General features: G+C 43.7%; 1 protein-coding gene and 1 long non-coding RNA gene across 2 annotated transcripts; one reads left to right on the top strand and one right to left on the bottom strand.

The window, feature by feature from the left end:
- The first annotated feature begins 1,653 nt into the window (after positions 1-1,653).
- LOC308589158 lies at positions 1,654-104,657 on the top strand. The gene is made up of 6 exons (XR_014009110.1): positions 1,654-2,004; positions 15,153-15,260; positions 38,710-38,782; positions 85,487-85,667; positions 102,936-103,034; positions 103,896-104,657. It is a non-coding gene; the product is annotated as an uncharacterized lncRNA (long non-coding RNA).
- Positions 55,604-68,837, bottom strand: AMER2 (APC membrane recruitment protein 2). Its single transcript, XM_081197953.1, has 2 exons — positions 65,970-68,837; positions 55,604-65,792 (listed from the first exon to the last, which is right to left on the bottom strand). The coding sequence occupies exons 1-2, from the start codon at positions 66,832-66,834 to the stop codon at positions 64,909-64,911; spliced, it is 1,749 nt and encodes a 582-aa protein (XP_081054079.1). The 5' UTR covers positions 66,835-68,837; the 3' UTR covers positions 55,604-64,908.
- Positions 104,658-113,717: the final 9,060 nt, after the last annotated feature.

Here is a 113,717-nt window from a genome sequence, read left to right as displayed (position 1 = left end):
CTGTGCTACACTGTGATCTGACAGACTCCCACTCTATTTAGCTGTCGCTCAACAGCTTCAGCTACAGGCTTATCTGTAGCACATAAAGAGATACAGCAGACGGCAAATCAATGGCAGATGTCTTTTGCCTATAGATATGGTTCCCCATTTCATTCCTAATGCAAGTTCTTTTGGCCTTATTCATGTCATCAGACATGTCGCCACTTCACCCTTTCTGCACATGTGTGCTTATGCTCACAGAATTCACAGCATATTGTGCCAAACTAGTGTCTGAAATATTGTCATGTTAACACGGTTTGGGCAGGGCTGGGGATATTCCATGCAAACCACAGGAAACTTACAGTGCATAAGTCAGGTGACTTTCCGAGACTGGAAACAATTTTTTTCTAGAACCAATATGAGCACTAAACTTCCACAATATTTCAAGAAGCAGATTTTTCATCGAGGGGGGAAATTCCACAAAATGCAAAACTGGTAAGGAAACGTTGGGAAGATGGAATAAGGTGATGTTTGAGCGCAACTGTTGTGTAAGACACCTTCATACGTTCATATACTTTGAGAGATAACATAAAGAAAATTCAAGTCTGAATTGCTAGAATCAACTCTACTGTGAGCAAATCCTGTTGTAACTCCAAAGCATACATAACCCTAAACCAGCAAAAGCTGGTCAATTAAAGTTATTACTTTATCGCTTTAGTATAGTCTCCGAGATCAACAAAGCAGCTACTTCCTCTGCCAATCCAACCAACTGTTCTGTACCCAGGAGGCCAGTCAGATTCTCAGATAATGTTCTAATTAATTACATTCCTGAGTGTGCAGTCCTAACTCTCTGAAATCAACAGATGTAGCACCACTGTTTGATTTAGGTAGATAAAGACTTCAGCAGCGAGCTGAACTTTTCATATACATGAAGCAGCACATTTCAACTGCTAAATGTATGGTAGGGATAGAAGCTTTAAAACAAAACCATGGTGGCCTATGGTTGAAAACTCCTAAGCACTATAAGGGAAATAGTGAATGAACTTCCTAAAGCAATAGTCATGGCACTTGGGAGCATTTCATCCTAAAAGGCTTTGTTAACATCTTTTCCTTTGAAAGTTACCGTTTCTTTCCTACTGTTGCATCTATTGCCCCAAGACAGCAGGAAGCTAACTTCAAAAAGTAAAGGTAAAGGTAAAGGGACCCCTGACCGTTAAGTCCAGTCGCGGACGACTCTGGGGTTGCAGCGTTCATCTCACTTTACTGGCCAAGAGAGCCGGCGCTTGTCCAGACAGCTTCCGGGTCACGTGGCCAGCATGACTAAGCCGCTTCTGGCGAACCAGAGCAGCGCACGGAAACGCCGTTTACCTTCCCACTGGAGTGGTACCTATTTATCTACTTGCACTTCGACGTGCTTTCGAACTGCTAGGTGGGCAGGAGCAGGGACCGAACAACGGGAGGTCACCCCGTCATGGGGATTCGAACCACCAACCTTCTGATTGGCAAGCCCTAGGCTCTGTATATTCTCAATAGCAAAAGCATGCCTGCATGAGTGTACGGGTTATGCTCATCTGTCATGCTTAGTTTTCAGTGCACTGGAAGAATCAAGGTCATAGCAGCACAGCCAATCTAGTCTCTGGTACAAATGCTTGTAAGTTGACCTGGCCGCCACCTGGTGCAGCCAGCGCACATGTTTGCTCTTGCTGGGTTACTCTGTACCAAGAAGAGAATTTCCCTCAGGACTTGACGGTTTCCCCAGAAGCATTATGAGAGTAACTGAGAAGGATTTTGCCTTGCTAGATTTTGGAAAAAAAGAACCTCGTCACAGTGATTCAGAAAAGGGGACTCCCTGCTCTCTGTGCCAGTACTTGGGCAGCAAACATCATCATGTCTTTAGGAGCAAGAAGCAAGAGAGAAGCATGTGCTACAACCAGCAATTACCCATCACTGTTCGGATGTGGACACCCATCTCACTTCGTTCAGCAAAGGTCCTCAGAGCAGGGACCTCGAAGATTCAAAGCTTTGGTAGGTACATCATATGGGAGGTGTGGTCTTCAGGGCCGGCACAGCTATTAGGCAGGGTGAGGCTGCCAACTCAGGCAGCGAGAGGCCCCAGGGCAGTGCTCCCATGGGTGCCCTGCCTGCCCCACTACTGACAGAGAAGCAGTGCTGGTATCGGTGCTGATTTTGGGTGAGATTGCGACAATTTCCATCAAGATCTCGCTGAAGTCATGCATGACATCTTCTGCAATATTAGTGTGATCTCACCCCAAATCAGCGGCAGGTCAGGACTTCCCATTTCACCTCAAGCAGTGAAACAGGACACACTGCCCCCGGTGGTCTTCCACGCTTGCCCCAAGCTATTTAAGGCTGACTTCAATCTGGTGTCCTCCAAATGTTTTGGACTACAACTTCCATCAGCCCCAGTTAGCACAGCTCAGTTGGCGAAGGCTTGCCTAGGGTTTTAAAGGTTAGAACTAGCACTTTAAATTCAAAATTTACTTTTCATTAGCAAATTCAGTGAAACCTATTTAATAGTTAATCCGCTGGACAGTGCAAGTGCCACAGTTCTTCTCTATTAACGTATGAAAACAATATACGTGTCGTTTGATGCCATCTATGATTACTCTGAAGCAAACATTAGAAGCAGAAATGCCACAGCTCAGTGGCAGAGCATCTGTTTTACATGCAGGCGCTCCAAGGTGCAATCTCCAGCATCTTCAGGTGGGCGTAAGAATAACTCCTGCTTGGAACTTGGGAAAGATGCTGTTGGTCAGTTTAGAGTCAGATTATTCTAAGATAGCTGGATTAATGGTCTGGCTCAGTATAAGGCAGCATCCTATGTGGCTAAACATATCTCACTCATTTCAAAAGTAAAAGGTAACCATGTGGTCTATAAGTAAAAAAACAGCAACCCCAAAATCCGTATCAGGACAATACCTCTGTTAGGACAACCCAACTATCACGAAGTAGTATGCAATATTTTGAGTTCTCCAGAAGTATTTATCAGGCTAGATGGTAAGCAAAGCAAATTTCGGAGAGGGGAGTTAGGTGATGGTTTGCTGATTTCAGTGGTGCTTACATAGCATTTAGCTCACATTACAGAGCATACTATCTAGATTTGTGTGATGCATCTCTCTTACTGTACTCCCCTTGCACTCTCCCCTCCCTCCACCAGCCTGTCTGAATATGAAAGCCGATCAAAGCCCATATGCTAGGGTTTAACAGCTAAATGAAGTGAGAAAAACCTTCAATTAGCTGAACATGATTTCATCTCAGAAGGCAAAATATTTCTTTCCTGGAGCTTAAAACTAGCAAAAGCTAATTCAACATACATTATGCATTACAATTAAACTTTAGACGAACATTACTATCAGCAAAATGAATTGGGGGAAAATAATTGAATCAGTAAAACTAATAAGGGGGGATGGGGAAAACTAACATTAATACAGTCAATTGACTTAGTTGATATACGTCCTGAGCTGAGCCCATAGAAAGAGGAACGAATGGCTTCCCTTTAATTTATTTGTGATCCTCAGTTCAAAAGTGCAGATGGAGTGTAGGAAACTTAGAAGGCAATGGGTGGGCAAGCAGGGCTGATGGGGGTCTCCATCCATGGTTAAAAAAAAAAAAGTTCCATCCCTCCCACAAACTTCTGAAATTGCTGTCAGGCAAGGGAAATCACTAATATGAAAGAACAGAAGGATACTGTTGGATCTTGAAGTTCAAGTTGCTAAAGGCATGTAAGAGCATTAACAGTCATCACAGAATTGTAGAGCTGGAAAGGACCCTGAGGGTCATCACATCCAATACCCTGCAATGCAGGAATCCCAACTAAAACATCCAAGACAGATGGCCATCCAGCCTCTGCTCAAAAATCTCCAATGAAGGGGAATCCACAACCTCCCACTTTAATTTGCTCCCTCAACACAAGCCGAGGGAACAAATTACAGATAATGGGATATAACACCCCCTACTTTAAATTAATTAGAATTTGTTTAAATGATGACTTTCTGAACTGTTTTTATTAAGGATTTTCTTGTTCTGAAGCAACACAACTTTTTAAGTTCAATCCAAGCTATTAGCACCAGTAAGACTGGGGGGGGGGGGGGAAAGAGTTGTACATCCATCCTCACCCCTTGACCCGCTTGTTTTGTTTTTTAATTTTCATTGCATGGACTCATGTTCATGAGGGCTAAGCCCCTTTGGTTTGACAGCCTGAACAGTGTGCTGACACACGTCAGGTGTTTTTTGTCTGCAAATATTTAACCAGATGCAGGCTCTAATTCTTCTTCCCTGTCTCCTAGCATCTGTGCACTGAGCCATCTGCTTTCATGCAAAGGGGTTGTTGTAGTAGTAGTAGTTGTTGTTGTTTGAACTGTCACAGCTAATAGAGTCAAGCAAAAATTCAGACAGATTTCTAAAAGTTTACTAATTAAACTCTGGATTCATCTTGAAAAGTAGTTGAAATTCGAGTAAAACAAAACAAAAAAGGTCAAATCCTTATTAAAGGTAAAGGTAAAGGGACCCCTGACCATTAGGTCCAGTCGTTGCCGACTCTGGGGTTGCGGTGCTCATCTCGCTTTACTGGCCGAGGGAGCCAGCATACAGCTTCTGGGTCATGTGGCCAGCATGACTAAGCCGCTTCTGGCAAACCACAGCAGCGCACGGAAATGCTCTTTACCTTCCCGCCGGAGCGGTACCTATTTATCTACTTGCACTTTGAGGTGCTTTCGAACTGCTAGGTTGTCAGGAGAAGGGACCGAGCAATGGGAGCTCACCCCGTCGCGGGGATTCGAACCGCCGACCTTCTGATCGACAAGTCCTAGGTTCTGTGGTTTAACCCACAGCACCACCCGTGTGCTTATTACTACTTCATTAATCATCAAATCACATGTTTGTAAAAGAGGAGCATTTCACAACTTGGGAAGAAGGAAATTAGGTGTTTTAAATGGAGACTAGGACTCCAAATAAGCAACAGAATACGCCTTTTGAATAATCAACATTATCCTATCTTAATATTGAAATATGATTTTAATAATCATATTTCAGTCAACACCATTCATAAGTGCATTTTTATCTAAGACCGGCTCTGTATGTGTGTTTTAAAACTGGTTACTAACTACGTTTCAAAAGTTCCTGATTTCGGGATTACAACCATTTTATCAAGAAATTGATTATTTATATTATACATTGTAGTGAGAATGCAAAAGAAAACAGAAACCCACACTCCTTGCTGTGGGTGCTCTGATGCTATGTATTTGATTCATTTAATTCTAAAAGAATTAAGGTAGCTTTGAAAAAATACACACACACACACAAAATGAAAAAAGTCCTGTATTTTTCTTTTGTACTGTTAAATTAATAAAAATTGTACTGTTTTCTTCTTTTCTTTCTGTTCTTTTATTTCATGTATGTTTTTGTATTAGCAATGTAAAAGGTTAAAAAAAAGGTTCCTGATTTCTAATTGCTATGATCAGACTCCAGAGGAAGATATAGATGAACAATATTGCTTTCACAACAGAAAACCATTTTCATTACCACAGAGAGCATCACAGTATTTATATACTAAACAATCTACTAAATCTCTTACATCCCATTTACTCTCCACCTGTCTCTCAGACTGAACAGCCATACTTGTAAGTAACACAGAGTAATTAGGTAGCATACTAGAATTCAAATGGTTTAACACATTTGCTCTAGGAAGCTTGCCTTTCCTTGGCAATCAGCGCATGTTTAATCAAGGGAGGAGGAGCGCAAAACATATGCTAGATTAAGTAAATAAGAGGGAGATGTATTTGTGCTGAACCAATATTTGCTTTGAATCCCTGGGAAGCAACTGCATCATTTACCATGCTATCTGTTCTGAATAAACTAGGGGAATGCCTGTTGATATGATGAGTCAGGTTTGGTGTGTTTGGAGGAAGGGCATGTATATGGCAACAAGCATATTGTTGAACAGAACACAGAGATCTTACATTCCTCACTGGGCCCTTGCTACTAGTCACTAGTAACTTGTCACCTTGTTACTTGTAAATAAATAAACAACTATCAGACTTTTAGAAGACATCTGAAGGCAGCCCTGTTTAGGGAAGCTTTTAATATTTGATGAATCATTGTATTTTAATATTCTGCTGGAAGCCGCCCAGAGTGGCTGGGGAAACCCAGCCAGATGGGTAGGGTATAAATAAATTATTATTATTATTATTATTATTATTATTATTATTATTATTATTATTACTACTACTACTACTACTACTACTACTACTACTACTACTTTTAGTTTTGGCTACAGGACTCTGAGACCTCTCACACCTCCTTTCCAAAGCAAGAGCTTACTAGGCTTTGGAAAGGAGGCAGGAAGGCAACCCCTTGGCTTGGCACCCTGTGCAGGGAAACTGGTCACACTGCCCCTAAATCCACCTTTGAGACCAGTGAGGGGTGGGGCTTTGGGAGAGTCCGAGGACTGGACAGAAGTGCCTGGAAGGCTATATTTGGCTCCAAGGCCTGAGGTTTCCCACCCTTGAATTAGCATCCAAAATCTTTCTGAATGTGTGCATGACAGGTGAGATTAAAAAAAGGGAAGCCCTATGAAATCCAATCTTTATCTGCAATTGAGGTTACCTATATTTGAAATATAATCAAATATTGAGTGCAATCATTCACCACTAAAATGTATGTTTGTGTGGCAGATAAATTCTGAACAATATGATATTCATTCTTCCAAACAGGAAGCTTTTTTAAAGAAAAAACTCATTGTGGGCTCTACAATTTACAATTGACACATTTGAAGCTGGGGTGTGGTGGGAGAAACCTGTCAGAGAGCCAGAATTTAGCAATTAGCACTGAAAGAAAGTTTTTAATAGCTTGGAACAAAGGTCTTGTGTCACAACACAGCTCTGCAGCCTTGTGCAGAAGAAAGTGACTTTAAGGATGCAAAACAAAATCCCCTCTTTTAATGGCTGGCTCACTAAAAGAGGCATTTGTGTATATTTGTCTTGCTTAAGAAGTAATGACGTAAAGAGGCACCCAGTGGTAAACTGATCAGCCATGACAGTAAAACCCAAGCTAATGAAAAATACTTCCCAATATTACTGCAGAACTTTAATAGTGTAGTCGGAAGTAAACCCCATTGTGTCCACTGATGCTTACTTTCCAGTAACTGTATTTAGGGCTGCAGCCTTAAAGGACGTCTCCTTTGAAATTGTTGGTAATTTATTTACAGATTGCAATGTAATGTAAGAACATAAGACGAGGTTGCTGGATCAAGCCATTGGCCCATCTAGCCAAGCATCCTGTTCTCACATTGGTCACCAGATGCTTGTAGGAAGTCTGCAAGCAGGGCATGAGTGCAATAGCACTCTGCCCATCTGCAGTTCCCCACAACTGGTATTCCGAGGCATAAAAGGGCATTTTTGACCTTGAGAACCTTCAGCTAGGAGCATAAGTATTTCACAGTGGGGCACCAAGATTGGCGCTTATAACTGAATATGAATACACATCATTCTGCTAGTGGAGCATGGTGGGAAGAACCTTGGGACTATGGGCAGTTGGTATTTTGGAGTGGAATTCAGCCACAAATTCAGGTTGTGCAGTTATAGCCGATTGACAGGTATTGCACAACAAATCCACTTCCCCCAAAAGATCAAAACTTTTGAAGTAAAGAAAATGATGGGGAAATTTACTGGGAAGTGCGGGATATAAATATTAGCAGTGACCATTTGTCTGTCTGTCTGTCTCTGCTTTCTACCACCAAGGCAAGTAGCTAGGCCTGCAACATAGAAACAGCACAAGGCCTTGAACTTTGACAATTACACTCTGACATCAACAGAAGCCATGAAAATCTTTTTCAAAGCATGAAATTTAGACAGCCCTATACACAGCATTTCTCCACAGATAGGTTTGTAGTTTCCTCTGTGTGTAATAAAATGACACAGATCACCTCCAGAGGGGTTGTTTTCTGTTGGCTTCTTGTCCTCTCAAGGGCACCCATGGTGCTACCTTGAGTGAGCGAACAGCAAAATGAGGGATCAGGTGAATGAGTGGACAAGTCAGTAGCTTCAGAGCTAGTGCAGGCTATTTGGCACCCTAGGGGAGGCTAACCACTTGCACCAATAATGTTCTTCTTGCAACCTGGGGGTAACACTTGTTTTGACACAACAGCCATGTACCTCCCTGCAAACAAATCAGGATGAATGCTCAATGAACAGGTTGAATGGAAGTGCCCTTATACTAGGAATACTCAGTTCAAATCCACAAAGCATACTTGGTGATCCCTGTAAGGTAGCTTAGTATAAGATTTATGCCAGTTGCTTGCCTCTCAAAACTAACCTACTTCAAAGATACAGCTGTTTTGAAGATAACATTGTGAAGGAACCAACTCCTAGGGGCTGTTGGGGCTTCGGCCCCCACAATAAAATATTTGAGGGGGCTGGGCCTGTGCGAAGTTGATGGGCATTCCCATTCAAATGGTGTGTGTACACTGCACCATGTGATTAATTATGTAGGGCGGGACTTACCTGCACCCCCATAATATTTTATTCAAATTGGTACCCCTGACACCAATAGCCTGGGAACTGGGTTCCACTATTACCAGGAGCACAAATCCATAGTGTTCACTTACCAGGATATGCTGCCTATGGCTTTCTCAGTCCATGTGATTCTGCATCACAGCTGCATGAGAGAAAAAGCAAATACTGGGCACAGAAGATAGCAGTCTGTGGTCAGTTTTTCAGTTTGCTTTTTATATGGTACGATGTAAATATCATGCTACTGCACTTTTGGGTTATTAGTAATGTTCATTAAATATATAGAGATCAACTGGAGATTAATCTATTAAAAAACAGTTAGCAACATTGCCAGTGAAAAGGAATGCCACACAGCTGTGGCACCAAGGTGTGTGTGTGGGGGGTTAACCTTAAAGAGCAACAAACACAGGGCCCCTCCAGAGTACCTTTATTATTCAGCATCCATCCTGATTTGCTTGCACAATGCTTATGCGGTGGTTACACTATGTTTGGTACTTATTGAGCATTCATTCCAATTTATTCAGCAAAGAACATTCATCCTGCATTCACCTTGATTTGCTTGCAGGTGTTTACACATCTTCGCATTAATCACTCATCCATCCTATGCTTTTCAGTCCATTTACCTATCACTTTCCAAACTGCAAAATGTCTGGTTATTTATGGAATGGGAAACAACGGTGGCAGGGGAAGGACACCAAGAACAAAGGGATGTTTCTGACCAAACCACAAAGCTCAACATCCAGGGGCAACAAAGTGCAACACCAGAATAGTTTTTGTATTACCAAAGGTATCCTGCCTCGGTTCCCAGGCTTAAGCACAGCTGTGAAACTTGAGCTTTGCTGCTACAGAGATGCAGGATAAACAATGCCCCATAAATAAGGAGGGGAGGGGACCACTATGGGAATGAGCAGATCTGTCAGTTTTGGTTTCTCTCAGTTTCTCTTTCTCATTTTGCCAACCTTAAGTTTAATTTTCCATACTACCACATCAGTTTGCATTTTTTTAAGTCCTCATGAATATTCATCAACACTTTACTGCAAATTTCTTCTAATATGCATTTTTCTGTTCAATTTTGCCGCATATAAACAATTTTGCAAAGCAACATGCCGTAATATGAAGCGTTTTTGTATGTTATTTTCAGCTGTACATAATGCATTTTCAGCACACTTTAGTTATGCATTTTTGTACATATTACTTAGCTGGAGCAATGCATCACAATATCTGGAGAAGAGTGAATTTTGAAGGGTGGTTATGTTTCAGCTTGCACCTTGTTTCGAAAACTGTAAATTAGGTAGGCTCATCTAGAAAACAAGTCTCCTTCACATAGAGTTGTCACTTTACAGAGGCTGGTACTCTGTTTGAAGGGCTCTGTCCAGTCCAAATCCCATTTAAAGTTAAAGAACCACAATTTTAAGCTGGACAGCAGACAGTGCAGGCACACAACCACCAGGAAAGCTCTGTATTACATTCTATTTAAACTGAAGTAATTATTTCTGAATTAGCACCTACAGACATAAATGAATACAAGATGGCCGTTGTTGTTTTGCAAATCCGCCCGCTCCTTTGCCCTCTCTTTTTTTGATGGTTTAGTGGTCCCCCTTACAACCTGAAGAATTGAAAACCAATCCCTCTTTGTATTCTTAAAAAAATAATTTAAAAAAAGCACGCACACAGAGAGACACTGGGATTACTCTCTTTTTCATTTAACTAGGTCTCATTTTGTTTTCCTGAAAATCAGTTGAAGATTTGTTTCCAATTGCACAATAAGATTTCTTACCTTATGGCTACTGATGTTTGTAATAGGTTGTGTCACTTTCCATCAAAACTGCTTCAAGATGCTTTTTGTTTTGCAGTGATGGAAGGCGCCAATGTTCTGATTACTTTGTAATGTAAAAAGCACAGAAGAGCAGGTGCTTTGGACTAGCTGGCCTGATAATTAGACATCCCTTTGGCAGCCTAACTTCCTGCACGCCACACAAACAGGCCTCAGTAGGGTTCAAGTAAATTAAAAGCGTTCACTAGGCCTTTTCATATATAAATACGGTAATTTTTATATATTTCTTCTAAACATTATCCTCTTCCTTTGGGCATTATATCATTACAATGCAAGATATCTGAGGACATAAAGCTATTCTATTTCCCTTTTATATATATATTGCAGGAGTTGGTCTAGATGACCCTTGGTGTGCCTTTCAACTCTACTATTCTATGTGTACATATTTATTAGCACTGTTACACTGATTTTTTATTTTTTGCTATTGTACGTTTTTCTCACGGCTTTTGCTAATTTTGTGCTGCTTTTATATAATGATTCTCTTACTTTTATTATTGTATTATATTTTTTTCATGTGTGAGATGCCCAGAGGTGACAGATTGGGCAGGATAAGCATGTCGAAATAAAATAAAACAAACAGGATTCAACAGGGTGGAACGTGAGACTACTGCAGAAGGGCATAAGCTGGCAGAAGCCTAAGCAAAATGTAGTCAAAAAAATTGTCACTCAAGCTTTTGTGTGGTTTGTTGTGCAAATGTGGAACTGGGAGATAATGTCTATTCCATTCAACCCATGTTTACTCTGTGAGATCTCTCCCATCCCAAGTGCATGTATATGGATTTGGGCTGCTAATGTTTCCCACTGAATCCTCACCTCACAGCCTCCTGTGGTCTGAGCTTAATTGGTTCATGAGTTAACTCTTTGATCAGAGAGCAGCATTGCACTTGTAGTGAATCAATCTATGTTCCTACATAGGAACATAGGGAGCTGTCTTATATCAGCTGTCAGCCCATTGGTCCATTGTATACAGTGGGTAGCAGCAGGTCTCCAGGGCTTCATACAAGGGTCTCTCCCAGTCGTACCTGGAGTCTGAAGCTGAGACCATCTGTGTGCAAAGTAGATGCTCCACCACCAAGCTGTGACCCCTTTTCCAATAGTCCATACCTCAGAACATGGCCCATCTAGTCCAACATCCTGTTCTCACAGGGGCCAACCAGATATGTACCTGTGGGAAACCAGCAAAGAGGACCTGAGCATAAGAGCATTCTCCCCTCCCGCCATTTCCAGCAACTGGTAGTTCAGAAGCATTGGTACCTCTGACCTAGTGACAAGTGCACATGATTGTGGTGGCTGCCTGAAATCTGTTAGTGTTTGAGAGAGGGACTTCCCATCTGTGACCGCTTGTTTCTGTACAACTGTACAACTACAGCTCATGTGCCACAAAATCCTTGTTTGTGGCAACAGTATGCAAAGCAGCTAGCTCTTATGGCATTTCAAGAAGCCACAAGTCCTAAATGTCAGGCCCTATCCACAATACCAAGATTTACGTTCTTCCTAAAACTGTGCTAAAATCAGTGGTTCTCAACCTGTGGGTCCCCAGATGTTGTTGGACTACAGCTCCCATCATCCCTGAGCTCTGGCTTTGCTAGCTAAGGGTGATGGGAGTTGTAGTTCAACAACATCTAGGGACCCACAGGTTGAGAAAGGCTGTGCTAAATGCTTATAACAGTAACTTTTTTCCAAACACACACACCCCAAACTGTTTCCGGTATCAAGCACGTTTTCTAAAAAAAAATACCAAATTACTAAATAGAGGTAATATAAAATTTAGCAGGTAACCCTGCCCCACAAACTTTTTTGCCCTGCCAGGAAAATCAGCAAGTAGAGAGGCTGTCCCTCGCCCCTTCTTCCTCTTTCAGAAAAATCTGGCTACATGATCAACCATAGTAGGTTCGCACTGGAGCATGGAGCTTTGAATACTTAGAGGAGCAAACACTACACAATATCCTTGGAACAATATTGTCACCCAGGCAGAGAGAGGCAATTGCCCCAGATGCCCGGGGGCAGCACCCAGCCATATCTCCTGAGCCATTCCTTTCCATTAGAGATCAGAGCTGTGTGGCCTGCCATACTAGCCTGCTGCCCTCAGGTGCACCAAAGGGCACTTAGGTCACATCTACACCATACATTTCACACACATTTAAAACACATGGCTCCCCCCCCCCGCCCCCAGAGAATCCTGGGAACTGCAGTTTGTTAAGGATGCTGGGAATTATAGCTCTGCCGTAGGTAAAACTGCAGCTTCCAAGATTCTTCAGGAAAAAGTCATGTACTTTAAACGTTTGGTATGGATGCTTCTCATATCCCGTTGCTGAAGCAGCATTCAATCAGCAGTCCAGTCAGTTTCTGCACACATGAAATGGTTTGCTCCTGCCTCAGGCAGAACAATGTCTTGGGCAAGCCCTGACAAATCCATGGTGTGGTTCACTGGGGGAGCCCTGACGATGCCCATGTACATTTGACAGGAAGGCCAGCAGAGGACAGGATGGCTGGGATGCAGGGCAAGCATGCACAGTCCCACTCTCTCAAACATTGTTTGAGAAGCCTAGGACATCTTCTGAGCAGGACCCAGATTCTGCCATTGTCCTGCCTAGGAGCGGAAGCGGGTATATCAGGCGCAGAGCCCAGCACAGTATTTGCAAGATTGGAAATGGTCCACGGAGACTGGATTAGAAGGAACAAGCTTTGCTTACCAGTGGGCTGCTTGCAAACGACATATTGCACAAAAACGACAGTGGCCAGATCTCTTCCATGATGACTCTGTGACTCTTCTTAGCTTCCTTTTCCCGCTGGTTTCAACCTCAGCTGATCCCACTCCCTCATTCAACCATTTCTAAATCACTTCAGCTCCTGCTCACATTACACACACTATAGCCACCCCCGTAGCAGGTTTTGTGGGCTTTTCATTTTTGAAACCTGCCGATTAAACAGCATAGTTTCCTAAACACAATGCCAAAGGCTTCTAAGGAAGGCAGGGGCATGCAAGGGAAAAATGATCCCTCATCCTCTTCCCTAATTAGTTAAGCAGGAAGACTGAGCTGAAGGCTGAAAAAAATATGACTTGTAAACTAACAAAGCCAACAGCTCTTTAGGACCCTCTCGGCCTACTAACAGCTCTGTGGTGATATCCCTTGAAGAGGTTGGTTGTGTTTTGGAGGGAAATTCTCTTAACTTTTCCTAAAAGTTTTTGAGAAGTTGTTGAGAGAACCGCCTTTTGGTTGTGCCCGTTTTGGGAAGCTGACAGAAAGTTAACTGAGTGGAGTAAAGTTTGAGGCGCAGGCCATTTCAAAGGCCTCCGTTGCCACAGCAACCGGCCCCCTCCCCCACCCAGCACCACCAGGGCTCCTTGCCGTGTGAGCTTTGCTTTTAACAGCTTGGAGGGGTGCTCAAGTCACCCACCACCACAGCTCACAGTCCTTTGTACACACTGTCTGTCACTGGTCTGGTGAACTTCTTGCATCACCAAGGCTTCTTGTGCCACTGCATGCAAATGATGCCTCTTGGGAGAAGAAAGTACCCCTAAAGGGGACACCCATTACAAAACCAGCATCCTGAAAAGTCGAAAAGCCATACCTACCTCTGGCAGGATCCTTCATGCTACAAAGCTGATGATGAGCCTTAAAGCGACAGGGGGGTAAAGAGACAGACCTCTGCAATAAACAAGGCAAATCCACAGAACACAGCAGGGATGGGCTACTAGCTTGCCTCTCCTACTTTTTGAAATCTGCATCCTCTGAGTGTTGCACAAAAACCTCAGGAGGGACCTGCTGCCCCCCCTCCAAAACAGATTCTGGTAGGAGTGCCCCAAAACCAGATTCAAACTTGCCGGCCAAGCACACTCTAAAGCCAACGCCATTAACTACAGAATTTAGAAAAGAGAAAGAGAAGCAAACTGAAATCCTGATTCCCCTCCCCTTTTCTCTTGCCCTTCCTGTTCTGAGCCAATACCAATGCATTGAAAAGGTGGAGCTTGCCTTTTATTCCCATTAATCCCTTAACAATAAGAAATCAGAGGGGGATTTAGAATTTAAAAAGATGGAGGCTTTTGAGAGGCACTGTCAACGATCATGCTAAACAGAGAAAGCAAGATTTTGGATCTCTTTATGCTAAGTAACCAACACTGGTGGCTGGCAGGAAAAGAAAGCTGGCTAACTGCTGCATGTCCTCAGCTTTTACAAGTGTGAGCAATTTATCTTAATGTTCAAAGACCAAAATATAAGCTTTCCCCGCCCCCCAACTGTGCTTGTATCACAACAGTGCTTGCAACACAAGGGGTTGCTAATGCTGTGTCCAAATGTTGGCTCATCTCTGGTGCTTCGGAGGTTGCTGGAATGCCAGCTTTGACTAACTGGAGTCACTCCACCAAAAGCCTAAAGCTCCAATGATGAGCCACTCCAGACATATAGCAACATGCATATGGTGGATTGCAGTAGCAGCTCCCCATCACTATTCAAGTCTTTAAGGCTAGGGTGGGAGGTCTGTAGCCTTTGAGATGTGACTTTGATTCCCAGCAGCTCCAGCCAGCAATGCCAATAGAGGGAATAGGGCTTGTAGTCCAGCAACATCTGGAGGGCACTAGGAATAATGGTTAGAGTGCTGAACTATGACCTAGGAGACCAGGGTTTGAACCCCCACTCAGCCATGATGGTGACCTTGGGCCAGCAACCATCTCTTAGCCTAACCTACCTTACAGGGTTGTTGTGAGGAGGAAATGGGGAGGAAGAAAAAACATATACACCACCTTGAGATCCTTGGAAAATAAAGGTGGCATATAAAGGAAAGGAAATAAATAAATATGCCATTATTTACAGATGGCAGACCTCGATTAAAAATAACCATGAGAAGGGAAAGCAGGGGCCTTGAAGTGATCAATCAGCGCTGGGCACTTGAACAAGCTGGTTACTGTCTTTTCCACCATGGTGAGATATATGGTTTTCTATTTCTGATTTCATTCTTTTATTTGCTGTGCTTTTTGTTTTATTGCATATTTTAATTGAGAATGTTTTAATGCCCCAATGGAATGCTATTGTGCATTTTTATTATTGGTCAAATAGTTCTAAACAGCTTAGAAGCTATTTTGGCATATAGGTGTTCTATAAATTAATAAGAGATAAGAATTGTTTACATTAGAGTAATTGGTTGAAATGCAATTGTCATACTCAAAATTAACAGAATTGTTGCTTAAGTTAATTGATTTCAGTAAACTCTGAGTATGACTAATTGGGGCATCAACTATTATTTCTAAATGTGCAACTCTCTATATAAATTAGTAGATTCCGTGCAAATATGTGTCCCTTTTTTTTTAGCGGTGAGACAGTGCTTTTTCCTCTTAAAAAATGTTTAGGGGTACTCTCATTTTCCTACTCATATTGAAATACTGCCCCTCAATGAGGCCAAACCTAGATTCACAAAATGTTTAGGGGTATACGTACCCCTGTGTCCCCCCAGAAAAAAGCACTGGGTGTAGCTAAATGCAGTTAGCAGCAACTTGGTAGAGAAGCATTAAAAGCCACAAAGCTAGCCAGACAGGGAAACAAGAAAGATGACTGCTTTAATATGTTTTGTATCAGCTTGACTCAATAGTAAAGGGTCCCAGAAACACTGGCTGCTGTCCATATAAAAACTGCAACCTGCTTAAGAACAACTGAACTGTAGTAAGGAGAATAAAAGCCAGGAGCTTTGTTTGAGGTCTCCTCAGACTGCACCTCCTTTATTGAGTATGTTCTGCTCTGCTCATTGTCCTCGCTTTGTTGCATCCACTCTGCTTATTCTGTTTCTCCTTGTGTGTTCCCGAAAAGAAAAAGGAAAAAAAGTGGGGGTGGAGAGAGACAATGCAGTGAATGTCTTGGAGAGAGAGGTCAAGCCTTCTTAAGCAGCTGAAGCCTGAGAGATTTTCTCTTTGATTCCCAACTGGGGCACAAAAGCATCAGACTGCTCCCTCTTCCAATGACACTCCCACTGGCACTTTCACACTCTGCGAAACAAAACCAAAGAAATAAAAGGCTGTGGTGAAATAGCCAGTTGTTTAGTTCAGTGTTTCCCAACCTTTTTTGGGCAAAGGCACACTTGTTTGATGAAAAAAATCTCGAGGCACACCACCATTACAGCCCCGTGACGTCAGCGTGCAGCGTCACGCCGGGAGGGACGCATGAAAGTGTAAGTTTCAATTTTTTCCCCTCCCCCTTGCTGGGGAACCTCCAAGCTTTGGGGGTGGGGGGGGAGGAGGCAGCAAAGCGAGGCAGGAAGGAGAGCGCGGCTTGGCTGGGTAAGCTTTGGCAGGGGCAGGGAATGAGAGCCGCGAGGCGGGCGCTGCGGACGGAGGCGCTGCCCGCCGAGCTCGCAGGCAGCCAGGCAGGCAGACGGCGAGAGCCCTGCGCTGGGCGGCCTCTCCTCGCCGCCGCCGCCCCGCCTCTCGCCGCCCGACTTGCCCGCCTCCCTCCAGGCAACATCTCACGGCACACCAGGCAACATCTCGCGGCACACTAGTGTGCTGCGGAACAGTGGTTGGGAAACACTGGTTTAGTTTAGGGTTGGTGACTTCCAGCCTTTTTGCATCTTGAGGTTCATTTATATGCTTACACTCAACCCATGCTTCCAAGCAGTGATAAGTTCCAAGGGTGCACTAGGAATAAGGGAGAAATTTAGTGCCGTTTGCATTGTAATGAGAACCTCTGTCATTTGCAGTTTCCAAAACAATACACAAACAGATTTACCCTTCAGAAGTCATACTTCTCCAAAACCTACAGTGCAATTCTCCACCCCCTGCCAAAAGTGTACAAAAAAGCGTATATGATGAGAAAATGTACCTAAACATTAATATATTGGTGAAAATATCAAAATACATTGTATTAAGGGAAATTCTTTGCAATGTGTGCTAAAATACAGACAAATTTCATGTGGTTTTCTGTGGGTTTTTGAGAGTCACAAACTGCTGTGGAAATGTGGTGAACCAAACTTTACATTGGAAAAACAAACTCAGAAAAGTCAAAATGGGATTGAAGGGTGCACGGTTGCTGTGTCCCCAAACTACCCTCCATGAGCAGCCTTGCAAGGCTCGGGAGGGTGCAACAGCCACACGCCCCTCAGGTGCATGGCCTGCCATGTCCACACAACACATCCCCCCAGCAGGGGCTTGCAAGGCTGGAATCTGGGCAGGGTGCTGCCACCTGGAGCCCAGCCAATTAACAGTACTTGGGTGTGAAGCAAGTGTTCCCATGCCAGCACCCACAGCACAGCCCAACCCATGGTCCTTTCCACGAACATTGGCTCCTCCAATGCTGGGAGAGGAGCACTGGGACAGGCCTGTGGGGGGACGCCTGCCTCGCACCCTCTCCAAAATCCATGCTCAGTACCATGGCCCCTTCTGGCACCCCCCTTACTACGCCACTGGCTGGGATTGGTGGTTAAGCGCTCGCCCCACTAACCACTACAGTTTGTGGTTGGTTTGCACTGTCTCCCCAAGTCAAGGTTTGGTTTAGCATGTTTTGTGAACCAACTCAGTGTGGCTTAGTTCCAAGACGAGCACAGTCTTGAGAGGATGAAAAGTCACTAAATAAAAAGTTCGATTTTCCTCAAGTGAACACTGCTCCTTAAAGCACAGAGTGACTTGCAGCACAGGACAGCCCTGGGGACACAACCGTTCAGTTCATCCATTGCAAAACCAACACAGGCAGCTAATTCACTGCCTACCTCTTGAAAGGGACTTGAGGCTTTGAAGCTGGCGTCACCTGTCCACGATGTTGACAGCCATTCATCTGAGCCCACGGAACCACTTTGAAGTCTTCTTATGCCTCTGTTCACAAAAAAAGCCCTTGTAGAGGAAAGAGAAGGGATCACAAAACGTGTTTTCTGTGGGTGTCCACATAAATATTTAACAGCAGTGCTCATTTCTTACCCCTTTACATTTCAGTTTGCTAACCAATATCCATCCCATCATCTAGGAATAGAAGCATTTTGACAGGTTGTTGCCCCGGTTTTGTTGCTGCAGGCTGTTTTACTTAAGCTGTGTTTGTGTGTGATATTTGTTTTCCGATAGCTGGTACCGTCACTCTTTGCTAAGTAAAGTGCTATAAATACATAGAACCCTAATGAAACATTCATCAGTATACAGTATAGCTGTTTTGATAATAATACCTGTTAGGAAAGCAAGATATGGAGAAACTCTACAGTTTTTTTAAAACAACACAAATCCAGCCAGGTGTTTGCTGATGGAACCTCACTGCTATCACTCCAGCCAGGAAATCTGTGCTGGCGTTCATTGTGGCACAACTTGTGCCACTAAGGTCCTTTGCAGTCCAAGCCTATATGCTGACTCAGAAAACCCAAGGATTTCATTTATAGAGTCCCAGTCCCTGTAGCACTGCTACCAAAGGACCTTCAAGTCAGGAGCTTCCTAAAGCAAAACATTCTGGCAGCTAAAGAAGGTAAAAGAGAAACATTTTGCTTCACAACTTTAATATCTGTTATGTAAGTCACTGTAATAAATGTATAGTTTTAGTGATGAACTACATCCTTCCATGATCTAGAGCAAACTTTTTCTCACTCTTTCCAAAAACACATTAAGCTACAATTTCAGACTGTCAAAACTACACAAATACAGTGATACCTTGGTTTACAACCATAATCCTTTCTGGAGGTCCGGTTGTAAACCAAACAGGTTGTAACCCAAGGCGAGCTTGTGCCAATGGGGCCTCCCAAAAAAATTGGTTGCAATAAAAAAAAAAGGGGTTGCAAATCCAAAAAAAGGGACACACACTTCAGGGTTTGACATGGTTGTAATCCAAAACGGTTGCAAACCAAGGTACTACTGTATACGGTAGTGTGTAGAACATTCATCTGAACAGAGTTGTATTTTACCAACAATATATACAGTACTTATATCGGTTCTTCCAAAAGTCAATAGAAGGGCATTGTTCCCTCATATTTTTAAAAAAATTCTTTTTGTCTTCCATCTCTCAGTATAACATCACTTGGCTAACTGTCCTATATGCCATACTTTACTTCACACATTAAAATTTTCCCAATTCTCAGCTATAACAAGCTTGGCAGCTGTTAGAAATCATTGCAGGATATTCTTTCATTTTAATGACAATACTTTTGAGCTCATCACACACACACCAATGCCACAGAACAGCACTCTTTCAGGGCCTTTGAGGGGGTAGGATGGGGCCCCCAACGTTTATTTTATACTAGTGCCAATGATATCTCCCCATAATGGGGTGGGAATAGTTTTGCATCAATGTTGTAGCAGTGCAGTGGACATTTCAGGTGTGGGGAAGAAGCCGTTCTGCTCCCCGACAGGGAATGCCACTAAAAAGAAAAAGAATTACAGCCTAGGTGTGCCCCAGGGCCTCAAATGCAACAAAGAAGGAATCCTCCCCCTTTGCAAGCCAAAATTTCAAAAGCATCCCAGGGTCACTCAAATTTTCCAGATATGATCACAACAGGGTAATGAATGCAGGATTTATGCTTGAACAAAGAGGCTACTCTACACATAGGAAACGTTATTATTCTGAGAAAAAGGGGTGTTTCACTTTCCATGTTTCTTTTTATGGCTTAGATCCAGCCCCATGTTATGAACCTTTCAACATTACTACATACAAGACAATACTCCACTTGTAGAGAGATGTCCGTGTAGCTCTCCTCCTATGAATTAAGAATTTCCTCTTATTTCTCTCTCCCTCCCTTAGTGACTGAACTGCACATGGAAGCCTTATTAACAGAATGCAGCCACGCCGAGCCTTCTCTGTACCAGCAGCCACTGATCTATTGTCCATACAGTTTTATTATTGACAGCAACCTTGCCCGGACCTGCTGCCCTCCAGATGTTGTTTCATTCCAGCTCCCACCATCCCTGACCACTGATCTTGATGGCTGGGGGGTGATGGGAGCTGGAGTTCAGCAACAACTGGAAGGCACCAGGCAGAGGGAAAGCTGATCCAGACCATATTTTGCTTTGCACCTTTGTTACTATCCCACTAATACCTCCATCTGATAGACATGGAGCAGGGGATAAGATACAGTTCATGGTCAGATGTAAGGAATATATGGCAGAAGTAGCAGTGGCATGTTTGGGAGGATACTTGGGCAAGATGCTCTCCATATATGTATGCTTACAATCACTGTTTGAGCAGATGGAATAAGATGAGGGTAGGTCCATAGACCCCATGGCTTGGAAAGTTAGTTTTAAAAAGGAACTCGTTCTAGTTCAGCATGCACCCAAAAAGGAACTCATTCCAGTTCACATTTATTTCTTTACAAAATGAACTCATTTGATTCACATTCAATTCACAGTTCAATTCAAGTTCATCCAAATGATCCTCAGCATTCAGACGGTTACATGCCTCTGTGATGGAGTATAGATTACTGTATATCAAGAAGACCTCAAAACATACACAGAGAATGGAATGCAACATGTCTGATTTACTTTCCAACAACAATCACTTTAAGCCTGAAAGGTCCAAGAATCTAGAAGATGAACTTGAAATTGTTCATAATACCACCCTGAACTAATTCATTCCAAATACTGGAAGTCATACTGCTGTGCCACACTGACAATATTTCTGAGAATGCAGTATTTCTAACACATACATCAGGTAAACAATGTGCTTTGGCTCTTAACTAGGCTTCTGATGGAAGAAGCATCCCATGAGCAAAGCTCCACTCATGGAATGTTCCCATCAGCAGAAGGGGAGAAGGGGACGTTTACTGATTTATTCTTGTGTCAAGCAGAAAACAACAGCAACAGCAACAGCAACAGCAACAGCAACAGCAACAGCAACAACTTTATTATTTATATCCCACCCATCAGGGATATCCAGTAGACCAGCTTCAGCTTGAGGGTTAGCAATGGATATTAGCAAAAATTACCTCTCCCCTGCCTTCTGTTAGTGGGATCCTCTTCTGCATCTTGTTCCCAGCCATTAAAGGAAGGAGCCCTGCCATTCATAGCTGCCTAGTTAGGATCTAAGCCTATGTGTTCTGAAATGTGCTAGAAATAAAAGTAGCAATGAAGTACGCACAGGTGGTAGGTAGCGTGACAAAATTTGCAGAAAAAGCAAAGGAAAAGAACAGCAGCCACATTTGTTGCTCCCTAACCTCCATTTGCCTTATGGAAAAATCAGAGGACGCCCTCATAACCTTTGTTTTGCTAGCCTGGTTAAACAAAATGTGATTAGACACATCCATTCAGCAGTCCTAACCAGACTGACAAGACTCTGATGAATGAGAATGGCCTCAAGCATAGCACCCTTTCTTTTCATTGTCTGTGACTTCCCACATAAGCTGTCTTTCATGCCCTAATTCTCTATGCTGGCCCACAAGCATTTTGGGCTGGAGTATTTTGACAAGTTAATGAAATTTGTTGTGCACTGGGGTAACCTGGACCTAGCTGACACCACCCACCAAATTATACAATGCTGTCAATGTCACCCCTTTGGCAGGGTCTGATGGTCGTGCTACACTGATGGAGTAATTTTGGCCTTACACGGACATTTCACCAGTTTGATTACATTTGTGTGACTCTTTCTGTTGGTCTTTTCTCGCTTTTCCCAAGACATGAATGACCTAGACCATTTAACAAATCGCGGAACACAAAACAAATCTACATTGCAATTAGGAAGTTCACATCTTCATGATGACGGGAGCTGGATGATTCTGGGAGATCTTAAGAGGATGCTTGTTATATTATTATTATTATTATTATTATTATTATTATTATTATTATTACCGTATTTTAATTCCCCATTCCTTTTTCTGAGCAGGAGTCAACTGAACTGACAGCTGTATTTCAGAGCAATGAGACGGTGTCTTCCATTGCACATGTATGCAGGGCAGGCCAAGTGGGCAATACTCTGTCACCCAACACATTACCACTCCTTGCCCAACACCACATGTCTGAGCACCACTGAAACAGATACTGCAATGCAATGCAGCAGTGGGGGTGACAGCATGTATCATGTGAGCTGAGAAATGCAATAAATGCCTCCTCAAGTATGTGGCCTGGGCTGGCTGTATTTCTGGCATGCCACTCATTCAGGGGCCATTTCCAATGTCACTATCTGTGATTCTTTGGAAGAACGCATCTAGCAAGTACAGACAGCCACTGCCTCTGGCCAGTAACAAGCAAGTACCACTGGGGCACCCCTGCCTCCAGAAGGATGGGACTTACGCAGGGGGCTCAGCAGAACAGCCACTGCTGCTGCACCCTCACTACTTGCTGCCCGAGTCAGCCACCTTTCTTTGTCTAATGATAGAGCTGGTCCTGTAAAAGGCTTCATTGGATACTGCAATACATGCAGGGTGTGTGCATGGGAAGAGCTTGTTGCTTTACTTGATGTTGAGTACAGTGATTCAAATTGTGCTTACTGAGACTGATCTCTTGCATGCCCCACCTTGCCCCTGCTCAAACGCAGCTCATGCCATGAAATAGGCAGGTCAAACATGATCTAAAAGAACAAAAATAGTATATTAACTGTAGGAGAATATGGGAAATGAGCTTTTCCCCCCCACCAGTACCCATCAACTCTGATACAGCTTTCATCCAAAAGATGTCAGGCTTATTACCATAATATATGTTTTGTGCCCAGGAGATGAAAGTCTGGCAGGAAAAAACAAAAAACCAAACCAAACAGCTGCTAGCAAGAAAATCTTATGATCAAAATGTGTTTATTTTTTAATTTAATTTTTTATTTTAAGTCTGAATGATTCATCATGTTTTTGTAAACTCCAGATGAGCTCTTAATTCAAAGCACATGGAGATTTTAGGAGCTGAGCTATTGTGAGTTCTATGAACAGAAGCTAAGCTTAGAGTTAGTAGCACTTAAGCTACGATTTAAGGGCACCTAATTGTTGGACTGTGGCCAGAATCTTTATAATATAAAATACATCTACTTCTGCTTTCTTACAACCAAACCCCTCCCCTGGACTTTTGGATAGGGTTGCTACCAGCATTTCCTGAAAGAGGCTCTGTGACTTCGACACTTTCATGTATGCCTACCTGGACCTTAAGAGATCATCTTCTGAGGCCGTTTTCAGGTCTCACCCCAAATGAGGGGTGATGGGTGGCTAGTGGAGGACTTCTCAGTGGTGTCACCTTGCTTGTGGAAGGCTTACCTTGTGCCAACATTGTGGTCTTTTCAGTGCCGAGTGAAGACCTTTGTATTTTCCTGGACTTTCAGTGTGTGTGTTTAGATCATTTGTACTGATGGACCATTCCCTGATGCTGGTTTCACTCTGGTTTTATTCTGTTTCTGGTCTGGTTCTGTTTTAGATTTCAAGTTTATGTTTTATTGTTGTAACTATACAGTGGTACCTTGGGTTACATACGCTTCAGGTTACAGACTCCGCTAACCCAGAAATAGTGCTTCAGGTTAAGAACTTTGCTTCAGGATGAGAACAGAAATCGGGCTCCGGCGGAGCGGCAGCAGCAGAGTGCCCCATTAGCTAAAGTCGTGCTTCAGGTTAAGAACAGTTGCAGGTTAAGTACGGACCTCTGGAATGAATTAAGTACTTAACCCGAGGTACCACTGTAGTTTTAAATCCTTACTTGTATACTAGGTATACAACAAACATTGCAAAACAAATAAAGAGACACCTGATGTAACTGGACTTCTTGACAGGATTACTGTTGACAAAAGGTTGCCCACTTTAGTATTTTAGCAAGAGAAACCGTCTCTCATGTAGGTGGTCTCCTCCACAGGATGCCATTCGCTGTCCATCACATGTCAAATGACAGCTACTTTGCACACAAAACAGCCAAAGCAGATGGCACATCCTATTCCCAGCACCAAGGAATGTGAGACAACAAATATCCTAGGACCACTTGCTTAATGACAGAGTACTTTTGAGCCAGCACTGGTTAATTCCAACCATTTCCCCAAAGCAGTGAATGGCAGCAAGCTCATCCAATCAGATGGCACTTCTGGGATTGTAAAAGGCTGAGGGAGGCTGCCCTTCCTCTTCACTGTTCCAGCATCACCCTGAATTGCTTGTTAGACAATTGCTTGTCTGAGCTCACTGCTGTTAATCTGGACATTTCTAGGCCTGCAGAAGCCTTGATTGATACCCAGATTAACAGCTGCCGCTCTTGACGCATTGTGGGAGTGAAGGCTAGCACAGCGCTTTGCTTCTTTGCATGTTGTCAGAGTCACGCTCAGCAGAGAGGAATCTCCAGAGGAAGAGGAATTGGTTGCACCTGAGTCGCCAAGAAGTAGGAGGTGGAGCAAGTGATTAGAGCAGAGGCAGGCCAGCAGGAGGCAGGGGAGGACGTAGCTTATATCTGGCCTTGGGAGGGGTCAGAAGCCAGTCAAGTCAACTGACTCCAGTGGCGAAGGATGAGTTGTGGAAGCTTGGACTGCTGTAAACCTGTTATTGAGAAATAAACCTCAGCTGTTATGTACTGAAGTTCTCACCCTGGGCCAGCAGGGGGATACTGTAGATAGTTTTCACTCAGGTCCACATATGCAAATGAGGGATTGAAAGTGACGTTCAGTGATTGGATAGTTACAGAAAATTGTTACAGTTGCGTTGTAACGGAGCTCTATGTAAGCAGGCTGGCTGAATCAGTTCTGTTCTGGCCTGTGAATAAACAAGAGCTGTTTGAAGAATCGCTGTGTCGTCTGATATGTTCACCCACAACTTAACATCAGCTACTTAAACTGCCAGCGTTCCGTGTCTTGTGTAGGAGAAGTGCTAAACCTGACACTGTTATGACACTGTTATGCTGAGGCAGTTTGCAGCCACCACTGTCACTGCCCCTCAGCATTGCTTAGGAGCATCTCAGGCTCCGAGGTCCCAAGCTTAGATCTCATAGTCTGGCCCTAATGCAGGGGTGCCAACTTGAATAAAATATTGGGGGGGGGGGGAGTTAAGCCCCACCCCACATAATTGAACACAAGACACACCACACAAACCATTTGAATGACAATGCCCATCAGCTTATGGCAGGCAGCCCCCTCAAATATTTTAAGGGACCTCAGCCGCTAGGAGTTGGCTCATATGGCAAAACCAGGGATGCTATTTACCAGTCAACAATGGACATTAGGGTGAAGCTGGGATACCGGGTCCATGCTTTTAATTAGTGTCAGAAATGTCAGCATCATTAGTCTTGTTCTGGACATTTCCCAATGTATCTTCGTAAACCTATACTTGAGCCTAACATTAGATTACTGTATTTGCCAGACTTAGTTGGCTTGGCTTTGAGAGATATTGGGAAATGTCAGAATGCTTTCCTTCTGAAATGTTACCAATAATGGATAGAGCTCAACATTTATTCGGAGTTTCTCATGTTTACTCTACTGTATAAAGATATGATGCCCATTGGTGGAAATGGAAATCACATGTGCACTGGTTGGAAATTAGACACCAGCATCTTAAAACAAACAAACAAAAACACTACAAAACTGTGTGTGCATGTGTGTCACACAGGATAACACTTCATGCAGTTTACAAAATTGACTATAATCCACAAAAGCCTATGCCCTTAAAAAAAACCAACTTGTTAGTCTTTAAGGGGGCTAATTTGTAAGTCAACAAAGAATCTTCATTGCTTTTGCTGCAACAGACTGACCCCGGTAACCCTCTAGAAACAGATGATAACTGGCCTCCATAATTGTCTTGCAGTTTAACAAGATCTGCACAAAACAGTAGTTTAAAACACACACACTATCTTAGAGGAAAGCCTTGGGGGGGGGGGGAGCCTTAGAAGTTGTATTTTATTACTGCCATCTTCTGGCAATAATAATAATTGCAGATTAATTAATACTATGGGGCGGGGAGGGGGAGCAGCGACGAGCTTAAATATAGGGCACACCCTCACGATGCTCATTTGGGAGCAGCTACACCCATGCAGCACATATAGCCCCCCACAGGCCAAACGCAGAGAGGACTTCAGTCTGAATCCGTTCCCTGCCTGCTTAATTGACGGAGAGAACGGCAGGACCAGCGTGGGCAATTTGTGAAGGGCTGGGTGCCTGCTGCTAGTTCCTGCCTTTGAATGAGCCTTTCCACTACTTCGTATTGCAAACCAGGGACACCGGAGGCTTGTTCTAATAGCTGAAAATCCACGCAAAGCATTTTAAAATAACTTTCATCTCCACATATCTAGCAATTTGCTATATTTGAGGATGGAGTGGGATTCACAACGCTTAAAGAGAGTGAGCTGTGAAATCCCTGTGAAATGTTACCTCAGCCATGAACTCACTAAGTCGCCTTAGGCAAGCTGCCGTCTTGCAGGCTCAGCCCCCCTCGGATCATATTACAGCCAGGAACAGTCGGAGGCACCATGCCACCAAATACCAGTTGCCTGGGAACAGCAGCAGGAGGGGGCTGTGGACATCATGCCCTGCCTCTGGACTTCCCAAAGGCATCATCATCATCATCATTATTAATTTTATTTTTATACCGCCCTATACCTGAAGGTCTCAGGGCAGTTCACATAAAGGATCACATACATAAAAAATCAAAATACAAACGACAACCCAATAGAACCCCTCCTAAAAAGGGTATAGGATGTAGATCAGGTCAGGCAAAGGCCTGGTTAAAAGCAACGTTTTTGCCTGGCGCCCAAAGGTGTATTGTGAAGGTACCAGGCGAACTTCCCTGGGGAGAGCATTCCACAGACAGGGAGCCACTGCAGAGAAGGCCCGTTCTCGTGTTGCCACCCTCTGGACCTCTCGAGGAGGAGGCACACAAAGAAGGGCCTCAGAAGATGATCTCAGGGTCTGAGTAGGTTCATATGGAAAGAGGCAGTCCTTGAGGTATTGCAGTCCTGTGCCGTTTAAGGCTTTATAGGTCAAAACCAGCACTTTGAATTGGGCCCAGAAACTAACTGGTAGCCAATGCAGTCTGACCAGGATCGGTGTAATATGCTTAAACTGTCTTGCTCCAGTGAGCAACCTGGCTGCTGAATTCTGCACCAGCTGAAGTTTCCGAACCGTCTTCAGAGGCAGCCCTACGTATAATGCATTGCAGTAATCTAACCTTGAGGTTACCAGAGCATAGACAACAGTAGTTAGGCTATCCCTGTCCAGATAAGGGCGTAGCTGGGCCACCAACCGTAGCTGATGGAAGGCACTCCAGGCCACTGAGGCCACCTGAGCCTCAAGCGACAGCAAAGGCATCCAGTTGGCCACTGTGAGAAACTGGATCCTGTTTTAGATAGGCCTTTGGTTTCATCCTGCGAGGCTCTTCTCCTCTGCAATACACTGTGCTACCTTCCAAGGCTGCTGCCAGGATGACTAAGACCATGTGAAGCCAAGGGTGGCTAACCTTTTTCAGCCTAAGGTTGCAGACCCTCCAAGAGTCCCTATTTTCCAGGGACAGTCCCAGATTTACAGAACCTGTCCCAGTTTCTGATTTGATCCCAGAATGTCTCATTTTTCCTTAGAACATCTGTTTTCATCGGAGAAATGTTGGAGGGTGTGGTAGGACATTCCTCTTTTCATTGGAGGGTATGGAGTTATGCAACTTGAGCTAAGGAGATAAGAAACTGTACAACTTTTAGAAGACATCTGAAGGCAGCCCTGTATAGGGAAGTTTTAAAAAATGTTTAAGGTTTTATTATGTTTTTATATACGTTGGAAGCCACCTAGAGTGGCAGGGGCAACCCAATCAGGTGGGCGGGGTATAAATAATAAAATCATCATTATTATGGAATAGGACGTCCCTATTTTCATGGGAGAAATCTTGGAGCGTATGAGGTTGGCATTCAAGGTTGGCCAAGTCTCAGTCCAAGCGCTATGTGCCGGCAGAGATTATGGGCCATATCGGTCACCAAACACTCACCTGCTCCCATGTGCACATACAGCACTCAGTATACATGCAGATAACACATGTCACATAAACCACACACATGTAAATATAGCACATGCATTCCTCATGTATGCAGACCACATACATGCAGGCCCGCAGACTCACACAGAACTCACCCCCCCCCATAGTTCACACTTCTCCTCCTCCTCTCAGTCCAGCACCATGATGTGGCGATCACAGTGCAAGGCTTGGTGGAGAGGTTCAAATCTCCAGTCTGAGGCTGGAGCTATGGTAGGCATAATTGTTGTCTCTGTCGTAGATTCATAGAATTGTGGAGCTGGAAAGGACCCCAGTCCAACCCCCCTGCAATGCGGGAATCTCAACAGGCAGTCCCCCACCCAATTAAAAACCACACTTTCCAGACCCTAAAGAGAAGATGCAGCCACCCCCCCCCCAATCACAGTGCTGCTCTGAGAAGAGAGAAACCTCTCCTTCTAGTCCAGTGCTGTAATGGGAAGGAAGATGGAGGCTAGTGGGCAAGCTTTAGCTGCCTCATGGCCTGTGGGGTTTCCACCCCAGCTTTAAAAACTCCAAAGCATTATAGAAATGTTTCTGTGAATGTTTAGTAACCTAGGAAGCCTTATTCCAAGTCCTGTATACCTGAAGGAGCGTCTCCACCCCCACTGTTCAGCCTGGACACTGAGGTCCAGCACCGAGGGCCTTCTGGTGGTTCCCTCACTGTGAGAAGTGAGGTTACAGGGAACCAGGCCCTGTGGCGCCTGCCCTGTGGAACGCCCTCCCATCAGATGTCAAGGAAGTAAGCAACTACTGTATCTTACTTTTAAAAGACATCTGAAGGCAGCCCTGTTTAGGGAAGTTTTAAATGTTTAATGCTGTATTGTGTTTTTAATATTTGGTTGGGAGCCTCCCAGAGCAGCTGGGGAAACCCAGCCAGATGGGTGGGGTATAAATAATAAATTACTACTACTACTACTACTACTACTACTACTACTACAGATTATTGGTCTATCTTGTTCACTATTGTCTACATCAGTGTTTCCCAAACTTGGGTTTCCCAGCTGTTCTTGGACTACAACTCCCATCATCCCAAGCTAGCAAGACCAGTGGTCAGGGATGATGGGAACTCCAAAAACAGCTGGAGACCCAAGTTTGGGAAACACTGGTCTACATGGACTGGAAGCAGGTCTCTGACTGGGGTCTTTCCTAGCCCTGCCTGAGGAACACCAGCGACCTGGGACCTCCTGCCTTCCCAGAATGTGTTCTCCTGCTAAGCTATGGCCCTTCCATTCCATTGCCCGCTGCACCATATCCCATGCTGCAACTTCATTCTTTGGGGATGATTGACATTTTCCACCGAAACGCTTCACACAGTCTCTCTCTATCGTGCTGGTGCAGATTTTTACTTTCCATGTCTGTTCTCATTGCGCTATCCCCTATGGGAGAGGTTTGCCGTCTCTCAAAACTGACCACTTTTGATTAAATTTAAGCTCGCCCTCCAGCTGTAACTCTCTTGGGCTAACCGTCCCTAATCAGTTTAGACAGGAACCATCTGTTAAACCCCTCGGTTACAGCGAAAATGCTAAAATCAAAGCACTAAGACCCAGTAGCATTGCTGCCTGTGAAGTGTTCTGTAAGAGCGGGGCATTGCACCACGAGAACCAGCTTCCCAGAAGTACCGAAGCACAAATCCTAAGAGAGGCACAAACTGTTTATCACCCTCATTTCATTCTACTTAGGACCTAGATCCTAGGTTCCCTTTTGGGGTAGAAATATATAACCTTCCTTAGCCTTCAGAATATAAAAGCAAAATTTTAAGGAAGTGGGTATTGTTTGCTTTGAGAAAATAATGATGGGAGCTGGGCTTAAAATGATGCCATAAGCAGATGGAGAGAGCGCGCATCTCTCTTTATTTCCAATAATGGTTGAACTTTTCCAGAAGCTGGTAGCCACTTCAGAAAGTTGGATCAGTTTCAGTCCCCGTTTGTTAAAGCCAGTTTGCTGAATTGCACTCATGTTTCACCTTGCATTCAGGTTACTCAGTTGTGTGATTTCCAAGGAGACTCCCATCCCAGTAACGGACATACGTAGCTTCAGCAGAAAAACTGTCTAATATTCCTTTAGACTGTTCTTTGCTCTTGGGGTTGCTGAATGCAGCTGATTGCTTGCAGGAGGATCAGCACACTTTAAAAAAATATGCAAGTAGCTTCCTTTGGTTTTAGGATCTGAGTTTTCCTTCTCCTAGATGGGCAACCTTCCCATGCTGATGAGCCCCATCCACCCCTCATATCCCGCTATGGCATGTGCAGAAACCGCCTGCTTGACACAGCCAGAGGTGCATGCCATTGTCTCTTGAGACAGACAGATGCCAACAATAAGAAGCTTCCTTTGAATGACTTAAAGTTTAATTGGTTTACTCCTTACTTGCCTAGGGCATATGGAGGTAAATTAAGCCACCCACTCCTGGACAGACCAGCGTAGCAGTTAATCATAGAATTGTAGAGTTGTAAGGGACCCTGAAGTCATCTAGTCCAACGGCCTGCAATGCACAAATCCCAAATAAAGTGTCCATGACAGATGGCCATCTATCCTCTGCTTATAAACCTCCATGGAAGGAGAGTCCACCACCTCTCATTGGAGTCTGTTCCACTGTTGAACAGCTCTTACTGTCAGAAAGTTCTTCCTGATGTTTAATCAGAATCTCTTTTCTTGTAACTTGAAGCCATTGGTTCAAGTCCTGCCCTCCAGAGCAGGAGAAAACAAGTTTGCACCATCTTCCATGTGATGGTCCTTTAGATATTTGAAGATGGCTATCACCATCTCCTCTCAGTTCCTCTTTTCCAGGCTAACATACCCAGTTCCTTCAACCATTCATCCCCATCCTCCCTTCCTCCTTATTGCAATCAGGATGGGCTGGGCAGGAAGATGCAATTTACGTGGGGAAGAAGGTGCAGCAGAGTTGATTCTCCCTGCATGCCTTTCTGCCTATCATAATTCCATTCCCCCAGGCAGCAAAACGGAGAGCAGAGACAGCTCCAGTGTGTTCTGCTGCTGCTGCTGCTGCTGCTACACCTTCTCCTGAGCTCACTTTGCTTTAGCAGGTCTCCTCTTGGAGAGAAAGAGGGCGGAAGAGGAGAAAGTAAGGAGCTGGCACCAGTGCTGAGTGGGTGGGTGGGGGAGAGACACACCCTACACACCGCAGGGTATTACCTCTCTGGTGTCTCCCCTTCTGGGGCACCACTGGAGACCAAGGATTGCACCCCGCTGTAAGTGGCAGGTAGGTGGTGGAAGGACCCTGAAATATACTCGGAGTCAAGTGTGGATTTCATTCTCTTTATTCAGCTCATAGTAGTGAGGAATGGGAGTTCCCCTGGAATGTCTGCTTTATATACATTATTTACACAATGAGCCCCACGTGATTGGCTAATTCCTGGATTCTTCTGTAGGCCATAAGGTTGCGGATTCACTTCCACCCGGAGTTGGATTGGGTGGCTCCTGTAGACCACTCTGACTGCTGCATTCTGAATCCTATTGTTCTAGGACCAATCAGACTGCTGTATTTTGGATCCTATTCAACTCAGTACATAACAGCTCCCAAGAGGCAGGGTAGCAAAGACCTCCCAGGGTGAGAGGGAGGAAAGCTCCCAGGTGAGAGCTGGGAAGGTCTGTCATTTTCTGTGCAGACCAGGATTAAGAGCTACTTTGACTAGAGAAAAAGATTCTGATTTTTTGCAGTTTCCCCCTGAATTTTTGATACTCTGCTCCTGATTTTCCCCGTCCCTCCTTTTTTATGTTGCTGTTATGAGAACCTGCATTTTATTATGGCTTTATTATGATCACATTTGTAGTCATATAATTGTTTTGGTGCTTATGCTGACATTTGTGTTCTGTGCTGCAAACTGCCCTGTAGTCTTTTGAGGAAGCAAATATATACAGAGAGAGATCTTTAATAAACAAACAAATTAAAGAGTGGAGGAGAAACTGCTCAGGGCTCTCTCTTTTTCTCCCTCCTCCCCCAGAGCAGAAAGCAAGGGAGGTTTGAGGAGAGGAGGAGGGGAGGTACGAAAACCTTTCCAAGAAGAAAGCATCTGTGAGGAATGCCAGCACTTCCAGCATCCTCTCATTAAGGGTGGGGTGGGGCCCCCATGAATTTGCATTCACAACTCATCACTGAATGTTACAAAGAAGAGAGCAAGAAAAAGGCTGCTCTTCCGCCTAACTTCCAGCCTGCAGAAAGCAGCATCTTTTCCACATCACTCGGTTGGCCTTGAACCAGTACAACTTCAAACAGAGGGCTCCTTTAAATAGAGGACTGCCCTCTGTAAACTGGGACACATGGGGTCACTCTACTGTCATGGATGCTTTAGTTGAGATTCCTTCATTGCAGGCAGAAGCATCGTGAGCCCCGCAGGGTGCCTGGGAGGTAGGCAGTGGCTCGGGTGCCCTGACTGCAGGGGGTTGAACTAGATAACTCTCGGGGTCCCTTCCAACTTTACAGTTCTATGATTCTATACTCTTTAAGGGTACAATGGGCTGCCTGTGATCCTCTAGTAGCTTGCCAGATTCCAAATCGCATCATCTCATTGGCCCTGCTCGTTGGGGGTTGATGGGAGCTGGACTTCAAGGACATTTTGACGGTAACTGGTTTCTCATCCCGCTTCTAGAGAGACCGGATTTCGGAGTGACTGTATTAAACAGTAGCACCGTTCATTCATTCATTCAGATTTCTGGATTTCCACCCCACCTTTTCTCAAATGAGCTCAAGCTGACGTACACACTTCTTGCCTCCCCTCCATTTTATTCTCACAACAACCCTGTGGAGTTGGTTAGGCTGAAAGATAGTGACTAGCCTGAGGTCACCCAATGGGCTTCATGGCTGAGTGCGGATTTGAACCCTGGTCTCTTGGCCCTTGACCAACAATCCTATACAGGGTGAGCTCCCTTTGCTCTCGCCCAGCTCCTGCCAAGCTAGCAGTTCGAAAGCATACCAACGCGAGTAAATAAATAGGTACCACTGTGGCGGGAAGGTAAACGGCGTTTCCATGCGCTCTGGTTTCCGTCATGGTGTTCCTTGCACCAGAAGTGGTTTAGTCATGCTGGCCACATGACCCGGAAAGCTGTCTGTGGACAAACGCCAACTTCCTCGGCCTAAAAGCAAGATGAGCACCACAACCCCATAGTCACCTTTGACTGGACTTAACCATCGAGGGATCCTCTACTTTTTTTTACCTAATCACTACACTATGCTGCTTCTTTGTAAAAAGAGTAAAACAGGGAAATAGCCTTAATGCGGTGGGGTGTGTGTGTCAGTGGAATCTTGCAATTAAGATAAGTAGAAGGCACATCTTCATTTTTCTGCTTAAAAGGTTTTGTTTTCCCCTATTTTCTTCTTGCTTGTGAACTGCCTGGGTTCTCTCAGGGCAGCGGGGGAGTTTGTGTTTTTTAATGGCCATGTTGTATGTATTCTGCTTAGTAAAATGCAGAATATATGTATATAACTAAAACCACTGGCGGAGGAAGAGTGGGGCGGGGGGAGTGCACTGCTCCCAGCAGTACGATCCCGGTGGGGTTCCATCACGGCTGCCCCCTGCCTGCGCTGGGTGCCCCGCCCCTGCAGGCGACGCACCACGCCCCCCAGAACGCACACCACGCCCCTTTGGGCGTTGCACCCTGTCCCCGGGACGTGCACCAGCCCCTCCCCCACCTGCTCTCCGCCCCCGGTGCCAGAGCATGAAGCTGCACTAAAGACTAAAACCATGTATCCTCAAGACACAACAGTTTCCGCTCACCTTCACTCCAAGGAAACCAAAGCCTGGGTTAAGAGCCAGCGTGGCATAATGGTCAGAGTGTTGGACTAGGATGTAGGAGAGCAGGGTTCAAAGGGTGAACATAAAATGGAGGGGATGTTTGGGAGCTGCACGGTCAGGGAAAAAACAATGCTGTCCAGGGCTGTAAAGACTGCGGAGAGAATAATTGGCTGCACTCTTCCCTCCTTGGATCAAATCTATGCTTCCAGGTGCTATAAGAAAGCTGCAGAGATAGTGCAGGATAGTGCACATCCCAGAAATGATCTCTTTCAGCTTCTGCCTTCTGAAAGAAGGTACAGGGTTGTAAAGACTAGGACTAGCTGCCTGAGAAACACTTTCTATCCAAATGCAATTTTGGTTTTAAATGCAGTGTAAGGAGTCTCTATGGGAGTGCACTGTATTTTAAAAATGGGGTACCAGAGTTTTTAGGGGGCTAACCAGGTTGGGATAGCTTGGATAGCAGGCTTGTTGGTTTTGAATGTCTTATGTAGATTTTTCCCCCCCAATTTTGTTGTTCTATATGGGACAATGACAATAAAGATTATCGTATCGTATCAGCCATGAAGCTCACTGGGTGACCTTGGGCCAGTCACCATCTCTTAGCCTAACCTACCTCACAGTGTTGTTTGAGGATGAAATGGGGAGGGGGACAACTGTGTACACCACCTTGAGATCATTGGAATATAAAGGTGGTATATACATGTAATCAAGAACTAAATAAAGCACCACTGGGGTCTCTCACCACTTGGCTGTTAGGGTTGTGCACCACACTATGTTGTGTGCACAGCCCAAATCTATAGAGAGGGCAAAGTTCACCTATGAAGTGGGTAATGGTAAAGTAAATGAGAAGGACTGCCCAGGGCTCCCTTGTCCTTCCACCCTGTATCACTGCACACTTGACTCAACTGAGCTCACGTTGTCTGGCATCAGCTGGATATCCGGCCTGCAGACACTTTTCCAAAGCAGGGAGACAGATGGGTTATGTAAATAAGAACAACTCAAACGCAACAGATCTGTAGAGAGGAGTAGACAGAATTTCCCCTAGAGCCTCTGGAACTAATGGGCCGGTGACAATCATCACATAAAACTTACCAAGTGAGCTTTCAAACAGTACAGGAGAAAAGAAAAAAAAAAGTAGCCAGGATGAAAGAAAAACACAGACTTGTTTTGAAATCCATGCGCTGTAAAATTCTACTAGATTTGTATCTTAATTATCTAGCTGTTTAGAAGTGTTAACAATTAAGGATCATTATAGCGTAGTTTCCCTTTTTGCAATACTGTAATACACAAATATTTTGCTTTTCTGGAAAGAGGGTGGCTGGTAAAACCTGGGAATGCAAACTTTTCTTTTTCAATAATCTTTATTCATGCATTCTCAATAGTAAATGCAGATAAACCGTCTCATTCAAAGGAACCCCCTATCCCCCCCTTCTCCCCATTAATCCCATATGTATATATCATCCACACAAGCTTTGTTCTTAATGCATTCTTGGCACAGCCCAGATAATAGGCAGAGCTGGCATAACATTGCCAGAGTGTTATTCTGCATGCGGATGCATATTGCCAGATCCATCCTCACTCCCAAGCATGATCAAGCCAATGCTAGGACCCACAGGTTGATGTTGGTCTCCTTCTTTGGTTGGAAGGGGCCCAAGGGTCATCTAGTCCAACCCCCTGCAATGCAGGAATTTCAACTAAAACATTCATGACAGATGGCCATTCGTCCTAGGGCTGGAGGGTGGGGCACGGCAGGTGGGAAAAGCCATCGCCTGACAGGCAGCACAAAGTCTCTCTCCCCTCACCAAGATGCCCTGGCTGGTGGTGGTGCAGCACTGTGTTCCATGTGCTCTAATGGATGAGCCACCACTGCTTGTTAGGATTCCTTATCGCTGGGAAGGCCTCAGGCAAACATGCTTAGAAGCTTCCTTCAGACCTTTGGGCTGTATGTGTTAAAGTGGAGGGGTCACAGGGGGGACAGGCATCTAGTGTAACAGGATATGTGGCCTCCTTGCCTGACATTGAAACCCAATTATCTGAGGAAATGAAAATGCACCGCACAATAACATGGTCAAATCATGCGTCGTGCTATGCTTCGTGTTAGTGGGGCATACCCTCTGACATTTCTCCAATGAAAATAGGGACGTACCATTCCATAATGATTAGGGACTGGGTGGCACTGTGGGTTAAACCACAGAGCCTAGGACTTGTCGATCAGAAGGTTGGCGGTTCGAATCCCCGCAACGGGGTGAGCTCCCGTTGTTCGGTCCCTGCTCCTGCCAACCTAGCAGTTCGAAAGCACGTCAAAGTGCAAGTAGATAAATAGGTACCGCTTTGGCAGGAAGATAAACGGCATTTCCGTGCACTGCTCTGGTTTGCCAGAAGCGGCTTAGTCATGCTAGCCACATGACCCGGAAGCTGTATGCCGGCTCCCTCGGCCAATAATGCGAGATGAGCACCGCAACCCCAGAGTCGGTCACAACTGGACCTAATGGTCAGGGGTCCCTTTACCTTTATTCCATAATGATTATTTTACTATTCATACCCCGCCCATCTTACTGGGTTGTCCCAGCCACTCTGGGCAGCTTCCAACATATATAAAAATATAATAAAACATTAAACTTTAAAATACATTTAAAAATTAAAAAAATCCTTCCCTATACAGGATTGCCTTCAGGCGGCTCAGGGGTTGGATAAATCCTAACCAACATTTCTCCAATGAAAATAGAGACATCCTAATGGAAAACAGGACATTCCGGGATCAAATCAGAAACAGGAATGGTTTCCCTAAATCCAGGACCATCTCTGGAAAATTAGGGACACTTGGAGGGTCTGCTGGGGTAAAGGGAGAGAATGTGAGCTCTGGTTTCTGGTAGTATCTAATCTCCGTTGGGGGGGACACGGGTGGCACTGTGGGTTAAACCACAGAGCCTAGGACTTGCCGATCAGAAGGTCGGCGGTTCGAATCCCCGCGACGGGGTGAGCTCCCGTTGCTCGGTCCCTGCTCCTGCCAACCTAGCAGTTCGAAAGCACGTCAAAGTTCAAGTAGATAAATAGGTACCGCTCTGGTGGGAAGGTAAACGGCATTTCCGTGCGCTGCTCTGGTTTGCCAGAAGCGGCTTAGTCATGCTAGCCACATGACCTGGAAGCTGTACGCCGGCTCCCTCGGCCAATAAAGCAAGATGAGGATGAGCACCGCAACCCCAGAGTCGGCCATGACTGGACCTAATGGTAAGGGGTCCCTTTACCTTTTAATCTCCGTTGGGATGTGTGGGAAAATCTAGAGGTAGGCCATCAATCTATAATGTCGTTCTGTTCATTGGTTCATCAGCAGCTGACACCTGTGAGAAAAGGGCCTGGTGTGTGTGTGTGTGTGTGTGTGTGTGTGTGTGTGTGAGAGAAAGAGAGAGAGAGAGAGAGAGAAATTTGAGAAAGTTGTCAGCCTGTGGTGCCTGACTGCTTCTTAACGGCTGACAGAGCATGTGACAGTTCAGTGAGCTGACAAGCAGAGAGTACAGGGGAGATTAATTACTTCTAATGAGTATCAATGTGGCTTTGTTGAAAAGCGGATTCTGGAGCTAGCTCATAAAATGAGAGATACTCCAGCCCAGATTCATTATGATTTGGTTCTCCTCAGTGAAAACTTAACCAATCTTTGGTCTCTCTCTTTCTCTCACAAACACACAAAAACACACTGCTAGGGAATTTTATCTGGCTGATTATATAAAACACAGTAGAGAAGGAAGTTGATTCCAGATTCAACTTGATTCCAGATTCAACAATCAACCAATCTGGCTGAAATTTGTTGTATCCTGGCTTTAGTTTCCTTTCTAGGATTGTCTCCTTGATTTATACAAATTAAAATTGTTATGTACTGAAGTTCTCACCCTGGGCCAGCAGGGGGATACTGTAGATAGTTATGCAAATAAGGGATCGAAAGTGACGTTCAGTGATTGGATAGTTTTAGAAAATTGTTAGTTACATTGTACTGGAGCTCTATATAAGCAGGCTGACTGAACCCTTCAGTTCAGTGCTGTCCTGGCCTGTGAATAAACAAGAGCTGCTTGAAGAATTGCTGTGTCGTCTGATATGTTCACCCACAACTTAACAAAAATGGCTGTTCTAGGTACTCAGGAATTCCTTTACAGCAATGTAAATCAAGAGGAACCTCAGACCTTGCTGGGTCACGCTAGTAGTTAATGTCGCCTAGTCCCTGTCTTTAATACTGCTAGTAAATGCTTGAGGAAGTACAACACAACACAAAGCACTCCAAACACAGCACTCGCAACACAAAACATTCCAAAATCTGCAACATACTGTATTTTGACATCATTGGAAGATCTGATTTTCACTGGGAGGAACTTCTTCCTGTTTCTTCATTCAATATTAGCCACAGCTAATATTCCCTCTTTACTCCCAAAGCTCTGTCTCAGTCTGTGGTTTATGAGGACCAAAGAACACATTTACACTGGAGTTCTGTAATTTTCACTTAAAAGTAATTAACCGGGGGGGGGGGTTAATTAAGTAAGAGGAGCAGGGCAGAGGAAGGGAGTTAACAGCCATTTTCCCCAATCTAAATTGCACCTGAACCCCAAAACTACCATTGCCCCCCTTAGGAATCCAAAACAGGTGCTTCTGTTTCCCCCTCAGCTGCTCTGAACCCCAACAGCTCAGAGTGAAAAGGAATGAAATCCTTTGGATATGTTGCTGTGCTCCAATCCACACAGAGAGAGCCATGGGGAGAAGAGACAGCCAGTGTTCTGATCTGAAGCTCACCTCACTCTGTTCTTTCTAGGAAAGAAAGCTGCACTTGTGATCAGCTGAGCCTGATGCTCACAAGGAGATGAGGACTCACTGAATGGACTCAGGTGAGTGATCTTGTAGAAGGCAGAGGGAAAATCAGATTTTTGTATGTGTTTACTTGGGATTTTAAAGAGCATTTTTCTGTCAGGAAAGAACGTTCAGGGCCTTCTTTAGCATATGCGCTGCTGGGGTGCAAAGATCTGCCCAGCACCCCAAAATTAACTTTTATTGAGCTTTTTTTGGGAGGGAAGAAGCCGAAATTGTTGATTTTTTTTTAGGGGGGAAATTCACTCACCTGTTACAATGACGCAGCAGAAAACTGCTTGACTCGTCAGGAATATTTGACGCTACAGAGTAACAGAACCATGGAGGAGGGGGACGGGGACTTCCACTCCCTTGCTTTTCGTTGCTGCCGATCGAGAGGCGCCCCCCAGAATTCGGTGCCTGGGTGCCCCGCACCCCTTGCACCCCTGGGTAAAGACAGCCCTGAGAAAGTTGGCAATCTTTTGTTCAAAGCAGGGACAGCCAATGTAGTACCTTCCAGATGATGTTGGACTACAACTCCCATCATCCTGAATCACTGGCTATGTAAGCTGGGAATCATGGGAGCTGTAGCCCAACAATATCTGGGAGGCGTTATGTAGGCAAACTCTGGCTTAAACAATAATCCAAAATGGTTCGTTATAATTTTGGTCTCCAGCGCTATCCAAAAGAAAAACAGTGCTCACCACAAAAAGTATTCATCGATACATGCTATTTTATTTCCCACCTTTATGGCTTTTTCACCTGTTGAGTAAAAATGTTAGAAAGATACTAGATTACTAGCAAATCTTCTGTCTTTCATTATTATTTTAATAGATAAACAACATGTAAATATTAAACAAATTAAGATTGTCTTAAAAATAAACGTGTGAATATGTGTAATGATTAATGTACCATGAAAAATCTTCAAAATGTGCCTTTCTCCATGTGCCGAGACCCATAATTGCTTGTTACACCTCTCCTGAATAGCAAAAGAGGTAAGATTAATTCCAGGGAAGGACCATTGTTTTAGGTCTCTTAGCACGTTAACGCTTATACATGTACTTCTGAATATTTTAAGACAGAAGATTTATTCTGTCTTGAAAAATCTTTGAGAAGTGGGTTGAAGCAGGACATGATGAATGTCGTCTAGAAACATTATTGATATTATCACACCTGTTAGAGACAGGATTAAACTTCAACTCAGCTCAAATGGCTGTAAGAATCAGTCCTCGGAATTGAACTTCAAGACTTATTGCAAGACCCAAATCATTCCTGAAAGGTCAATTTCACAACTACCGTATTTTTTGCTCTATAAGACGCACCAGACCACAAGACGCACCCAGTTTTTGGAGGAGGAAAACAAGGAAAAAAATATTCTGAATCTCAGAAGCCGGAACAGCAAGAGGGATCGCTACGCAGTGAAAGCAGCAATCCCTCTTGCTGTTCTGGCTTCTGGGATAGCTGTGCAGCCTGCATTCGCTCCATAAGACGCACACACATTTCCCCTTACTTTTTAGGAGGGAAAAAGTGAGTCTTATAGAGCAAAAAATACAGTAAGTTACAAGCACATGGAAATACCCACTTACCCACTTAGTAGCATTAAATAACTCATTAAAAAAGCCACCCTTGTGTTTATCTAATAGCCATTGAAAAATGACGTTCTCACAGATCTATTCATTAAAAACGTGCTGGTTGTGGGATAACCAGCCTCATTTAACCAACATGTGGTATTATCATATCACACAGGAAGCTGGAATTTGGAATACTCAGGGTTCTTTATACAGTGGTACCTTGGTTTACGAACTTAACCCATTCTGGAAGTCTTAAACCGAAACTGTTCTTAAACTGAGGCGTGCTTTCCCTAATGAGGCCTCCCGCCGCCTGTGCCCTTCCACCATTCGGATTCCATTCTTAGACTGAGGTAAAGTTTGCAAACCAGGACACTACTTCCGGTTTTGCGGAGGTCGTAAACTGAATCGTTCGTAAACAGGACTTTTCTTAAACCGAGGTACCACTGTACCATGTTTACTAGAGAAGCATAAAAGTCTGATATTTTTTACCTTTCTGCCTCAAGATGTAATGTATGAAATCTGCTTCTTAACAGCTGTCAACCCAGGCCTGTGAGGTTTATTTTTTTCATAGCGCAATCCAATGCATGGCGACTCAGTAATGCTCCCTGATTTCAAAGGGGTTTGCTCCTGGATAAATGGATCTAAGTATGGCGTCTCATATGGGACGTGGGTGGTGCTGTGGTCTAAACCACAGAGCCTAGGGCTTGCCGATCAGAAGGTTGGCAGTTCAAATCCCCGCGACGGGGTGAGCTCCCATTGTTCAGTCCCAGCTCCTGCCCCCCAGCAGTTCAAAAGCACGTCAAAGTGCAAGTAGATAAATAGGTACCACTCCAGTGGGAAGGTAAACGGCATTTCCGTGCGCTGCTCTGGTTCGCCAGAAGTGGCTTAGTCATGTTGGCCACATGACTCGGAAGATGTCTGCGGACAAACACCAGCTCTCTCGGCCTATAGAGCGAGATGAGCGTGCAACCCCAGAGTCATCTGCGACTGGACCTAGCGGTCAGGGGTACCTTTACCTATGGCGTCTCATGTACTTGAAGCATCCTCAGACTGGAGTGAAGGGATGTGATTTACAGCAGCAGTCAGAAATGGGTAGTATTCAACTAAGTTTTTCTCCGAGTAGACCTAATGAAATGAATGGCCGTGACTAAGTTAGGTGCATTAATTTCAATAGATGTACTCCGAGTAAATACACAGTTGAATACCACCTTGTATTTATTAGGACAAATATAAATGTTTTCCCAGGTGGTAAGCAGAGAAGAGGAAAAAAGGCACAGAAGCCAGACACCAAGAGTTACAGTTATTCTTAACTAGTGTTCAATTATTTATTATGTCAATCTTGTAAAATATTTAAACCCATTTCTTCAGTGATTAAAAAGGGGGGGGGAATCAGAGCACTGTTGCAGATAATGGATGAGATCCTTCTGCAAGGCACAGATGGAGCATTCCTTGCTTGCCTTCATTTCATTGGGCAGAGGGTGGAGGAGACGCGTGAGCAGTGTTGCACTGAAACAGGGGTGTGTTATAAATAGCTTATGATAGAATTGCAAACCCAAATGAAAAATGAAAATATCTTTTAACTAGGAGAGGATTGGCCTAACTCTACATCACAATTAATTCTGCTCCAGCTTCCATTAGTGGCTGAGTACAGAATTGGATGTCAGCATCAACTCCCTGCATGCTTGCTACCTTTGCAAAAGCATTCCATATTACCCCCTGTTCCTAAAAGCATTGCTGTCATGCTACATAAATACATTTTTAAGAATTCTAGGCAGAGTTTTGCTTTGAGAGCATGGTGCTAAAAATAGCCCCTCCTCCCACAATGTTTTCATTACAGAAATAGGTGCAAGGCAATTGGATTGTGATCACCGGCATATACTCTGCCGGCAAACTCTACTGCTGGACGAATCGTAGGCAAGATTAGTACCTTAAGGATAAGTCTCACTCTTTATAAAATTGAGAGTTGCGGCTCCAAAGAGCTGGTTCATGGCTGAATTAAGCCATTATAAGGGTCACCAACTCCATTCGCCTTCGTGACATTAATGCAAGAGTTTGTGGTGGGGGCATTTTCAGAGTAGACTGGCAGGCAGGAGATGTTCAAGCCTCTCCCTGCTTGCAGATTCTCACCTGCAAGTCCTCATCTCCTCCAAACAAATTTGAAGGGCTTTGCCCAACCAGGCCAGGAGCAGGGAACCCTTTTCAATCCTAGGGCTGAATTCTCATCTCTAGAACCTTCTACAGATTCAGCCTCCTAACCTTTCCCTCTAAGTCTCTCTTCTGTGATGTATTGACACATGTGGGGATGGGACCACACATACTCATTTTTACATCCTTAAAATATCAGTGACTTCTTCTCTTTCCATGGTTCATCTTGCATAACATAAACCCCTGCATATTTTTCATAAACTAAACCATTCAGTATCCCATTATTACATCCATCAAAACTTATTTACACTGTTGAATTTATCTTGATGCTGCCAGCGTTTTCAGCTGTACACAGTTATTTCCCATTTATTCAATAAACGTTTTCCAATCTTCTCAAACATATGTTCTTCCTGCTCTCTTATTCTATATGTTAAGTCTGCAAGCTGCGTATATTCTGTCAACCTGGGTTGCCATTCTTCTTTGGTTGGGACCTCGCTTGTTTTCCATTTTTCGGCTAACAAAACACGGGCTGCAGTAGTAGCATACACAAATAACCTTTTTTGACACCTGGGAATTTCAGTCTGAAGTATCCCCAACAGAAAGGACTCCAGGTTTTTTGGGAATGTACTTTTAAACATTTTTTTCAATTCATTATGGATCATTTCCCAATACTCTTTTACCCTTTTACAACTCCAAGTTATCATCTGACTTGCCTTTGAGCCAGAAGAATTACCATGAGGAGATTTTGTGGGATAACCAATCACATATAACCAACATGCTTAAGTCTAAATAATGCATGAAGGGTTTTAGACCATAGAGTAAGCTGTGCTGACAGAATTAGCTATTCCACTTCCCCTTATTTGTGAGGAAATAGGTAATCAAGTCTTTGCTCCCCCCCCCTCCAGTCTACCTGTGAATTCAGCGTGTGAGGAGGTCTGAGCTGGTTGTTCCAGCTCAGTCGCATAACTTTCACCAGCCTTTTTCATGTTCCTATACCATCAGTTTAGGAACTTTTAGCACTTTGTAACTAAGCTACATTTTATTGCCTGTGCGACTTTTTTGACTCATGTATGGAAAAGCATATGAATCTGACCTTTGGAGAGTTTGTGAGTAAATCATTTTTTAACTTGCCAGGCATGTGGTCTTTTCCTATGCTGGGGGTAGAGGGAAACTTTGGAAGGAACTTTTAAAGGAGACAATTTTGGTACTCACTTGGAAGGGCTTTATATAGGCTTTACAGCCTATATTTCCATGCGATACTTTGCTGCATATTTTGTGTTCAAAAAGAACAGGGACATCATTAGCGGATGGCCTGAGCCTTGGATCTTTTGGGTCCAGCGCCTGCTTTGCAGAGGGTGGGGTGGGTTATTCAACAGCTATTTGTGCTCACGAGGTAGTTGAGCATAATGCTGCTTAATTCTAAATACAGAGGTATGTGATGCAAATAGGGATTGAAGGATGTGTCCATTTTGTTTCTATCAGTTTCTGTTTTTCCCCAGTCTTAAATTCACTTCTCCACATTTCTGCAGTAATTTGTGTGTGAGCATGTTTTGTTTTGTTTTTAAAAACTCCTGAAAATTCATCAGCATTTTAGGGCAAAATTTTCGCAAGAAACACATTTTTGTATGTACAGTAGTTTTGACTAATTACACATTTTTGCAAGTCGCTTTTCCTAATATATACTTTTGCAAACACTGTTTGGTTGGAGAATAGAAAATAAGAGCAAATTTTGAAGGATGGCTGTGCTTCGGTTCTCATGTTGTTTTAGAAATTGTAATTTTTTTCCATTCTGCTTTAAATGTGTACTGGATCAAATCTCTGCCCTATACCTATGCCCGCATAACATGTTCTTCCTTTCGCTTGGGGGGAAGGGGGAAAGCGCATGGGTTTTAAAATGTAAATCTGTCATTGTATGATGAAATTACTGCCCAAGGTCTTAGCATTCTCTTTTTTATTTTTTTATTTTAAATAAAAAGTGTTTTTATGAATGAAAAATAGTTGTAGAATCAATGTCTCTTTTTTTAGAAATTAAAAGAAAAAGAATAAGAATGTGCTTTTCAGAAAGCTCATTCTTGGACCAGTGTAAATCTTCCTCTCCAGTACATGTAAAGTCTCTCATTAACAAGCTGAGCGTTACCATCAAGACACGACAGCAGCTGGCACTGAATCTGAGAATAGAATTATTCATTGCCATGGTTACCGGTACTGGAAATATTACCCTCTGCTATCACTGTAAACAAAGATCCTTTCAAGACAGTCTAAAAATCAGAACAAAAACAATTAGTGAAAATTATACATTGTACAGGAGTGAAATTCACACATGCGGTAAGTGGCAGAGCTTTCTAGTATGGGAAGGGAAGAGTTCTCCTGTGATCAAGCCACTAATCCAGGATTAAAGGAGGCCAACTTTTGGGAAGCTGAAACGCAAGTTCGACACAGATATTCATCTGATCAGTGGAACAGAAGCAAGCCTTTAAAAATATGAAGAAGCTTATGATGTAACGCAGCGTCCTTAGAGAACAGAGCCTAGGATAAGAGGCATGTTTCTTTTTCCTCCTACAATGCACTGAGATTCAGTGGTAAAGAAATCTCAGGAGTGGAATAGGATTGTTCCTAGGATGACAGCGTTGATTTCTTTCAGAGCTGAAAACCTGCATGAATGTAAATGAACTGACATCTATGTAGCCTCAGCCCTCATCATCACCACCACCACCACCTCTTGCCAAAAGCAGCAGCCGGAGATGAAATGATTGGCTTTACCTTTTGATGTGTTACCACCCGGTGATAATTTATAGTATAGGGTTGGGGAACCTGTGGCCCTCGGAATGTTGCTGGACTACAACTCCCATCATCCCTGACCAATGGTAATCATAGAATCACAGAAACACAGATTTGTACAGTTGGAAGGGATCATGAGGGTATCCAACGCCCTGCAATGCAGAAATCTTTCACCCAACATGAGGCTCAAACCCACAACCCTGAGGTTAAGAGCCTTGAGCTCTACCAGCTGAGCTGGTAAATGCATCCTTAGACACCTCTGCAAAAGCTACTGGGTAATGCTGGCTGCGACTGATGGAAGCTGGAATCCAACAATATCTGGAAGGTCACAGGTTCTGTGTAGTTTACTGCCTAGAACCAGATTCCAAATTGTAGTACTTTGGAAGACAAGGAGTCAAGAGAAGGACTTTTCATCATCCATTGTGGTAACCTTCCATTGGTGTTAAGCTACGGCCTCACTTCCTGCTTGCGCTATCTTCCTCCGATCATGTCTGCCCAGTCCAAGGTTCCTCAGCCCTTGAATCCTGTCCGGTCTCAGTTCTGCCCCAAAGCCAGACATGCCCTGAGCCCAAACTGCTCCTGAGACTGAGATCGCTATTGTGCCTGACAATATTCTTAGTCAAAGTCATCAGACAGCCCTTGGCATCAGCACAGTTTCCTTTCTCACAGGATTAATCAGCATTGGTTGAGGAAAGATTGAAAGTCAGAAGCGAATAAACTGAGAATGTCTTCCAGAACTGGACAGTGCTTTCGGAGTCTTTGAACCATAGCTCTAAAATAATCACACAGCTGAGTGTCTTGAGGTGATTGAAATGTTTGGGGGCTGTGGTTTGCCAGCAGTCTTGAAAATATGGAGGATCCTATCAAACACACGCACACAAGCTCTGTCGATTTTGCACAGATTCAGATAAGAGGCCGCGATGCAAGACAGACAAAACCTGGCTCCTCTCACGCCTCTCCAACAACATCTTTCTCATCTAACCTGCTACTCCTCCTCCAGTACATGCTAACTATTCTGCTGAGAGGATGCAAAAGCACAATGTGCATCAAGGGGTACGGTTTGGTCTTTCCTTGTAATGTTCATTTAGAGGGATACCAGTGAGCCACTCATCAAGGGATTTTTTTTTTAAATTGCATGTAGTTTTTGTTGGTTGTAAGCTTTGACCAGAAAAGAGGCTTATAAATATTTTAAAATAAACAGCCCAAAGGGTGAGGCTGTGGAAGGGAGGTAAGTTTTTCTTTCTTCACCATCCACAGCCCAATTCTATGCATGTCTACTCAGTCCCACTGAGTTTAATGGATCCCAGGTAAGCGTGTATAGAAGTGCACTTTATCACAGAGCCAAAGATCAGGGGGGCGGCAATGCCCATGTTGTGTGTGTCATCAGGAAGGAGGTGCATTGTCAGGAAGAAGCCTTAGAATCATAGAATCATAGAATCATAGAGTTGGAAGAGACCACAAGGGCCATCGAGTCCAACCCCCTGCCAAGCAGGAAACACCATCAGAGCACTCCTGACATATGGTTGTCAAGCCTCTGCTTAAAGACCTCCAAAGCTCCTCCTCTCTCTCATGCTCAGGAGGAGCCTACCTTTGATGCTATGCCACGCTCAGCTCAGCAGTTCGGCCTCCTCCGCCCCCTCAATTTTGGAGGGGCTGAGCCTCCTGCTAAAGAATATTGAGGGGGCCGACGACACCTCTGCCCTCTAGGGTTGGAGCGGCTGCCCTATAAATGGTGTGTGTGTGTGTTTCTTTCTGTATTTAAAATACTGGCCCTTTATCAAAGCATATGACACAGAAAATACTAGCAGAGCAAAGCATTCCCCATAATTCAAAAGTAATTTAATTACCAATTTGGTTTCTCATGACATTAATTTCAGAACTGAATAATCCTTCTTCGTGCAAATGTCAGCAACAGGAAGTCAAGTGGACTGCAAAACCCCAGGCGCCGTATCTATAAAACCAGGAGACAACTAACCCAGACTAATTCAATTAGAGTTTGGGGATTTCAGAAAATGTAGCTTTGCTGAAACTAGGTATTCTAGATTAATTGAATTGTACATGGAGCTAAACCGAGAAAGGCTAGTAGTGGAAAGTTTCTGGGTTTCTATACAAAATGCTGCAGTTTAGTTTAACAGAATGTTGGGAGTTCTGAGTTCAAATCATCGCTTTGCAAAGAAATCGCAGGGTAAGCTTAGTCAAGTCACCATTTCGCTATTTCAGTGCGCCATCCAAAAGATAACAGCAACATAGAGCTGCACAACAAGGTTTGTCTGAAATCAAACAAAATAAATCTGCAAAGCAAATCATAAGCATTACATAAGTGAAATGCTGCATACAGACCATATATTTTAAGTACATTTTAAGCCTCCTGTCAAGATTCCTGGGGAATTGTAGTTTACTAATCACAGAGCTGTAATTCTCAACACCCTTAACACTTAAAATATGGTTTCCAGGATTGGGGGGGCGGGCGAGGAAAAAGTACTTTAAATGTATGGTGTGAACACATCCACATCCACCCATCTGAACCCTTCCCAAGGGCTGAGTACAGACCCAGAATTCTTTGTGCTGATGCACTGACCTGGGTGTAGCTAATTACTGTAGACATTTTAAGGCCACAATAAACCTATTCAGCCCTCAGTTCTAAAAACAGCCACATCTCTCCCATTGAGAACTTCTGAAGCCACCCATAATAAAAAAAACCCTGCACAATGCGGAGAGCCTTGGCTTGTGGCCCTTGCTTTAGAGTCCAGTTCCAAAAGCTTTGGGAATTCCTCTATGCCCAGAGCATCAAAGCCAAAGGCCTTTGAATTCTGTTGCTGGCTTTAAGGATTTCATTGCTGCTGGAGCATATTACCATTCCCCCGCTTAGTAAAGTGTGTGCCCTGTGTGGGGGTACGCAGGATGCCAAGCTAGAGGTAAGGCATGGATTCCGCAAAACATGCAACTCTCGTGTATTCTAGGAAATCTTCACTGCTGAGACAGTCTAGGCTCTCCCACAAAACAAAGAAAATCAGCCGAAGACTGCAAATGTGTGCTACCCTCATATTGTTTCTGAATGTCAGTATTAGAGTTCAGCTTAGGCCCCTGATACCTGATCCAGCAAGTGATCTATGCATATGACAGCTTTTTGCATATGGCAGAGGTTTTCAACCTTTTAGGGTCCATGACTCCCTTGACCAGCTACATTCTTTCTGCAGCACCCCTGTGGGGCTCAGAAGCCCAGTTATGTCACCCCTTGCCTGCCAAGCTGGCAGCCTCTCACCCTTTTTCAAACACCCTCCTTTGTGGAGCGCTCCCTCAGTCTCCTCTCCCTTCTCCTTAGAAGTCCTCCAGGCAGCTACCGCAGCCACCCCGGTCTCTGAGCCACTCAGCTCCTGGCAACCAGCACCCCTTGGCCAACCCCAGAGGCACCATTTGCTTAAGGAACTTGCAGACAGGGCTGCAGCAACAAACAGCTGTGCAAGCCTTTGGGAGGCAGAGATGCCAGAGGACATCAGACGATGGAGGGAAGGAAAGAAAGAAAGAGGGGCAGAGGACAGTGTTGCCCGCGGCAGCAGTGACTGGGGACCATTGGGATTGGTAGGGCGGAAGCCAGAGAAGCCAACAGTAGATGGAGCAGAGCCAATGACAGGCAAAGCCGACACATTCTTATTTATTCCCCATCCTTCCCCTGCTAAGTTCCACACTGGCAACATTGAGACTGAGGAGGAGGCAGCTGTCGACCAGGTCCACAACTTCCTCAACCAGATGAAAGGAGACAGGCAGGTTTGGGCTGGCTACCTTTCAGGGATGCTCTCTGTTATGTATTCAGTGGTCTGTGTTTGCCTGAGCTTGAGTCTGGACTAAGGAATCTGAGCCCCTGTGTTCTGATTCGATACATGATATCCAATCACAGAACATTTCAGGATTTGGGCCACTGCCATTGGCCCTTAAACTCTGAGTTATGATTCGCAGCTTGGGAGTTTAGATAGCCAATCACATTGAGAGTGGGAGTGGTCCTGGCCTTCAGAAATGTATATAAGCAGTTGTTTTGCCCTTCTTGTCCAGCTCTGTTAGTTCAACAGTGGTTCTTCACTGTGTCTTGCTTTGTGGGAATCTACCTACACTTCACTCTCATTCAGTGGTTCCCAATTAGCTAAGTACTGCAACCCCCACCACCCTTTCTCAAAAGCCAAGCCATGACCCCCATGTTTGAAAATGTTGATATCTCTGTGGTAGGTTTTGTAATGTGAATGGTGCCACCACATCTTCCAACATGTCCAGTGCAAACGTGGGCCATGCTCCCGCGTGAGTTACATGACCTGTGCAAGAGCACAGTGCCCCAAAACTTGTGCCATTGGGTGCTGTAATCTCACATGAGACACACATCCATCCACAATCTCATGTATTTTGAGGTGCTGCATTCTCACGTGAGCACAGCCACCCAAAGCAGGATGTCCTGGACAGTTGATGGGTTTGTGCCATGGACCCCCTGGGTGGGTTACAAGAATCTTCTGGGGTCTGGGGACCACTAATTGGGAACCCACACTCTAGTTGCATCCAGCATTGCAAATTCTGCACTGGGTACTGGGTTGAACTAGATGACTTCAAAGATCCCTTCCAACTTTATGGTTCTGTGAGTCTAAGAAAGGAGGAAAAAAAGAGATGTGTAAGCTAAAACCTGCAGGTGCAAAGAAGGCACAGCCAAATATTTGATGGTAGGTTTCTAGTATGTCTGTTTCGGTTCTGTAGTCACTGAATGCTTGACCTACCTATGCTATGAAGCTGTTAGTTTAAAGGCCTAGGTCCAGAACCTTCAGAAAATCTGTGGCAGAGACTCCAGGTTTCTGTCATCCCCACACATGATTGCATCAGCTCTTCTTCCCTTGGGAATCCCTTTAATTCATTTAGGCCCCATAATGGAGGTGAGCAGGCGGCCAGGAAAAGCTGCACCTTACAGAATCAAAAGACTCCAGAGGCCACACAGAGCCTCCATGAGGCACATTAATAGACTTTCAGGATAAAACAAAGATGCTTATGTTTTTCATTTCACTGTAACTGAAGTTGCTCTTGCATGAATTGACCAACTCCCAATGCATGAATGGTGTGTGATGCACAAGCAAACTGTCCTTAGATGAACATATTTGATTTGAAACAGACCTTGATGGTTGCTGAAATCTTGGAGAAGCAGTATCTGACATGTCTAATGCAAATCACCAGCTTGGAGAAAACCAGATGTGACAAGATAAGGTTGAAACGAATTCCCAAAGGGAAAAGGGGAAGATTAGAAAGCTTGTTAAGAAACCTGCTACCATCTGGAAGGCAGTAAGAGACATAGATCGGTAGAAATTAGTCTTCCCAGGGGACAAAGCTAAGGTGCTTGCAGCTGCCCTAGCATGATCAATTGGTGGTGAGTATCACATATACCTGCATGTTCCAGAGCAATTTTAGACTGTACTGTGAGTTAATTTTATATTTATTAAGTTAACCGACGACACACAGAAACTAGATTATGTTTCCTTTTTAATCTGAATGTTAAGACAGAACAACACATTAACAAAATGGCATCCCAGCTGAGTTTTCCCCTCGCCTTATTTGTATTGTAAGGATTATTTATGTCCTGATGAAATAATAGAGTCAACATACATTGTTGCATCATCACATCATCTTCAGTTGGCCCTGGCCAGAAATGCAGTACCAGAAATTGCAATACCACTCTGGCAGTAGCACATAATCCTTGGGTTTACACACTTACTTGCCAACTATACATTTCTCAATGTGATAAGCATTTATACTCATCTATAATTCTGATGTTAATTATGTTGAATCATTTCCAATTTTCTGGAAAACCTGGAAATAGAGATGCAGCTCCTATACCAGCCGGCCCGAATTTAGTGCCCTTGGAAACCTTTCGAGCTATAACTTCTATCAGCCCCAGCCAGTATGGCCAATGGTCAAGAATGGTGGAAGTTGCAGTCCAAATTATATGGAGGCTGCTAGTTTTGGGTAGGGTGTCCTACACAATTTCTCACATCTAACTCCTGTGTATTTCAGTGACCAATTTTTATTTATTTATCTGGTCGGTCCACAATATCACAAAGCAATTTAACAATTAAAAACGTCAACATTTACAAGCAACTAAAATGAAAACGCAAGCGTTTGCTCCAGCTGCAGATTTACTGTGAAACAGTAATGGAAAGAGAATCTTTTCTTCAATGGGTGGCCCACCCAACTGACCTCCCTCCCTCTCCCCATTGACAACAACTTTGCATCTTCATATGCTGCTCATGACGACTCCTGGCACATTCGCAGTAAGGTAAAGGGACCCCTGACCATTAGGTCCTGTCGTGACCGACTCTGGGGTTGCGGCGCTCATCTCACTTTACTGGCCAAGGGAGCCGGCGTACAGCTTCCGGGTCATGTGGCCAGCATGACTAAGCCGCTTCTGGCGAACCAGAGCAGCACACGGAAATGCCGTTTACCTTCCCGCTGGAGCGGTACCTATTTATCTCCTTGCACTTTGTACTTTCGAACTGCTTGGTTGGCAGGAGCAAGGACTGAACAACGGGAGCTCACCCTGTTGCACGGATTCCAACTGCTGACCTTCTGATCGGCAAGTCCTAGGCTCTGTGGTTTAAACCCACAGCGCCAACCACATCCCTTTGCAGTACACCATCCTAAAAACCTGGTAAGGGGGACTTGAGTGCAAGGAGCCAGATCAAGCACTGGCACATGGGGATGACAGTCTACAGAGGCTCAGGCTCTGAGATGGAATCTAAACACATATTAAAAATGCTTTTTAAAAAAAAGTTTTGAAAAATATATTGAATTTGACGCAGCTCACCATCGCCATCTAGTGTCGCATTTGTATAATGCACTTTACAATGCACTTAAACTGTTTTATTTGCAGCTGTATAGCTGAGTCCTGAGTCTATTTTGCACCATGTCAATGATGCAATAATAGTGCATTAGTGGTGGGTATATACTGAACCATCCACACCTCATTCCACTTTATTAGTTGCTCTGCAATAATAACTACTTTGTTGTTGCATTTTTGCCATCTGGTGGGGCACTCTTGCACTATAGCTCAACAAAAAGCCAGGAAAACCACCCCCACTCCCACCACCCCTGGAATGTTTCTGATAAGAAAAGTTACAGGACTTAAGAAGGAAGCTACAGGACATGTAGTGATTGAAAACAAAGCAGGATGTGCACCCTGAAACTTTTGCTGGCACAAATAGTGCGACTGTGTATAACCACCCCTATACCATCATAAGCACAAAGCATCAGGAATGCACTACAAAAAGGGTGTTTGCAGGGGCCCCAGGTTGATCCATAACACTATTTAACTAAGCAGTACTAGTGAAACTCTTCCCCCATTATATTTGTAGAAACTCACAGGCATACTCTTGAGATTTACTCTTGTCACGTTGGAAGCTGGCAGTTGTTTCCAGTGAGCTATAAAACTCCTCTCAAGAATGGCTGGTTTCACACAGACCTTTTTGTACAGACTCAAACAGGCGAGTCTTTTGCTTGGGTTAGTCATGTAGATCCTTAGAGGGGGGAAATATGCTAATAGAACTGTAAAGCAGTATTCTATAAATAGTGCCAACACTGAAGTCACTTGAACTGATGCAGAAATGGAAGGGTTCATATTGAAATCACAGTTCTTCTGGAAGCAGGGAGTTGACATTCACCTTTCTGCATTTACTGCACCGACACCGCCTTTTATCTGCAAAACCATTTGTTTTATGTTGGCTAAAGTGCATTTTGCACCTTGTGGATCTAAGACAGGCAATCTGTACTTAACCACGCAAGCTGGCTCTGCCTATTTTATACAAAGGAAGTGGGGGGAGAAATTCTTCATAATTTTTTTTAAAAAAGCAGTTAGTAGTGAATGCCAACCATTGTTGAAGCAAACCTGGTGATAATGCAAATGAAATATTGAGTGCCTCGGAGGGAACAGAGGTACGCAGCTGCCTGAAAGATTCAACATCCAATTTTGCTGCAGCTACTTTGCTATTTCCATGGGAAAAGCCTGTGGCTTTTCAGTGGAGGGACAGCTCAGCACATGCGAAGCAATGTGTCTGTGGAGCTATTCCTGACAGTGAACTGGACAAGGAAACCTGCTTTCAGAAGTCTCCATCAGAGGACACATGGAGCACCAGAGCAGAAGCACATTAGCTATGTGATGGATGTATCTTGAGAAGGTGGATAGAAATGTAAATGAAATATTATTATTTATGGCCACGTTATTTCCAAACGTTAACTACTATAATACAATCTACTAATCTGAAAATCCTGTAAACTGCCTGAGTGGATCACTGGGCAACAAACATAAACTAACCTGCGCTCTTTAAGGGGAAAGTGGAGTATTAAATAATCTTTGCTACTGTATTAGTTTCATTGAGAGCAACTCACGTTGCCTATAAATGATGCTCGACAGATTTCGTATTTGCACTTAGGCGAACACTACCATCAGTATTTTTGTACAAGTAGCAACTGTGGACTCTCAACTTAAACAGTTTTGCACATGCAAATCCAATTGCTTCTGTGGAATTTTGGAAGTTGACTTTTCTAGTATTGCAGGTGGTGTTCTCCATTTGGTTTCGCAGGCTGGTGATAGAATCTCAGCATTGTGATATATCTTCCATTTTTCTTTCTGTTTCTCATGGCATGGCACAGGGACATTCCGTTTTTGCACAGGAGAACATGGCGGCCATTTGGGGCACCACAGTATTGCCCCCAAAAATTTCTTTTTCCGGGGCCTCAATCTCACATGGCACCCCAAAACATGCACCCAATGATTTAGCTTGTAATATGATATAAACACCAAAATATAATGTATGCCATTAGAATAGTTCATAAGTAAACACTAATAGATCAGGAATAGAATTATGCACAATGTTTGAATAGATTAAGGATATCTTATAAACCACATACCTCACACTTTTGAAATATATGGTACTTCTTCATATATTAAATAAGCCACATGCTATCACACTAGATAACAAAAAAAAAAAAAGAAGGCAGGGGATTCTTGTAGGTAAAAATGAACTGTCAGTTACAATGTGCTGAGCGCAAGACACCAAATCAATATTTTATAACAATACAAATCCATCTCAGTCAGCTTGAATCAAGCCTACTGCAGCTTTCTGGGAGGCAAGTTAAAGTCTCTGAGGTACTTTTCCCTTCAGGTTGTTAGCACCTTCTGTAAATGGAGTTTTGGTGCACTGAGAGGTTATTGTCATTAGGAGATTCATTTTGAATCAAACTCGTCTCTTACTTCTCTCACCCCATTCATTGGCAAAAATAAATTGCTACCTCTAATGGCAGCCATATTTTGTGTTGCATTTTATGATAGTCTTAGTCATAGTTTTAGCAGGCTGAAGTAGGTTTTTAACGAGATCTTGGTGATATATAAAACGACAGATTCTACTGTCCCCGTTTATGGTGTGACAATGCTTTACTTTTCAATTCAGGGGACTCTCATGTGCACAGAGTAACACCTGATGGTTACACACCCAAGAAATTCAAAGAGTCTTGGACAGTGCAGATGCACAGCCAGATCGACATCAACATTAGCTACAGCTGCAGGAAGGTCCTTCCATGCATGAATATCACTTGCTGAATCAGGGGAAACATCTGTGATTTCAACAACAGAGACATTTGCCTCATAAACTCTTGCTTGCACCCAATTATAATTGCCTCTAGGACAGAGGCGTAGTAAGGTCAGGTGGTACCTGGTGCAAATTTTTTTTTGGTCACTCACCCACACATTGCAATTTTTGGGAACGTTGCCCAGAGTTGTTGAGCTTTTTGGGGGATGGTACTCCAAAGTTGTTGATCTTTTTTAGGGAGGGTTGGCCATGAAACAGATATGCCTGCAGATCACACGAATCCGACAATCACATAAAACTGTGTCAGCGCTGCCAGCCGCCCACCGATCGCCAAGATCAGACTGCCGATCCCATAAAACCACCCACCGGGAGGTGTGAACTGAGCCTGCCGGGAGGGTGGCAGGCTGATTGCCAGGCGTATCTGTCTGATCAGCGGGTGAATTTTCATGACAAGGATCGTGCCAGTTGCAAAAATCCGCCTGCTGGGGATGCAAGCACCGCCACGCCGATCTGCCCAGGGGGATTTTGTCACCCACCCCAGGCATGACACCCTGGGCAGACCGCACCCCCCCCAGCCCCCTTGTGACGCCCCTGCTCTAGGATTCAGGGCTGCTTAAGCGACAGATGTGGCTAAGAATGAATGTTCTAAGACTATAACTTTGTCTGGAGTTGTAACCATTTCTGTAAAGGCAGCTATTTATTTAAAGGAGATAAAATATTTTTTTCTTCAATGTGTTTGTGTGGAAAAAATACGACTGAACTATGTTAATACTTCAATGGTGATTTCTTTAATGCAACACAGATCAAAATAATAACAACAACAATACTATATTGATGATGGTGGTCCTTACAGTCTCAAACCAACATCATCAATTTGCTAAATAATATTTTTATGTGGACCTGGAATTAAAAGTTTAAAAGGAAGGAAAAAAACATACTTGTTAACAAATCACAAAATCAGGGCAGGCAGAGTAACGCAATAGACAGCACGAAGGATTGACTTATTTGAAAGGATTGGATCCCGTTTCTGCCATCACAAGCTAAATTAAAAATGGCAGTGGTTGTGTTAGCTTCAAATTGAACATGCTGAACACCAGGGTCAAGTCCTGGAGTGGTTGCTTGCTAAAATGGAACAACAACAAAAACGGAAAGACACGATTTGCATTTAGATCAGAAAGAAAGATTACCACAACAATATACAAAACCGTGTGGAATTCTGTATAACAGTGAAACAAATCTTTAAATATAAGTGGAGGTGTGTATTTAGAGATTGTTTTATCATTTGCCTTGGAAACCTATTTTCTCTGGTGCCATATTAAAATACAGAAAGTTCCTGTATTTCAACTTCAGTGGCGCATACTCAAAACCAAAAGCTTTTTTTTTTGTTGGAGATTAATTGCTCCAGAATAACTACCAGTACCTGGATTATAAATTTATGCCACATGTGCACAGGTAGTGAAAGGAGGAGGGACCTATTTACGATTATTAAACTACCTTGATGTTGCATGTAAAAGCTTAAGCTGCTATTTTGTATTAAGTGATACCGAGTATGTGCCCCAAAGCTCTGACTACATTCGTTTTAGTCAGAACAATTATCTTATTAAGAGACAAATTATTTCCACCTTACTCCCTGACAACAACTGTAATTTGTACACTTTTGTACACCACTGAGATAAATCAAACACAAGCCAGCTGCACTATCTACCAAACACCACTGCTTTTCGCAGTGAAGAGTGACATCCCGTCCTAAACAAAACTGATCCTCTAACAACAGTACAGTATAATAGTCTAGTAAATCCTGCTTTTTTTTCTTTTATGAGCTATGCAATGTTCCTTGAAGATGAATAAATTGAGGCTGTTTTGAAAAAGGAGCATGATTCCAACAATGAGGCAGTGGAATGACGTGGGCTTCTAATAAGAATGCACTGACAAGGGTGTTCATCGAAAATGCACTGTTGATACAGTGTGACATGCACAGGGAGAGACAATGCATGTATAGCCTGCAGTATGCACTGGCTGCGGAAAGAGAACACATATTTGGCAAGATGAGGGAGGGAATTCCTCCCCCCCCCCCCGGAAAATGCACTTCTGGTTGGGTGAAAGGGAACGGGCATGGAGAAAGCATTGCTGGCAGCAAACAAATTGGATGATGGATAAACAGGATCTAATCTCTGCTGGCTGTGGAGCAAGAGGGATGTGCATGGAGTCTACACTGCAGGCAATTTGAAAATACACAGCAGCAGTGAGAGGGAGGCACGTTAAATGTGCTCTGCTGGCCCTGGAATGGGTGTAGATGAAAACTACTATGTGATATTGGAGGAGAAATGAGGTCTGCATGAAGAATTCACAGTGTGTAGAGAGAAGAGGAGTTTGTGCTGATGGAAGTGTGAAGAACTAGTTGTTCCACTATATGAGCAGACAATATTAGCCAGTAACACTGACAGACCATAGAAGAAAAACTCAGCAGGTTAGGAGGGATTTCATAGGCAGACACATATGGAGGTACCTAGATCTTGACAATAAGGTTACAAGCTCTTGCATATGTTTAGGCTTTGTCCATCCCACTCAAAACAGTGGGATTTATCCCTACCAAGCTAGGGATGTAAAAAGCAGACTGGCACAATCCCATAACTGATGTCATGTTGGAAATGGCATTAAGAGAAGTGTAGGCACCAGTGATGAAAATGGATGACATGTTTTATAGGGATTCCCATATGGTTTTTCTAGTGCTCAGTGATGCATGCGAGTGAAATGTTATACCAGAACTCCATGTGTTCCCAGCATTCTGTCCTTGTTCCTTCACACTTCTCAGCTACATTAGTTATGAACAAAAAGTGCTTCTCTGCCTAATCAAGCCAATCACCTCCAGAAGATTCTACGAAAATGCTGTGTGCAGGATGAAACTTGTCAATCAGAAATGGAGGGAGAAAGGAAGAATAGACAGGATTGGAAACAACTTAAGTCTACCAGGAAGGGAGCCCTATACAATCCAGATTTGCCCTAACAGCTCCTACACTGAAAATAGGCCAGAACACTTCTAAATGTTCTGCCTGTGGATAGTTCACAACTCTCATTACAGAGTTGCAACATAAGGTGGCTTCAACATTATTCAATGATTAACTCAGGTTCACGCTTGACAACGAGCCATAGCCAGTCCTGACAGTACCTACATGATACACGTGTTTTGAAACATATAAGGTGTGCACCCAAGCCACATGATGTTTGGACCAGCTCTTTGATGAGATTCTCTGAAAGGCTGACTTCTGTTTCAACATGTTGAAGATCTGTGACGGGAGCTCTCAATGTCTTTTCAATTCTATGAAAAGCAGCCATGATGGGGTCTCTGAATTGGGCCTGTGGGGGGATCTAACCCTTTATCCCCACATTGAATTCTCCCTTCCCCAAAGCTGCTGTTATTGTGGTGGGGAAGACTTAACCAGCTTAAGCAATGAAGCTTGCAAGTTTCCTCCTCCACAGCTACAAGCAGTTTCTGGGGGGCAGGCAGTGGCGGAACAGTTACACTCTGCCTTCCCCAGGCTGTGTCCCCAGTCCAAACTGGGCCTTTCTTCTTTTTTTGTAACAAAATTGCAACTCCTGTGCAATGTCTAATTTGGATCCTCCGTTGTTTAGTACAAAATTGCAATATGCCAATAATTCACCGCAGGTTTCACAACATCACCAACTCTTGTTCCCAGATTACAGTACCATCTTCCATTGCAGTCAAGGGCAATAACATGAGCAATATCTACCCCAAGATTATTTTAAAATGCACCCATTTCATATCCAGCTCAAAATGGTAATAAATAATGTCAGTATAGTTATATATGGGCAAATGGGTGATTTCTGCCTTAAAAATAGGCACAGAACACACTGTTCCTCTGCCCTATGTGAAATATCTCAATACGTAATTCTCTTGGAGTCTTTATAGGATCAGTGTATATTTTTCCTCATCTAGAGTAAAGAAAAAAATACAATAATTTCATACCAACAGCATGTGCTAACCGCCCCATTTCATTCATATGTGTGCATACACACACATTTTTACTGTTAAATAAATGTCTAGCATCTAAATTTATGGCACAATCAAACTGCCTCATCCACAGCTTTACTGAAACAAAAAATGAGTGCTTTTTTGAAAACATGCCATTTAGTAGGATGAAAAGCTGAGGAGCCAAATCAACAGCTTCCTTTAAGCTTGGGCAGTCCCATAAATTTGCAGACCAAGTAACAGTTTTGCTTCACTAAGCAAAGCATGGCAATTTGATTTCTCTGGGATAGTGAAGCACTATGCTGTGGGGGGAGGGGGGACGGACTGGCCTCAGAATCAGACATTTTGAAGACTTTGGTGCAATATCATTTTAGTCTAGATAAATAATTCAGTAGAGGCCATTAAAAATTAACCAAGGAAGGAATTTTCATAGGAGAAGCATATGAACTGAAGCCAACCAATTCTGTTCATTGCTAACCTAGGAGGTTTAATGGGCAACCAATTCAATTCTTCAGTAACAGTAAGCATGTGTTTGCTTTGTCAAGACAGGGCCTGTCTTAAATCTACTGCATGTGCTTTATTCCTATGACTGCTAATGGCTGGAATCCACATACCATTTATCCCAGGCTACTCAAATCAATTGAATTGCTCCAGAATAAGTGCATTGTGGACTCCTGCCAATGAAGCAATGCATGTGCACTGAGATGAGAACCAAGTCTTTGTCTCAGATGCAGACCACACCTCTGGCACCTCTTTACAATCTATGGGAGCAAAATAAGATCACACAGAGCAATCCATGCCATTAAAAGAAAGCTCCTGTTTAAAAAACATATGCCACAGAAAATATTGGAAGTATACATAATAACATAACATATTCTAAGAACATGTAAAAGGTACCAGGTGCAAAGGTATAAGTGCAAAGAGTAAAAAATACCAAATACCTGATGTAGCATACTCTTTTCATGTTATGTACAGGGAAACAACTGTACAAGCATCATCCCAAGCAGAAGTCTAAACAAATAAAGCCTTCTTTGAAGAATAAAAATAATAATGACATCATTATTAAAGAATACAGCATCTTTGGGATCTGGAAGATCATTTCTGCCTATCAAGGCTGTAGAAATACATGCATTTCTGTTATTAAAATGCACATCTCTACAGAATGCCTCTAGCATGGCCACTTGCACATGGTTCAGTCCCTTAATTCCAGCACTCCACTATTTTTCTCAATCACCAGAGTGCTCTACAGATCACAAAAGGGAATGAAATACACCTAACACATGTTTCTTGAACATCCTCTTCAGTGCATTGTCTTAGGCACTGTTTATTTTCTAGTGTACAAATATAATCTTCTTATTAAAAATAAAATCATCATGGTCAAAATTAGTGGCAATTTGTAAGCTGTGGAATTAATGATTTCAAAATCATTAGCCACTCAAGTCTATAATCCGATGCACATCCGCCTGTAAGCAAGACCACTGAACAGGACTTCCTTCAGAGCCACCACACACCAGATTGCACTGCACAAAATGGTGCTTTGTGAATAATTAAGGGTCAGTTCTTAAGACCCTGGTTCATGGCAGCATGTGGGTTGAGTGTATCACTGCTGATGAGGGCAGGGCAAAATGCAGGCACAAATGAAAGGCTTGGAGCTGGTTAAATAAGGAAGCATAACACACCAAGTCAGCACTGATACAGTTAACTCACATGTCGTTGGTGCAATGTGGTGCTTCCACAGGCTATGTTTTGGAAGTGTGGGAAGCACCTTACGTTGCTTCTCTTCAGGTCAAAGCATCATGTAAGAATTGAGTTCCACATATTCCTGGCTACTGAAAGTGCCTTGGAGTTGAAACACTGACAATAGTTTGATGAGTTTGCAGTTCTGAGACAGACATGTATAAAGATCATTCTCACATGACCTGTATGCAATCACACAAACACCCTATGAATGCAATGTCTGCAAGACTTGCCCTACGGACACTACATTCATGCAGAATATACTACATCTTCAGATTGTGGACTCATCCCTATGTCCACAGAGCCTTGCCCTGATTCATAAATCAGCCAATCCCCTTACTATGATAAAACAAACAAACAAACAAACACTCTTCTTCTCCTCCTCCTTTTCTGGATGATTGTCATCAACTTATAAATACTACTAGCAGACAAATGAACAGCTACCAAAATGAGTCCTACAAACTGGGCAAACAATGTTATTATCTTTCTGATCCCCTCCACAGTTCACCTAAACAGTCGTGTGTTTTAGGAGAACAACACTCTTGTTGATTGTAGTGAATAGACTTCCAGCATAGTAAACAAGGTAGTTTTCACTCCAAACTGACATTACAAAACTGTGATCATTCATACATCACTGGAGTGTTAACAAAAAAGATATTATTGCTAGTCAGATGTGTACTTGGTGCTACTCCCTTACCAGCAAAATTGTGTGAGCACTGTTGGTAATGGAAACTGCTCTGTCATGTACAATCATTGTTAAAAGTGTTGCTAATATCCCTGGAAGATACTGAGAGTGATTTACACTGCTCCTATTTTACTGTGACAAAAATGGTTGTATGTGTGATGCCTTCTGTGCTTGCTAGCCTTTGAAAGAAAAGCAACAACTGGATGTAAAATGAAAAAGCAAGAAAATGAAAGACAACACAATTTTAATGGCACATCTTAGTCATAAATGGAAGGGGAATTTTATCTATGGTTAACTCTATTGTTTCTTCGTACATAACAGGCTACAGATCAGCAAAATGCATATGGTGAAAAATTGCAAGAGAGATAAGGACTCCCAAATGGCAACGTTGTTTCATAGGATTTTAAAAGATACACCACTGTTCTGACCTGCAGCTAACTCTTCCGGCATATTACAACATCCTCTTTCCAGCTCAACTTTCAGCACCCTGCAGCACTTCTCTACACAACTGCCCTTTTAAACAAAATGCTATAATAGTTTTGCATAAAAAGCATGCAGAAACAGCATGATCTTCACTGATGTAAAACAATGAATAGCTGTTTATTATCCAGCTTGGAATAAAATTTTGTGTCCCTGGATTCTTTCCTTCCAGAGTATTATAGCCACAAGGGGCCAGTCTGTGTAATTTGATGTAGTCTCAGGGCCTTCAATGGGAGGGACAACACGCACAAGGGTAAGTCAATCATTCTCCATCCCACATCTACAAAAAACACACAAGCACTCAAGCAGAATCAGGTCAAATGTGAATCCCATTCTCAGGCAAAGTTAAATAACTGTCAAAATGATTTGGCAACATTTGCTATTTGTACCATTGGTCTGTTTGTCTGTGCATGGAAGATTATGTGCCCTTCAGCATATTACAGAAATGTGTGCATGTATTGTATGTGTATCCATAGGAATATACATGCATATGTACAATATGAATTTGTAAATGGCTGCACACCTGCAACCACTCACAAATACATTCTGAGAAAGTATACAAAATAAACCCACCTGGGTTCATTAGCACTCTGCTTCTAAACATGTTTTTTTAAAACTTGGGAGACCCATTACCACTGAACTACTTATTGCCAATTAATGCCAATTATGCATGCTTAGAACTCAGCTTTCAGGGTCTAGTACACAGCAACAAAGTAAATATGGGGTGAAAGGCTAGGTTATGACCATTGCCTCCCTCCTCTAGGATAATGGAAGACATGGCCCACCCCAACCTTGTTACATGTAATTTGCAAAAGCAGTTTCCCCACTATTATCTGGGATTTCTGTGGCCCATAGCCTGTATCTGCATGGTTGCAAGCAATAGACATTATTGACTGGGATCCAATGGTCTGTTTAAGTTCATGGAAAGGCTTTGCTGTAGCCTAATGATGATTTTGTTTGAACTGCTGATCCCCATGCCATATTACAAACTGCTTTAACAAGCTCTTGCTCTCCCCCTCAAAAGCAGTTTACTATGTGGCATGTGGGTTGCTGTTTAGGAACATATGTCTGAAGTCCCCTTAGGATCACAAAACTTTGCTTCATTGTTGACCACTGGGACCACAGCGTCACTAGCGTCACATGCCTAAAGGGATGGGGAGTTGGGAATTATGTTTCTTGTCCACTTGCTCATCCCAATCCTCCATGTGACGTGGCAAATGACTTATGAAACTGAATATACTTTAAAAAGCAGTTTGTGACAACATATGGTGATCAGCTGATCAAAGTAAAAAGAAGAGATAAATCCCACATGGCTTACTCAAGCCCTTGCGTCTAAAATCATCCTTGGGAGTTTGACCTTTGTAAATAAACATTCCGGTTCTTGATTTTTTTTTTTTGGCAGTTCTGATATAGGCCACATTAATGCAATTGAAAATCAATGTGATATAAGCAGCCTAGCTGTGGGCAAGAATACAACCATTATATGTTCTAGCTTTTCTTCATTAACCTTAATGCTCTTATTCAAATGTATATTATGTAAACCAATATTTACTTATGGGAACTTAAAAAGGAGAGGTTAAACGAACTCTTATAATTGATTTTCGGAAGGAAATTTAGAATTTTCTACATCACAAAATATATATCGTTTTTTAAAGTAAGTTTTACTTTCTTAAAAAATAAATAGGACCTCTGAAACAAGCTCTTTGCCTAGTGGTGTCCTGCTTTATTAATTTACTTTTGTTTAAGCCCTGTCGTATTAGACCACAATGGGGTTGTTTCTATCTTGAAAATAAATCTTTAGGCACATCATGTGATGCTGCTTCACTGAAAAGATGTCAATACAGCAACCACTTTTCAGCAGCACTGCTTATATTCAATGGCAACAGACATGTCTGTTTTGTCCATGGTGATAAAACTATTTAATGGACTAACAATTCGCCAATTTTCTTCTCTTTCTTAAAGGAAAATAATCTTAAAGTCTAAAAGTTGGTATGTGTGTGAAATACAAACTTTCACACAGCAAATACCAAAAGCAAATTTTATTAACATTTGAAAACAAACATTTTAAAAATTGGTTTGCAGCCTCAGGCTTTAGCTCTGCAAGTACTAAACTGAAATTCTATTTTTTAGAAAGTCCTGAAAATAAGGGGTTTGCAGCGAAAACACCATTAGATCCTTGGTTCCAGTATTATGCATGCTCTTGTAAGATTAACACAATAGACTTGCCTATCCTTGGATGTTAGAGCCAATATAAAATTTTGCTCTGGTTACTGTACTTTTAAGAAGGTCCATACATTTAGAACTGTAAAATTATCAAGCTATAAAAACTAATTTTGTTTCAACTCTAGTAAATACAGAAAGACATTTTAATTTAAAAAAGCTGTAGCACTAAGAGTATCATATGCATCTATCTATACATGAAGAACCATTTATTGTATAAATGTTGTAGTTGTCTCTATATTGGCATTTAGGAAAGTTATTCCCTTGAACCTGATTATTTTGTGCATTGGAAAAATATTGGTGTAAACAACTGAGAGTTCACTAGATGTCTTCATTATCCACTTACAGTAGGACAGATCCAAAGCAAACAGACAGACAAACAAAAATATATCTTATTATAGAAATCCATCTAACTTGCTAATCTACCTTTCACAAGTGAGTTGAATCTGCTGCTGGTTGACAGTGCTCTTTCTATCTCAGGTTAAATACCTGGGATTTTATGGTTGTTGCTATTACTCTGCTTGACATTTTCCCACAGTTAGAGCAAACATTTCTCAGTATAGGCTAAAAACATTTAAAACAAACAAATGTAAAATTATATATACTGGAAAACTTCTTTTGGTCCTCTCTTTCCCAACTTGTGTCTTCTTTGAAGAATTCATGGCACAAGTTTGCATTATTATATTTTATATACCTAATCAAAGTCCTGCTTCCACAAAAGACATGGAAAAGTGGCTTCCCGAGTGGTTTAGTGCTTCAGAAAAACAGATACAAATGTTAAAAAAGTGCTCAAAAAGAATCTAACTTTATATTTATATATATATACTATATATCAAGATGGACTTTAGAAGCACACATCCCTTTTGTTCACAGAAAGGGCACATGTAGGTGTCTTCCTTTAGATGATGCCAAACTGCTTATTAGCAGGTTTCTGCAAGACTGACACACCCATATTTATCTCCTTCTATTTTTTGGCACTTTCATGATATGTGGCTGTTTTACCTGTTGTCCCTGCTAGGCTCCGGTAACTTGCCCGGTGTACAAGCACTTTAGAAACTGGGATTTTTGTTCTAGGGATCTCACTTTTGGTAGGCTGGTGGTGTGCAAGATGATGGCTATTACTGGTATCTGGGCCATGACTGCCATGTGGCGACGTAAAATGCTTGATACTGATGGGTATCTTGGAGTCCTTGAGTGAAGTTGTATGGGTTTTGACTGGGCATGTTGTTGTTACTGGAGACAGTGGCTTGCAACAAGACACAGAGGTGACGTCTTCTGCAGAAGTAACGGTGGCTGTGTTTTCATCTGGATCAGCATACAGATCATAGAGAGCATCCCCACTGTAGCTGTCCCTGGGAATTACCTCTTTCTGGATACTGTTGGCATTGTCCTCCTCTGGCCCAGGTGTTGTGGAATCCCAATAGCCTTCATCGCTACTGGGGATGGCTTCCTGTGGCTCCTTTTCCCTACACTTCTGGTCATTCTTGTGGCTGTGGTGAACCGGAATCTGGTTGGAACCAATGTGCTTCCCAGTTGTCGATGCATCCTGAACCTTTTTGGTACAACCGCCACCTTTGGAGCCCTCGAGGGATTCTTTCCCTTCCCCCGGGGTCTCCTGCGGCTTCTCCGCTTGCGACAACACATCCCAGAACTCTGGGGCGCACGTGTCCCCCACCTGTTCAGGGCTGGCCATCTCTTCTCCTCCTCCTTGATAGGTCACCACGCTGGGGGGCTTTTTGGAAGCCCCCGCTTTGCCAACCCCAGGGGCGCTCTTGTCGCTTCCACCTGCGCCACCGCCACCGCCGCTGCCCACGTCCTCCTCCTGGTCGGCAATAATGTCCCCACAGCCTGTAAGAGAGTCAAAGCTTTTCAGTGAAGTCACGTCAGCAAACATCAAACAAATACGGTCAATGGACGGCTCAGAGGGTGGATCAAGAGAGGAAGGGTCAGGGGCTGCCGCCGCCGCCTCTTGGCTGCGTTCACACTCGGGTTCAACAGGGGGGGAAGGCTCGATGGGGATGTCACCTGTTATGGCGCCGTCCTCCTGGGTCCCTGGGCCATCTCCATCTCCGGGGGGTGGCTCGGGGCGGCTTTCCTGCGCCGGGGGCTGGATCCCAGGGGGCTCGGCTCCCAGTGGTGGTGAGGTACGTGGGGTGGGCTCCCTGGCACCGACGTCCTGCTGCTCTTGGGTGGGCACGGCCTCAGCGCTGGGGTGGTCCAGCAGCAGCATCTGGTCCCCACTGGCCACCCCAGAGGGGGTCTGGGGGGCTGCTGCAGCAGTCGCCGCCGCCGGGGGTCGTGGCGCCTCCTCTTTGATGCACTCCAGGCTGGCCGTGAGGGAGCCGGGCCTGAGGTGGCTGGCCTGTCCCTCGGCGCCGTCTCCGGCCTCGTCCTCCTTGCTGGGCTTGTCCCTGCGGTGCCACCTCATGCTGTTGAAGAGCCCCTTGAGCCCCCCGCGCCCTTTGGGTCTCTCCCCTTTGCCGCCTTCGCCCGAGCGGCCGTTTTTGCGCAGCAGAGAGAAGAAGCGGTGGGACTTGCTCGCCGCCGAGCAGGGGGAATAATCCTTGGGGGCTCCGCTGCCGCCGCCGCCGCCAAACTGGTCGTCCCCTCCGCCTCCGCCGCCGCCTCCTCCCGGTTCCTCCTTCTTGCCGCCTTCGAGCACCACCTCGGCCAGCCCGTCGTGGGTCTTGCTCCTCACCATGCCCGGCTGCCCTCCGCCCGCTTCCCCGCCTTTGCCTTTGCCGCCGCTCCTCACGCCGAAGATGCTGGGCATGGCGCCGCCGGACTTCCTGCGCTTGAACAATTTGAAGGCGGTTTTGTTGAGCTTGCCCGATGGCGGCGGCTGATCGCCCACCGCGCTGAGCTCGGCACAGTCGCCGTGCACGTCCATGGCGGCGGCGGCGGCGGCTGCCTTCCCCTCCTGCAGCTCCCCGCCGATGCCTGGTTCCTTTCCCTCGCTCTCTCGCTCACTGACAGCCTCCTCGCTGCTGCTGCTGCTGCTGCTGCTGCGGCCGCCGCTGCCTCCTGCCCGTCACCATGGCAACCCCGGCACTGCTAAGCAGCTTTTACTCAGCCCTAGGCCTGGGCCTGCGCCAGGCCTCCGCCGCCGCCGCCGTCCATCCGCTCCGCAGCCAACCTGAGCTGTTACAGCAGCCCACAATCAAAGCCAGAAAGCGGGGATGGCGGGAGGGAAGGAGGGGCGAAGGGAGAGGCGACTCCCCGCTCCCCACCCCGCCCTCCGCGGCTTTCCAAAAGCGGGGAGGGGGAGGGCTTATATAACTTAATCCATTTGGGGCTGCTGTGACTGCGGCTGCTCGCTCGCTTAGCATATGCCTGGGCAGGGACGGAGGGAGGGGGCTGCTTTATTTGGGGCGCATGAGGAGGCTGTTGCTTACACACCAGAAGTATTGGGAAGCAGGGGGGATGTGGATCATCCACCAGCACAATTCCTTTCCTCATGCTTTTAAGCTCCTGTTTTATTCTCTCCCCAGCACCTGGCTTCTTTTTATTTAAAGGAAGAGGTGGTGGGGCTGAAGCCTTTCTTCACTACAGCACACCCTCAAGTTTCCCAACTCCATTTTGGGGGGGAAAGATACTCTGCATATGCTTGAAGGCACTTTCTCGGAAGGAAGCCTGAGCGTTAGAAAAGAAACCGAAAGGGTCAGATCCAAATTGCATGCTGGAAACCCTTTTAAAAAGCAAGCATTGCAAAGAGGGCATGCATCTCATGTAGCCAGAAGGATGGAAACAAAGGGTGCATTTTATTACACAGCAAGTCTAATAAACTGGGCAACTTTCATGGGGTCTGGTGGCATTCCTTCTTCAAAAGCCTTTCAGAGATAGGTTTCCCTACAACCTAGAACACATTTCAGCATCAATAGCCAAATGCAGAAAGAAAACATACAGGATTTTCAAATCCTCTGCCCATGTTGCTAGTAAGGATGTGAAAACAACTTCTCAGTTCATCAGAAATTTCTGGACCAATTAAAATAGTTTTGGTGTGCATAAATAGTCCGATGTTAGGTACAAGTACAGAAAACAACAGCAACCTGTACAGATAATGCAAAAAGTAATTTGATTCAGAGCTCAGTCCTGTTATCCTCCAGAGTTAACAGCAGCTGGCGGGGAGGGCTGCATCAGGAGAATAATGCAGGAGAAAGAGTTAACCACCCCTCCCCCTAGGCTCACTTCTCCAGTCGCTGCTTCTTCCCCCATGACGGCTTTAAGATAAAAACAAAAATGTCAGGAAATCCAGTCACAGATCTCTCATGTGACATTGACAAAGTCCTTTCTTGCTTACTCTCCTGAACAGTTACGGGCCAGCAAACTCTTCCAGAACATTTTGCATCCACAGGATGTCGGCTTGAATAACTCCCACGAGGCATACTTGTGAATTTTTTTCCTTGTGAATGTTTTATCCATATAACTTGTTCAAAAATGAGATCTGAGGCTAGATTTCTATGTATTTCTGATAGATGTAATCATTTCTGAGCAAACTGGGGGGATGAAACATTCCTGTGAAACGATTTTCTCCACTATCCACTACATGGAACAGCTGCATTGGGTGTGGCCCTGGAGATATGTAGGAACGGGTCCTTTGGGGAAGTTAGTCTCCTGAATTCCTTTGTATTCCCATCTTCATAGGTTGCGTGACAGACTATATTTGCAAGAGACCATATCAGACCCATTATCATAACCAATTATCAGCTGCAGTATCCCTGCCCAAAGAGCTGCTTACGCCATATCAAAAATGCAAGCTGAGATTACTGCTTCCATTGTTCTGTGTAATGAGAATCACGAATGATTAAATAACATTTAAGTACCACAGAATAACTTATCTTGTGTTTTAATACCCACTATGCTTAATGCACTCACTGGAAGGACAGATCGTGAAGCTGATGCTACAATACTTTGGCTACCTCATGAGAACAGAAGACTCCCTGGAAAAGACCCTGATGTTGGGAAAGATGGAAGGCACAAGGAGAAGGGGACAACAGAGGACAAGATGGTTGGATAGTGTTCTCGAAGCTACCAGCATGAGTTTGACCAAACTGCGGGAGGCGGTGGAAGACAGGAGTGCCTGGCGTGCTCTGGTCCATGGGGTCATGAAGAGTCGGACACAACTAAACGACTAAACAACAACATCAAGGGATCCGTAGACTCAAAAAAGTCCACCTGGCATATGCCATAGAAAAGCTGGCAATCAGTTAAGTGACAAATTCTATTGGCAGTGCTTTGGCTGTTCACCACTTTTAACAGCTAGCATGTATTTGCATTAATTCATTTGGTATAGGAGGAATGCAAAGTAGTGATTTTGCCTCCTGGTCATCTCTATGCTTCCAGCAAACCACTAACGAATACTCTATTCATACAGTTGTTCAGGTACTGGGTCAAGGAAAGCTTACTTGCCAGAATGAGAGTGATAACAGATGTAGAGAACAAACAGATGAGCTGACAAACCCATCAAGTCATAACATTTTCATTATTTTTAGTGTATACGTCGTGTTGTCTCCGTCATTGCTTAGTGATTCAGAACAAAGTTGTTACATAAGCAAATAAAATGTAACATTCATGGAAAATAGAGAAAACATATTTACTTCAGAAGTTGAATGTTGGCGGCTGATAGTCATGCAATACAAAAACACTGTGCACCTGGAGGAGAGGAGGAAAATTGAGTGTGATGTTTATTATGTTTATTATTATTATTATTACATTTATATCCCACCTTTCATCCAAATAGTTCAGTGTGGGGTACGTGGGTCTCCCCATCTCCATTTTATCCTTACAACAACCTGTAAGGCAGATTTGGCTAAGAGACTATGCCTGGCCAAATATCACCCAGTTACTTTCATGGCTGAGTGGGGATTTGAAGCTTGGTCTCCCAGGACCTAGGCCAAATCTCTAACTGCTGCATCACACCGACTTGTGTTGCTCACATTTTTTCCTTTCTTCTCGGCCAAACATGACTCCTAAAGCACCTTATAGCAAGATCAAACCATGACTAATCATGCATTATATTTTTAAAATACAGTGTAATTTTAAAAAAAGAATGAGATCACCTCAAAAATACTATAAATAGTATCAGCACCACTAAACAATCAGATAACAAAACTCTCCTAAAAAGAATGGTTTTTGTCAGCCCCCTAAACATGCAAAATGCGTAGCCATCCAGAAATCTTAAGGCAGGATGCCACAAGGGAGAAAGCATTTTTTTTCTGGCTTGCCACCTGTAACTCAGTAGTGGCCCAGGCACCCACAAAATTTTAAATGAGGGGGCTGGGCCACGTCAATATTCCACAGCCAGATGGGCTCCATCGGGCCCTCCTGCTGCTGCGATGGGCTCTGGTGGGCTCTCCTGCCGCTGCAGTGGTCTCCAGCAGGCCTTTTGGAGGGTGTGCTGTGGCTTCTCCCAGCTAGTGATGTCATGCATGGCACACTGGGCATCCACCATGTTGGGCAGAACCCAACACACCTGGTGGGCAGTCACTATGTGGTGGGGGGAAATTGAATTGTCTGAATCCATGTTTGGTCAGAACCAGGGATTTCCATAGTTTAGTGGCCTTGTATTACGCTAGAAGCAAGTTGTTTTTAATCAGTATAAGGAAAGTTAAGCATCAGGTATAGGATAACAAAATGGCAATATTGGGTTGTGATCCTGAATACATTTTCTTACAAGCAGTTGAACAGAAATCAATGGAATCCCATTTCTGTGCTTCCAAGTTAATGGGTCAGTGATGTGATGTTTAATTGCTGCTATTTATGGAATTTCTGAGGGCATTAAGAGATGTGATACAGTATAAGCAAATATTTGCAATAAGTGTACAAAGTGTAATAAATGGCATTCATTCTATCTATGGGGGCAACTGCAAGATCCTTTAATGCAAATAGTTTTTGTGTGCGTAATAGGAGTATTTATAGAGTGGTAATATTGCTCCATGTTATTAGCTATGGGGAACTATGTACATCTGAAATCTGGGTCAGAGAGTGTGCTTTGTAAATTTGCCATAGGGCTTGTTTTTTATTCTCAAGGAAGAAAAGGCTTCTGATGTTAGGTCCAGAGGTCTAGCATTCGTTGCTCATTGCCAGCAACCCACCCACAGCTGCCACATTACATAATGCAGATATTCACACAAAACCATTCTTTCAAAGCTCAAGTAAACAGAAGCCCATGCTGGAAAAGCGAACAAAAAAGGCTCACAAATCTAGCTGGAAGAAACTGCACAATGTAAGTAAAAGTTTACAAATGACGAAACCTTATTGTGCAGCATTTCTGTCTGATGGTGTATGGGAGGATTAAACGGCTCGAAATCTCATGAAAAAGGTTGGTTTTCTTGTGATTGTGCAGACACCAATGCTACTACCTCCAGGTCTGGGCTCCAGCAGGTTCCTATTGGTGGTGGCAGTAGGAGTGGTAATATATTATTATGATTATTTACCACTTTTAAAAAGAAAACTCAAAGCAAATTTCAATATAATACAAAAACCAAAACCAGTATAAGACTAAAACAAAATAAAAGCTAAGTACATTCACATACCTAAAAGGCAGTCTAACACATCCAGTGTCATGATCTAAGTCACGTTGTCATTGTGAGCAACCCAGAATTTTAATTATCAACACTACTGCCTATGTCAGATGCAAGAACTGTATGTGACCCTCCAGACAGCTCTGTCTGGCCCACAGAATTCTCCCCAGACTGGTCCTGCTACACACGCCAAGTATTTTTGCCTGGCTAGCAAGTGTCATTGAATTGTGAGAATGCCTCTTGCTTGTCTGGGTGAAGGATATGGACGACGAGTGTGTGCATAAAATTAGCCTAATGTATACAAGATAAACTTTACATTCATTGCTTTGTCTACTTTTGCCTCTGGCCCCACTTATCACTGGCATGTGGCTCATGAAAGCTTGCTCAGATGCAGCCCTTGTATATTGGAGTGGGGAATGCTTTTCGGCTCAAAGTGTTGTTCCAGTGCATTGTGGGAAATTTAAACAATGGGCAGCTCCCAGGCTCAGCTGCCCAGAATGGGAAGCTCGTCTCCAACATCAGTGGTGGGCTCAGCCAAGGCTCTTTGCCCCCACAGCTGCCCTTGGATGCCAGGTATGGATGCCAGCCCTGATATATACACAAACAGATCTGTGCCATATCAGTAAATGGTGCCAAGATGCGTGCACAAAGCAATCCATCCAAGGAAGGTCTCATCTACATTGATATGGAGGTTTGTGGGAAGTTTGGCTGTGGCTGTCCAGCAGTACCCTTTTTTGGGCCACACCCTATTGCTGTCCACATCAATGTCTGCTATCAGGTCCAACTGCTGGTTTCAGAAAGGTCAGATGACTTCAGCAGGCGCCTGCTGCCCATTCATGTGTCCTCTCCCCTTGGGTCCAGACTGCACAACTGTCCCAAGAGAGAGCACAAGGCACGTGAAGACAAGAAATGACAGCAAGGAATTTCTGGGGGCCAACAGTGGGTTCCCATCACAGAGGGAGCCTTGGCAGGTGCCCAAAGATGCCTACCTCTGAAGCTGGCCCTATCTGCTAAGGCACAATGGAGGGAAGACACTAAATCAATAAAACACCTTTTGTATACATACACACAAAGGGGTTCTCTTCTATCTTATAGAATCATATAATTGAGTTGGAAGGGACCCTGAGGGTCCTCTAGTACAACCCCCTGCCATTCAACCTCTGCTTTAAAACCTTCAGTGAAGGAGAGTCCACTATCTTCTGAGGGAGTCAATTCCTCTGTCAAACAGCTCTCACAGTCAGAAAGTTCTTCCTGATGTTTAGCCGGAATCTCCTTTCTTGAAACTTGAATCCATTACTTCATGTCCTATCCTTTGGAGAAAACAAGCTTGCTCCATCTTCCATGTGACTTGAGCCCTTGAGATCTTTGAAGATGGCTATCATATCTCTTCTCAGTCTCTTCTTTTCCAGGCTCAACATAAATATATTTTATGTCCTTTTTCAATTGTCTGCTGAGGACAAGCTCTGAGATGCAATTTGGTTAGGAAAACAGAAAACAACAGAGAGGATTGTTCTGGGTAGGAGAGCTGGCCTTGCTCTGATGATAGAGAGAGTTGAAAGACTTGGGTCTGTCTCAACCACTTTAAGGAATTTGGCACGTGTCTCTAAGTAAGCTGTATTTTAGCCTGTTACTATTATTACGATAATGATAATTTGGTTTGTATTTCAGATATTTGGTCCATAAGTCATTTAAGGGATTTAAACACTAATGTGGGTACCTTGAATTGAGTCCAGAAATGAATTGGCAGCCAATACAGCTGCTTTAGAACAGAAGTTATGTGGGTTCTAAATGAATCTAACCAGTGCTTTTTTCTAAAAAAAAAAAAATGTTTAGGGGGTACTCTCATTTTCTCATATTGAAATACTGCCCCCCCAAGTGAGGCCAAACTTAGATTCACAAAATGTTTAGGGGTACGCGTACCCCTGTGTACCCCCCAGAAAAAAAGCACAGAATCTAGCAGTAATAACCTTACAGGGTTGTTGTTCAGAGCATTCTCCTCACAGACTTAAAATCCTCAGAGCAGTTTAACAACCAGTCCTGCTTCCCAGGAACACTTGGAATTGTAGCTCTGTGAGGGGAATAAGGGTCTCCTAATAACTCCCAGCCCCCTCCATCTTTTCTTCTCAGCATCCATTGTCAATGTCCACTGAGAGCCCTGCTGGATTCTCTCTAGTGGGTCTGCTGCATGGGAGACCTTGGACCAGATGCTGTCCCTTGGTCCAACATACCTCACATAGTTGTTGTGAGGGGCGAAATTGAAAACTACCGGTATGTGTCCTACCCTTGGCTCCTCAGAGGAGAAAAGGATAAGAATGTAATAAAGAATATTCCATATAATGAATATTTGTTCTACAGTCAACCAGCCTTCCTTCGTGGTTCCTGACCTAAAGGGAAATATTGAAACATCAATTATTAGAAGTACTTCTTCTCTTGAATTCCCTCCTTCCGGCAACACATAGTGTGTATTGTCTTAAAATTAAGCACCCGTTCAAAATATTTTCCTGAACGGTGGGACTTGCTTCTAATTAATATGGCCATGTATTGACCTGCTACATTTTATTTAAACTCTCTCTGATTAATCCTTCCATAGCACTGTATATATTGCGACTGGACCCTCTAAGAATGTGCAGTACCCAATCTTAGATTTATTTCCATAAGGATTATTTACCAGTGTTGGGATTTTAATTTCTTTCGTCTACTAACTAGATGGGGAAAGACAAATGGCTAAACCAAACAAGTAAACAGATCAGAACCCAAGAGATACAATCTGCTTGGTTCTTTGCATGGCTGCAGTGCTAAAGAGTTATGTAAGGACAAATCACTCCCTTAGGAATGACTCTTTGCTATACATCCTTGCTTGAAAAAGTGGAAGACAGCTCTTTGTGTTATATATTGTACTGTCATTCATGTTAAGGTCCTCCTCTTAATGGCTTCTTCCAATAATATATATAATAACAACTACTGTGTACCTGAGTATGAAGATACATATACATATTTTATGAGGTTAGGTCACACTCTTATGCCACTTTTAACCGCCATCAGAGGGGTAAGCTACAGTTCCCATGAGTCATTGGGGGAAGTCATGGCCATTAAAGTAGTGTAAGAGTGATTTAAATGTAGGCCATGCCCATTATGTGAAGATGCCTTGATTTGGATAGCAGCTTAGCATCTTCCACTCCAACAGTCAGTGGCTTCCCAGTGTCCCAGGTAGATGTCTCAGATACCTTAGATATCTATTTAACTGGGTTTAAACCTGGGACCTTCTCCATGCAGTGTCTACTGCTCTCAGCCCACTGAATCATGGCTTTTGTTTCTGTGTATATGGAAGCAGATACAAGAATCAGAATCTACTCAGCTACATTTGTCAAATAATACATTCTGAATGTGTTATAGACACCCATCACCAAGAGAGCAAAAAGGAGTTTGTATGGATTTTTACATAGGCTTTTTTTCTTTTTTGTTGTTGTAATGATTTAATTTCTGACTTACAGGTATTTATAGCATTTTTAACCTGTGTCTAGATCCACCCTAGATCAGAGATGGACAATGTGTGGCTCATGGATTGCATGTCACTCTCAGCCTCCCTGTGTGCAGCACTGTATGCCCATTACTACCAGAGTTAGTAAGAGTGTCTCTTACTGCTAGTTCAGTATATCTCATGGGTGGGGATAAAATGCATATACTAGGGTTAATATGTGCACAAGAACTTTATTGTCACTTTCCAACAAGAACAGAACAAGAAATTCTTCCCTTCCCCCAGCTATAACTAAGTCCAATGCCACCTAGTGCCTGAAATAACTACTAACATTATCCACACAGCCAAGACCATTAGCCCCATATTGCAGATGGGAGGGGAGGGGGTGCTTGCTGAGACGGAAAGAATAGTGCCTTGCCTAAGAACACCTAGAGAGATTGTGGCTGGGATATTTGAACCAAATATGTCATAGCCACTACTGATCTACATCCGGACTCCCTTATAACATTCTTCACACTGAAAACTTCCCTAATAACTGAACCATAGCCATTTTGCTTGGGGTTCTGCTCTGCAGAGCACATACCATAATGATTAATCCAGTCCTGACCTTAATGCTCAAGTCATGTGGTTAATTTTGCCTTCTGTTGCTGTGCGAGGTCTACTGAAACAAATGAAAAAAAATGCCCAAGAGCATCTTGTTGTTGTTTTTGTTTATTTTGTGTATTTCCCTTGCTGCCCCTTATGCCTTTTAATCATCCGAGCTGCAATTTCATTTATGTAAAAAAATGAAAGGATGGGGAATAATGCAGGTAGCTTTTCCATAAATGTAAATGCTGTTCTCATTGCTGTAGGATGTTGTGGATGAGGCAGCTGGCTTAGAAGGATTACATGAATAGATGGGAAGCAGTTCTGAGGGTATAACGTGTGGAAGACAGCTATCACAGCCAGTGCTTTTTTTCATCTGGATCGCGCCAGAGTGCAGTTCCAGCTCCTCTCAGGTGGGTGCCATTGTGGGCTGGTGCTCTCCCACCTGCTTCTTGCATTTACATACTTCTGAGTATCCCAGAACAAGCATTTCAAGTCAAAGTACAGTGGTACCTCGGGTTACATATGCTTCAGGTTACATACGCTTCAGGTTACAGACTCCGCTAACCCAGAAATAGTACCTCGGGTTAAGAACTTTGCTTCAGGATGAGAACAGAAATTGTGCTCCGGCGGCACGGCGGCAGCAGGAGGCCCCATTAGCTAAAGTGGTACTTCAGGTTAATAACAGTTTCAGGTTAAGAACGGACCTCCGGAGTGAATTAAGTTCTTAACCCGAGGTACCACTGTAGAATCTGGCCAGAGTGTGCGAGTCTACACTTGTTTTTAGATCTACAACTCCACCTAGCTCCTAGCCACTCCTAGCCATGATTGGTCAAGCTATGGGGTAAGGCCAATTCATATTTCCTTTTCTTTAGTCTGTCTCCTGTGGTGGACTTTAAGCTTTCTAGCCAGGCTTCTACTGTGCATGTGCATGTACACACACTCACAAATTTGCATGAGGGCCCTTCCAAGCTGCCCTATCCATCCGCCCGAGTCTAAGAGAATGAGGGAGGTGGGTGCGCATGTATTTGACCTGCGCCAGAACCAGGGGCTACCCCCAAACCATCTAAGGAATCAGCTTGCTATAGTTTTAACACTATTATGAGTGGTGAACGCGGCTGCTGTCAAACCGACATCTGTTCAGGGCTGTTCCGAGTGGCCCTTCGACTTACTGTAACAACTTCATGGTGAGTTCTGGCACCTATTTTTCTTGGAAGAAAGCTCTGTCATCCATCTTGCAAATCTCCCTGGGCTTTCCTCTGTGTTCCCAGGCTGTGCACTTACTACCATTTATCCTGGCTTCAGTGCGCTCCCACTGCCAACTTGAATCTGTGTGCACACCACCACTGGCCGCAACGCAGCACTATCTTGTAGTTTATTAAGAAAGACGGCTGTTTGTTGGGCTTTCCCTCCAACCAGCTTCAATCGGAAAGGAAAACTTAAGCCACATTCACTTTGCAACAAAGGTGAGGCATTTACATCTGAGGCGGCCATTGCTCATACGCGGATGACAGCTTCATGAACAGGAGTCTGGGGAGACGGTGTTGCAGGGGCAGGGAAACTAAACAGGTAAGGTGCATCAGTGTGTACAGCAACACAAAGATGAGATTCGAAACACGGCTGGGGGAGGGAATGACCTCATTGTGTTTTAAGCCACTAGTTGTGTACATAGCCCTGGAGAGGATGCTGAACTAGATGAATCATTGCTCTGACCCAGCATGGCAGTCTTTTGTTCCTGCATTCTAGCTGGAATTGCATGATTGCTGCCTTGAAAGAGAAATATGCCTGTATTGCAGAGCAATGCCGCAGCCATCTTGACTGCCACATCCAGGCCAAGTAAAAAAAAAGGGGGGGGTCATGACTACCAGGCGCAGCTGGTTTTTCTTTTGCATCCTGCTTTGATCAGTCTCACAAAGTAGCAACAGTTTCCAGGAAACTCAGACATGGTTTGTGTCTTTTTAAAATGATGCCTATATCCACTCCACTGACCTCTTTAATTTGATGTCAACAGAGGGACTCTCAGTGCTTGTGAAAGGCACTGATTGATTCATATAAGCATGTGGACACAATGGATCTGCTAGTCCACACACAGAGACACACACAGACACACACACACACACACACACACACACACACACACACACACCTGCAGCCCCAAACAGAAGAAGCAGTAGGATTCCTGGCAGATGATAGTCCAAGCTCTTCTAGATAGTATCTATTGACACAGATTTCATAATCATTCCTTTACTGAACTGATAGTAAAATTTACTATGGTTTCACCCAGGCACAGCTATGTGTTTGAGGGATACTCTACTCTTCAAGCCAGAGATAGCCAACATGGTGCCCTCCACTCGCTAGAAATCTTTTTTATCTAGACTGAGCCTTGAAAATCTAACCGTATACACTTCTTTCCAGAGGAAGGGTTTTTTTAAAAAAAACTCATGCTGCAGAGAGACAACAATTCTGTCTCCAGCATCATCAGATAATTTGTTGTCAGGATGATTGCTATCAAAATCAGGGCAGGTGCAGACATGTGTCATTCCCAGCTTCCCAGCTGTCATCTTTCCCCCTTAGTCCAATTAAACAAAAGCAAAAGAAGAGGTACTTTATCAAATCTGGCGTTGCTTTGGGATAGGAATCGTTGGCTTTTGTATGCATGTTTTTATTTAGGGATTCAAAAGCAGTAAACAACAAAAATCCTCTTCGAATATTTGGAATATGTGAAACAAAAAATGCCTTTTCCAGGCAAAATATTCATGACAAACCCCCGCAATTTGTGAAGAACACATGGCAATTTGCAGGGTAATCATTATACCCATAGCTAGAGCTCCAGGAAGGAGGAAGGGAGAAATGACTGTGAGAAGTGAGGTGCAATTCAGATGTTTGTGAAGAAAAGAACAATAAGGTTTAGTCGATTGAACATTAACCAGGGAAATCTGTTGTTTGAACTCCTGCTCAGCCATAAAGCTTGCAAGATAGACCTTGCATTAGGGGCTTATTAGACTAGTCTTGGGAGCCCTGGTCTCTGATCTCAGCTGCCCTCTGTAATGAATCCTCAGGGCCATGGGTTGTCACATCTTCCTGACTAGACAGCAAAATGTTCTCCGATCCTGGATCAACTCTGCTCACCCAGATTGCTGGTTGGCTTACCTCCCTAGGGTGTTCAGATGAACCTCAAACACATGGGACCCTCAGCCAGTTCCTGACAAAGTCGACCACGGGTTCCAGGCCTGCTGCCAAAGGGCATGGCATGGGCACTGCTCATTTGGCTTGTGCCTTGAGCTTCCCTTATACAGGGGATGAAGGAGGTTTTGCTTCCTGGGGATGCAGGTTGAATCAGTTGCTGGCAGCCACTGGAAAACAAAATATAGGGTCCCTCCCCAATTCCTTACAAACTGCAGTGCTGGTTTCTCTGTTACATAAGCAGGGATGGAGGAGTCAGCCTATATCTGGGGCATGTCAGTTTCACATGTGTTGATTCCAAAGTATATTCCATCCAGTTTCTGCATCAATCTGAATTTTTTAGAAAAGCATGAAAATTTGCGTTATTTTTGTTTGTATGTGGGGTTTTTTTTTAAAAAAAATGCCTTTTCAACCTATGTTACCATAAAATATGCACTTTTTACTAATTTTAATCAAAACCAGAATTGCTATATGCATTTTGGTTCACTTTTTGAGTCAAGAACTATATTGCAAAAATTTGGAGCAATGCAAGAACTGATAATTGCTTTCCAATCTGCACATCAGTTTAGAATGTTTGGATCAGGTTGGTTTGTGCAATAATGCAGCCTGAAAGAAATCTTCTAACATTAAAAACAACAGCCACGAAATTTATCCAGAGAAATCTACTCGAATCATCCACCTGTTCAGCGATATCAGTAACTGTGGAGTTTATGGCGAACAAAGTAAGCTAACCCCTTTTTTAAAAAAGGTGCATATTCCATCTGCAACCGATGACTGGCCAGTGCGCATTGGAAGTCCTCGTATGTAAAAACTCAATTTGGGATTTCCTAAAAAGACTAATACAGCCTGAGCAGTTTAATCCTTGTTTGGTTTATCTGTGTTTCTGAGCCTCTGAATGATTTAACTAGTAACCCATATTTTAGCACGCCTGGATTACTGACCTATTAACCTAAAGATGTTGTTAATCTGATTTCAATTAATGATTTGAATGCCAGCTTGCTTAGGCCATAGTAAAGAATGTTTTAATTTTGAAAAACAATTTTCTAAGATTGATTTTTAAAACTAATATACTTAAGCCCTGTTCTTATTGGGTTGTTGGTTGTGTAATATTCATTCATTCATTTCTTTTTTTAAAATATTTATATTTTTCAGTGTTACATTTTGGGAAGCACACAGAGCTACCTCATCCCCAACTCCTTTGGGTCTTATATGGTTTGGTGTGTTGTGTCTATGCAGATTTGGTCCTGGCAGATCTGTAGGGAATTCCTCATGTTACGTAGCTCCATTCGCTATTTCTCAGAGGACTCTGAGGATAGGCGACTGTAAAATGTGGCACTGGAAAGTTGACTCCCGGTTTCCCATACGTAGCCTGACTTGATCATGAAGATGACAGCTCCCCCTCCCCCTTTGTCAGTGTTTTTAATTATGATGTCAGGATTGTTTCTGAAGCCGAGGCTAACATCGCATTCTACATGGCTGAGATTATAAATGACACTGTTTGCTAATTACCGTATTTCTCCGTGTATAAGAGCCAGTGTGGTGTAGTGGTTAAGAGCGGTAGTCACGTAATCTGGGAAACCGGGTTCACTTCCCCGCTCCTTCACATGCAGCTGCTGGGTGACCTTGGGCCAGTCACACTTTTGTGAAGTCTCTCAGCCCCACTCAACTCACAGAGTGTTTGTTGTGGGGGAGGAAGGGAAAGGAGAATGTTAGCCGCTTTGAGACTCCTGAAGGGGAGTGAAAGGCGGGATATCAAATCCAAACTCTTCTTCTTCTTCTTCTTATAAGACAAGGTTTTTTGAGAGCCAGTGTGGTGTAGTGGTTAAGAGCAGTGGACTCGTAATCTGGTGAACTGGGTTTGCGTCCCCTCTCCTCCACATGCAGCTGCTGGGTGACCTTGGGCCAGTCACACTTCCCTGAAGTCTCTCAGCCCCACTCACCTCACAGAGTGTTTGTTGTGGGGGAGGAAGGGAGATTGTTAGCCGCTTTGAGACTCCTTAGGGTAGTGATGAAGCGGGATATCAAATCCAAACTTTTCTTCTTCTTCTTCTTAAAAAAAATAGTAAAAAAATGGGGGTCATCTTGTACACGGACATCTGGGGGAAATTTTAAAATATTTAAGCATATGTCCGGGATTTTGGCTTGGGCAAGCTGAAGCGGTCCCTCCTGCTGCCGTCCCCCCCCCCCCCGGGCTACATGCTGGTGATTGGCTCACCTCCTGAAGCCCATGCTGGTTTGGCCAGCGGATTGAGATCAGCTGCCACTGCTGCCACTGTGAGCTGCCTCAGCTACCTCTCATTTCCCTTCTTTCCTTTTCCCCCTCTTCCCCTCTCAAGCTCCCACCCTGCCCCCAGCTCAATTTTCTGCCTTCCCCCAGCTCTTCCTTGGCATCCTGCTTGGGAGCCTGCTTCCCCGCAGCAGCAGCCACCATCGAGGGGGAGCGTGTGGTGCCCCAGTCGCTGCCTTTGCTTCTGCAAACTTCTTCTGCTGGAAACTGCTTCTGCTGCCTTTGCTTCTGCACCACAGTGCACTGCATGCACCTCATACTGGAAACTTTGAGGGCGATCACCCCCAAAAAGATCAACAACTTGCTTCCACCAATCATCCAGATTTTCACTTCTGTTTTAGGGTTTCATTTTCTTAATTATGGGTTCAAAAAAATAGGGGTTGTCTTATATATGGGGGAGTCTTATACATGGAAAATTCGGTACTTGGGCACAGCTGCAGAAGCACTCTGTGTGTAAAATCAAATTAAAAAATCAAATTCAGTGTTTTGACTATCTGGAGTGCCCCATACAAAATTCTGCTTTCTTGTGCACTAAGAAGAAGTTTTCTGCATGTCACTGCACTATCCAAAATGGTGTGCTGGGAAGGTGCACTCAGGACCGGCCCAAGACATTTTGCTGCCTGTGGCAAAGGACAAGTCAGGAATCCCTCCCATTTCATGTACAAAAATGGAGCAGGCTGGCAATTTTTTTTACTTCAATACAGGTGATGATGTGTTCCACCACATATAAAGGCAGCAGGTGGGCTTAGCGGGTAGGACCTGTGGCACAAACAGCTCTGTCCTCCACCATCTGACTCCTGTTCTCTATCCCCTGACACCTGTATTCTGGGGCAGCTGCCTCACCTTGCCTAATGGGAGGACTGGCCATGTATTCATTTGTTAGTGAATATGCACTCAAGAAGACAGCTTATTTTAATTTAATTTAATTTATTATATTTCTTACCCACCCTTTACCGCAAGGTCCCAAGGCAGGTTAGAATAATAAAATATACTACACCTCCCCTTACCCCACCTGAGCAACTGTTGCACTAATGAAACAGCCATATTAAAGGCTAAGTTTATTTTATATAATGTGTTATTAATAACTGAAGTGAGAACAGGAGAAGGACTGCCAAAATTTCTATCTCTGAGGAGGATTAGAGTACCATGTTGGACAGAATTTCCCCGCAAAGCAAGCCTGGCTTCATTTAAGGAAATCTCTACAATTCTCAGAGTGTATATTTCCCAACATGTATATTTGGCAAAATTGCATACATAAATGTGCATATTAAGAGAAATTCACACTAAATTTCATGAGGACTTTTTAAAAATTGCAAGCTGAATTGGAAATGTGTAGAACTGAATTTAAAACTGGTAGAAGGAGAAACTGAGAAATTGAAATTGGCATATTTGTCCATCCCTACCTGGGAGTAAGCCCCACTGAATTCAACAGGACTTACTTCTGGGTAGACATGGCTAGGATTGTTCTGTTAGTCAATAGGAGTAGAAAATGGATATATGCATACATGGAGCCATATGGACAGCATGTGGAAACAGCCATGACAGGAAGAGACCTCTAGGCAAGGTGGAGAACTGTTTCAAAATATCTGAACCAGATGGAAAGCCAGAATTTGAAGCTAAAAATAAACTAAATTGGTTAGACCTAAATCCTAATCCCCTCCCTTAAAAGATATGGGTACCTCAGATGACCCACAGATTGTAGATAGGGTTTATATAGGCTCAGCTAGACAGACATATTGCCACCCACAAACTTCATGGCCATCTTGATGTCTAGTGTAGAATCTCTGGAGTGAGGAAAGCAGGTGAGAGAGAACAATCTGTTTGCAGACAAGATGTGGAAAGTGATCACAGCAGAGCGCAATAGCAGAGGAGCCTCTGCCTTGGGGTTAGCGATGGGGAGAAATTCAAATCAGTTTGCATTTAAAGGCAAACCTATCTGATTTCCACTTTCCTAATGATGCATGAACTGAAACACAGCCATCCCTCGGATTTCTCAATTCTCTGAATTTTGCAGTGCCATTCTCCAGACGCGTAACATGTATGAAAATGGCTAAAATGTCCATAAAATGCACATATTAGAAGAAAAAAAAAATAGTATGCAAAATGCATTCTTTTTGAGGGAAGTGCTTTGCAAATATATATATATATATTTGTCAAAATTGCATACAAACGTGTCTGTTAGGAGAAATTTACTGAGTGATGTATTTATATTGTAAACCACCCTGTGATCTGTGATGGTATAGAAATTTAATCAAAAAGAACAATAGCAATATGGACTTTCCTCTCTGGACTATGTTTGCATTACTTAAAGTGACTTTGCTAACACCTCTGTAGCAAAAAGAGGCCCGCCACTTTACTGAAACCTCACTGCTTCCAAGCGTGGTGTGCTGAGACCTACTGCTGTGTTAGGTGATACAGTGGTACCTCGGGTTAAGTACTTAATTTGTTCTGGAGGTCTGTTCTTAACCTGAAACCATTCTTAACCTGAAGCACCACTTTAGCTAATGGGGCCTCCTGCTGCTGCTGCGCCGCTGGAGCACTATTTCTTTTCTCATCCTGAAGCAAAGTGAAGCATCCTGAAGCACTATTTCTGGGTTAGCGGAGTCTGTAACCTGAAGCGTATGTAACCTGAGGTACCACTGTATGTCCTAATATTTTTTGAGCTGCTGGTTAAAGCTGGAAGAAGAAAAGCACACCTTGAAATGGTGGCTGATACCTACGAAATCCGTTTTAGGAACATAGGAAACTGTGTCCTAACAAGTCAGACCACTAGGTCCATCTAGCTCAGTACTGGCTGCAACTCCCTGTGGTTTCAGACTGGAGTCTTCCCAAGCCTTACCTAGAATAGCCAGGGATTGAACCTGAGGTCTCCTGGGGGCGAAGCAGATACTCTGCCACTGAGCTAGGGCCCTTCTCTTCCCTAATGTGCCTTTTCTTCCCCGAACAGCTTTAGAACAAATACGTCCACTCATGCTAACTCTCTGCCTCTTCTCTGTTGGTTTCCCATCTGTTTCTGCCAAGAAATCCTGGACAAGCTGAAGAGGTGAGAGCTGTGAGCTGCCTCGGGAGAACAGGTGGCTTTCCCCCCCCCCCTCTGTGTTATCTGCCATCTGGGCAGGTTCACTCAAAAGATTTGCCTCTGCTGGAGACGTGTGTGGGTCTCCTTCATGTGGTTTGTTTCTCATGGAGCAAAGGCGAAAATCGGCACGACTGCTCCGCTCCACAAACACCTCCACTTTCTACCCGAGCGCCCAGCTTTCATCTGCTCTGTCTGGGCTGCGACTTTGATGTAGAGTTAAAGCAGCTCTGAAACAATATCTGGAGCACTTGTAGAAAGGCATCCAAGGGTGAAAACACACTGCAGGAACAAGAGCTCGGCGTTGCAGTTCGTGGAAGCTGCTAAAAAAGAATCTCCGCATTGTGTGCCTTCCTGTAGTAAGTGGGTAGACTGGTTAGGATAGAGATGATGGTTTAGATTAAGGTGGTGGGGGATGGACCATGCAACTACTTCTACATGCCCCAGGGAGCGTCATAAGCAGTTTGTGATTTGGCATTACTGAGGTGTGTGTGTCTGCTGCTTAAGGAAAGAATGTCAAAATTCTGCAGGGCATGCCAGAGACTGTGGTGTGTGCACCTAGAGTAGTCCTTTGAATAGTGGCCAGTGTGTAATTGTATCAGAAAAGCAAATGGGATCGGGGCCAAACTGTTATAATGGCTTTCAGCTCATGGTGTTTGTGGTTTTCCTAGAGCATAATCGTTACTAGAAATTGGAGTGTGTATGAAATATTCATGCACACACTTGGAAGTGAGTTGAATGAGGAGACCCTGGCTCTTCCAGCATGCACATCCTGCTAGCTTTCTCTTGTCTGTTCCTTGAAATCAGGGGTCTAGTTTTGCTTCCCTAAACTAGAACTGAAATGAAGGGTATGTAGACATGAGCGGTTTCAAACATAGAGGTAGTATCCCCCTCACCATGTTTTACATTTTATTTGTACTTGCTGTACACACTAGAGAGAAAGCAAGGTCATCTTCACCCAATGTGCATTACCTGATTTGGTTCCCCGCACCTGCACTCTCCACCCTAACTCCTGTTCAATGAAGTTTTCATCCGCACACGCGCAATGGCTATTCACACCTCAGCTTAACCATGGCCTGCATTTCTCAAATTGGATGGAAGCTGGTTTGAGGAGAAACACATCAAAGAGGAGTGCTTATTGAGAAACTACAGGATACCTATGGATTGTAGCTAACATCTGTAAGACTTGTTCAGCAGAATCCCTGTTCTGGACCTTGTGTATGAACTTTCCACCCCAATAATGAGTTACAAAACTTTATTGCAGAACCATCTAAAATCTAGTTACTTTTTGTTTTGTTCCTGTAACTTACTATAACACATTGCACTCAAGCAGTGTTCAGTCTTTTATGCAGTTCAGTAAACTTTCCTCTCTCTGATCCCAGAGAGAGATCCTAAGCTTGTTTATCATTGCAGAACCTCTCTGCTGCTGCTGCTGCTGCTGCTGCTGCTACTTGTCTCTGACTTCTCAAGTTTCATCTCCTGCTGTGAGAGCTCAGCTCTGATTTCCAGCAATGAGTCATCAGGTAGCTTAACACACTAAAATTGAAAAACATCAGCCCTCTGCTTTCACCCGCAATGGAACCTATCGCTTAAGGTAAGCTTCTTTTTGCAGCATTCCAAATACAAGGCATTCAAACACAGCATTTTATGTACATTAAACTTAAAACTTTAACAGCATCATGTTTGCTTGGATTCAAACACCAGCGGTCAAAGGGTCTCGTGTCCTAGACCTCAAGCGACAGTGTCCAAATCTATTTTGTCCGTAAAGTGCCTTGCAATGTTACTGAGTGTGTCAGATCAATGCTTACTTGGCCAGATTACAAAAGCCCTTTCACCAATCAGGAAAGTTCTACTGGATGGCAACTTTCAGACAGAATGGTGGAAGAACTTTAAGCGTGTGTGTGTGTGTGTGTGTGTGAGAGAGAGAGAGAGAGAGAGAGAGAGAGAGAGAGAGAGAGAGACTGGGGCAGCAGTTTAAAAAGGCCTTAGTAAGAGTCCCATACTTTATAGGTGCTCTTGTAAAGCCAATGAATGGGAAGGGCAGAGGGAGGCGAGAGCTCAGTAAAAGTTAAAAGGAAGTATAGTGGTACCTCAGGTTACATACGCTTCAGGTTACAGACTCTGCTAACCCAGAAATAGTACCTCGGGTTAAGAACATTGCTTCAGGATGAGAACAGAAATCATGCTCTAGTGGCATAGCGGCAGCAGGAGGCCCCATTAGCTAAAGTGGTGCTTCAGGTTAAGAACAGTTTCAGGTTAAGAACAGACCTCCGGAACGAATTAAGTTCTTAACCAGAGGTACCACTGTAACACCCACAGAGAAAGTTCCCTGCTCGAGACCATTGAAGCCTAACAGAGGAGCTTTTGAAACTCAAGTATCAAATTCTTTGATATTGAGCACCAAATATGATGAAGCTGTAGCCTTAGGAATAATTAGGCCTGTTGTTTTCAAAGTGGAAGAGGGATGTGTTAATGTGTGATTTGCTTGGCACTTTAATGCTGTAAGTAGAGGACTGCAATATGGGGATAATAATGCATTAGTTGCGTGTGAAGTGCTTTTGAACACTCAGAAACACTAAATAAATGCTAAATATTTCACACTGTTGTTCTTGCTAGCTTGAGCTTGGGCTGCCAACTTCTCAGCAGCTTACTTTAGCTGTGCCTCTAAAAGGTAAAGGTAAAGGTACCCCTGCCCGTACGGGCCAGTCGTGTCCAACTCTGGGGTTGCGCGCCCATCTCACTTAAGAGGCCGGGGGCCAGCGCTGTCCGCAGACACTTCCAGGTCACGTGGCCAGCGTGACAAGCTGCATCTGGTGAGCCAGCGCAGCACACGGAAACGCCGTTTACCTTCCCGCTGGTAAGCAGTCCCTATTTATCTACTTGCACCCAGGGGTGCTTTTGAACTGCTAGGTTGGCAGGCGCTGGGACCGAGCAACGGGAGCGCACCCCGCCGCGGGGATTCGAACCGCCGACCTGACGATCGGCAAGTCCTAGGCGCTGAGGTTTTACCCACAGCGCCACCCGCGTCCCCTAGCTGTGCCTCTACCAGCAAACAAACCTGTGAGCAACCAGATGTTGTTGGATTATGGTCACATCCGTACCATACATTTAAAGTGTATTTATCTGTCTATTGCATTTATATCCCACCTTTTCCTCCAAGGCACTTGAGGTGAAGCACATGGGTCCCCCCTCCCCATTTAATGCTCAAAACACCCCTGTGAGGTATGTTAGGCTGAGAGGCAGTGGCTGGCCTGAGGTCACCCAGTGAGCTTCATGGCTGAGTGGGGATTTGAAGCCTGGCCTCCCAGGTCCTAACCTGACACTCTAACCATCATACCACACTGTGACACTTTAACAGAGAACCCTGGAAACTGGTAAACTGTGTTGTTTAAACATTTTGATGTTTGCCACCCTGGGCTCCTTTGGGAGGAAGACCAAGATATGAATTTTGAATAGATGTAAGAAAGAAATCGGGCTGACTTACATTGTATATAAGAGCTTCTGCTTTGCATCTCTCCTCAAGATTACTGGGTATATTCCTCAAGGCTCCTCAAGACCACCACTTTTGTGGCGATCACACAAGGTCCCCGGACGTTTAACGGTCTATTGATCCCCGCTGCCACCAGCCAGTTACTCTCTGGTAAAACACTGAGTCCAGTCAGTTGTTAAAAGTGAACCAAGTTTATTTTACAAACATTAACAAGTTTATTGTTTCTCAGATAACATTCCTGCCAGTATCTTAATTTTAGTTTATTTACCCACCTACACCTTCCTAATACCTTCCTTTTTTTAATATTTTATTAAGTTTTCAAATACAAAATAAGAGATGTACACACAAAATCCCTTCACCGAAGAAGTAACAAACAAGAAAACCAAAACAAGTACACCAACAAACAATATAGAAAGAAGTAATAAAAAAAGAAAAAAATATAAAAAAAACCCCAACCATTCAAAACATTTTAATATAACTAACTGGACTTCCTCGCATCTCCCTTACCCTGCGTTCTTTATAATAAAAATATCAGCAAATTATTACCTTGTTTCATACCTTATTTTGTACTTTTCAAATATTATACTTCTAAATTTAAAGTAGTTTTTATCAATTGCTTATACCTTAAATTAAACCTAATATTACTTCAAATTTTGACCTTTTCTTACTTATAACTTAATTTTCTGTTTCACAAAATCTAATTGCTGGAGCCGAAGTTTTCTGAATCGTGCAAGTTCTTAACATTCATACAACTTATATTGTTTTTGTAAATAGTCCTTAAATTTTTTCCAGTCCTCTTCCATTGTTTCTTCTCCCAAATCTCGGATTCTGCCAGTCATTTCAGCCAGTTCCATATAGTCCATCAGTTGCGTCTGCCACTCTTCCAGTGTGGGCAAATCTTGTGTCTTCCAATGCTTTGCAATAAGTATTCTTGCTGCTGTAGTCGCATACATAAAAAAAGTTCTGTCCTTCTTTAACACTTTCTGGCCGACAATGCCCAAGAGGAAGGCCTCTGGTTTCTTAACAAAGGTATATTTAAATACCTTTTTTAACTCATTATAGATCATTTCCCAGAAGGCCCTCACTTTTGGACAAGTCCACCAGAGGTGAAAGAATGTCCCTTCAGCCTCCTTACATTTCCAACATTTATTATCAGACAGGTGATATATTTTTGCAAGCTTGACTGGGGTCATGTACCATCTATATATCATTTTCATAATATTTTCCTTCAGGGCATTACATGCCGTAAATTTCATTCCGGTGGTCCATAACCTTTCCCAGTCCTCAAACATGATGTTGTACCCAATATCCTGAGCCCATTTTATCATGGCTGATTTGACTGTCTCATCCTGTGTGTTCCATTTAAGCAGCAAGTTATACATTCTCGAAAGTACCTTAGTTTTTGGTTCTAACAATTCTGTCTCAAGTTTCGATTTTTCCACCTGGAATCCTATTTTTTTATCCAATTTGAAAACCTCTTGAATTTGAGCGTAATGTAGCCAGTCTCGCACCTTATTCTTTAATTTTTCTAAGCTCTGCAACCTCCAATTGTCTCCAATTTTTTCTATTATTTCCCAATATTTCGGCCAGACGGCCTCCATATTGAGTCTTTTTCGGGCCTTAACCTCCATTGGTGATAACCATCTCGGGGTCTTGTTTTCTAGTAAGTCTTTATATTTTGTCCAGACAATAAATATTGCTCTTCTGACAATATGGTTTTTGAACCCTTTATGAACCTTAACCTTGTCGTACCACAAATATGCATGCCATCCAAAAGCATTGTTAAACCCTTCCAGATCTAGGACATCAGTGTTCTCTAACAATATCCAATCCTTCATCCAGCAGAAGGCTGCAGCTTCATAATATAACCTTAAGTCCGGCAGGGCAAATCCCCCTCTTTCCTTTGCATCGGTTAGAATCTTAAATTTTATTCTGGGCTTTTTGCCCTGCCAGACAAACTTAGAAATATCTTTCTGCCACTTTCCAAAACATTCCACTCTGTCCACAATCTGTAGGGTTTGAAACAAAAACAACATCTTTGGCAATACATTCATCTTTATAGCTGCAATTCGACCCAACAAGGAAAGTTTCAATCTTGACCAAGTTTCTAGATCTTTTTAAATTTCTGACCAACATTTTTCATAGTTGTCTTTAAATAAGTTCAAACTTTTAGCAGTCAAATTGACCCCTAGGTATTTCACTTTTTTAACCACATTTAACTCTGTCTCTTTCTGAAACCTTTCTGATTCCAAAGATGTCAATTTTTTTCCCCAAAACCTTGGTTTTTTGCTTGTTCAGTTTAAATCCTGCCACCCGACCAAACTCATAAATCAATTCTAAGACTCTTTTCGTACTAGATTCTGGCTCCTGTAATGTTATTACCAAGTCATCTGCAAAAGCTTTAAGTTTGTACTGTTTCACTCCGACCTGTATTCCTTGCACCAACCGGTCCTCCCTAATCATGTTCAAAAGCACCTCCAGGACTGAAATAAATAACAGAGGGGATAGGGGGCAACCTTGTCGTGTTCCTTTTTCAATTTTGAACTCTTCTGTCACCACATTGTTAACTATTAATTTAGCTTTTTGCTCTGAATAAATTGCCTCTATTCCATTTTCAAATCCCCGTCCCACTCCCATCCCTTCCAAATTTTTCTTCATAAACTTCCAAGAAATGTTGTCAAAGGCCTTCTCCGCATCAATAAAAATTAACACTGCTTTTGTATTGATATTAGTTTGCAAAAGTTCCAAAATGTCAATAATATTCCTAGTGTTATCAAACAAATGTCTGCCTGGGAGAAAGCCTGCCTGATCTTTATGAATTACTTCATTTAGCACTTTTTTAAGTCTACTTGCTAGAATATCTGCAAAAATTTTGTAATCCACATTCAGGAGTGAGATGGGACGGTAGTTCTTAAGTTGAGTCTTTTCAGATTCCAATTTAGGTATCAATGTGATGAAAGCTTCTTTGCACGATTCCGGCGCCTTCTTCCCCTCCATGATCTGATTACAGACCTCCAATAGTGGTTGTATCAAAAATTCTTTCAATATCTTATAATACTTGGAGGTAAGTCCATCTGGTCCTGGAGATTTGCCTAGTTGCATATTCTGAATGGCACCCTCAATTTCTTGTTGTGTTATTTTGTAGTTCAGGATTGATCTCTTTTCCTGGGATAATTTTGGTAGTCCATTAATTTTTAAAAATTGGTCTATCTCAGTCTCTTCCTGCGCCCCTTGCGTATAAAGTTGTTTGAAGTATCTCTGGAAACACTTTCTAATTTCCTCGGGTTTCTGGATATTTCTCCCTTCAATCTCTAGGTTAGTAACCGTATTCAGTTTTTGTCTCTTTTTCAACTGCCATGCTAGCAGTTTCCCACACTTATTCGCTGATTCAAATGATCTTTGTTTCATCTGTTTAATTTTCCACTCAACTTCTTGATTTATCAATTTAGCATATTGTGCTTGGTAGAATTTGATTTCTCTCAGAACCTCCTGTGATTTTGGTTTTGATCTCCATTTTTTCTCACCATCTCTTATCTTCTCTAAGATCTTATCCTTTTTTTCATTCCAAAGTCTTTTCTTTATCGTGTTCTGTTGTATCAAAAACCCTCTCATAACTGCTTTACTTGCGTCCCAGGTTATTCTTTTTTCCACCGTAGTGTTCAAATTTATTTCAAAGTAATCTTTTAAAGTTTTTTGGGCCTTCTTCACAATCTCCTGATCTCTTAATAGGGTGTCATTCATTTTCCATCTGAAGGAACCGATTGGAGTAAGTCTCATTTCCACTTTCATAGCGTTATGGTCGGAGCAGGTTTTTGGGCAGATTTCCACTTTTCTAGTCTTAGGTGCCAGCCCTCTAGTTATCCAACAACAAATCCGTTTATTGTGAGGACCATGCCTGTACACAAACATCAACACAACAATAGTTAAAAATATTAAAATTCATTACATACTATGCCAACAAGACCTTCATCCCACAAAATAGAAAGAGAGGGAAAACAAGCAACGAGTTAAACAGACGATGTAGGGGTCTTTACATTGTCATCCATAAATCTTTCCCTGGCTTTCATGGCCTTCATCACAAAAACCGCTACCACATGGGTAATACGTGGGTTTGCATCAACTAACAAAAATTTTACTCTATCTTCAGGATTGGTTATAGAGTCGGGTATAATTTGCAGCAATGCGTCTCTAAAGCCCGAATAGATGGGGCAATAGAGGAGGTAATGTGTAAGATCCTCTTTAATTTTCATAAGGCAAGGGCATAAACGATGTTCTACTGGGGGTTTGTGAATCTACCGGTCAGATATGCAGTTGGCAATGTTTGAAACCGTGCCATAGTGAAAGCTCTCCGAAGGGTGGGATCAGTGATCTCCGCCAAGTAGTTGGCACAGATTTTAACTACTTTTACTCGGGGAAACCAGTAGGAAAACCCAGAGTTTTTTATCTTTGTGGAGTCCAAGAAGGCGTCTTTTTCAAAGATCCATTCCCGAACTTTATCTGGGCTCCACAATTTGAGGGTATTAAACTCAGGTAGATTGTATCTGGATAGGATATCTAGTAGGTTTTTACGCCAAGTAGTATTATTTTGTAATGATGCAAAGGCTTGTTTAGCCAATAAGGTGTTCGGGGCATCTATGAGGTTGGTGAAAAAACGCAGGAATCTTAAGTGGGCCCTGGCAGACACAGAAGGTAATCCTACTTCCACTCTTAGGAGAGCTGCCGGAGTACTCTGAGGGAGGCCTAGAATTCTTCTGAGGTAAAAAATTTGGAAGATTTCAAGCCGTTCTAACAGCTTCTGATTCCATCCCCAGAGTTCTACTCCATATAGCATCTGGGGAATCACTTTTCCAACAAAAGCTTTTAGTGCCGGGATCACCAGTTGCCCTCCCCTCGAATAAAAAAAGCTGAGCAGAGCACTGATTGTCCTACGTGTTAGAAGGGCTACAGTCTTGAAGTGGGCAAGCCAGCTAGATGTAGCTTGGAAAGTGATACCAAGATATTAAAAAAAAAGACACTGTTCAATTTTGTGTTCATCTAAAGACCATCTAAATGTGTGGCGAGCTCTAGTAAATACCACAATTTTTGTTTTGTCATAATTGATCTTTAGAGAATTTTGGGAACAATAAGCTGCGAGCCCCTCCAGCATGCTGTGTAGGCCCCTTCGAGTGAGTGCCATGACAGCCATGTCATCCGCATATAGCAATATATTCAGGTGTTTGCCTTCCAGGGCAGGAGCTGATGACTTATACTTTGCCATATGTTGAACAATGTCGTTTATATAGAAATTAAAGAGGAACGGCGCTAACAAACAGCCCTGTTTAACCCCTTTCTCCAGTGGCAGTGGATCAGTATAGTTGCCTGACATCCCAGTTCTAATTTTAACTGTGGTGTCTGAATGTAACTCTCTAAGTATTTTGAGAAGTCGTCTATCAATATCTGTTTCATATAGTTTTTGCCATAATTTGTCCCTACAGATTGAATCAAAAGCGGATGTGAGATCTACAAAAGCCACAAAAAGTTTGTTCTTATGTACCTTTGTATACTTATCTATCATTGTCTGTAGTACCAAACAATGGCCTGTTGTACTATGGCCCTTTCTAAACCCTGCCTGTTCCGGGTTAAACAAGTTAGAGTGGTCAGCCCAGTCAACCAGTTTATTTAGCAGGTAGCGAGTATAAAGTTTATACACAATGTCCAGGAGACTTATGGGGCGATAGTTTGAGGGGTCTTGGGGGTCTCCCTTCTTATAGATGGGGGCTACCAGGCTCAGTTTCCAGTTTTCTGGGATTTTGCATGTATCATTTATTACCGTAAAAAGTTGGGCCAAAATAGCAGCCCACCACTGGGCATTTAGTTTAAACACCTCAGGAGGAATCATATCCTCACCGGGAGCTTTGCCATTCTTGAGTGTTTTAATTAGCTGTAAACATTATGATTCGGTAACAGGATCCCAGCCCATTAATAGATTGTTTTTAAGTGGAGGAAACTAGTTATCCATATTTGGTCGATTCTTGTCCATGACAGATGGGCTTCAGAAAAGAAAGTTCCTTCTTTACCTAAGGGGTTCTTTGTCCTCCATATATCTATCAAGTCCATATTGTCAGTTAGTTCAAAAAAGGTTTTAGGTAGTCTGCCGTCTTTTGTTAAATTTTGATTTTGTGACTTATCCATATTTGTAGAGACCACCCCATTCATATCTCCCATCATGATGATGTTGGTATAGTCCAGATAGTCCAGCATTGTCTCATGCAGCTTCCTATAAAATTCTGATTTCCCCTCATTCGGTGCATAGATTCCTAATATTAAAAACTTTTCTCCTTGAGTCTGTATTTCAATTGCCAAAATTCTTCCTTGCTCATCTTTAAATAAAAATTTCGGTGACAGGCTCTCCTTTGCATAGATCACCAATCCTCTTTTCTTGACTCTGTCCGATGAGATAAATTCTTGGCCTAATCTTTTGTTAATTAACACTTTCCTATGGAGCCTAGTCACATGTGTTTCCTGCAAGCAAATAATGTCCAATTGTTCTTTTTTCAATATATGAAAGATTCTTCTCCTTTTTTCCGGGGGATTCCCGCCATTAATGTTCCAACTAAGGAGCTGCAGAGACATCCTGGGTCAGTCTGTTAGTCCTGTGGTGGCGTCTCTTTCTTTTGATCCTCTGGTCCCGAGGGTACAGGTGTCGGTACAAGTAGAGGCGGAGGTGGTGGCCAAGAACCTACTGCTCCTTTCTGAAGGTCCTCTTTGTGGTCGTTCAAAAACTTTTGTTGATCTTCTGTTGTTCTGATTTTAACTTTCTTTCCCTTGAAATTGAAGGATAATCCTTGTGGAAACTCCCACCTAAAAGGAATTGAATTGCCTTTTAATAGTGTTGTTAGTCCTGTATAAGTAGCTCTAAGGTCCAAGAGTTGTTTCGGAATGTCCTTGTAAATTTCTGCTCTGATGCCTTGAATGACAAGTGATTTTCCAAAATGAAGGCCTAGTATTTTTTCTCTCTCTTGCTTGGATCTCAAAATAATCAAACAGTCTCTGGATCTGTCCTTCCTCACTACTCTTCCCAATCTAAAAGCACTTACAATTTTAAAATCATTGTCTTCTTCTATACCCCAGAACTTTGAGAATTCCGATGTCAAATAACCAATCAAGTCTCCCTGTTCAAGTTCTGGGATAGCTCTTAATCTGAGATTATTCTCCCTATTTCTCAGTTCAACCATAGACAGGTAGGCCTGCTGTTCATTAACCTGTTTATGCAAAGGCTTTACCTCCACTTTTATTGCCTCAGCCTTCTGATTGGCTTCCCCAGCTTTTTGAATAGCTTCCTCAGCCAATTTGCGATTTTCTGCAGTTGCGTCCTGGAGATTCCCAATTGCTTGTGTATGTTGAGCAACTTGATCAGTCAGTTTGCTAATAGTGGCTGTAGCTTGATCAATTTTGGACGAATGCTCATCCGCCTTTTTGTTTAAAATTCCCAGTTGTTCCAAAATTTGATTTAAAACTGTTTCAGAACCTCCTGAAGCCATATTCTCTGATGATGCCTGCTCAACTTCCCCTTCTTGTGTCCCTAAAACAGCTGGGACAGATGATCTGCGTGGCTGAGAGGTCAAAGTTGTTTGTACCAGTTGTTTAGCTTTCGTTTTAGCCAATCTTGCTTTCCCTGTGCCACTCATTCCACTCCTGTCTACGTGCCAAGGTCAGACCATATACAGTCCCATGGGAAAGACAGTTCCAGAGAGTAAATAACAAGGCAGCAAAGAATCAAAACAAAATGCAGTTCCCAGACAGTTGTAAATCCAAAATCCTCTAAGGGGAGTGCAACTGTACTTCAGAAGAAAGAAAGGGATTTTTCCGCCATTAAAGTCCCAGCAGTTAAAAACAGATTTGAAGTGGACCTTCAACTTCCTTTTGGCATGTAGAGCTTTTCCCCAAGTTAAAACAAAGTCTCAAGAAAGGTGCAAGAAACAGTTTCCCTGCTTGTATCCAAACTGTAAACGCTCGCATGTAGCACTTTCAATATTAGAAACAGTTTCAGCAATTTGACAGTTCTTTTTTAGCCTGGCAGTCCGTGACTTTGGGTTTCTCAGTCATTTGTAAATCCCAAAGGAGGGGGAAAGTCCAATCGAAAACCCACAAAAGTAAAGCAAAATTGTCTCTTTTAGTTTCTTAAAAACAAGTTCAGTTGTTGCACGATAATCCACACTTTTTACAATTCTTTTTAAAGCGCTTCCCGCTTGTCAAAATCTTTGCTTTGATCTTTTAAGCACGATCGGGAGACGGACTTCCTGGTTGCGTCTCCCGTTTTCAGCCGAATTCAATCACTTTAGTCCCAAAAATTTTAAAATCCCCTACTCACGGGTTTGTAGTTTAGAGTCTAATGTTCCAGGAAGAAAGGTCGGCGCTCATTGGCAGCAGCTGCGCGGCTTCACTTCCGCAGAAAGAGCGATGAACTCACAGCACCGCTCCCCCTTCCACGTTCCGGAGCCCCTTACGGGGTTCCTTCTTTGTTTCTGGGGGGGCTTCAGGTGCCCGCCGAGTCCCACAGCCACAGGCTCACTCTGCCTGTGGTTTTTCTTTATGGGTCTCCGCTTTGCCGTAGCGGACGACCCTTTTCTGCGGAGCTCCCCTTCACAGCGCGAAGAGGACCGCCATTGCCGTTTCGCGCCGCCTCCGGAAGTCCCTTCCTAATACCTTCTGACTGTTTATTTCAACTGTTTGACTGACTCCTCTTAAATTCTCTCACTCTCTCACACCAGACTAGCCCAACCCACAGACTTATCTCCAGACTGTCTTCTCAACCACTCTTACTCTAACTCCTCTTAACAAATTCTCTCTGTGCTTAAACCTTATATACAGTTAACTCTGCCCCTTGGGTTCCCATTGGTTAGTCATTTTACAATTAGTTAACCCTTTCCCTATGAACCCAGTATGATATCACACACATAGGAGGGCAAACACCACACTCCCCTACGCAGTGGTTGCATCTGCACTGCTCAGTTGGTCTGATAACGCTAAGGTGGCAGGTTTGATCCCCATATGGGCCAGCTGTATATTCCTGCCTTGCAGAGGGTTGGCTAGATGATCCTCAGGGTACCTTCCAACTCTACAATTCACCATCCTCATAAGACTGAGTTGAAAAGCCCCTGAAACGCAGCCAGCTTCCTAATGCTGCCCTCAATCATTTGTAGTAGTCTCTGTTTCCTGAAGTGATAATCCATTCGATAAAAAGTGTCTCTGGTTCACAAAGGAGATGTTGATCAGTATCAACAATGGATGCCGCTAAAGAACATAGATTGAAATGTATGTTATACAGTTGTGCTTTCCTTAAAGAATGAGGATTAAGAGTTTTCCCACTGTAAAGAAATCAGATATAGGGAGACGGATCTCATTAATTAAGTGATACAGAAATTACCCAGTGCATCAAAGTCGTCCATGTAAAAATATGGGCTGAGATCCAATGAGCAGCTTTCAGAGGTGCCTAAAGACTTTTCAGTTCTTTCCTTTGATCAGCAAATTCTCCCATTGCCATATCACAAAAGTACTTTTGAAAGTTCCCTGTATTTTCAAAAGGGGTTCCGTGGCATGGGGAGGGAGATCAATAAAAAGCAGCTTTGTAAAGAGATTATGTTTTAATCAAACTCCCCTTGCAGCCTTTGCTTGCAAGTTGGTCTAGAGCAGCAGGATGCAAATACCACTACTGATATCTCGCTATCCTTTCCATCCTTTCTTTTAAAAAACAAACAAAAACAAACCACATTTATTCATAAGTTACAACACAGCTTTCTCCACTGCCATAATACCGCAGAATGATCACTCCAATCCTCAATCCCGCATCACTGTCATGTTGGCTTGCCAAATACCCTCAATAGGAACCCAACTACTGATCTGGTTTACTAGACAGGAACGAGCCAGCAGTAAATCACACTGTGCAGGTTGGAGTTAACTCTTTATTAGCAAAAGCACGATATGCAAAGGAGTCTCAAGCCTAATGAGAACAGCAACGCATCTCCGGTAGGTCTTGCCCCCATGAAGCAGTTGCTGAGACTGAAGGTCCCTAGCTCCCCACAGCTGCCTAAGTCCCCTCCTCTCCAGGGTTCTTTCCTAAGCAATCAGAGACTACATCCGTGTGTCACAAATCTCTCCTCCGCCCTTTTCATGCCTCTTCTGGTTCTAGCAGACAAGGGGGCAGGGGAGCTTCTCGCAGCAGGAGGGGGAGACACCTGTGACTCTTCACCAGCTTGACTCATCTCTACCTCTTGGCCTCTCTCTTCCCTCCTCTCTTGCTTCAGCTTCTGCCTCTGATTCTGGACTTCTCTCTGCCACAGACTCTCCCAGCTCACTAAGCCCAGTTGCCTACTCAGCTTCCAACACCTCCTCTTCTTGGTCTTCTCCCTCTGACTGTTGTCCCATCACCACTCCCTGGAAACTAAGCCTTCTTTCATTGGTGGTTCCCCAGCTGGCTCCTGCTAGCATTCCTCTGCATCCATCCAACCAGCCCATGACAGTTCGCTACATCCTGGTGTTTATTTTATTAATGAATCACCCTGCCTTTTCCCTTTTGGTCTCTTTGACTTATTCTAAATAAACACTTTCTTAAATTTGCCTTTGGGGTTGAGAAGTACATGCTATGGCAGGTTCAGGTCTTTTCAGCCCAGCTTATCCCAGCAGTGGGAATCATCCTGTACAAAGCAAAAGGCAGCGTTTCCAAACACACCCACTCCAGCACTGAGGTGGGGAGGAACGCTGCCTTTCCCCCTTAAAGAGCAGGGAAGGAGCTTTGTCTCTGATCTCAGTGTGGTGGTGTCTGGTGCTCAGATTGGAGATCTGGAAATGCTGGTTCATGTGTGTGCCTCTGCATGTATGTTTTTGAATGTCCATGTCTGCTGAGTGTATGTGGGTGTGGTTTAATGTGCAGTGTGTGTATATACCCGCATATATTGGCCATACCCACTGCTAAGGTACCATCAATGTGTCCCCCAAACCGAAAAAGATTAGTCAGCCCTGATTTATGCATTGTTCCACATATGCTGGGAAACTGAGATGAGGGTCTTATGTATATTACCTCTTATGACGCATAAAGAGGAAATACAGCTCTGTGCACCATGCATTGCTTTGTTGCTCAGTTATTTCTGAAGTGAGTTTCTCCCACGATGCTAACAATTGGAGGCTGTAAAGAATGAAGAAGTAGTTCAGGGCAGCCTTGTATGTTGTATTACTGCCCACCGAAGAGAGCTAGATTTATACTTGAATGCTTCACAGCCACAGGGAGGGGAGACATTTCTTTATGCGCTAAGTCTAAGAGAACCACATTTTCTACAACAGAGCGGGCTATAATGAAACTGTATAAGAATGCAGGAATACAGCAAACACTCATTAAGCATTTTAATATATTCAGTGCTTCTCCTGGGTCTGATATACCTGTGCCATTGTTGAATACATGTCCCATTTTCCCTCCTTTGGTGGAATTTTAGCTACAAATGATTCCTTAGACATGGAACATGATGTTCATGTTATTGGCAGTGTGATAAACATACAAATGACTTGATCTTGTGGTCCCAGCTCACGTGAAAGTCTGCTCAGATATATTCTGAGAAGGCACAAGTTTGTTGCAATCACCAGATGGGCAATAACTGTGCATTTATTTCACACGCGCACATATTGTTCAGAAAAGCCTTGCCGTTATTGCTCACCATGGGCGCAGTCCAACACAATTAAGTCTCACTGATTCTACTATTACATTGAAATAAACAGAGCTCAAAGGGGCAAGCATTTTACTTTGCTTTTTAAACTCAGGATGTGAGCAGCTGGGTTCCGTGTACTTTATGGATTCCCATAGCAGCTAAATTCAACTGAGGACTCAGCTACATTAGTAAAGAAAAAGCGTTTTATCTGCGACACCAGACGGCGCTGTGGAGTTCCATCTTTCGCCAATGTGATTACCCTTTTAGAGGTTTACAACGCGTTTTCCTGAAACACTTTTTTTGATGTGTCTAGATCCAGCTTTAGTCACCTGTTCAAAAGAGGCCACACCCAGAGCTTGATCAGGCATGCAGATTCCAGGTTAACTTCATATTTGATGGAGGGGGAGATGGAGATGAGCTCTGCCCCATATTCATCCTTGCTGCCATCCATCAGTCGGACGACTGTGTGAAACAGGGAGCCTTCTGTGCTCATGAAGGCATGATTTAGAATGGGCACAGGATGGTGCAGTGGGGGGGGGGACTGCACTGCTCACTTGACCTGCCTCCAGCCAAGTCACTGTCATGCTCCTGGGCTGCCCTGGATGGGAGGAAAGGAGGAGCAGAGCGCAAAGAGTTGGTTTTTTAAAAAAACAAATACTTTGTGTGGTTGCGTCTAATCTTGCCCCTCTCTAAAAATTATTTATTTGTGTGTGCTTTTATTTAAAGAATAAAATAAAAATCAGGATTAAGGGGTTTTCTCAGGACAGTGGAGGGCTTGTATGCTGTGTCCCATTGGTGAAGTGGTGGCGGCACTTGTCCTCTTCTGAGAGGACATGCCTTGTGATGGGGTAGGGGGCAAAAAAATGGGTTGAGAAGGGCCAGTTGGGGGGGAGTAAGAAATGTCCCTCTTTTCATCTAAGGAATGTTTAGAGGTATACAATTAGAAGAAGAGTTTGGATTTGATATCCCGCTTTATCACTACCCTAAGGAGTCTCAAAGTGGCGAACATTCTCCTTTCCCTTCCTCCTCCACAACAAACACTCTGTGAGGTGAGTGGGGCTGAGAGACTTCAAAGAAGTGTGACTAGCCCAAGGTCACCCAGCAGCTGCATGTGAAGGAGCGGAGACTCGAACCCGGTTCACCAGACTACGAGTCCGCCGCTCTTAACCACTACACCACACAGGCAACTTAGACATGTTGCTTTAAACAGCCAGGATGGTCAAAGGCCAGTGTTGGCATACATGTGGCTGGTCTCCTTTCCCCAAAGAGTCTGATCTTGGGGAAGAGTCAGAGCTCAGTGGCAGAGCATCTACTTTGCGCACAGAAGGTCCAAGGTTGAATCTGTGGTATCTCCAGGCGGGGGCATCACAAGGTGTGTGTGGGTGTCGCGGTCTGCCCAGGGTGTCATGCCTGTGTGTGTGTGTGTGTGTGACAAAATCCCCCCTGGCGGATCTGCGTGCCGGTGCTCGCACCCCTGGCGGGTGGATTTCCACAATTGGCGCAATCCTCAACGTGAAAATCCACCCCCTGATCACGCAAATACGCCCAACAATCAGCCTGGCAACTCTGGTGGGCAGTGCTCGCACTCCCGGCTGGCGGCACTGACACGGTTTTATGTGATCGCTGGTTGGATTTGAGCAATCTGTGGTCGCATGTGTTTCGCGGCCAACCTTCCCTTTAAAAAGCTCAACAACTTTGGGGTAAAGGTAAAGGTAAAGGGACCCCTGACCATTAGGTCCAGTCGTGGCTGACTCTGGGGTTGTGGCCCTCATCTCGCTTTATTGGCCAAGGGAGCCTGTGTACAGCTTCCAGGTCATGTGGCCAGCATGACTAAGCCGCTTCTGGCGAACCAGAGCAGCGCACAGAAACGCCGTTTACCTTCCCGCTGGAGCGGTTCCTATTTATCTACTTGCACTTTGACGTGCTTTCGAACTGCTAGGTTGGCAGGAGCAGGGACCGAGCAACGGGAGCTCACCCCGTCGCGGGGATTCGAACCGCCGACCTTCTGATCGGCAAGTCCTAGGCTCTGTGGTTTAACCCACAGTGCCACCCACATCCGTAACTTTGGGGTACTGTCCCTTAAATAGTTTAACAACTCTGGGCAACGTTCCCAAAAATTGCAATGTTGGGGGGGGGTGACAAAAATTTTTTTGCTCCGGGTACCACCTGACCTTGCTACGCCTCTGTCTCCAGGCACTGACAATACTGAGCTAGAGGAATTGACTCATCATAAGGTGCCTTCTATGTCCTTCAGGCCAACAACCTGTAAAGTATCCATTGACGGTTGGGCCAGATGGTACCACAGTCTCCTCCACCTCTGATCCATTCTGCTGAGCAATTTTCTCTGGGGTGCATCGGAATTTTCTGAATCTGATCTCACTGAGCAATATACATCTGGGAAATGAGTATTTGAAAGAGAGAAATAAAAGAGGGGAAAACCTGCCAAGCTCTTAATATCCATCTGGCGTTTCTATTCAGCTTGGCTTGTCATCGGCCATCATGTTGTCTGTTGTCTTTCTACTGTGCTTTAGGGAAGACCCATTTCTGGCAACACTTGTAACATGTGCTTTTGTCTGCAGAGACAAATGATGTGATATAGTCTGCTTTTTAACAGATGCTCCCGAAGAAGCATACAATAAAATAATAAAAAACAACAACAGCTACAATGTCATCAGGAGTCAGAAAAAAACAACTAAATTCCGCATCGAAGGCCCATCAGGACACTGAAAAGAAAAGATGTTCCCAAACCACAATAGGCAATCTGCTGGACCACAGTGCTAGATGAGTAGAAGTGCCAGATGAGTTTTTAACGGTGCAGTGCTGGACAGATGTAAATTATTGAGAAGTTATTCCTACTGATAACTTTCGCTGGCTTCTGAAAAGCAGAAAAGGGAAAAGGCTTAGGCAGTGGGAAGTCCAAAGCCTGGGTGCCACAACTGAGAATGCTTTCGTCTAGAGATGAGGTAGAAATTTGATTCAGTTCGTAATTAAAGGCAGTCTCGGCTAATTCATATTTGTTCAAAACAATATGTGGACCAAAACACAGCCAGCTTTTGAAATTCACACTTCTCTGAATTGTATAATGCAGTTCTCCAGCAGAGTAATGCATACCCTCCAACACAACAAAACACAGCCCAAATCCAGGTCACAATCTTCTGGGTCCAAAATCCTGTGCGAGTCACTAGCCCTAGTCATACTGTAGGTAAAACTGTACATGCAAAGGAACCATTGGGAGCTTTGGTGTGTGCAGTCTGCATTCAGCACCATTTAAATTTGGTGTTAAACGCTGCCTCCTCCCAAGGTCAGAACCACTCAAGAGCTTCCAAGTCTATGCTTTTATCTTTCCCAAGACAGCGACTGGCTTGTGGTTCCAAGGAAGGTCTCAGCATTTCCTGTTGTGACCATTAGCATATAGCAAGGCAATTTTGATCCCACCCCTTTCTGCACCACTTTTTAATAAGTCTCTCCAGGACATATACTAATTCGAGAACTGATGGATCAGCTGTAAAACTTGATTCATCAGATAAATAGTCAAATTCCCAGTAGTGCTGTTCTGGGACTTTGAAATGTGTTTCTCAATGCAAATTAGCAGAGCTGTGCTTGCTATAAACTTCCTGATTTTGACCGTCCTGCATCCAGTTCATCTCTAGCAATCCATTAATCGTCAGGTGTGGACTCATTGTTTTACTCTCCCCAGTTCTGCAGGAAGCCTACCGGGCAAGGAACCGTGGCTCAGAGGTAGAGGATTTGTTCTTTGTGTGCAGAAGGTCCTGAGTTCAATTGCTGGCATCTCCAGGTAGAGCTGGGAATGTGCTCTGTCAGAAACAGTGAATAGCTGCTGGCAGACATTGTAGTCAGCATTGATCTAGATGGGCCAATGGTCTGATGCAGCATAAGGCAGCCCCCTATGTTTCTGTGTGTTGGGTTTTGAAGTGGGAAGAAGCCTAGAAAAGTGCAGGTGTTTTCCTCCCTATGTAAATTATATCTTCCAGGTTCTCCTCTTCTAGCTCCTTCCTCAAAAGAGAGAAAAAGCCTTTCCCCCACCCCAGCAGAACTGAAATGCTTTTAACAGTAAGACTGCATGCCCATCATGCATTCTAAGCACATGTAAAGCACACGAATCCTGGGAATTGTAGTTTGCTAAGGGTGCTGGGAATTGTAGCTCTGCTAGCAGCAAATTATAAGTCCCAGGGTTCTTTGGGGGAAATCATGTGCTTTAAATATATGGTGCCTACACAGCCCTAGGGCATTGGCTATGTCCTTACAGGACTCAGGTCCATAAAAATAATTTTGCATATACTTGTACAGATGGGGCGACTTTCAGCCCTGTACAGTGGGAGGAAAGAGAAGTTTAAAAAGGAGTAACATAGCAGGCGATCTAGGGCCCATACAAAGGAGCCACAGTTTGCCCCACACCCCACCACACCCCCGGATATCTCCTAACAATGCCCCTGGAGTATTGTAACAAGCAAATGCTTATCAGATAAAACTTTCCTCAACCATCACTGATGTAGGAAAGGTACAACTGATGATTTTTTTGTTCATCAGTTGCTTTAACCTTTACCTTTCTACCCTGGCTTTTGACACTTGAGGTATATTTTTTGGACCCTCCTTATTTCTGTGATTGTAAGTTGTTTTGAACTGTTTTTAACATTAGGTTTTACTTCTTGTAACCTGCCACGAGGCCTTATGGTGAAGGGCGGTCTAATAAATCGTCATCATCATCATCATCATCCAGGGCTGTGCTGGTGAGGAAAGCACAAAGGGGTGCCACATCCACAATCTTCTTAACTAAGAGGAAACACTATGTCTGGATATCTATTCTATTTTCTGAAGCATGCATTGAATTATGCAAATATAACCCTTTGGTTCTAACTGAGGAATTAAAGTGCTTTTTAAAAAGAGAGAGTTCTTTGTTTAAAAGAAAATGCAAAAGATAGCTGCAATTACACACACAAGTTTGGGTCTCCTCAAACCCCATGAGATTCACTTCCAAGGAGGAATAGATTGTGGAATCAAGCTGTATGTAAATAGGCTTCAGAAATGGGACGCACAGTTACTCCCCAGTTACTACACGGGTGAAAGCTTTCCCCCTTCTTGTTTGCTTTCCAGCCATAAACAGTGCTGTTTCTTCAAATTAACTGTACCTTATTAGTTTGCTAGAGCTAATCAACGCTGATTTGATGCAGCTGTGAGATGCATCTTCTTCAGTAATGGGGATTGGACCTGACGGCAGGCGGACAGGGGCAGAGGGTGGGTTACCTGGTTGCCGTGGAGGGAAAACATCATCAGATGTCAGCCTTACTTATGGCTTTTATCCTGAAGTTCTACAAAAGTATTCAATGTAGCTTACAGAACAAAACCAGACACATACAGCAAAAACAGAATAAAAACAGAACTAGCACAGATCACTAAATAACTCGGAATGCTAAAACCAGACAGCTAAAGATTGGGAAAAAAAGATATCAATTAAAACTCAAAGTCAGCAGCAGAAGATGAACCAATGGCTCACAGTGGCAAGAAAAAAACAAGTGAACGGAATCTCTCCAAAATGGATATTTTAAAGCCTGCGTCTTTGCTAACCTGAAGATTGCATGATCCTTTCCTTTAAGTCTTTTTCATCTTTGTTTTCTGTGAATGGAGAGTTGTTTCCTGTTACTTCTGGAAACTCTGTGAGTAAAATTTTCACTCATTTGCAGATCTAAGTGTCTGTGATTTATTCTAGCCTAAGTATTTTTGTTAGGAATGGTTGCTTAAAGGCAGATGAAGGCATATGCACATCTAACCAAGTTTTAATGTTCTTAGAAGAATAATCATTGGGCTTAACTCTGCTATGAGAGTATAATATCTCTCTCTCCAATAAATAAAGTGAGAAAATCATGTTGTTGTTGTTGTTTAGTCGTGTCCGACTCTTCGTGACCTCATGGACCAGAGCACGCCAGGCACCCCTGTCTTCCACTGCCTCCCGCAGTTTGGTCAAACTCATGCTGGTAGCTTCGAGAACACTGTCCAACTATCTCGTCCTCTGTCGTCCCCTTCTCCTTGTGCCCTCCATCTTTCCCAACATCACGGTCTTTTCCAGGGAGTCTTCTCTTCTCAGAGAAAATCGTAATCAAGGGCAATATAGCATTTGCTGCCCTCCCCCACTCCAGTTCCAAGTACAAAAGCCAACCAGATTTACTGTGACCCAGTGACAGTGCAGCATGTTCCTCAGTACCCGAGGGCAGTACACTAACTTAGAGGGCAGAAGGCTGGCCATGCGACACCCACACATTTCTGTCTTCCAGCACCCTGCTGCTGATTGCTCCTCACTTAACCTAGCTGCTGCTCTCCCTACCCTACCACTGCCTTACAGGTGGCTGCCTCACACTGCCCAATGGTAGGGCTGGCCCTACCCCAGATGGAAAACCAGCAAGCTCTGCCATATCCTCCTCTCTTCTCCCACAAGATGCCATAATGGCCACCAACATGGATGGCTGTGAAAGAGGATTAAACAAATTCAACTGGATACAGGCAGAATCCTTTCTATTGGGGATTTGGGATGTACTAATTCCCCCTGCAGCCAGTTTCTACCCCTTCCTCAGCCACCTGTACATAAAATTGTGCATATACTCAGGTGATCCTATTTTCCAACTGACTAACTGTTCATTGTGCATATAACAAGTAGCCTGAGCACAAATCTGTACATCAAAATCCTAATCCTTATCTGCTCTCATTTTATATTAATGCACTGATGGAAGTTATTCTTGAACTGAGTTATTGTACCCACCCTGGAATCACTTGCAATGCAGCGAGGAGTGGGGGGAGCTAAAATCTCTCTCTCTCTCTCTCTCTCTCTCTCTCTCTCTCTCTCTCACACACACACACACACACACACAATTCCCTTCCCCTTCATATACAATAATGCTTATGTGAGAAGTAAATAGCAATTACAATATACATATGGGTACAAGATGCAAACAGTATTCAAATTGTTATACTTAATTTCCAGTGTTGTGTGGGTTTGTACAAGGTACAGTGGTACCTCAGGTTACAGACGCTTCAGGTTACAGACTCCGCTCAGAAATATTACCTCAGGTTAAGAACTTTGCTTCAGGATGAGAACAGAAATTGTGCTCTGGCAGTGCGGCAGCAGGAGGAGGCCCCATTAGCTAAAGTGGTGCTTCAGGTTAAGAACAGTTTCAGGTTAAGTACGGACCTCCGGAACGAATTAAGTACTTAACCCGAGGTACCACTGTATATGTTACTATGTCTTGCTTAGTGACCCATTGATGTCCAGGCTGAAGTAGAGAGGATCCTCAGGGTGTTCCAAACCAGCTCCTTTCAAATGGGCTTTCATTGTAGACTTCAGCAAAAAATATGTAACTGTATATATCATCTTCCCTGCCTGTGGAAATAAAACAAACTCCCAGTGGTGTTAGATGAGTGAATGAGGCAAGGATCTTATTTATTTGAAAAAGCAAAATTAGGGTAGCATTGTGCTTTTCAACTCCTTCTGAAGCAAGAACCTTGGGTGTTTACAGCGCAGTCCTGATCATGCCTATTCGGATGTAAGGTCACATCCAGACTACTGTAAAGCACACGGCACCCCCCTTTAAGAACCCCGGGAATTGTAGTTTTGTGAGGGTGCTGGGAATTGTATCTCTGTGAGGGGTAAACTACAGTTCCCGGGTTTCTTTGATGGGAAATAATGTTATTTATGGTGTGGATATGACCCAAGTTCTATTGGATTCATTAGGGCTTACTCGCAGGTAAACAGAGTTAGGATTCATTAGGGTTGAGCAACTCTCTTCAGCTATAAAGCTGGTATGCTCTATTTTCATTAAAGAGCACAAAAATGGTATGTAATAAATCAAACTAATTGTAGGATTTGGTTAAAGGCAAAAATGAAGTTAATTCAATTTGGACAAATTTGTTAGTTTCTTCATTAAGGTCACATGGAAATTTAAAACTCTAATGTCGCTGACTATAAAATGATGGGGTGGTGCAACCGACGGTTTTGAATTGAACGGCTGCTTTTCCTCTGCTCCCAAACTGTGTCAACAGAGAAGGTCCATAAAAGCAATTAATCCTCTGCTCTACTTACAAGTGAATTAAATTCCGTGACTATCAGAAGAGTCTGCTGATGCGATGCTTTTGCCGACGGAGCAAGCAGAGTGGGCATGTGGCAATTCTCCAATGCTTGCCAAAATAGCTCATTTACTTTATGCACCAGTTAGTAAGCTGGTAGGATGAAGCAATCGATACCTGTGGCACATTCCATAAACCAGAAAATATTTCAGGCTTGTCACGTTTGATAGAGAAAGCAGTGCAAAACTGCACAGTGAACGTGAGGAAGCAGAATTCCCCTCTAAACCTTGACAGATTGTGTCATTGGGAATTTGCACATTCTTCTCACAATACAAAAAGCATTTGAACAAATGAGGGGAGGGTGTTTATCCCATATACTTTACCCTCCAAAATTAGCATGAAACTCTATACTGCTTACGGGGTAATGTCTTAAGCAAACTCCTCAGTGCCTGACTTTTTGGAGATCCATACCTCTGCTACCCCACATTTCTCAAAATTGTTGTTTGCTTGTTTATACTTTTGTCACTATAAATTGTCTTCAGTTGCATAGCCCTATTGGATTGGTAGTGTTGAATTTTAATACAGTGGTACCTCGGGTTACATACGCTTCAGGTTACAGACGCTTCAGCTTACAGACTCCGCTAATCCAGAAATAGTGCTTCAGGTTAAGAACTTTGCTTCAGGATGAGAACAGAAATCGTGCTCCGGCGGCGCAGCAGCAGCAGGAGGCCCCATTAGCTAAAGTGGTGCTTCAGGTTAAGAACAGTTTCAGGTTAAGAACAGGCCTCCGGAACGAATTAAGTACTTAACCCGAGGTACCACTGTATGTGCGTTTAAAGTTGATTAACGCATTTTGTTTCAACAAATCCACTTAAAAAACAAACAAACCACAGCCTTTTTTCGGTCAGGAAAGTGGTGGTGAAATGCGCTATAAAACTGTGGGATAAACTAACGATTAAGATGTACATACATCCAGCAAGCAAATCATTATAGATGTTCCTTGTTTTATACACTCCCTGCAAAAAAAGCAGAAAGAATCCTCAATAAAGACTGGACCCAGTCTAACCTCCACATAAGCATTGTGTAAGCAAAGCAGGATGTCACATGTTAGTTGTGCAACAACATATCGAGTCCCAAAACCAGGGCACACATCTTCCTCCCTGTGCTCCAACGCAAGATTACGGAGCCCAAAATATGCACTTTGGAATGGGTCTATGCATGCGCGGAACCTCAAAACACACATTTTGGGGTGCCACATGAAATTGCAGTCCCCCAAAAAGAGGTTTTGTGTGTGTGTGTTAAATCTCAGCGCGAAATCGTGTGAGAGCACGGCACCCAAAATGGCCACCATGCTCTCATGAGCCAAAACCGGGTATCCTGTTTTTCCCAGGACACTTGCTGGGTATGGTTATGTTGTAGATATGGTGGGAGCACATGAGCTCAAAGACAAATTCATAGAGGGCGAGGCTGTCAGCGGCTATTAACCCTGATGGATATGACCTTCCTCCATTGTTGAGGCAGTTTGTTCCTGAATACTAGCTTCCAGACACCTCAGGAGGGGAGAGTACTGTTGCACTTAGATCCTACTTGTGAACTTCCCATGGGCATCCGGCTGGCCACTGTGAGAACAGGATGCTGGACTAGATGGGTCACTGGCCTGATCCTGCAGGATTCTTCTTCTTCTTCCTACTTTCCCCACCATGCTTGAAAAGAGGCTCACTTAGGAAACTGCAAGATCTGATCCCGAATCACTATGCAATTATGATGAGTAGATTTTTTAGAAAGCATAAATTCTGGGAACTGGCACAACGTGGCTCAAACTTATAGCAGCAAGGGGTTAGCAGAGTGAAGTATGATTAGCCATTTTTATACTGTCCCTAGTGCACGCCATTTTCATCTCACCAAAAGGAATAATTTCCTCTCCCCACCCCCAACACGCACTCCATTAAAGTGTCTGCGTGTTATATATTGAGATGCAAAGCATTGATGGGCTGGCTCTTTTACAATCGAGAGGCTTGAAAGGAAAGAGAAAAAGCAGTGTTTTTCAAGTTCACTAGCTCATGAAAAAGACCGGAGAACTACAAAAGGGTGGCACTAAATCAGTGGTCCTAAAAGGAAGTGGGCTTGTCAGTGGAGCTTACAGTTATAGACTGGAATGGTTTTTAAAAACAACCGCCAACACAATGCGTCTTTCAGCATGCAAATGCTGTGGAAAGCATCATTCTCCACCCAAAAATAAAACACTGCAGACTGTGTGAGAGAGAGGATAAATAAATACACCACACATATTTGGCAAAGGTTCTTTTGAAAAAAAATGAGAAGGGAAGGAAAATCCTGCAATTGGCTGAATAGTTACAAGGTGAAATAAAGGAAACCCATGTCAAAGAGAACCGGCGTTTAGATGGAGAGAAAGTCAAAAGGACACATCCAAGTTACTAAACTCGCATCAATGGTGGCAATGCCTGCAGTTTCGAAAGTAGGACATGGTACTGCGTTAGTTTTAAACCACTGTGTTGGAAGCCACCACCAAAGAAGGATTTAAAGACGTCTTTTAGAAGCAAGCAGATGTGGAGGGAGAGGGCAGGGAGGAACAGAGGAAAATATGTAGAAACAATTGTGGATTATGAAGCAGAAAAAAGGATCATTTGAATAACTGCAGATGCTCTTGAATCACTCATCAAGACAGAGAAAGAGTCGTTGGAAAGGTTTGTGGCTGGAAAAGGGAGGTTTATTCAAATGGCATGAATTAAACCACTTTAACTCCCCTGGGAATTTTAAGTAGCTGAATTCTCTTACTCAAATTACACCTTAGTATTCTGCCACACAATCCTCGGTAGTTCTCAAGTGCCATCTCACCCTTTCCCCCCCTTACAGAAGCCATGCACACTTTCCCTGTGAGGACTGCTGTCCATTGGAACTGTTAGGGTGAAAAGCGGGGAGCCCAACAGTAGGGGGAGCCAAAGCACACAGAGTCAACTTGTTCTAGTTTTGTCCCCATCCTCCCTGCTGAGGTCTGCAAGGCTCAGAGGAGAAAACTGACAGCCAGAGGCATCCCCTGGGCTGGTTATAAGGAATAAAACAGGCAGGTGTGGGTTAACTGAGGGCAGAGCAAGGTTGGTGAGGTCGTGCCCTATTTGCCTCAATAGATCAGCTTCCATCTACAGTGGTACCTCTGGTTACGAACTTAATTCGTTCCGAATGTCCGTTCTTAACCTGAAACTGTTCTTAACTTGAGGTACCACTTTAGCTAATGGGGCCTCCTGTTGCCACCGCACGATTTCTGTTCTCATCCTGGGGCAAAGTTCTTAACCCGAGGTACTTCTTCCAGGTTAGCGGAGTCTGTAACCCAAAGTGTTTGTAACCTGAGGTTTTGTAACCCGAGGTACCACTGTACTTTTTATGCTGTGTTCCAGTGGCACAAATATGCCAGCTGGGCTTAAATAATGTGGACACCAGGCATCTGCCCATAGGGAGCCTCGACCAACTCCTCCTTCACTGATACAAGGGGTTGTAAGAACGGTTTATTGTTGGCCAAGCTCTAAAGCCTTATACAAGACTCACTTGTCCTTTAAAGTTCTAGGCAGTAGTCCAGTGCCCACTGAGTAATAATAATAATAATAATAATAATAATAATAATAATAATAATATTATTTGTACCCCACCCATCTGGCTGGGTTTCCCCAGCCACTCTGGGCGGCTTCCAACAAAGATTAAAAATACATTAAAATGTCACACATTAAAAACATCCCTAAACAGGGCTGCCTTCAAATGTCTTCTAAATGTCAGGCTGAGAAAGCAAGACCGGTGGAGACTTTGCTACTGAGTAAACATGCACAGGGTTAGGCTATCAGGCTGCAATCGCATGCGTGCTTGCCTATGAATAAATGACGTCAAAGAGACTTCCTTCCACGTAATCATACATAGGATTGCACTGCGAAACTCCTTGAACACAGTGGTGGCGAAATAGTACACTCAGTACACGCCTGATAACATGAACCCCCTACATTGCTGAACACCTCCAGCACAAACCCTGCTGCAATGGACAGGGGCTGAATTAGAGCAGTGATCTTGCACAGCTCCCGAAAGAATGGAGCAACTGAGCTTTTTCGCTTACCTGGCTCAAAAATACAGGTGACACTGCTTTTTCTTCTGCACCTTGCCCCTCCTTGCCACATCTTGTTGATCTTCTCTGGTGTGCATACAAATGTTTGTGTGGTGCAGTATTTCTAAGGCTGTGTGCATATCAGCACCTTAAAACACAGCATCACCACTGTGTTTCAAGTCACGTTTGCATATTGCCATACCCACCAAGAAGGGGGAGATGATATCCTCATCCGATCTGCATCACCTGTTTCCTTTCTCCATGCCTGTTCATGAAGCTGTCGTCTGCACATGTGCAATGGCTAGCTCAGATGTACACACCTCATCTTAACTGTGAATTGGATGCGGCTTAAGTTTTCGTTTCAGATTGAAGCTGGTTTGAGGGGAAACACATCCATCAGCAGCATTTCCCAAGAAACTACAGGACAGCTCTGCATCATAGATTATGTCACAAGGGAGCAGTGGGAGAACACTGAAGCGAGTGTAAACACAGCCAACGATGGGGCTGGGTACACAGAGTGGACAATAGCTTCCCACTCCTTCCCTGGCTGCCGCAGAGTGTGAGGTTAGTGCATAGGGACAGCACATCTTGGATACATATTCTTCATAAGAACCTTTTGCTGGACATCTAAAGGCCATCTAGTCCCGCATCCTCTTCTCATAGTGACCAATCAGATGCCTATCAGCCCAAAAGCAGGACCAGAGTACAACAGCACTCTCCAGACTCGCTGCCATTAAAATGTGCCCAGATTCATCATCTACTGCACAGCCTTCACCTCGCCTATTTATTCCAACAGGACATGCGCATGAAAAATTAGGAGATGCAAGGAAGGGGTCCTACTCAATGGCAGAACACATGGTTTGAATGCAGAAGAGTCCAGGTTCAGTCCCTGCCAAACACCCTGGAGAGCTGCATTGGACTACAACTCCCATCTGCACATGTTGCCTGGGACCTGAAGGAGCTGTAGACCAACACATCTGGAGAACAGGTCTGTTGCACACAATGCTGGCCTGAACAGTCTGATAAAGCAGCTTTTGTGGTTTCTGCAACTTAGTTATTCACCACTATCCAAGCTTATTTCAAGGGCCATATTTCTTTTAAGAGCAATCCTAGAATTGGAAGGGATCCCAAGGATCATGTAGCTCACCCCCCTGCAATGCAGGAATCACAACTAAAGAATCCTTGACAAATGGCCATCCGTCCTCTGTTTACAAGCCTCCAATGAAGGAGAGTCTACCAGCTTCCAAGGTAGTTCATTCCACTGTCAGACAGCTCTTGCTGTCAGGAAGTTCTTCCTAATGTTTTGTCAAAATCTCCTTTCTTGTCATTTGAATCCATCGGTTTGGGTCCTACCATGTGGAGCAGCGGAAAACAAGTTTGCTCCATCGGTTAAACCACAGAGCCTAGAAGGTCAGCGGTTTGAATCCCCGCAACGGGGTGAGCTCCAGTTCCTCAGTCCCTGCTCCTGCCAACCTAGCAGTTCGAAAGCACATCAAAGTGCAAGTAGATAAATAGGTACCGCTCTGGCGGGAAAGTAAACAGCGTTTCCGTGCGCTGCTGTGGTTCGCCAGAAGCAGCTTAATCATGACCCGGAAGCTGTATGCTGGCTCCCTCGGCCAATAAAGCGAGATGAGTGCCGCAACCCCAGAGTCGGCCATGACTGGACTAATGGTCAGGGGTCCCTTTACCATTTCAAGTGGTGTGACTAAGAGAACATCACAACTCTATCCGTAAGCATCTGTGGTGAAGAAAAATGGCAACAGTAATAATCGAAAAGAAATTCCATGGCAGTGTTTGTGAGAAGGGGCAGTAGCCAAGTCTTGCCAGCTTGGCTCTGTTCCTTCTCTGGATTTAGCAGCTGTAGGAGCCTTTGTTAAGCACACAATGGACGCCAGTATCAGAATACTGTGTTATCTCAGAGTTTTCCAGATGTGCTGTATTACTGTGGGAGTCTGATAAAAGAAGTCTTTGGGAAGAAAGAAATAGCCACGGCAGAAGGGAATACATAATACCATTTCCTAGGACTTTCTTCCATGGTGGGGCCAAAGAGGCTCCCTATCTTTTTTCCAATTGCAGCCCGCTCTTTGAAGCACACAGCAAGGCGATTGTTTTGATTTGAAAACCGCAAAGGTGGGCAAGACGAGGGAATGGTGGGGATGCTTCTGCTTGCCTTTGTGACGAGATGCTTTTAGGTTGCTGCGTTTCGAGATTGAGGTCACTCGTAATTGGATACGTATAGAAAATGCACAAGCTCAGCAGAGCCCTCCCGCATTGGCTCGCCTGCCCATTTGGCAGCTGTCCTACAAA

Source organism: Podarcis bocagei, assembly GCF_964188305.1.
Source record: "Podarcis bocagei genome assembly, chromosome: 6".
In the NCBI taxonomy this organism is placed as follows: Eukaryota; Metazoa; Chordata; class Lepidosauria; order Squamata; family Lacertidae; genus Podarcis; species Podarcis bocagei.
The sequence above is the reverse complement of the archived record's forward strand: the minus strand, read 5'-3'. Positions and strand labels throughout refer to the sequence as shown.

Bases quoted from the DNA above. Each gene is read 5' to 3' on its own strand.
- AMER2 (XM_081197953.1), bottom strand. From the start codon at position 66,834: ATGGACGTGCACGGCGACTGTGCCGAGCTCAGCGCGGTGGGCGATCAG. The intron at 65,793-65,969 runs GTGACATCCCCA...ACTCTCTTACAG, and splicing joins GGAGGACGGCGCCATAACAG to GCTGTGGGGACATTATTGCC.